At 45.1% G+C, this 144179-nt stretch overlaps 1 long non-coding RNA gene across 1 annotated transcript; it reads left to right on the top strand.

The window, feature by feature from the left end:
* The first annotated feature begins 44000 nt into the window (after nt 1-44000).
* LOC120792212 lies at nt 44001-139355 on the top strand. The gene is made up of 3 exons (XR_005707784.1): nt 44001-44043; nt 99601-99728; nt 139181-139355. It is a non-coding gene; the product is annotated as an uncharacterized LOC120792212 (long non-coding RNA).
* The last annotated feature ends 4824 nt before the right edge of the window (nt 139356-144179 follow it).

The raw sequence follows: 144179 nt of genomic DNA, 5'->3' as shown, positions 1-144179 counted from the left end.
CATGTTTGGTTTCAGGTGTTGAAACACTGAATCTTTATACCATCATCGAGAAAGAGACGGTATGTGATGTGGACGATTCATGTCATGACCCATACCCAATTCACGGTCTGTATCAGCACTGATACTGATCCTGTGTATCGGATCGGTGCAACCATATTGTCTAGCAAAGATCGCTAGTTAAAACACGGTATGCTCAAACTCAAATAAAGATGTGACCTCTGACACCTGTAGGGCTTCATACTTCAGTCTTACTAATATCAGCTAAGTATTAACTTTGCTTTTAGCTGTCAAAATAATATTTGTGATTCTTATTCATGATGTGTATCTTGTACAAAATAATGTTCTAAGAAGTGGTAACATCAAAGATGGAGTGGTCTCGGTGCTACACTTCTTTAGCTGGTGTTGAAACACTCTCTAGCCTCCTCGCAGCCTCAGAAAGGGACGTTTGAGCCCTAGTGGGACACAAATAATAGTTCCTGTCAAAATATTACCAGAAGTACTTTTCTATTCACTGACTTCAACTTGGAGCCTGTCCTCATTAAGAAAACTTCCAGAGGCTGTGGTTTGTATCTGGTCCATTGGCTCTTTGAAACCAGAAGAGGGAAGTCTCCGGAGACCTAAACAAGGAGTTTAAGTTTCCTAAACTTAACCAGACTTTAACCGTAGCGTTTGCAGATGAGAAAATACCCATATGAGTTGTTCCGGAAGGCACTGACATAACTGCCCCTTTTGTTTTCAGCTATGAAATTTTTTGGTTACTTGCCAAGTGGTCGGTAGAATGGACTAATGGGATTTGGTCAAAACAAGAATTTACCCACATCGAGGGCATAGCTGGTCTTAATTTCACATCCTCTTTACAACTCATCTGGGACCTGTAGCTGCTCAACCGCTCACCTCTAACTAATGACTCCCTGAGCAGGGCAGACATCAACAGCAGCTTAATCAAGAGAGGAAACGTCTAATTAGACAATTCAGGAAAACTGCAACGAGACAAAACTGATTCTATTTTTTGTATTTGAAGTTAAGTTGTGTTTCTGAATAAAGGGACACTATCAAGTAATGTTAGAAAGTCTTGTCTTGAAAGGGAGACTTTGTTGTAAACTGAAAGTAATGGATCTGTCAGAATGTTATAGATTTAACAACGGATTAAGCCACAAAACAACCTGTATTGAGAAGACAAATCCATCCGTCTTACCGAGCACTAAACATGTGTCTAAACACTTCAGTGAATAATAAGTCTGACTTTCCGGGAAACTGCTTGCCACGGAGGTTTCACCTTTTACGAATACATCAACGTACCCTACGCTCAAGTCATTCGGCTAAATAACATCACAACATCGAAATGCGGACTGGAGGATGTTTAAGCCGGAGCTTGATTGAGCATAAGTGGCCTTCTGGTGTAGTGGCTTGCTTTATATTCATACAGATCCAAGCATTAACACCACGGAAGTGCATAAAGACACGGCTCTTTGCAGTGAGCACACGCTCGCGCTCGAAAGGTTGGCTTTTAGCTGTAGTTCGACAAAAGCTTGACAAAGGCAGGCTGTAGTTCCGTTAAGGTTCAGGTACCTGCATTTCGCAGCAACTACTTAATGGGTTTTGGAAAACACTACGGGACAATGATTTTTTCTAAGCCTTTATTTTGATGTGCAAGTCCATTAAAAACCCCAAAGGATTCTGCATCTAAGGCGTTCCCTCTTCAGAGAGCCTTTCTTATTGTTGGCATTTCATTTTCAACATTACGTGCAGTGTTTAGGCCTCTGCATTGTTGTCTTGTGATTTGTTCTGCTATTTCATGCTTTTGTTATCCATGTTGCTATTACAGCAGTTCTGTCTCTGTTATGTGCACACGTGCATCCTTTAAGCCCCGCTTCTGCCTCCATACTGTAATCCATACGTTTCACTGAGTATTTCCTACTGATGATCACTCGGGGGCCTGGAGCCGGTCCCAGTAGGGTAAACGTCCTAGGCTGGAAGCCAGGCGGCAGCTAGACAGGTCTCTAATCTGTAGCAGCTCCAATCAGTTTGAGGTTAAGGGTCAACTCAGCAGTATCGGGGGGGGGGGGGCGTAAACGAGAGTTTTCTGGCCAAAAAAACAGTCAGGATGCAAAAGAAAAAATCTATATAGCTTCCCAGTTTTTTTTTCTTTTTTTTTCTTCATTTAGTACATTTGAGATTTTAGTTATTTCAATTTTGTAGCGTTACAGTTACAGCAATGATTAGTCTCTTCCCAGATTTTTTTTTTTTTTCCCAAAGTAATATCTAAAACACTTTTTGGACAGTAACAAATCTGTCCATCCAAAAAAAAAACCAAGTTTAACTCTGAACCGTCTGCCAGAAGATATCAAAGTATGGTGCAGGTCTGTGTGTTGTCAGACCTGTCCCGCAGTGGACACACACTGGATGCTCTATTAGTAATCTATTACTCTCCATCGCTTCTAATGTCTTGTTATAAAATTTAGTCAAGTTATGGTCCTGAGGTATTTTATTCTTTTCCAGATTTAGCATTACGGAAAAAACAAAAATCATCTTTATTAATGTATTATTGTTTTTAGCTGCCATAAAACATTTATAAAGCTGTGTTTCATATTTGCTGATGTAGGCTAATATTTACCATAGCGTTCGCTGTGGAGACACATTAAAAATGTATTAAATAGTACACACAGACGCCCGTCGTCCTTCGGTTTTCACTCCAATTTTCCAGCATTGGAGGGGATGTGAACCTGTGACCTTGTTTCCTGATATACAGGCATCACTGGGCTGTTTGTACTCTGCGATAGCTGCTGACTGACTCTATCAGAGCGTTACAGACGGGCGGGGGGGGGCTCCCAATTTATTTCCCCCATGTCCAACAAGGGGACATACAAAGCATACAAAGCATAAATCATTTGCTTATATTTCCATCCAGGGATAGTGGCATTGTAGCCCGATGCCTTAACGAGAGTAATATGAACTGATATCAGAAATCTTGATGGCATTTGTGTAGCGTAGCGTAGCGTAGCGCCATAAAAATGCTAATGTTGTTTCTCTTACGGTGGAGGAGGTGGCTGGAGGATTAGACAGAGTGCTGCTGATCTTATTAGATAAAACTCTGTCATTACACTCATTGCTCGGCGGCCACAGTGATATACGGACTGCTCACCGCACACGGGCCTCTGTCATAAAAAAACACCAATGGACGGGGTTTGGCTAAAGTTTATGGAGGGGGGAAAAAATAAAACCAAGAAAACATAACGTTACGTTACCATTCAGAGGCCATTTCTTAAGCAGGAGTCTTAGGTAATGTGTTTAGGTGAAGAGAAGAGGCTGCGGGGCTGAGAGAGGTTTTTACGCAGCTGAAAAGTCCTGCTTGTTTGTGGATTAGAAATGCTTTGGTTAATCTTATTAAGTTGAAGAGTCCACCAGGGTTCCATTCATTTTCTTTTCAAACCACTCAAAAAGTGGATACAGATTTCCTTCAACGTGAAACTAGGAACAGGAAAACGCTCTTTTTCCCACGTCTAGACGAGTGTGAAAGATGATGACGATAGGAATGATCAGAGCTTCTCTGAGCGTTGTGATTATTAATCAAAAGAGTTCAATCCTGAGGATGGGTTTAGGGAGCAGAACCCTTCACTGCTGTTTTGACACGTTAAACGTCATCAAAATAAAAATGTTCCATCCGTTGCCGTAAATCAATCGACCGGTCTTGATGATCCATTCATCAGACATCTGAGCATTAGCAGTTCCAGCTTCTCACTTCTGAGGATTCGCAGCTTTTCTTGTTTCGTGTCATTGTAGACTGAATATCTCGATGATCTGGGCTTTCAAGACATTTGAAGACGTCACCTCGGACTCTGGGAAACTTCGATAGACATTTTCAAGACCAGAGGACTAACCGATTAATTCAGAAAATAATCGGTGGACTAATAATGAGTTCGAATCCCGTCGTAACTCTTTTTTAAATTTAATATCCTTGGCCTTTGGACTACTGGTCACCTTAGGTTTGTGGAAATTTAGGTGGCATTTTTCACCACATTCTAATATTTTCTAGACTTTAATTATAAAGAAAATAACTAAGGAAATAACTGAAGATGAAAATAATCACTTCTCGTCCTCATACTATACTGAGTTAATAACGGCTGTGCAGTTAGTTATTGGTGTGGATTTCCACTTTGGTGTCAATTCTGCTCCGACCGGAAAGAAAAAAACGGGAGAGTCACTTGTCCATCTTGACTTGTTGGTTTTTCGGTGGTGATTAACATGATGGTTCTTCATAAATCTAAATAAAGCTCCCTGTGTCCATCAGAGCCACATAGTGACAGATGAACAGTTGAGTAACAGATGAGCCGAGGAAACCACTCAAGAGCAACACCCCCGTCACGGTCCATTTAAGGCAGAGGTCGTAGCGGAAGAGATTATCAAAGCGTTACCATGGTGAACTCCTGGGAGGTTTGACATCATCAAACTAGACGTTGTTTTGCCACAACCGCGCTTCGCAGCAATGTCAGAAACGTGGCAGTGAGAGAGACGGTAACGTGTGCAAGAAGTGGATGCACGCGCCCACATTTAGCGCTCGCTTGCAAACACTCGAGCATCACAGGAAGAACTCGAAAACCACCTACACATGATCAGACAACTTCAAGTGCAGACAGTATGTCGCACACTATAGTAAATATACGGCCCAGGAAGATGTTCACCACACACCCACGCACGCTCTCTCTCGGGATCTGCTCTTCGCCCCCTCCTCTGCCTCCGTGCCTCCCTCTCTTCGCTCGGTCCCATTCTGTCCCTCCCGTCCCTCTCTCAGCAAGAGAAAGCGGCAATAAGAGCCTCCCCTCGACCCGGCACTCTCCGAGAGGCTGAGTAGCTTTGACACACACAAACGGGAGATAAGAGGCGACGGCTGCCTCGCACGCTTCCAGACATCCATTTTTTTTCTATCCACTTCATGTGCGCGTGTGTTTGGTTACACAAGAAGTGGCAACGTGCCTGCTCCGGCGCTCCCCGACGCCATTTATGGCCTCATCTATTGTGTGTGTGTGTGTGTGTGTGTGTTTGACAGCAGCATACCAACCTTGTTATCCAGTGCAGGAGATTGATGAAGGCTTTGGGTGTTTATCTAATGGCATTTTAACCAGGTGCTCATGCCTGCTCACCTTCACCCCATTTACACACAGCAGCTCTCATCTTCCTTCATCTTATTTTTTCAGTTTTTTTTTGTTTTTTTTTAAAGGAGAGTGGTCGATCTATTTTCTCAAAAGGGATTACTTCCTTCGTGTCAGCAATAATTACAAGGAGAAAGGGAAGGAGAAAGAGAGGCGACTGCTCTTTAGCTTTACATCCTGTTTTGGAGGCGCCCTCAGTTAACAACTTTATTTGAGTCAGCACTTTTCAGACAACAACCAACCGGAAACCAAATCATGCACAAGACAAGATTTTAAAAAAACGCTGAAGTCTGACCACAGTGTTTAAGAAAACTGCGGAGAGATGCACTAAAACGGTTCATTTGAGAAGAGGCAAATCCAAGATAATGCGTTTCGGAGTGGCTCTGAAAAAGTCGGCTCTGAAGGGAAGTGCGCTAAAGTCATTAGACTACATTCGGGCGACCTGTTAGTCATGGAGGAGCGTTTTAAACACCGAGGTCCATCAGGTTGAAAATTAAAAACAGCAGTCGACTGACTTTAACCTTTGTGGAGTTTATGGTGATCTTTTTCCAAATCTAAAAATGAAATGTGTGGGATGGTTTTTATTTTTATTCCCAATAAATTATTTCATTGTATTTCAGTGGTCCCCCGTCTCTGCTCCGGGCATTTGAATTGTTTCCAGCGGAAAAGTATTTGCTTTTAAATGTTGTTTGCTCCGCAGGAGCCTTAAATCTCATAACTCCACTCCAAAATAATCCCCACCGGCGCCAGCCGCACCGACCAGACTGCACAAAATGACACGCTCACAAAATGAGTTCTATCTGCTGCTCCCTTTGTAAGAGACTTTTGATATATTATCTCACTGCAGATACAGATTTTCGCTGGCAAACACAGCAACGAGCCACACGTAGTATCTTCAGATTTCATTTTGTGTAACAGAACTGTTAATACAAGTAATTTAAATAAAACTACTTGCTCTTAAGGATTTCTTATGCATTGAAATTGCAGTTTAAATGCTATGTAAATATTGGGTTTTTTAAAATTTATATTTATTTTTATATCTCTCTATCTCTCTCTTTCTTTCTTTCTATCGGGCTGGTATTTTTATATTTTAATTTTCAAATTTTTCAGGTAAGAAAAATGATCATCAAATTAAATTTATTAACTTCTCCTGAGTCAAACTTGATTTATTAAAAAAAAAAACAAGTTTAACTCTGAACCGTCTGCCAGAAGATATCAAAGTATGGTGCAGGTCTGTGTGTTGTCAGACCTGTCCCGCAGTGGACACACACTGGATGCTCTATTAGTAATCTATTACTCTCCATCGCTTCTAATGTCTTTTTATAAAATTTAGTCAAGTTATGGTCCTGAGGTTTTTTATTCTTTTCCAGATTTAGCATTACGGAAAAAACAAAAATCATCTTTATTAATTTATTATTGTTTTTAGCTGCCATAAAACATTTATAACATTTATATTTTAATTTTCAAAATTTTCAGGTAAGAAAAATTATCATCAAATTAAATGTATTAACTTCTCCTGAGTCAAACTTGATTTATTAAAAAAAAAAGTTTCTTATTTTTTTATTTATTTATTTTTTTCCACTGTAATGGTCTCTAAGCACACAGGGACCCCCTGGGACACATTTGAAAAACCTCAAATAAATGAATAAATAAACCAGAAAACCTGGGCAGCGTGTGATTTCTCTTGTAACGCCCGGCCCCCGGCTACATGGAATAACTACAGAGCAGTTGTTCCATGTAGCCGGGGGCAGAGTGCTTCACTGATTTACTAAGAAGACGCTGAAACAGTGTTGTTTGGCTTTCATGTCATGTCATGTTTAGCAGCTCATGTCAGATCTCTGAAGATCAGTTTAGAGATTCTCACTCCGGGTGATTAAAGACGCACACCTCGTCTCAGACAAGAGCCAGTGTGATGTCTTCATCCGTCTCCGACCCTGTCTCCCGGTAATTTAAACTAATTCTAATTTATTTGACTAATTATGCTCTGATGGGAAATGTAATTGCTGCCTTGATTTTGTTCCCTAGCAACGTTTTGTTTAGTGGGGTCTATATCCTGAGTCCCGCGTGTGGTTAGCTTTAGGCAACGGGAAGGCTTTGGTTCACGTTAGGGAAAGCCTGGGATTTCAGTTAGATGTTCATGGAGGTCTTGTGCTTCGAGTCACTGTCGACATTTGCGACGTTTAACCAAGACCACGGTCTTTCCCTAAAATCAGTAATCATGCATTAGTTGCTACGAGCAGAGATTTTACTGCAAGTGATAGATATTGTCGGAAAAAAATACACCATCCGGTGTGTTTGGAGCAGGGTTGTGCAGCGTGGTTTTCTTGTAGTCAAGGCAATGTCATTCTTTGGTGTTGTTTTGTCTCAGAGTAGCAGGTCACAGCTCGTGTGATGATTGTTTGGATTTTTCAGCTACCAAATTGCTTAAAGGGCGCAGTGCAGTTAAATAGAGTGACGGTCTTCATGCTGTAAAAGCCTTTCTCAGGTTTCTGGTATCGCAACGGAAACGTGCTTTCTCCCTCTGCGCGTCAGGCGATCGACAGCAAGCAGAAAAGATGCGATTAACAGGGATATCAGCGACGCCTCTGATCATTGTACATTGTGACCCGGATCACATCCGTAGAAATGACTTTCAACGTTCTCCGTCCCACCGAGCACCCAGCTGAGACACAAGCTTCGTCACACTCAAACTAGTGTTTCACGTTTACTGTGAAATACCTGCTGAACTGATTAGTTTCAAAAGCCGGAGGCGTTTTTTATTTTTATTTTTATTTTTATTTTTTTTCAAACTGTACATGAACAAATTTTAGCACCTGACTCCTTCTGAAGACAGGAACGCTATTGTTAGGACACTACCATGATGTAATGTAAATGGAAGGGGACAATGTAATTAACTTAACGGGGGAAACATTGCCATCATTCTTAAATTTTTAATAATTCCTCCTCAGTTCAGCTCAGTTCAGCTTAGCTGGCTTTAATTCTGTTTGAGTCGATTCCTATCCATTAAAGGCATTAGACGTCTCTCCTCCCAACTCTGAAATGATGAGTAAGTGCCGAGAACATCAATACCATGCCATCAGCGAGACAAGCGCTGCGACCATTAATCAGCTCAGTCTTATCCATACATATCATTAAGCTTTACCGTGGCAAAATGATGATCTGATGAGGTTTTTAAGTGCGTGAGGCTCCAAGGGCCTGGTACCAACAGCCAGCTTCTGCTGAGCACCGGCACGATGAAATCAGATATCTTTTTCTGTCGTGAAATGTATGCTCTGAGTTACATACGGTACGTGTAGATATCTCTAACAGGGGTCAGAGGTGAGCGCATCCCACCGAGGAAGTGAGTTTAACGGCGTCGACAGTTTTGTCTCATATTGTTCATTGAATTCCTGCCCCGTTCTCTTTCAGCAGACCAGCAGATTGTCTGTCCTCTGTAATTTAACAAGCAGCAGGTGTCAAGACAGGAAACACAGCCGACTGTCAGACAAACACTGGTTTCCACTTGTAGTTGGCTGGTATAAATCCTGAAGTTGACGTGTGTATTTTTAGGGATTTCTTGGCGACTGCAGGCAATTCATTGCACAGTCAAAGGAACTAGTTTCCTGGACTATTTAAACGTTAATGTAGATTCATTTTCTGTTAAAGAGTAAGCGACCACATATTAAGTACTATAACAATTTCGTACCTCATTTAAGAGCAGATGTTTATGGTGCCGTAAAAACTTACCATACTTTTTTCTTTTTTTTTTTTAAACGGACCCAAATCCGTGGTCCTTGTCCGTACCTTTTATTGCACGGTAGGCTGATGAAATTTGTTCCCAAAATACAATTTCAAATGCGTCTTACAGTTTAGCTCTACATGTCTCGACAATATCGTCAGTGCCGAGGAGTTATGAGGGCTCATCTTTCTTGGCCGATTAATAACGTGGACTTTACTCCCTTTCTCTTTCACCCAGGAGGCAGAGTGATCAGTCGGCAGGGTAAGCAAGATCCCATCAAATACTAACTATAAGTCACAGGCCGACGTTCTCTATATAGGATGAGGTGTTTGTCAAGTTAATAGATCAATAACACACACTCCTCTCCCTTGGCTAGTGGGCATTTCATCTCTTTTTATACAACTATCAGGGTTAAACTACAACTTAATGTGTTTCCACATTAGCCTGAGTCTATACTCTGTTAATGTGGTTGAGATGGAGGCGTGGGGGCTAATAAAACCTTCTCATTTTCAATCAGTCTTTAACAGATAAGGAAAGAGCTTCTGCCCACTCATGTCTCCTGAGTCTTTAAGCGTGCAAGCAGCTGCCCGTTGTCCTGTGGTCATTCAGTACCTGTGGCTCCCAATATTCAGCTAAACATGCCCTTAAACAATAACAATAAAGCAATGCTTCTGTGCAGCCTCCAGGGAGGTATGAAGGGTGGAATGCTAAGTGTTTTTATTTGTTTTTGACCTTTAAGTGAGCAGGATGGTCTCTTGAGATCGACAACTCTTTTTGGAAAAATGGTTGCACAACCAGAATTTGATAAAGCTGGTGGGAAAAGTTAAACACGTAAAGGCAATTGGAATCACACGGATAATCGTCATTATGGATAATCGTGCAAAGCTGTAAATTAAGAATTTTACTTCAGCACCACAAAGCCAGAAGTACACCGACACTCCTGCCCCCCGTACTGTTGTGTACTTTTGTTCTTGCTGTAGACAATAATGTTCTCCCAAACATTTTGTCAACAGTTATCATTTGTCTCCTTCCCGTTAATGGAAAGAGAGAAATGACAAAGCCTCTTTGCACAAAACCAGTTCCATAAAGAAACAGTTTTCCCAGCGTGGTTTGGAAGAACTTGACTGGCCTGCACAGAGCCCTGACCTCAGCCCCATCCAACACCTTTTGGGATGACCTGGAACACAGTGACTGCAAGACCTTGTCACCCAACATCAACGTTTGACGTCACTAAGGCTTTGGCGGGCTGAATGGGAGTAAATCCCTGCCGCCAAGCTTCCAAAATCTACTGGGAAGAGTAGAGGCTGTTACAGCAGAAAATGAATGCCCATAGTTTTGGATCTTTTACTGAAACAAGATATTTGGATGACTTCTACCTCACAGTCTTTATTACTGTGTGTATTAATTTTCTCCCCGTCCTTGTCATACACCTGTGGATGTAATCAGTGCTTCAGAAGAGAGGGCTAATGGTTGTAGGGTGTGGTCTGACCATCGGTGTGTCAGCGAGATGGATGGATCAGACAGCGCTGGCTTGATAAATCAATGGACACACAAAACAATGAATAAGCTGATGGATGGATAGACGGGGCAGCAAAGATTGATAGGTGTATGTAGTAAACAGGATTCTGAGAGGAGGATGGCCACAAATATTAGTCTGGAACTGGTTGATAAGAGGAGTGATATCATTTCATTGTTTATTTGGTTGATGATGTGCTATCAACAGTAAAATGTAAATGGAGTCGTAGGACTGGCATGACTAATGAGAAGAATGACTTACGGCTTTTTTTTTTAATCACCGATTGATTTGTCAACTTCTTTTTGAATAACTGATAAGCAAATGGTGAAAAGGTTCAAGTTCAAGGTGACATCTTTAAATGTCTTGTTTTGAACAACCAGCAGTCCAGAAGCAAACGATATTCAAGTTACAATGACGTATCAGGGAGAAGGAGCAAATTCTCTACACTGTAGAACCTAAAACCAGGGAATGTTTGACAGTTCTACTCGACAGATGACTTAAACAATCAATTAACAACTGACTAATCATGTCAGCCGTCAAGGGAAGGAGCAGAGGGGCTCCAGAATAGAAAAGGACATAAAAAAAAAAAGGAAGTGGAAGTAGATAAGAGGAGTGAATGGAGGGATAGCAAGAGGAGAGTGATTATTTTCTGCTCTGTTGTCTCACTGTCATTTATCTTGATCTGTCTCTCAGCTCTCTCCCAGTGTTTTTCGTTTCATTTCTTTGTCTTTCTACTCATGTCTTTTTCACCTCTCTGCCTTTTTTTTTTTACAGTAGTCATCACACGTTATCTATAGCAGTTCGGATCAAGGTGGAAAGACTGTCAGGTTTTCAACGCCTCCACATTTATTCTCCCTGAAGCTCCTCTGTCTGTCTGCTGCAGTACTCACCAGGGATTGAAAGGTTTGAGTCAAAGGATCAATCCGTGATCCAAATGTGAAGAGAGAGGTTGTTGCTCATCGAAATTCAAAACAGAATTGATGGTCACTGCCAAATCGATGGACGAGTCGTCGACACATTGACTAACAGCAGACAGCAGGTGAAACTATGTTAGTGGCATTTTCTGATGCCATTTGTTTAAATCAGCAGTGTTTGACTTAAAACACAGGTCCAAGGTGTATTTTACATAATCTCTTGAGGAACAAACTACAAGTCAAACTGAATTCGGTTACATTAAATAAATAAGTACTGTTAAGGTTAGACGACCTTCATTGCCATGGTTACAATAATAAACACATGGTTAAGGTTATTGAATGGTTGTGGTTAAATGACACAACGCTGACGTTTCTCCTGTGTTAAAGTCCCATGTTTTGTCGACTCATCCATCCACTCCGACCTCCTCCCATCTCGGACTTTGTTGCCATTTAACACGTAGACTGATGCTGTGTCACAAGACCGCTAGAAGTTGCTTAACAAGGAAACGTAACAATAGGTCGTGATAAGCAGCTCTAGCTCTAACGAGCTAGGGGGAGTTTTGTACGGGAGGACAGTCTCGGACATAGTGCGTCCGTCGGGGTCTGTTTTCAGTGATGGATTAATACACATTTGGTTCTGTAATCAGGAATAGGAACAGTTCATTGTTGGTTTTGGTATTTTCATAGGTTTTGTTGCCAATAAGAAAATATCGACTATCACCAAGTTTTGCCTTTAAGGATAGAATTTAATAATTATTCTTACTTTACTTATTGTAATTAATGGTCACCAGCTACAAACAAGTAAATCTTGGCTATTTCTGCCAAATTGTCAATCTTTAGCATTCAGTTGGCAGATAGCCACTCATATGCGTGTATATTATACTGTATAATCATCATGGATCCCTTTTCATTGAGGTTTGACTTCAATTTGGCAGGAAAAGCAGTGAAAGAGGCTGCTGAATTTGGAATCTGAAATCCACTGTGGCTATCCGCTATGGTTCAGGTTTCGTAAAGATCAGTATCAGCATCATCACTACTATTGTCATAACCATCATTATCACCGTCATCATCAACAGACAGATGCAGCAACCTCTTGTCTGTGAATTCCCCATGTGCTTTAGTGTGGCGCTCCAGCCAGACACTGTCCCATATCATGTGATGTGACTCAGCATGAGTGTCAGGCCCCCTCAACCAGTCATCTTATTAGTCAGTGTATGCCGTGTTTTGACTTTCAAAGCCTTTACCATTAGTATACCAAAAGGGGGAGGAAGAGGAGGGATAAGGGAGAAGATGAGGAAAGGAGGATGTCAGGTGACAAATTGGATGTTGGGTTGAAGTTGGTTATTGAAGAGAGTGGAGAAGGAGAAAGAGGAGAAAAGTGGAGGGGTGGAGGGAAAGGGAGACACAGATGCATGGATGGTCAGAGGAAAAGGGAGAGACAGGAAGAAAGAGGGCAGTGGTGGAGGAAGAATGTGGATTCTGTGTTCTGTCCCCGTGTTTGCGCTGTTTTCATGTTTGCATATCAGCTCTAGTTGGTCTTTCTCCAACCTGGACAAAAGAAAAAGGATTCTGCTTTGTCCAGGGACTGGGAAGGCCCATGATCGACAACCGCCAGGGCTCAGTCACAGCAGTTTACAGTGGCAGCAGCTGGAAATGACCAGCAGCCACCAACACAATGCTGCTAAAGTCAACAGGCCATTGTCAGGTTGGTCTGATGGGTTGTCCTTTAACAACATTTTGCTGCTAATACATCTGTACTTTTACTAAAGAAGGATTTTTCATGCAGGACTTTTACTTGTAATGGAGTATATTTACATTGCTGTACTGGTACTTTTACTTGAGTAAAGGATATGGATACTTCTTGCCGTTCAGATTCATATCCTTCAATGTGTATCTGAGTCCAGCAGCTATCGCAGCATTACTCTTATTGCTACTTAGCTAACTATCTAACACAAAGGAAACATTTACACACAAAATGCCATTTTAACGTTAACATAACACGACACGCGGACCTCTGTATTGGCCTTGTCGTCCATTGTCGTCCTTGTGCACCTGAAAGCCTTGACCTTTTTCATTATGAAATCATGTGAGCTAGCAATAAATGAGGCGTCCCTGGATGATCCAATCTGGCATTTGCCATCAGTCAGTGTTACGTCCTGGTCTTGGGCTGAGTGATGCACGATCGCGGCGCATCATACGGTTCCCATCATCCCTCACCCCAGAAGTGCAGTGAAGGGCAGATGAAAAACTGCCAGGAGCAGCAGCGTTTATTCCATCATGTTGTCAACTTGTGACTGACAGTTCAGGGGGGCTCAGTATGTTTATTCTTATAATTAAAAGGCTGTTTTTGTGGATAATATTATTACTGGGTGTTGGTTTCCTCCCGGTTCTCCAGCTTCCTAGCGCGGTCCAAGGTCACGCAGGTTAACTGGCGACTCTGAATTGCCCGTAGGTGTGACTGTATTTCGGCCATGTGATAGACTGGCGACCCGTCAGTTGGGATTGGCTCCAGAGGATAAGCGGTATAGCTGATGGATGGATGGATGGATGTTACCGTCGCTATAATTAATAAAACTGCGTTAGTGCCCTTGACATTCTGCGCCCCAGGCAACAGCTTATTATGCCTATGCCAGGTTTAAATAACTTGAGCCAAAGTGAAATACTATTCAGTAAAACAAACAATACGCACCGTCCCTCCAAAAGGGAGTAAGACCAACGATTTCAGTAGACTACGGCTTGAGCTGACGGCAGCGCAAAGCCTGGGAGCCGCAGAACGGCCCACTGGCACTGGCTGCGTCTCTGCTCCCGGTCTTTATACTGGACCCTGCTGAGCAAAGCGGAAACGGCTGCGCTCAACCACCTAATACAGGAGGCTGAGACCCCGGAGGAGCCCAGGGGAGCGGAGGAAAAGCACAACAAGAAACACCCAGAACTACGGCCGTAACACAAAGCCTTACAGATCTCAGAGACTCTCAGTACATATGGAACTGACAACTTAGGAATCAATACCGCACGATATCAGAAGGACAGTGCTGCTTTATGTCCCTGATCAATCTGCCGTGTTATTCCCCGGTGTCCCCGTCCTACCGCGTCCATTAGCTTTTACACGGAAGCCACACAGTGAGGCCTTTTTATCAGCTCAGTGGATCTATGGCTCAGACCCACTCTCTCCACACACCACTAATCACATTTGGCTTTCATGTTCCTTTTCCAATTCTCCAATTACGCCACTGTAGTGGAACCAGCGCTGAGTTGGCTGGATTATTGCACACCGCGTGTGTGTGTGAAAGAGTTTGTGTATAAACTAAAAGAGCTTAATGGAAATTTTGGAGAGTACAGTGTTCCACTCTTACCTGCAGGGGAGAGAGAAATGGACGGGGAGGGAGAGACCTGACGAGGCTTTTCATTTTCATCTCCGTTGCCCTCTTCTTCAGCGGTGCATCTGGCAGCCCTTTCTCACCGCCTCAGATTTCCTGGTTTCTCTCTTCTTCATCATGTCCGTCACCTTTCATTCTTGCCTCTCTCCTCCCCCACAGTTTTTCTTTCCATCACAGTCGTTATCTGCCAGTGTTTCTCTGTCCTCTTTCCTTTCAGACTGTACAGTATGTTCACACTAAGCAGACTTAATCTCAAAAGTCGCTCTGGTTGCTTTTGCAAATATCTTTACCCACACTGAAAAACAACAGGTAAACAACAGAAAAATGATGAAATGGCTTCTTGTTCCTCTTCTTTGTCGTCAAGCAGCAAAACTTTTGCTCACAGCCAGCATCTTGTCAGCGGAGGAAGAGACACTCCGGTTCCTCTGTTCACTCTCAGCTGATAAAACCCTGGTCGAGTCCCCTCCTGGTCTCCCTGATTGCCAACACTGTGTTTTTTAAATGCCAGGGATCCACTGATGTGACATTTTCTCCACCACTAGTTCTGATACCACAACTAATTGGTAATCGGTATCTGAAGATAGAATCTGATACCAGTGCTCTCTTCCTGCCAATTTAAGTATTTGGGAACTCATTGAAATCAATTTTATAAAAGGTCACGTGAAGCCAGTAGGACATTAGGGGCCGTTGTAGGTTAAAAAAAAAATAAAAAAATACGGAGGGGGGTCATATTTTGAAAAAAAAAAAATCAGAATTTCCAAGATTAAAGTCGTACATTTACAAGAAAAAAACCTGGATATTCAATTCTAAACCGCATGGCTTCACTTGGCAGGGTTGGATCCATGTCATCACACGAGAAATGTAACCAGCGGTATCCTTGCATCCATCGGTTGTGTCGTTGTTCCTGATGAATCCGTATCTTGTTTTCTGCTGAATAGGCCCGATTCACGGCAATATCTCTTCACAGTCTGGACGCTTATGATAGTACGGTCAAGGAACCAATAGCAAACAAGCATACTGGCTCGTTGTGGCCCTGTTACGAGCAGCCAAATTCAAGATTCAGCTAATGTCATTTACATATTTATTCATTTATTTATTATTTTATTTCTGTCGTCAAACAGCTGAAGGAGCAGTTAATAATTGGATTTTTACCTGAAGCTCAGTTTTTCTCAACAAAAACTAAAGCGCGAGGCAGGTAATTCCAGATTTATCCACTCTAACCGAAATGCTCAGATTTTGGATGAGAAAACAAGGAGGGCCATAAAGGGAAAGAGAAAGATCCCAGTGTAGTGTGGAAATACTGTCCCCTCGCTCAAAGGGTACGTCCCGCTCCTCCTTCTTTGCTTGACCCGGAAATCGTTCCAGTCCTCCGTCTTGAAGGCCGCCCCAAAGCTCTTACACCTGCTCTGAGGAGCGAGTTCCGGATACGTGAGACCAGCCTTCCAGGAGGTGATTGGATGCTGCAGCTGATGGGACTGATATGATACCAAACCGAAGTAGGCAGATAAATAACAGAACCTGCCTCCAAACTTCTCGATTTTTGTTTTGTTTTCAAATTCAGCATCTTGTTAAACGAACCATAAACAACTTTCTTCTTTCATTAGAAAGATATTTTCTCTTCAAGATCTACTTTTATTACCCCAGTGCATCCAGATGTGCGGATGTTTGTCAAACATATGCAAAGCAAAAAGGAAAGAAGAAGAAAGAAAACAGGCCTTTGACGGGGCGGAAAGTGTGTGCCCTCAGCATTATTTGGACAGTGTGGGCGAAAACGAACTCCGCACCAGCAAAAGTTGCCACAGAGCTGTAGAATGTGACGGACGGCTGATCCAGCTGAGCTGAGGACGTCTAATTCGACGTTTCCTCGTTTCCTCTCACCTCACGTCTTTCCCTTCCGTCTCTCCTCCCGTCTTCAGCGGGAGGGACTGAGACGTGAGGAAAAGACGCATGTGAGATGTACCCTGAGTTTTGGGTTCAGTTCTCGCCGTCTCCCTCTCAGGTCTGAGCAGCTACTCATATTGTCCCATCTTCTCTTTCCATAGTATGAGTCAGCACAGTGATTGGGCAGACAGGCCCTCATCTAATCACTAGTGTCTGCTCTCTCTCTTTCTGTCTGTGTTTGTCTATGTGTCTCTCTCTCCATCTCTTAAATCTGATCTTCTCTCTGATTATTATCGTCACTGTTACATTACGACTGTCTTCTTGGCAGGAGGAATCCTCATCTCCATTTAAAATGTCCACGGATGGGAGCGAGGAATCACACTTAATCCTCCCACACACACACACACACACACACACGCACACACACACACGCACGCACATTAAATGACTGTAGTCTCTGTGGGCTAATTACGGCCGAGGACTTTCATAGGCCAGAGGATTCTGCAATGAAATGTGAAATGTGAAATGTGTCCAGCGTAATTAATACGCATTCCACTTTTATTCCAGAAAGGAAACATGCAGTAATCGATAAAAATGCTGAAGAAGGGACACACACACACACACACACACAAACAGAATAACGCACCGACATGCCTAGTTTTCTGTGCATACATAATCCTGCTAAGCACACATATAACATGGTTTTGTGTGATTACGATATATATTTTCAGTACAAAATACATTTCCTCAGACACAATACAGTACTTGTGTACAGCTTTACTTTACTGGTACCTACTGAAACGTGTGAATAGTTCTCTGAGGCTTCGTATTTTTACTCATCATACGATTTTCTACTTCTGCTGTTATCTGAGTTCAGTTTTGCATTCAGACTAGATTTTAAAAAAGAAGGCTTTGAATGAGCCAACAGTATCATGACTGTCTAAACCACCTGTAGCATCACAGTACTGCTGACATGTTAAAGTGTCATGTGAACCAAATCACAAGAAAACTGCTTTTCTCTCGTCTGTCCAGCAGTATCCTGCCATGCAGATAGTTTGCTTCATGTGCAGAGATTGGAGATATCGGCCTCTAAGCCTCTACGCCCGATACATTGAGTGTGTGAGCCTCAGAGCACCGGCACAGACTCCACAGGACCAGGTATTTCAAGTAACCATGTCCAGTTACTCTGGTTAAATCACTGAGCAGAGGATCAACAGCTCTTTTGCATCGTTTCCTCTGGCAGAGAATAGGTCCAGGTGCATATTGTGAGCATTTGGTCCGGATAAAAACAAGGGTTTTTCTCACCGTGCATTTTTTGTTACGATGAAATGAAATAAAAGGTATCAAGCTTGTCCTAAGGAATCGATCAGCGCTGCTGCACCATTACACGCGTCAGCACCCGGGTGGTGGTATTGTATTCTCAGACGAATTAACAAAACATGTCGGTGGTCCCCCGGTTTTGACATTTGACATCCCCGTCCCAGGAACTCCGGTTGGACTGCTGCACTTACTCACGCACAGCTGGAAGTGACCTAACAAACCACAAACACAGGCTCACGTGTGGTCGCTCGCAGTTTCCAACGCCCAACAAACGAATGCTCAAATAAATCACACGGAGAGGAATATTCTGTAGTTTTCCATGTTTAGCCTCAACAAAACAACAGCTGCCTGTGTAACTGTGTGTGTGTGTGTGTGTGTGCTACGAACACTATTTAGGCCAGTTTTTCTATTAGAGGAGCAGCTAACTAATCCCTTTCAGAGGGAGAAGAGAATAATCTGTCCGTTTTTGTCCATGTGTGCATGTCTGCGTCTTCTCCTGTGTGCATTGTTTGTCTTTGTGTATCTGTTTCTGTTTGCAGTGTGTGCGCGTGTGTGTGTGTGTGTGTGTGTGTGTGTCCGTGTGTGTGTGTAGCAGCAGCAGCACAGCTACAGAGAGGTAACAAATTAAAGGAAAAAACACAAAAACTACAAAACTAACTACAAAATTTCTCTAACTACAAAAATAACACTGATGAAGCAGAGAGGGATGATGGGAAAGGAGGGCAGTGCGGCTTGTTTCTGTTTGCGGCTCTGACACTCTCGGTCCTGGTGCTGAACGCTTGAACCTGGTCTTGGTGCAGTCCCCTTTACTGCCAGACAGGGGAGACACTATGTGGTGCACTAGGATTTTGACCAGGACACACACTTTTTATTTCCTTGACTGTGGTGAAAAGTGATGTTTTCATATCCGGTGATGGTAAAAGACACTAAAATGTGAGTCCTGCAGGTAAAACATAAAACCTGACGTGCAGGTTGTTGTAGGAGTCAGTGTGGGGTTGCTGCTCTGCAAGTGAGTTAACGTGTCTTCAGGTGGATCAAAGCAACCAAGCAGGAATGCAGGGACGCGGTGTATCCGATTGGTACTGGCTATGACCCGACTAACGGTCATGAAATATGGTTTCTTTGCCAATGTCTTACACGGAAAACAGAGTTTCACGCAGTGACGTACCGGACTGACCGATTTAAAATTTGGGAGACCGAGAACACTGGTATCGGATCAGCGTTCTGAATCTAAAGATACCCCAGGTGAGGCATGAGCTTCGGCATCTGGAGAGAAAAAGTTGGATTGGTGCATCACTACAACCTCGTCTTCAGCTGGACTTCATCAGCTGTTGGGTGCCAGGAGGTGCAGCGATGGCTTTGAGCCACCTGTTGGCTTTTTTTTTTTAAAACACCAATTTGGCAGCATTGAAAACACAGTGAGGCAGAGTGCAGAGAGAACATCACCCCGCTGAGTCTGAGCTTTGTCTCTTTGGCTTGAAGATGCTGAATCAAATAAAGAAACAGATTTTCTCTAGAGTTTTTGTTGGAAGAACTTCATGCCCGCTCCATTCGGCTTTGTGTTTTCCCTCCTGCGTCGTTGCAGGGAAGTCGTTTGAGTAGGGGGTGCAGCGCTCTCAAATGTCCTTTATGCCAAAATATACTGCGCAAAAGTTCATAGAAAAAGCATCGAGAAAGCTGTGACGCAGCTTAGATTTTTATATTCTTAATCTGCTCTTGCAGAACTCGTCAGAGTGCAAATGTATATAAATGTGTACAACCTTTTTGCACTGTAATTCATATTGTTTAGGAAAAAAATTAAACAAAAATAGAAAAAAAAACAACATGTATATTGTAGAGGAGGGGGAAAATACATGGTCAGAGCATACCAGAGTAAAAGTCTGACACCAGTGTGTCCTTCAGCTGGTATAGAGATTTTAGAGACCGTCTGGGAATGTTGAGGAGTCAAACACACGTCTGTACAGGTGATGGCCAACCTGGATAATGTTAGAGACCTGGTCATTGCTTTCGATGATATTAAACCAGGTAGAAACGGAGTGAATGAAACTGAAATATTGTCAAGGTGTTTGTCGAGATTATAGCCCTAGATACTGTTCCGCTTGATGCCGGTTTACTTGGAACACTTCAAAGGGAGGGAGACTGGTAGAGGGTAGGGTCTAATTCAACAAAAAACCTAATTGAAATGTTGTCTTCCTCGGGGGCGGGGGTGCTGCTGTACCCTCGGCTCCCCTGCTTCCTGCTGGTGTGTCTTAGATCTGTCACAGTAATGAGTCACGTGAGTGCTTTCTGATCGTTCCCCCGCTGTGGTAGAGTTTAGGTCACTTTAAACTACTCGGTTAAGGTCTGCGAAAGGAAGCCAGCGCTGACGGCTGCTACGAGAAAGGACGTGGATCCGTGATCTTGCTTTGTAGGCAGACCTTCTCCATGATCTCTCCTGTGCTGGAAGAATATTGTGCCCCTTCCTTCCATATCTGCAGGTCAATGTACACACAGTTGTCGGTGGCGATGCGCAAGCTCAGCACTGCTGACGGAGACTTCTTTATTTCCCATCAATCAGTTGGCCGGATTGAAGCCGTCGATTAGCCTCGGCAGCTGAGAGCCTCACCTGATGCTTGACAGAGAATCCAGCGTGAGGCCCAGCAGGGGCGCGGCCGGTCGGCCGGTGCCCTCCACGCGGCGACAGAGATCCACGTCAGCAGTGGCCCCCGCCTGCACAGTGAATCATAACCGCCCCTGACCTGTGCTCTCACCGCGGGGCCGAGCCCTGTGTTTTCACATATTATCACAAGTTCACAACCATCTTGATTAACTGTTCCCGCACGCCTGTTCTTTCTCCCATAAGCCACCGCTGCGGAGACTGACACACCAGAAACGAAAGCTAATGAGGAAATGTCACACGGTGATTGGCCAGCTGGGTGGCGCTGACAAAGTAAGCATGGTTTGAAAATTGTCTGTCAGGACTCTCCTCCTTCATTATTCGTGGATTTACTCTTTGTGCCTACAAACGAATGCAACCCCATGAAAGCCCTCCAGGGTAGAGGGAAGGCTGCGCCGTTATCTCCATGTTTGAACAACCCTAACTCACCCCAGCTCTCCATGAAGGCCCGGCTTTGACACAGGGAGCACGGGTCTTTTCCCGCTTCCCCGGCGACAGTCATCGTTGGCTTCTTTTGACCCTCACCACGGTTGTTCCCCCGCTTTGTACGCGCGATGATGAAGGGTCCCTTGCGTTAAACGAAGCACTTGTTTTTTAACCCCGAGCTTTCCCCCGACCGAGTCGTCCTTGTGACTGCAGCTGTGGCGGATTGCGACAGAGATTTGAAAGGCACTGACGAAGGATGTCCTCCTGGCGTCACATGAGAAGAGTAAGTAAAGGGCAGTTATAAACAGCGTCCTTCCATTTGGATGACATGTTGTAAATCTTGAGAAGAACGACGCGTATCTTGGCCTTCTTCTAGATTTATTTATTTGTGAAACCGACTCAATTTTTTATTCATCCGGCCTCTGGACAGAAAAACGTTGTCGCCATTGAACGTTATCCAGGCAGCAGTGCTGTGCCTCCAAAATGGATTTGTCAAAGCAAATGAATAGGATGTAAACGTGAGTTTGTAGGTGACAGTTTTGCTCTTAACTGCATTAGCGGAGCAGTTGTGTGAATACATACTGTGCCAAGGCGTGTATGTATTTCGTGTGGGAAGCCAAGCACGACTGAACGAGAGCATCTGTGCCCGACCCTGAGTACCTAGAGGTTATTTATATGTAGTGAAGGAACGACGCACGCATGGTTTTCTGTTTTTTTCTTCTGTTTTTTTCCAGCGTTAAGCCGCGTCGAGTGCGGTTGACCGGGTCGTGAATCACACAATTCCTTCTGTAATCATACACACGTACAGAAAAGCCCGTGTTGTTATTATTAACTGCGGGGGTTCATGATTCAGTTGATAATCCTGATCAGGGTCAGAGGAACACACTCATCCAGGCACAACAACTCACGAGTGGCCGGGCCTGGAGGACGCCGTCACATCCCAGCTTCATACACCGCACATAACGCACGGCCACACACACACACACACACACACACACACACACACACACACCCTCTGAAACGGTCTCCCACTCACATGCACGTGTGGCTCGTTGTTTGCGAAGCATCGTGTCTTTCGGAGATGGGTGGGAAGGTCTGTCGCTGCTGAGAGAGCGATGAAGCGAGAAACGCCACAGAGGAGCTTTGGCCTCACATTTCGCCATAAATTTCCGCCATCAGTCTTATTTTTGGAATAATTGCTGACACTATCATCGGTTTGGCCATGTCAGATCAAATCGGCTAAAAGGCTCAATAGAGTTGGTTGCAGGCCTGTGTGTTTGCCAGTATTTGCCCATGTGGAAAAAATTCTCTGTGTCCTGCAAAATAATCATTTTGTTTTGACCCTGGAAAACGTTTGCGGCTTGCTACCAAAGTGGTATAGTAAAGAGTCAGGCATCAATATGATTATTTACCGTATGGGCTCTTGTTCACACAGCAAAACATCTGAGGCATAACTCTGTTAGTGGCGGTTTCAGTCCCAGCAGTACACCACCGACTGTTGCCACACCACGAAGGTGGTGCCTCCCTTCCCGTCTCTCACCCACAGACGCGCGCTCAGCCAACAATTAGCCATCTCCCAGCACTTCCGCTTGCCTTCACTCCGCAAACACAGCACCAACCCACACACTCCCAAACAGAACGAGATCCTTTGATGTGAATGTGAACCAGTAAGTGAAATGAAAGAGGCCTTTACAGGGAAGCGCAGAGACGAGCGGCGTATCCTCCACCGTCGCCGTTTTGTTGATTCGCCACACTCCGCCGCTACAGCATCTCCCGCTCCCTCTCGTTTCTCTCGTGTCTTCTGTCAAAAATCGATTCTGGCTCTGCTGTGATGAGATGCGCTGGCGGTTTCAGAGGACGGCAGCGGGTTAGAAACTCCCCCTCGGCCAGTCAGAGGACGGCAGCGACCCGCGCTCGCCAAAAAGTTACTTCTGGCCTTTTTCTGGACTTTGGTCTCGTTTTTTTCCCCCTCGCATTTCATCTTTTTACAGACAGAAGCGAAGCACTCAGATGGCTGAAGCTGACTCACCGGTATACTTAGGTTTCCGCCCCCCCCCGTCAAAATGGTGCATGGCGTCTGTGAATCTGGCAGTTTAGCGGGTATTCGGGCGAGACAGCTACTCCCTGGATTTGTTTCATGCTCAGTCACAATGGGCGGGTAAAACAAGTGTAGGGAGGAAGTAGGTAGTTTCACTACGTGCCAACATAGTGTTGAAAACAGCAGGACCGTACAGTAGAAATGTACATTATGCGTAACTGGAACGCACATTACGTGACAGGCACCAGGAGTTTATCCACCCTCGTTTTTCCCCGGCCTTTATTTGTGTCGACCCCGCCCCCGGCCTCTATCCGAGACCCGGCTTTTAATCGACTGGTTTTTTATTTGTGGAATAAAACAAAACAGTATCTGATTTATCTACAGAACTAAAGAATAGCAGTTTTTCTCTGCTCCCATTATTCCTTCTTCTCTCTCTTGCCCCCTCTGACTCCTCTCCCTTGTCTTTCACTTGTCTCCCTCACCACCAGCTGACCACCCACCAGTGCCTTCTCCGTCCTCCGTCTCCCCCCCTGCTCATTTCCAGACGAGCCGCACTGATATCTGGGCAAGCAAAGGACTTAATGACATAATGGAAGCTGGCGCACAGGAAGAACGCTGTTTCGCGAGTGCGAGTCGATGCAAAGGCGCGCATTTTCAGCCCTTCAGATCAATTTGGACCGTTCAGGTGGCTGAGTCACCAATCTCATGTTTAGTGAAAACATCAGCGGATCCTGGTTGAGGGCCAATTGATTCCAGCCTCTTTGCCTGTTCTCTCTCGGTTCTCGTTTTCTCTTTTACCCTCCTCACCCTTCATTTAACTCCCTTCCACTGCTCTCCTCGCCTCTGTCATCCATCTCCAATCATCCTCCTCCTCCTCCTCTCAACTTCACGAGATGATCGCCTGAGGTTTCTATCTCCGTGTAAAGCGATATTCTGCCACCTTCCTCCTCTCATCTCTCTCCTCGCCTCTTACCCCGTCCTGTTGTGTTTCATTGTTCCTGTCATAACCGTCATCCCTCCCTTCCTCCCTCCCTCTGCTTCTAGCCTTGAACTTTCTTTCCCTCTTTCCGCTCGCTGTCACCTCCGGTCGGCCGGGGGAAGGAATGCCGCGAGGTGCCGGCAGAGCTGAGGCCCAGGCAAGCCAAAGACACTGAGATAAGGTCTGAGATGGAGGAAGGAGGACAAAGGATGCAGAGCGGAAAGGATGTTGAGGGAGCTCAGCAGGGAAGGAGAGAAAGTTGGATCGGAGGAAGGCAGAGAAGGGGTGAATCAAATGGGGAAAGAGCAAGGGATAGGAGGGGAGACACACCAAAAGGGGCAGAGAATGTAAGCAGGTAGTTTTGCGAATGGTAAGTGGATTACACAATATGCTGAGGGCTACGGGGCTGAATGGGGCTGGACTCTTCTGTTCTCTTCCAGGACTAAGCCCGCTCTTCATCCATCCCCACTTCGCGCTGTGGTCTGGAAAGGCACAAAGTGGCGATTTCCAGGTTTGGAGACTGAATCCCAGCCTCGGCCTCTCGCTGATTTAATCTGCTAGTTGGTCCGTGTGCATTGTGTGGAGTAAAATCACAGTGAACAGTCAAAACTGTCCAAACGGTTGTCAATCTGTCCTCTCCTGGTCTCGGGTCATTCAGTATTCAGGCTCTCCAGATGCTGGATACATCCTCCTTTCTTCCATCCTTTCTTGTGCTCTCCTCTCTTCTTTCTCCCTCGGTCTTCTCTCCTGTCTCATGTGTCATGTGCTGCAGACCAGACGGGGTCAGGACACGAGCTCTGAGGTCCCTCTCTTTGGTCTTCACGTCTAACCTCGTCCCCTGCCCTTCTACCATCTCTCCTCTCCTGTATCGTACCTGATCCACCTCTCCTCATTTCATCTCCTTTTCTGGGTCCTCCTCTCCTTGTCCTGTCTCCTCTGCCCATCTCCCCCTGTCTCCTTTCCTCTTCTCTTGCCTCGTCTGTTCTCTTTCCTCGGGTCCTTGTCTTCTCCATGCTTCTCTCCTCCTCTTTTTTTCCTCCCTCCTCTTCTCCCTGTCTTCTGTCAACAGTCCTTCGTCTCCTCTCCTCCGTCCTCTTCCCTCCATCTCTCCTACCTCTCCACCCCCCTCTCATCACTCAGCGTTCCTCTCCTTTCTTCAGCCTCTGAACAGAGTATAGATTCCAGCAGCCGACACAAAAGACTACTTTGGTGTCGTGTTTTTTTCCTTTCTTTTTTCTTTGCTGTCATCCAAACAAGCTCTGCACCACATCAAAGTGCACATTTGGCACCAGTTACAAAACACACATTTGATATCATCTGTTTGTATTACCACGTAGTTTGATCTCATATAATATCACAAAGTGCCGTGACGTAACTGTCAGAGCAGAGCAGTGAATATGGTAATCCTGTTAGCGCTCTGTGGATGATTGTAATGTTGTCAAACTGTGACCGGGTTTGATAAAAGCAACGTATGCAAACCAGGGTTAGGAATTTCACACCGGCCGTCGGCCAAATGCCGCCGCTGTGACGTCTTTTCCACTCTCGATTCTCCTGTTTTTGTTTCTGAGACCGACTTAAATTGTACGGTTTTAAAGGAGTCAGTGAACTTTGGAATCCGCCATAGTAGCGAAAACGTATGTGGGTAGATTTTACATTCAAATCTCTCTCTTTTCAGTATCAGCGTCAGCTTCTGAGATGTAAAAAAAATTGATCCTTTTCTCGAGGTTGTACCATTGTAAAGCGAATATCGGATGAAGGTAATTTGAAGCTCAGCCTGGGCTTTGGGAAATGTACTGGGCATTTTTTCCCCCCCTTTTTTTGTAGACATTTCGTAGAAAAAATGGTTATTGGTTAATCGCAAAACATTCATTAGTCCAAACACTCGAGCGCCAGTGTCGGTAAACTCCCGCCCTGCCAAAGTGTTCCTGAGCAAAGCACTGAATTGCAGCTGCAGCGGTGCTGCTCTGCAGTTGACCCTACCACATGACATCCCACTCCACATATAGAGAGAAAACAACTGCTTGTGCGCAGAAGTTGGGTGCAGATCCTTGTGAGGGTGGATGGGCGGTGGAATAGGGGGGGGAAGATGTGTTCGAGAGAGCAAAGGATCCTCCAATAAGTGGAAGGATTTAGCGGGTTGAGGCTTTGGTCCTGATGAGATGCCCGCAGGAATGGATTTCCTCTACGTATCCGACTTGGGACACAAATAGAATGAACTCGCTGTCACACTGGGCCTCGGGCTCCTTAAATCATCCTATCCTGTCAGGTTGAAAGCCCACAAGAAAAGGCCGCTGTCCTTTCCATGTTTTTATCTTTATATTATCCTCTTTTTTTTTTTATTTACAGTATCCAAGAGAGTTTGTTTTGCATTGTTTTGTAGTGAGCTATTAAATGTTGTTCTGTGTGTTCCTACCAAAGAGTTGCCCAGTTCAACTCCAGTGCTCATCTGCTCTTCACTGGGCTGCTCCAGTGGAGCAACTGGGTTGGGAAAGTTACCACACAGGTCACATCACAGTAATATGACTCCATTCGGCAGGTTGAGCTCTTTACCACCACCTCCGCTTTTGTCCTTCTAATCTTGACCAGGCGTCCACCGATCTGCCACCAACATTCCTGCCAACGAGCTCAAACCTTGGCCCAGTTCCATACGCCATACCGGTTATGAGCAGGTTCTGAGTATGTAAGTGCGTTTGCATTGTACAGATGAAAAAGTCAAGTTTAAACGGCTGACGTATGGTGGCCAGACAGCCGGAAAACGAAGGAAACCAACAACCACAAAAAGCATCAAATCCTCAGTAGGCCGCTGTAAATCACACAAAGAGAAAGAAGAGCGTTGACGCTGCCACTGTCCTGATGTTGCCCTTCTACTCGCATTTTCTCTGAGTGTAAAATATATGTTGAAGTTCTGTATGTACTATACTTCCTTTGTAAAAAATGGCACACACGTGATACCGGTAGTGTGTAGCACGGGACTGTTTTCTCATCGCTCGCGCTGGAAGCCACAGTTCGTGCGTTGCCGATGCAAACACAACGCCTCCTACCGCCGCTCCAACGTTGCAGCCCGCTCCGGTCAGCTATCCTGAGACTTTTACGATGAAGCAGCCACAGCGCCGTGCAGTCTTAGTCAATAGTCGTTGTGAAGGGTCTCTCTGTGGTGCACAAGAAAAGGTCTGTGTTGAAGATATGGCAAGGCTCAGAGTCTGGCAAGGCTCAGAGTCTGGCAAGGCTCAGAGTCTGGCAAGGCTCAGAGTCTGGCAAGGCTCAGAGTCTGGCAAGGCTCAGAGTCTGGCAAGGCTCAGAGTCTGGCAAGGCTCAGAGTCTGGCAAGGCTCAGAGTCTGGCAAGGCTCAGAGTCTGGCAAGGCTCAGAGTCTGGCAAGGCTCAGAGTCTGGCAAGGCTCAGAGTCTGGCAAGGCTCAGAGTCTGGCAAGGCTCAGAGTCTGGCAAGGCTCAGAGTCTGGCAAGGCTCAGAGTCTGGCAAGGCTCAGAGTCTGGCAAGGCTCAGAGTCTGGCAAGGCTCAGAGTCTGGCAAGGCTCAGAGTCTGGCAAGGCTCAGAGTCTGGCAAGGCTCAGAGTCTGGCAAGGCTCAGAGTCTGGCAAGGCTCAGAGTCTGGCAAGGCTCAGAGTCTGGCAAGGCTCAGAGTCTGGCAAGGCTCAGAGTCTGGCAAGGCTCAGAGTCTGGCAAGGCTCAGAGTCTGGCAAGGCTCAGAGTCTGGCAAGGCTCAGAGTCTGGCAAGGCTCAGAGTCTGGCAAGGCTCAGAGTCTGGCAAGGCTCAGAGTCTGGCAAGGCTCAGAGTCTGGCAAGGCTCAGAGTCTGGCAAGGCTCAGAGTCTGGCAAGGCTCAGAGTCTGGCAAGGCTCAGAGTCTGGCAAGGCTCAGAGTCTGGCAAGGCTCAGAGTCTGGCAAGGCTCAGAGTCTGGCAAGGCTCAGAGTCTGGCAAGGCTCAGAGTCTGGCAAGGCTCAGAGTCTGGCAAGGCTCAGAGTCTGGCAAGGCTCAGAGTCTGGCAAGGCTCAGAGTCTGGCAAGGCTCAGAGTCTGGCAAGGCTCAGAGTCTGGCAAGGCTCAGAGTCTGGCAAGGCTCAGAGTCTGGCAAGGCTCAGAGTCTGGCAAGGCTCAGAGTCTGGCAAGGCTCAGAGTCTGGCAAGGCTCAGAGTCTGGCAAGGCTCAGAGTCTGGCAAGGCTCAGAGTCTGGCAAGGCTCAGAGTCTGGCAAGGCTCAGAGTCTGGCAAGGCTCAGAGTCTGGCAAGGCTCAGAGTCTGGCAAGGCTCAGAGTCTGGCAAGGCTCAGAGTCTGGCAAGGCTCAGAGTCTGGCAAGGCTCAGAGTCTGGCAAGGCTCAGAGTCTGGCAAGGCTCAGAGTCTGGCAAGGCTCAGAGTCTGGCAAGGCTCAGAGTCTGGCAAGGCTCAGAGTCTGGCAAGGCTCAGAGTCTGGCAAGGCTCAGAGTCTGGCAAGGCTCAGAGTCTGGCAAGGCTCAGAGTCTGGCAAGGCTCAGAGTCTGGCAAGGCTCAGAGTCTGGCAAGGCTCAGAGTCTGGCAAGGCTCAGAGTCTGGCAAGGCTCAGAGTCTGGCAAGGCTCAGAGTCTGGCAAGGCTCAGAGTCTGGCAAGGCTCAGAGTCTGGCAAGGCTCAGAGTCTGGCAAGGCTCAGAGTCTGGCAAGGCTCAGAGTCTGGCAAGGCTCAGAGTCTGGCAAGGCTCAGAGTCTGGCAAGGCTCAGAGTCTGGCAAGGCTCAGAGTCTGGCAAGGCTCAGAGTCTGGCAAGGCTCAGAGTCTGGCAAGGCTCAGAGTCTGGCAAGGCTCAGAGTCTGGCAAGGCTCAGAGTCTGGCAAGGCTCAGAGTCTGGCAAGGCTCAGAGTCTGGCAAGGCTCAGAGTCTGGCAAGGCTCAGAGTCTGGCAAGGCTCAGAGTCTGGCAAGGCTCAGAGTCTGGCAAGGCTCAGAGTCTGGCAAGGCTCAGAGTCTGGCAAGGCTCAGAGTCTGGCAAGGCTCAGAGTCTGGCAAGGCTCAGAGTCTGGCAAGGCTCAGAGTCTGGCAAGGCTCAGAGTCTGGCAAGGCTCAGAGTCTGGCAAGGCTCAGAGTCTGGCAAGGCTCAGAGTCTGGCAAGGCTCAGAGTCTGGCAAGGCTCAGAGTCTGGCAAGGCTCAGAGTCTGGCAAGGCTCAGAGTCTGGCAAGGCTCAGAGTCTGGCAAGGCTCAGAGTCTGGCAAGGCTCAGAGTCTGGCAAGGCTCAGAGTCTGGCAAGGCTCAGAGTCTGGCAAGGCTCAGAGTCTGGCAAGGCTCAGAGTCTGGCAAGGCTCAGAGTCTGGCAAGGCTCAGAGTCTGGCAAGGCTCAGAGTCTGGCAAGGCTCAGAGTCTGGCAAGGCTCAGAGTCTGGCAAGGCTCAGAGTCTGGCAAGGCTCAGAGTCTGGCAAGGCTCAGAGTCTGGCAAGGCTCAGAGTCTGGCAAGGCTCAGAGTCTGGCAAGGCTCAGAGTCTGGCAAGGCTCAGAGTCTGGCAAGGCTCAGAGTCTGGCAAGGCTCAGAGTCTGGCAAGGCTCAGAGTCTGGCAAGGCTCAGAGTCTGGCAAGGCTCAGAGTCTGGCAAGGCTCAGAGTCTGGCAAGGCTCAGAGTCTGGCAAGGCTCAGAGTCTGGCAAGGCTCAGAGTCTGGCAAGGCTCAGAGTCTGGCAAGGCTCAGAGTCTGGCAAGGCTCAGAGTCTGGCAAGGCTCAGAGTCTGGCAAGGCTCAGAGTCTGGCAAGGCTCAGAGTCTGGCAAGGCTCAGAGTCTGGCAAGGCTCAGAGTCTGGCAAGGCTCAGAGTCTGGCAAGGCTCAGAGTCTGGCAAGGCTCAGAGTCTGGCAAGGCTCAGAGTCTGGCAAGGCTCAGAGTCTGGCAAGGCTCAGAGTCTGGCAAGGCTCAGAGTCTGGCAAGGCTCAGAGTCTGGCAAGGCTCAGAGTCTGGCAAGGCTCAGAGTCTGGCAAGGCTCAGAGTCTGGCAAGGCTCAGAGTCTGGCAAGGCTCAGAGTCTGGCAAGGCTCAGAGTCTGGCAAGGCTCAGAGTCTGGCAAGGCTCAGAGTCTGGCAAGGCTCAGAGTCTGGCAAGGCTCAGAGTCTGGCAAGGCTCAGAGTCTGGCAAGGCTCAGAGTCTGGCAAGGCTCAGAGTCTGGCAAGGCTCAGAGTCTGGCAAGGCTCAGAGTCTGGCAAGGCTCAGAGTCTGGCAAGGCTCAGAGTCTGGCAAGGCTGTACGGCGTGCGGCTGCTCCGAGGAATGAAAGACGACAATAAATGATAATGATTCATTAAAAAGCTATATTTTAAAGTTAAATAAAGGCCAAAGAAAAATTCAACAACATAGTAAAAGTGATGTATTTTAGCAATCACAGTTTTCATCAGGGTCTAATGGAGAAGGAAAAACAGCCCACCATATGGTTGAAGTAAAATATGAGCAGCAAAGCGCTCCTAATGTTTCTGCTCCCTCCCTGGGGCTTTCATTAGTGTGTCACTGTTTTGATAACATGTTTTAAATTTAAAATGACACACACCATTAGTTATCAAGAAGAACTCCCTGCTTTTGCCTTTTGAATCTCTCTCACCTCCCCGTCCGACCTAAGCTGACTTCGCTCCTCTCCCGGTAAAATGAAACTGTTCTTCATTTCAGTCCCTGTGGATGCTCAGACTCCCTCCCCGCCTGGACCTCGCGATTCTCCGGTGAGCAGCGGCGGCCGATTTTGGCCTGGCAGCTGTATTCGGGCTGCCTCCCTGACCCCGTGACCTCCTACGGGGGTTTCAAGCTCACCAGGACCTCCTGTACTAGACACAGATAGAAACCTGCTTCTGCAGGAGGCCTGGCTTTAGTCTAAGTCGGAGCTGTTGAGATAATTACTGATCTTTCTTGCACGTCCTCTTTTACCTTGTATACATGTAGTGTGTACACACATAATCAGTAAAAGCATGTCGATAACTGCTGCTTAAACACCATTATAAGCCTGAGGAGGTCAGAGGGGAGCCTCAGGGTACTTTCCTGCAAACCAAAAACACTCCAGGTATTTCCCTTTTTCCCATTTTATTCATGATTTAGTTGTGATCTCCATTACCTACGGCTACTAAACTCATATGGCGTCACCATCATTTAGTGTGGCTTGAAACGAGCGTTGAGGCACACTGTTGGCTTACGCCTTATGGTTCTGGATGGCCACCGGAAGAAGCTCCAATCCTCTAGTTGCTCAGGCTTTTGTGAAATACGTGACGGGAAGAATGTTGGAAGAATCATGTCGACACAGAGAGGGAAATCTTTTTAGGGACTACCGACACCCTGCTGGCTGGTCGGTCCAAGCAACATTAGGTCAGTGCTGATGCAGGACCAGACTGCTCTGACCGACTGCAGCTGCAGTTGGTTGACGGGAAACTAATCCTGCGTCGCCTTTGATTTTACAAGGCTTGTACTGGTTCAGAAATCCCCCCGTTGCATCAGTCTATGTTCTGATTTTTGTTACCTTGCACCTGTACAGAATGTTGTTTTTGGTTTTTTTTTCCCCCGTCGCTAAGAAAATTGCCTTCCTCCGGCGAATTCGTATTTTCAACATTATTTCCATAACAAAGTTTCTGAAGGCCTGGGCCATCCAAGGTCGAGGACCCGGGCTAATGACCAGACATGTTTAATTGCTGTGTTGCCAAGTTGTGAGTTACTTGACTGTCCAGTAAAGGCAGTGTGAGTTCCAGTCTCCGCAGTAACTTCAGTACTGGAGAGGTTGATATTTGTTACTGGGGGAGACCTAAATGGAAAGGTCAGACGTGTTTAGCTTTGTTGTTTTAATGTACACATTAAATTTTGTACGAACTGCAGCCTGTTGGGGGCTGATGGGTTTGGGCTGTCTGGACATGCGGAGCTTTTCTTTTCCCCCCTCTCATTCATGTATCGTTGCATTTTCAGCTAAGAGTTTGCAGAGGATGACTTTCAACAAAACAGATGAAAACCGTGTTTGGAAATCACAGGCATCATCCATTTCTCTTAGCGGTGCAGACGGTACACGTGATTTTTTTATTCTAGGGGACTCGCTGGTCTCATTACAACAGAAAATATATTCCTTGGTTTGATTTGACCTTTGTTTCTAGTATCACACACTCCGTGGTTTCCCACATGGAATGACGACAGTGTTTCATGTATATCTTGTGCACCTCTTCTCTAAACCATTTGTTTTGTCGTTACAAAGATTGAGGGTGTGCAAACCAAAAGTCGTTTTTATCACATAAATAAACCATAAATCTGATTCAGTTCTCGTTTTCTCCATAAGTGCAAAACAATTTCTGTGCTCTTCTAACGATGCAGTATTGCAGTACGTATTGTCTCCATGGATATTAATCAAGATAGTTCAGGGATTTATAATAAATGGGATTTATTCTGATAGCACAGCAACAGGCTTCTCAAAGACTCAGCTTTACAAGGTGGAGGTGGGATTCACCAACCGACATGTGGGAAGGCTGCTCTCCCACCTGACTTAGTGTCACCCAGATCCTCCTGGAGCTCTTATTAACAGGACATTAACATATATTAGTCAGTTAATCCACTGACAATTAATTGTTTAGATATTTTATTATTAAAAAGAAAAAATCCTTCTCAGCCTCTCAAGGGTTTGCTGATATCTTTGTGTTTTGGACTGTTGGTTACTAACTCAGCATCAGGGATAGTGTCAGTCCCATGCAGTGTTTTGGTAAACATCCCTTTTATTTGGATTTTTTTAGGTGTTTGACCTCGGCGTCCGTGTGTGTGTGTGTGTGTGTGTGTGTGTGTGTGTGTGTGTGTGTGTGTGTGTGTCTGCGGTCCCGGACTTCTCCCCAGCGGTTCTCGGGCAGAGTTTGGAGCCGCAATCAGATTGAGGCTGAGCATCTCCTTCTGATCACTGCTCTCTGCTCTGCACCGCCAACTCAATCTGATCTGGCCACAGCCACGGGCTGCCTCTCTGATCAGCCTCACTCACACACACGCACACACACACACACACACACACACACACACCAGCGAGGAATCCACACACGCAAAAGTGTACACTCACATGTGCACTCCACAAATGCTGGGCTGGTGAGGGAGACAATTTCCTATTTGGAGTCCTTTGAATCATTCATGAAGAAGAGATGGCAGAAATCAACACAGAATCAATCTGACACACACACACACACACACACACACACAGACTCGTGCATGCATGAGTGGGTCTCAGAACACACCTAAGGCATGCACCACTTAGTCTGATTCACACATACACATGAGCACATAGACAGATACACAAGCGTGGACACAGAGGGCACTCGGACCGACCGACAAAGACACACCCCATTTACCCCGTCTCTCACACACACACACACACACTATACCACTCAGTTACACCGGGCTGTACCTCTGGTGTGGGGGATGCTGCGGCTGACGCCGGGTGTCAGCTGACAGAGAGAGACACGGGAATGGTCTGCTCATGTCACAGAGAGAGAGCGAGAAGATGAGGGGAAGGAAGACGCTGTGAGAGATGAAACGAAAGGGGAGGAGGGATCGAGAGAGCTGCGTGAAGTTTGTGAAGGTGGGATGAATGTACCTTCCTGAGTTTCAGGAGACTGAGCACTGTTCGTTATATTTGAAAGAACACAGTTTGCATTTCTGTAGTTTTGCCCATCGTCCCTATCGGGGATAATGAAGCTGTGGTCAGCATGTTAATCGCTGCAGACCGACTTCCTACTTTTGAGCTACTGCCCTAGTTGTGTACACGCGGTTTTCCTGTGCAACGAGGGTTTACTACCAACACGCTCACCTTCAGTTTTACCTCCAACTAAAGTGGTTTGGATTTATCTGGATAAGCCGTTGCTTTGTCAGATCGAATCGCTGACACTGTGCTCCCAGATCTCAGCTATGGTGGAAAATGTCTTCTGATCCTGAACTTAAGTGAAAGAATGTCAAAACGCCCCAGAAGTAAAATTGGAGTGGAGTATTTTCTTTTCCTCCAAAAGACCGTCGCTTTCACCCCTTTACTCTTACTTGAATAAAGTGCATTCAAAACGTCACTTTAATAGAAGTAGGGAAGACAGCAAACTGTGGCAAACTTGTATTGATGTGGCTGATGTGATGGTAATACCAGGCCTCCATGTTATTGTAACGGTATCATTCCGCCACTGGATCGTAGCAATTAGCTCGTTCATTACAGCGTTGTCAGTAACTGAGAGATGTGGTGGTCAAAGCTGCACAAAACAAGTCTCAAGCAATAACAAGCTGGAAGTGTCATTTAAAAGCTGAGGCAGCCGGGTTTAGATTTGTCCATCGACTTTGTGGTAGCGAGTGAAAGTCGGAGGATTCACTGCGGAAATTGCTTTGGTAGCTCACAGTATAGTTTATGTTTGGTGTTACTGAAGAGGAGGTTACTGATCCTGTTTTTCAGCTTGCATAAAGTTTTCCCCGCTCTCTCCAACGTCCATCAGCGAGTGAAAGCCCGAAAGGGTCGGGGTTAGAGTGGGGGGTCGGGGCAGCGAGCCGTTGAAGCTAAAAATAGACACTGTGGAAGGTGTGCCACGAAATGAGCGTGTAGAAGGGAAAAGAAAGGGAGAATGACAGGAGAGGGCAGCTGGGGTGGAGAGAGAGAGGGAGGCTAGAGAGGTGTGTACGGAGAAGGAGGCTGTGACATCCATTCTACACAGGTGACAGTCAGGTCATGAAAACAGGCAGCTGAATGAACACTGCCCAGCCGGTGACATTTTGCGGATGCATTCATAATCGTCTGGATTCTGAGCTGTAGCTCTTGCAGTTTGTTCTCAACCTCATAAACCTGACCGGGCCTCATGGTCACTGGCTGCAGGCGTATTATTCAGAACCAGTTTTAAAGCCAAAATCCGTCAGGGTTTTAATGGATGTGTTTCTTTATTCATCTGTGAGGCGACACACTAAGAGCCGGGCTTTTATTGTGGCCTCAGACCCTCTGCACCTGTTCAGGTGCCAGCGCCAGTGCAGACTTCATTACTGTAGCGATTGTGCATGTTCCCTTTGTCGCGCTGAGCGCTACTGGCAATTGGAGTCCATTTTTTTTGCATGTGTCACAGCTAGGACAACAAAGCTTGCTGAGATTTTTCAGCTGACATAAAAGTAAAGAATTACCTTTAAAAATGGACTAGTTCTTCAAGCTATTTATCAAGCAAAAATGCCAACCCATTGCAATTGTAAAACATTGTGAATTATTTATACATTTGGGTTTTTCTACTGTCGGTTGGACAAAACAAGCAATTTGAAGACATCACCTTGGGCTCTGGGAAATTATGATGTGCACTTTAGCATTTTGCAGGATTTTATTGACCGAATGACTGGTCAAAAAAAAAAAGAAAAAGAAAATAGACTTGAAAGTAAAACAAAACTACTGTTACTTCATCAACCAGCTACGTTTTTAGAACAGAGTGAGAAATCAAAATGTTGACTGATTTCTCTCAGTGCAGACGAGCCTAAAAGGGGGTTTGTAAACAAAACCATTACAAATTTGACCACTGTCGATGTACCGCTGTGTGTAGCGAGGCCTATTTTATGCACCTCAGCTTGAAGCGGCAGTCTGTGTGTTTCTGCTGCCTCAACCGGAGCCAGATCAGCCGGGGAGGCGCGGTGAAGATGTGAGGGGGGTTAATGAGCTGCGCTTGTGCAGCGAAGCAGGCCACTGTGACAGGATGGTAGTTCTAATGAGTCACAGTTGTGGCCCTCTGTCATATTATGCAGGTCTTTAAAAGGATTTATTTACCCTTCATTTATTGAGGAAAGGTTTTTGCGACTCTTATTTTTGCCACAGTTCCCTGCTATTACACATGGAACCTGAAGAACCTGAAGAACCCCGCATGTTGCAAGTACTTTGATCAGTACCACGGCAATGAGTAGGAGTTTCCCTTCCATTAATCAATATTTTGGATATTAACAATACAACCGGCTGGAAAGCTTCGGCACTTCAGCACGAAGAAGAAGAAACAAAAAGCAATCTCATATCATGACCCCTCAACCAACGGAGAAAAGCAGCCTGAACACACCTCGTCAATCCTCTGTCCACGGGTTGTTCGTTTTTCCCTCTAGCCCTCCCATTTGACTATCATACATGAGCTTTATTTGACTGAAGTAAGTCCACTGTCATGTACTGTCAGCCCTGTGACATTTCATCCTTGAACTCCTTAGTAACAGTTTCTCCAGGCGACTAATTTTGTACCTCCCTCCCATACTGCTGTATCACTCTGACAATCGTTTGTACGTTAGATCCGAAAATGTTTCCAATAGGAAACCCTGGGACACGTTTTGCACCTGAAGCTCTTTTGTGGCTCGGTGACGTACATTAGGCAGATCTGAATTCTTCCCGTATGGCTTTCTCACAAGGCCTTTGCTATCGAGCAACAGTCAGTTCAGTGCCGCTGAACAACCTTCAGCGGCACTGAACTGACTGTCCTTAACTCCTTTATGTCTCTCGCCAAAACTACATGTCTGAACAAAGTTTTATTCTCCTAACAATTGCATCGCTTCCACAAAAAATTGAGAAAATAAATCAATACAATCCTACCTTGATTTATCTCGAGAAAAATAAAGACTTACCCAACTAAAGAGAGGCAGAAGAAACATAGCAAATTATCCGAATTAAGAAAAAGAAACTTAACACAGCAAACAGGACCCAGTGACCCACAGGGAGTTTTTATATACACATAGTTAACTACACACATACACTTTAGGGGTAGGGGAGTATTAATTCTACAAAACAATTCAAACGTATACAACCAAAGATTTAAGTAACGTGTGCATATACATATTTTTTATTTACTACCAAAAAACAAAACATTAAACCCTAATGAATTTGCCCCAGTTTGTTTACTCCCCCTCTGGCAGCACTGGCAGTTGGCGTCTTCCACTTCCTGTTTGAAGGGTATAGGAGGCTATCTTGACGTGCAGAGAATCTGTTTGTCAGAGGTGGACCCAGCTCATGGAAACAAAACAGGTAAAATGTCAGTTTTTAATGAAATGCGACTCTGACTACAGATTGTTAAAACGTGTGAACAATATTAGCAGTCATACTAGATACTCAATTACAAAAAGGATGTGCAGTTTGAAAACATCACGAGGTAGCACATGTTTGACCCGCAACTAAGCTAGCGAGCTCACCAATTAAAAACTAAGCACAGTCAGAATAATGATGTATCACGACTGACTGGTTTTATTTTAAATGCAAAGTAAAACTGAAGTGAAATGCATGAAACCGCATTAGCTATGATGCTAGCGTTCGCCATTTTGGACTTCATATCCACACCCAGAAAGACACAGCTCTTAACATGGTTTGCAGTTGGTTGTTGGCAAGAATCTGCATGTCTTAAGTTCACCTTAGAGTGGATTCACCAACAAGGATGAATTAAAAGCATTTTGATACTGACTTCTAGTTAATATAGCCTTGGATGAAAATGATGAAACCAGATATAAATTCAGTCCCAGTCATGTTTATATGAAGCACAGATCCGGTGTTTTGCAGGACAAAGACGAGTGATATCTAAAACATACTTTTAACTGATGACTTGTTGAGTCTAACCAAGGTGTCTGAATGTCTTTTGGCCTGCAAATGGTCACCAAATCAGTCCTTACTGGGCCTGGGTTAGTAAAACCCAGTTTACTTACTTATACCAAAATTGAATATTAGAATATTATAACCAGTTTGGCTGTTGTATGTCGAACCAGGACGCTGTGCTACAATGCCTTATGCAGATTTATCCCACCGACTGCAAAAGTATCTTTTCCTGTTTTATTTTGCCCCCCGCCAACAGAACTAGTCCATAACTTCCATAACTGAGATTAAATTTTAATGTCAAAGGTCAAGAAAACCAGGTGGAAATATTAAAGTTACGTGTTGTCAAATCAGTTACTCTCAAAATTTGTTTTTTCTCCTCTAACTAATCTTTTCTTAGTTTCGCTTCTGGCGTCAGTGTAGTTCTTTTCTGTCGTAGGCGTCATCGGCTGTAAATACAGTGACTGTTAATATGGATGCATTGTTTTGTGCGGCTGGCAGACACGTTAAAGTTGCGCTTATATAAGCTGACAAGACCTGCATCATTTAAACTGTATTCAACTTATGGTTGATATTATGGTTGATATTATGCTCGTTAGAGCTGGATTATTCCCTTGTATGTGTGGTGGCTGTGTGGATGTAGGTATGGCTATGTGTTTGAATATATATATTGTGTGTATGTGTGTGTACTTGGTCTAGACTGCCTGACTGCTGGTCCAAATGCTAATACATTCTTGCCTCAGCACTTCTCCTGTTTACTTCTTTACTTGAAACTATACACCATCATCAGCATAAAAACTTTCCCTGATGCATGTCATTAGCCCACATACCAACCTTTGAAAGGAAAACCACCACGCAATAATAGAGTATTAGCCTTCCCTTGAAGGCACGCCTTCACTCCCGCTTTACTTAACATCAAAGTCTGTTTGCACTTTTTGGAGCCTTTTTTTTCTGCCATCATCTTTAAAAGGGCCTCAGCATTAATGACGGCACACAGAGGAGGGAATCATAACAGTGCAATATCAGTGAATGCTTGTTTGAATGGACTAAGGTCTACAGATGATGAGATCAGACAGCCATGACCACTGCTCCCCCTACAATGACGCACAGGCGTGGCTGTGATCAGCTGTGGCGTCTAATGGGGAGGCCCCGATCTGACGGCGGCTGCTGCATCTCAGATAGTGAGTGTGTTGTGTGTGTGTCCTGGTTATGATACGGGTTTTAGGACACCAGGTATGCTAGGTGGAGGACATGGATCGAATCTCTGATGCTGTGGCATGGGAACACCTAATCCAGGTTTCTGATTAGTGTCTGCCATGGGTGCACAGCTGCGTCGTCAATTCGAGTTACCTAGTACTTAGTCAGTTAAACAAAACTATAGTGAACAACGTAATTATGATTTTAGACTCACATCAAGGTTTAAGTCTGACAGTGAAAATGCAAAAGAAAAATATATCCTTTTGTTGTTTTTGTCTTTCATTACTGATGATAAGATGGAGAGGCCGAATCCAGCAGACAGCAGCACATACAGTAGAGTCCAGGCAGCCATAAAACAAAAAGTGTTCATCTCCATCTGCGGAGGTAACTCAGAGCTGACAGAATGTGAAGGATCCAGAGACCGGGATGCTGGTGTATACGTGAGCAAGTGTTCAATGTTTCGGGTTTTTAGCTTCAGCTTGTGGTAAAAGTATCACTTAGGTGAATGTCAAGTGGGAGCTTTGATGAATCTTGTGACTTTTCAATAACAAAACTTAGTAATTCATTGTCTAAATTCAAATTTATGTCCATCTTTCCTGTCAACCTTCACTATTTTGGCTGCCAGTAAGATCGGAGCAAAATTGACTGTTCCAGTACAAGGGGTTCTAGTTTACTTGATTATGTGCCACTGTTCAAGAGAGGTAATAAAACATCTTGGCATTTTTGAACATTCACTGGTATTTACACACTGTTTGGTAGTCTTTTCTGAAACTCTGGGCAGGCAATATCGAAAAAAAATTATTCTACTTGCACCCTATAATTCAGATACAGACAACTTTTTATGCCTGTGCTGGCGCCAGTGACAGCTGTGGCCTGAGGCTTTGTTTTTGGTTTGTCCGTCCGTTCCTTTATCGCGAATACGATATCTCAGGAACGCCTTGAGGGAAATGTCTTCAAATTTCAAAATCTTATTTAAAAAAAAAAAAAAACCTAATGAGCCCCGCAGGGAAACTGTTTTGTTACAATTGCTCAGACTAAGTTTGGAAGTTTAAAAAAAAAAAAAAAAAAGTAAATACTACTATAAAACTACTAGGATATTGTGATGATACTAATATATAAACAGTAAGTGAGTAGAAAAATATGCATAGTAAAAAGTGATGTGCGAGGTTGAATCACAATATGGACGTAAGTGCAAATGGAAACGTGCCAAGTAGATTAGTAGTAATTTCACAGTAAATTAACCATAATGTGCAAAGGTAAACTGAATGAAAAGTGAAATGTGGGTTAACAGTAAATTAACAGTCGTTTAACAGCCGGGGTACTGAAGGAGATGTGCAGAAAGGGGAGGAATTGTATAACTGAGTGTCCACAGGAGGGAGGGACCTCGTGTGAGGTTCAGTGGACCATCTAGTCCCGCTGAGTCTCTGGCTCAACGGTCTCCCCTTGCTAACGAGAACACCGTGTAGAGGGTGGGAGATGTTCTCCATGACGGAGACGAGTTCTGACAACATCCTCCTCTTCGCGACTACATGCTGAGGGTCCAGCTCCACCCCCAGAACTGACTCAGCCTTCTGAATCAGTTAGAGTCTGTTGGCGTCGGCCACCTTTAGGCTACGGCCCCAGCAGACCACAGCTGTGGCCACCGCAGACTCATAAAACATTGGTAGAAGGTTGCCACAGACGTTGAAGGACCAGAGCCTCCTCCGGTACAAACCTTGACTTGGACTCAAGGATGAACTCATTCGAAATTGGTGGTCAAAGGTCACTGTGACCTCACAAAATACCTTTTTGGCCATAACCCATGAATTCATACGCTAATTACGACAAAATGTCAAAGAAAGGCCTAATAGGATGAAATGAAAGGACAATTTATATCCAAAAGGGCAAAGGTCAGCTTCACTGTGACATCCGATGTTCTGTAGAAACACTTGTGGCCATTATTCAACGCCATAGCTCAGGAACAGAGGTAGATTGTGACCACATTTCCTGCAACTGGACTGGTTGGTGGAGGCGTACAACCGCTGATTTTGGAAACCTGTTATTGCTATTTTGTTCCTGTGCACATATCGTGCTATCTTGAAGATCTATTTTTGTTTTTATGTAATTTCCAACAGAACGCTTGGAAATTACATGAATCATATGCTGGCATCTAGCACTGCTGAGAGCAAGAAAATGAGCTCTCTTTAAAGCAAATATACTACTTTGCCTACTTTCTCACAGTGGTGGAATGAGGTCACAAACCGTTTTCTGTTTTTATATATGTTGAAGGGAAACCCTTTCTATGGGAATTTCATCTAAAAATATTTGACAAACAGTCTGAATGTTGACATAGATAGATGGATAGATATAGAGGGGGAGCTGGAGAGGGAGATAGATATAAATATATGTATCTATATATATATCTGAGAGAGAGAGAGGGATCTTTTTGTGTTTGTATCTGTAAATAGTGTAGCGCTGTCAAAATTAGCCAGAAATGACGTTCGATTACTCCTTCTAAAAAAACACATAGACTGTTTTTTTGCTCATTATTTCCATAAGAACCAGTGCAGTGAGCGTCAAGACCACTTGGGTGCATGTTTTCGAGACGTGCATGTTCTCGGGTCGCTGGTGCCCGAACGGTCGACTCACTGTACCTTGCAGAGTGTTTCCAAACGGGGATTTTTTCGATTCCTCAGAGCGCAGACCCGTCTCTCTGCGGCCGGGCCGGGTTGTGAACTCTCTGCTGCCATTACCGCTCGGCTGTTGTTTTATTATTCACTGGTTTCCGTTGCCCGACTTCTCATTTTTCAATCAGGTATTTCCACCTTGTGTGACTCCCGTCTGTCATGCGGTGCGTTCAGTGCAGCGACGCAGGCCCACGCCAGAACACGCTAGGCAGACCGCCTTAGTGCTGGGTTTCTTTCTTTTTCTTTTAATTTTTTAAACCGTTCGATTACATAATCAAATTTTGAATATTCTGTGACAGCCCTAAAACAGTGGTCATTTTTGTGTGCGCTATGGGTTTCTTTTGTCGGACCTTTTCTATTTCAGTTCATGTTGTTTAGATGGCTCAGTGTACAGAGGAGCTAACCCCAGCCGGTTTAATGCTAGGTGGACACTTGGTATGTACTTTTGGTACGAATCTATGTAACCTTTACTGGCGAAGGGTTATATTTGAACTAAACTGAATCCCAAATCTTGTATCTTGGTTTCTGTGCTGCTGTAACTGTAGCTCTGCCTTTTGTCTACCGTATTATTTCTCGCTTATAAGATTAGAAAAACCCACTGAGGATGATCATTAGCAAATTAATTGAGGCTTGTGTTTGCCTTCATAATTGATTGAGCTCAAAGCGAAACATGGGACCCTCCTATCACGGGTCACCGGGAAGCGCCGAAGGCGCCGCTCCGAATAAGGTCAACTTCCCGCAGCGAGCAGAGGCAGCTGGAGCGTCAGACACTGAAACACGATGCTGTGACGAAAACGCATGCATGACCTTCCTTCGCTCTCTACCTGAAAGCGTTTCTTCCAAGCTCCATCCGCAACGCACCCGACCGCTAAATGCTTAACCTAAGATCAACCCAACAATTCTTAAATCCAAATCCCTAAATTGCGCCTTCTCAAAATGAGAACCAGTGTGTCTTCACTCTGGAGGATTTTCTCTTTGTGAAACCATCTCTCACTCACACACACACACACACACGTTGAGTGCCCTATGTGGTGTTAGCGATTCTGTCCTGAGATCAAAGTAGCTGCTCTGGCTTTTACAACTCGAGCAGTTCACTCTCATTCAGAGGCGGACAGCCCGAGAAGGGTTTTGATGACAGACTTCCACCCCGACAAGGAAAGGAAAGGGAACAAGAGGGAAGGGAGAGAGAGGTTGAGAGAGGAGGAGGAGCAAACGAGGAAAGAAGAAAGGGGTGGGCAAGAGACGAGGGGAAAGTTGAAGACAGCACAAGAGAGGACAAATGGGGAAAGAGGAGCCCTGTAATCAAGGCTGATCAATCTATTTTTTTCGAATCGCTCTCTCTCAGCATCTTTGCTCTCCATCTCCTGGAATCACACTCATCTCTCCCCCCATCCCTCTGCCACTGTTTAAGTCATCTATCAGACACAGAGACATGTAGATGGACCAAAACTCGTCTCGGTAATTTATTCTGCTGTTTCTACCTCCGTTCATTCCTTCTCCTCTGTGATGACATCCATTTGTCAGCTGCATCTGCATCTTTAAAATGAATCCATTTGCCTCCGAGTCGCTCCATTTCAGCATTTCTTCATCTTGAAGAGATGCAGTTTGGCAACAAATGCTAAGAGATGAAATGGGAATTGGTGTCGTGATGACTCACTGGGTTCAACTATTTTCTCACAACATCAAATTTGACTCATGGCTTCATCTGCGTGTAATCTCCCCCTTCCTCTAACTGCTGTAATAAAAACGATTGAGAGATGGTGTAGAGACAGGGTCTAATTTGTTAGAATACTGTTTATATCCTGCAGTTTGGGATTTATGTTAGTCCAACCTGTGGTTGTGCAGCAGCATGAAAATCCACCTCTGTATTATCTGCATTGCAAATAATAGCTATTTTCACAACTGGAAGATCTGGTCAACATTTTCTTCGATCAATTGATAATTTAGTCGTTACAACCTGACAAATCCGAATTGCAAATTAACATACAAGTCTGTTTTTGTGTATTTTTCTTGTCAACAACTCCAACAATGAATGTATCCTACTAAAAAAGTATAGTGTGTGCATCCGGAGCCTGATGCATCTCATTCCTCTGAACCATAGAGCTCCGTTGTTGTCCAAGTGACTTGTTCCTTCATCACCACGAACACACACTGTAGTTTAATTAGACTCAATCCAACACACACACACACACACACACACACACACACACACACACACATACACACCGTCCTGCCGCCTCAAATACTCAATAGAGCACCAAATGTGGATTAATATTAATCTGCCACTGAAAATAGTCCTGCAAAAACGTACTATTTCCTCCTGCCTGAGTAATGTTTGTTGAAAACTAGTGACGAGCTGTTTTTAGGAAAACTACTGAGCCTTAAAAAAAAGTAGAGTTATTGAGGTGTTTTGGATCCTACTGAAGATTTATGTCTTCAGTAGGATCCAGGAGGCTCCGGGCTGAATGTCATGGATAGGGGAGGGAAGTCAAAGCCTTCAGAGACTTGCACTGTTGGGTTTGGTCTTTCTATGGGATTCGTTGACATTCATTCATTCGTACATTTAATAATGTGTGAAATGTACCCGAAAGTCAACTAATGCACCGCTGCAGTGATATTGTACAACAAAAGTTACGAAAACAAATTCACAAATCTTCAATTCTGTTCTTGTTTCAGGTGTCAGGAAGGGTTGACCTGGCGACCAGATGACAGAAAGGTAAGCGAATTAACTTTAACACCTTTTCGAAATTTACTTGAAACACAAAACCAAAACCCACAGATTAGTTTAGAGTGGAAATTTCTTCACCAACGCAGACACGGTATGTGGAATCTGTACTTTGTTGTTCCCGGCTCTGCATCAGAGACAGATACAGAGAAACTCCGTTTGAACGGTGAGGACTGAGGATGGGGAAAAAAAACGAAACTGAGTTGACTAAAACCCTGAAAGGCAGATGGCTGGCGCATCCTCTAGTGGAGCTACCACTTATCCACCTGGCCGACCACTGACAGTTCAATATCTGTCTGTTTGGTGGACATCTGTACGCTACCAGATTAAAGTGGACATTATCTGGAAGTGGAACTGCAGTCATTCATCCGCACCTTTCCGCTGTGGGATTAAAACAGAGCCAGTCAGGACTTCCTCTATGAACAACCGATGCGCCTGAAATGTTTGTGACATAATCATTCGCAGTAGCTTTGACCGTTTGCCTTTCGATCCAGTCACTGCCCACTGTTTTTATTAAGATTATTTTCTTAAATGTTTGACTTTTTCCACTGGATTTGGCACCGCCAACATCACAACCAGAGAGTTCGTTTTTTTAAAAACTGTTTAAAAAACAGACGGTTAAAAAAAAAAAAAAAAAAAAGCACTATGTGCTGTCAGTCTTGGTTTATAGTTCATCACTGTTCACCCATAACTACGGTGGCCGGGAGAGCTCAAGGCACTGCAACTTAAGAAAACGCTTGGAAATAGACAAAACGCTAGCAAATCAAGAGAACGTCCTCGTCAATTTGACAACACATGCGCTGCAAACGCACGCAGCACAACCAGACGGACAAACGCGCCGCAAGTAGCACCGGCGACAAAGTGATTCCAGGGGACGAATAAAAATGGGGTGACCCCCGGCTGGGAGGCGCACGTTAAACGAGGGACTTCTGAAGTTATTTAAGTTGACTACGTGCAATCACAATGTATTAAAAAAAGAAAAGAAAAACTTTAAGGAACTGGAAAGGATTCAGTTTAAGACTTGATGCTGGGTTCAGATTTGATAATATGTTGTCAAACACTCTCGACTGTATATGCTGCCCACATCCCTTCATTCATGACTTCATCCCTATTTAACCTTTTCTCCTCAGTTTCTTTTTCTTTTTTTACTCACTCATGCTCATGGCAGCATATCGTAGCCAGGCTAATAGTTGTGTGTGTGTGTGTGTGTGTCTTGGTTCAGGAAAGGTTTGGAGCGTTGGTTAGCGATGTGGCTCTAGTCTTGCCTACATATTATCCAGTGTGGTGTCTCTGTATTCACTGAGTTGTGCAGTATGTGATGCTTTTTTGACTGTGAGGACTCAAAAGAAAACCAGCATTTTGATGAAAATAGTTGTTCTTTGTTCGATGTCTAATCTTTGTAGGTTTCGGTAATATTGAGGACTTTTGAGATCTAGACACAATCCAGAGGAAGTCAATTTGTTATCTACAAGTACCGGCCTTAAAATTCTTTATCTACACGCAGCCCAGTGCCACCAGTCCTGCGCTGGTGGTTCAGAGGGACTCTCAGGTCAGGATTCTGCTGGTTCTGTAGGCTGCCGGGATTTAAAACATCTGTCAGAAGAGTGAAGGTAGGAGCCCATCAGTCTGCGATCACAGTGCGATGCTGCCATGATGGGAAAATGTTCTCGTGTGGTCGCATCGACGCTGTAACTCCGCCATGTCAGAAACGTGTGTGTGTGTGTACCGCTGTTATGACCACGATTTAACGTGATCATCATTTATGAGCCGACCGTCCCTGCTGTTTTTAGAAGGACAGGAAGGACTTCGTTCTGCAAGTACATCTCACACACACCTGAGCTCAACACGTAAGCTGTTTAGACTGATAGAGGCGGCGGCCAGACAGGCAGCGACAACAGAGGACCAGCTCCCGTTTCACTTGACTTCATCTTCGTCATCTTCACATCAGAAAAATGGCCACTGAAGAAAATTCTCATTTACAACAGCGTTAAGTTACAAAAGTAACGACCCATTTTTAATTATGGCTCAAAGATAAAAAATAAAGCTTAATTGATCGCCGTGAGGAAAGTTAATCAGTTGAATGAGCAGTGAATTGAAAGCTCCGACATGTCTGTCTAATGGAAGTCTGCTTTTTTTTTTTTTTAGGAGTTTGGTTGATATATTTTTAGTACTAATTGATACCCATAACTAATGCAGGCACGTAGATTACTGCGGTAAAATGATTTCAGATTTCGTCCTTCTCTAGACTGTAGCATTACAAATTGTGCTCCCTGAAAATATCTCCCCGTGGTTCACGCGCCGAAATGTTGCCAAATGACTTAAAATGTGTTATTTTGGCATGTTTTTGCTGCACTGATGCAGAGGGACTTGCATTAAAGCTTTTTAAAAGTTTTCTTTTTTTCTTTCGGCACCGAGTTTCAGCTGTTCTCATTGGTCAGAGCCGCTAAATGCTTGCGGCAGGGTCGTTGGCCAGGCAGGTATTAACCATTAGTTGCCTGATTTACCAGCCAGCGAGTCACACAAACTTCCCGGTGTGTGTGTGTGTGTGTGTGTGTGTGTGATGGCTGGGGATTTACCACCTTGTCCAAAACGTCCCCTTGTGTTCATGGACAACCCTAACGGTGTACTTACCATAAACGGCCCCAAATAAAAGACAACTACTCTCGGCTGAAGGAAGCGATAGATCATCTCTTCATTGCCCCACCTTCAGTTCTTGAGCTCCCCTTCTCCCCCGCTGTCTTCCGCTCTAGTAAAATCTCTAACACTCTGGTTGTTTACATGAGCAACAGCAGTAGTGTCTTCCACACACTGCGCCTGTGGCTCTTGGCAAACCTCCGCCTGACTCTGTGCAGTTTGTGTCACGTGTGCTTACGCGTGCGGAGTCCGCTTACAGTTTGTGGGGTGTACGCGTGACGCGTGAGCTCGTGTATATTTGTGCTCTTAACATTGAGAATATGTTCTGTCTGTGGTGACGCATCCATGGGCCAAACACAAGTGTGGACCTGCTTAATGTCTGTGTTTTGCCGCCTTCCGCTCCTGGAATGAGCGGAGTGGCCTACGTACTGTCCGTGGAGGTGCAGGTGTCGTCGTGGAGACGTAGCGGCGCGAAAATAGGGAACGGCTCTGCAAGAACATTACACAACACTCTGAAGTGAGTCCTGGGAGTTGACTACAGAGTGGCAGCTTTTACCAGATGGACGGCACAGCACCAAATTAGCACATAGCAGTGTTTTTAAACGTGACCCATGGGAGACACGTAGGAGAAAAACCGGTGGAGGAAGGTGATGGTGTTTTGTTTCTGTAGCGGCTTCGGAAATGGGCCTGAACCAGCCAAAGGCACAGTCCCACTTGAACCAGTCCACATCTCACCCACCTCGGTTCAAACCAATGCAACGGACGACGTCAAGAATGCATTTCCTCGTCTTTCCGTGAGCTCTTGGAGGATGAAGGCCAAATTTCAACTTCGTTCAAGCTGCTAATTTGCGGGACTGGCCGATAGAAACAAGCCTTGCTTTTTGTTCTTTTCGTTCTTTTTGCCGTAAACTCTGTTTTGAAAATTGAGTCGTCGCACAGACGCTGCGCCATCAACCTGTTTTGTGCAATATCATGCTACCAGACTGGAAACTGCAGCGTCACTGTTACACAAAGGTCAGTTAACGATAACAAGCCCCGATACGTGAGCAAAAACATTCAGAAAGAGCAGTTTAGTACGTGGACATCTTTAATAAAGATGCAGCAGCGAAGAGAGAAACAATTCATTCACTGTAAGGTTGCTCCGTGGGACCAGTGGGAGCCACTTGAACAGAAAACAGATGGATTATATGATGCTTCACGGCAACAATATGGAAACACCACATTTGTCTCTGGTGTCTCAGAGAAGTTTATTTATTCGTACAGCCCCTTTCTGACAGTAAGGTTACCAAGGGCTGTGGAGAGCAGGAAAAACAAAAAAGAGAACCAAACTAAATCGACTAGATCAAAACTAAACCGATCTGATGAAATTAGCAAAACAAAACCCCCTAATATTCTTACTATATTTTACTATTGTTACTCTTTCTAACAAAGTGGGAGATTCCTGCAAGTGTAAACACAGGTGGCATCAGACAGCAGACCGGTCATATGAGGGAAATCTTACACCAGCAGACAGTTGTTGATGTGCCTCTGTGCTGCATGTCCAGCATCCCGAGAATAACAGAATAATAGCAAATGGGCTACGTTTAAGGTGATTATGAAGCAATTCTCTGCGTTTTGGAATTATGCGTTTCTGGACTCGGCAGCCGGATGCAGCCGGATGCAGCCGGATGCAGCCGGATGCAGCCGGATGCAGCCTGATGCACGAGCTGTGTGGACGTTCAAACGCAGCTTATGTTGAACGCGGTGAGGGAGTTCCTTTCTAGAAAGTGGTGGCACCGTGCTAGTTAGTTACAGCGTAGATTTAAGGTGTGACTTAACGTGTGCACCTACCTGAAGCAGGTGTGAGTCTTTCCTCGTGACCTGTGACTAGGGCAGGACAGATTAGAATAATGGGAGGGACCGATAGTGAGAGACGGGGGGGGAACGTCTGCAGCACGGTATCCCCAGACATTTATGGTTAAACGGAAATGAACTCTCAGTATTGTGCATTATGGTTTACATGTCAAACCAGTATGGCCAGTGGACTGGTGCATTTGAATACTGTGTTCATCTAATATAAAGTAGCGTTTCTGTATTGTGTTTTTTTTCTTCCCTGTGTTCCAAATAACTAAATTATATCTAAAACAAATGTTTGCTCGTCTTATTTTTCAGACCGTGCAGAAAAAATTCCCCTGAGACATTTTCTTTGAACTTGTAGCACAACAGCAGAGTAACTTTTTTTCTTTTTTTTTCCCCTCACAGCTTGAAAGAAAACTTCAAACCTCTAATAGTCTCCCTTCATACAATATTTGATTGAGTTCCAGTAAGACAGTCCCAGTACTGTTCTCTTGAATCGAATCCAGTGGATTTATTTTAAGTCCTAAAAGTTTGTTGTGTTCTTTGAAGTTTATTCAAACTAAACCGATCCCTGTGTGCAGCCTGTCTTCAGCCACACGTACTCGTGGCAGATGGTATTTGTTCATCCCTGGGGGGGTGGGGGGTTTCTTAAGCTATGTTTTATGTTTAGGGTTTGACGGTAACGCACGGCGTCCGATGCTGAAACTGCTGCGGACCAACGACTTGGACTGGAGTGTCGTAAGACTGTAAGAAAACGAAACCGACTAGTTGTAGCATGAGCAAAAAGAAAAGAGCAAGCAGTGAACAGAGGCTTTATCGGAGCTTGCGTTCTTCTTTTGCTGGAAATAGAGAGACTGAACCAGCCAGTAAAGGTGCTGTAAAACCAGACCATGAGCTCAAAGGGGCCAAAAATCTCCCTAAGGTTCAGGGGTTGGCGACAATCCTCTGTGGATCTGTCACTGCGAGCGTGTCCTTTCACAACCGCTGTCTAACTGCTATTGGCGAAACCTCTGCTGCTTTCATCCCGTCACCTTCCCTCCGTGGTGGAGGAGACAGAACAGTTTGACCAAACCTCTCTTTTTGTGGCCTAAAAATAGAAACGGACTCGCCGCTGAAAAGATTAGTCCATGATCTGACCGTGTCATTACTCAAGTCCGTCTCGAGGTCTTTATCGTTGTCCCGGTCCACCTTTTGTTCTCTGAGACGGTCTCCCAGCCTGCGCTACCGAGTGATGACAGGCTCTTCAACTGGACCCTGACACCGATTATCCTGTGGAGCTTTCCAAACTGGCAACACAACATCCATCCGCCGATCCGTTACAGCACCTGCGTGACCCCTCTCACTGTCCGTCCCCCTTCGTATGTCTCTTTCTCTCTCCCTGTCTCTCTCTCTTCATCTGTGCAACTGTCGCTCTGTCTTTCCCTCTGCATGTGTATCAACGTTGCCCACCCGAGAGAATCAAGGCACTTTTTCTAGTGCCGTCGTCTCAGTGTTGGCGAGGAGGTGATGTCGACGTCATAAATACGCATGTCCACGTCCATGTTCAGACCCGCCGCCAGCACCGTGTCAAAAAACCCCGAGGTCCTTGCGTTGGTGGGGGCGTGCTGCTGCGGGTACGGGTGAGAGGCGTTCACTCGCCATTTCTAGTCTGAACCAATGTGACTGCGTTCCCCGACATATTCGTATCAGCAATAAACCTGAGTGTAAGCGAGCAGTGTCGTGTCTACTGTTTTTACAAGGGGGACCGCTGATGTGCTCGTCATGACTCGGGGAGGGATTTTCTTTATGTATTTAATTTATTCATTTTTTTAATCTCTTTGGTTGTCAATCCTGTTCGTGGTGGCACCTTGACATACATTACGTGTGTGTCTGTGAGCGTGTGCTCTGCTGCACATGCCTTTTAATTGCCCCGGCGGGAACAAAGAAACTTCTTCGAATTAGAACTTGTACTGAACTTAAATGCGTAAAACGCAATTATGAAATGTTTTTGAAACTCAAAGACACAAGTCAGTCAACTAGCAGTGTGTCCATGAACTAAACCACCTCAGCGCCACACACATTATGAACTTGACTTCCCATGTTGGGAACAGGACCTCATGAGCTCCATCTGAAGGCAGCAGTACATAATTTGACTCGGGTGTGTGTGTGTGTGTGTGTGTGTGTGTTTGACATGGTGCGAGCTTTGCGTTTCACACAGTATGAAGAAAAAATTACAGCATGAGTTAAGTGATTCCCGCTCGCTAATTAAACCTCACTTGAGCCTTTTCTTTAATTCCATTAAGTTGATGGCAACATGACATTTAGTCTTTTAATGTCTCTCCAGTGGTCCCGATCTTCCTGATTACCCTCTTGTAGACATGAAACCACACCGTTATCAGCTCATTGAACACTGAGACGATAAGTCATCTGTCTCGGCGTCCCAGTGGGATTAGCTGGTTTTGTTCTTTTTCTGCTTTCTGACACTGCTTAATGTTGGTGTAGCCGGGAGAGGGCTGCGGTTCAGCAGGCAGAGCCGCTGGACCGGGCGATCATTGACCCGGGGGACGGTGTGTGTGTGGGTGGATGAGGGGCAAAATGGTGACGCGCCCTGGATAAAAGTGCCACCTAAATGCTTTCCGTTTACCGTAGATCAGCGCGACGCGCTTGTCAGATTGTGAATTTAAGACGATCCTGATATCAGGTGGCTCCCAGAAACCCCGACCAGAGACAATAGCTGCAAGGATTTGTCACTTGTCATTGATCGGCAACGATTTCTGATAATCAATTATTCGAATTGACAAAAATGAATGGATTTCAGCTTTTGAAAGGTACATATTTTCTGTTGTCTACTCTTTTACGACAGGAAACTGAATATCTTGGAGCTTTAGACCGTTGATCGGTTGAAACAAGACATTCGACGATGTAAATCTGGACTCTGGGGACTAGTGACAGGGATTTATCCAATGTGCCGACGTTTCATAGTCCAAGCAGTCCAATAAGAGACCATCAGTAGATTCATTGATAGTGAAAATAATCGTTATTTTGGGCTTTCGTGGAAATTTTTCGTCAAACATTAAAAAGGAGCAATATCATGTGTATTTCCTGCAATCAGTGAGAAGCAAAGGTAGAATTAGTGTGACATCGTATGCCCGACAAATAATGGTGTTGAAATGACACGGGTGGTTTTGGAAGACACAGACAAATAATCTGCTTTGTTTAGGTAGGTTGTCGAATAAGAAACGCCTCTGCCGACTGAAGGTTTCACGTAAACGGAACCCAACACGCAGGTTTTAAATGAGGTAGGCGAGTGACGCCAATCGCAAAGTGTGGCGAGAAAAAACAGGAGGAAGCCGCGGGGTTGGTGGAGAGAACCCGTCAACACGAGCAGTAGCAGCTGTTTACCACAGGTCCGGTTAGACAGGAAGCGGCGGCGGCAGTGTGATGATCAGTGAAACAACAGGAGAGAATGGCATTATAGTGACTAAACAACGTGTTGATTAAAGATCAGCACTGACATGATTCATCTGATGTGTCTGTGTGACTTCGCTGCTCTGTCTATAACTACAACCATCCCTCGTTGATCAGGTCGATGAGGAACCTTTCTCTCTTTCTTAGCTCTGCATTCGGGCCTCACTTGGCAAAGAATGGACTTTATTTATTTATCCTCAAAGTAACGTTGCAGGGCTGTTTTTAATAAATCCCTGCTTTGTTTTTTTTGTTTTTTGGTTGAAGTAAAGGGCACTCAGGGGCAACCGATGAAGAACTTTGTCCCGCGGCTCAGAGTCGAACGACTCTTGACTAAGTTTTAAATAGGAACCATTATAAAAGGTCACGGATCGCAGGGTTGTGTCCTCTACCGAGTTTGGAGAGGGAGGTTTCCTTGATGTTTCGTTTCACTCGAGGGATTTCCACAGACACGGACAGGTGAAAAGTATCCAGTATTTCACAAGAGAAAAAGCAAAAATCAAAGTCATTTTGCCAACGTCGAGATTTACCACATTTACATGGTGTTTAATATTTCAACACCATGTAACACGCTTTGTAACTTTGTTTTGAAAAGTGCTAGAAGTTAGAATTTACTACAACTGTATCGATAACTGCCCCCATTATTTTTACAAAGACCAGAAGACGCAGGACTCAGAGCAGCAGAAACCCTGTTTAGCAAACACGTCTCCTAATGGACGTCCCCGCTGCCTCCGAGAAACCGCACACAAAGCCAATAACTGAACTCTGTATGTAATTAAATTAAATGTGCTCTGTTTCAAAGTTATTTCTGCAATTCATAAAAAAATAACATTAAAATGGCAGTTACACTAAATCTGTTAGTGATTATAGTAATTGTAACCATCAGTCTGTGTTATTAGAGGTGAGCTTTTTGCCTTCAGAGAGCACCTATTATCCATTTCGTCTCCCTCTGTGCCCACTCGTTGCTTTCAATTTACACGGGCAGAGATAAAATGGGGACACGGACACACACACACACACACACACACACACACACACACACACACACACACCTGCTGTAGGTCTGCCTGCACGTGTTGGGGCTTATTTCGCAGATACACGCACGACATGCTCTGTGCTACATTAGGACACCGCCTGTTTAATTCTCCCTCTCCCTCTCTGAAACACACACACACACACACACACACGTGCAGGCGTTCCTGCACGGAGATAGTGATCGGGCCTCCTGAAGCTGCTGTGCGTCCTGTAGCCGCATCCACACTCGTTAGCGTAACATCAGGTATGCGGAGGATCCCTGCCTCATCCTTAATTGCGTTCCTCCGGGCTCCGCTCGCCTCCCCTGGAGAGTCAACAGTCTTCTTTGCGCCTTTGATCGTAACGAGCCTCATTAACCACCATGGCAACCGTGGGGGCTTCCGGGACGGCAGTGCTGTTGGGCCATTTTATTGGGCAGAAATAAAGGGGCCGGCCTGGCGCGCGCCGCCGCCGCCGTAGGGAGGGTTCGGATTAGGAGGGATTGGGAATCACAATGGGTGCCGTGCTGTTTCAAAATATTATCTCTGAGCTAATTGTGACGAATCCGGTCGTTGTAGCTTTGTCGGTTTTGGCTTTTGTGAAAACGATTTGGCAGCAGCTCGTTGAATATGGACGCGTGTTTATCGACCCGTGGGAGTTTTAAGAACTGGAAGCTGTCCGACTGGACGCTGTGATCCACGGTGAAGTTGTTGGCGTTATATTTTGCACGTCAGTACAGAAAGGGAGGCACGTAGTACTCTGTACGTTGAATTAACAACAGATTTGCTGTTATTTTTGAGGCCGGGGGTCGCGCCGCATTTTGTTGCCTAGTATCAAACAGGTAATCTGGTTAAATTTGGGCTTAATCCAGGCTTTCACGTCCGGCTGTCGGCTGCCTGACAAATCATTTCTCTGGACAAATAGAGCAGCGCTGTTCAATTAACTGACAAATATTCAATTCAACGGAGCCAGAGACAATTCAAAAGGTCCTTCACCGACTGTACAGTGAAGTTCACAGACTCTCACGATTATTTCTTATCAGATACGCTGGTTGTCCACTCTTCAGAACGGGTTTCTCACACATGCTCTGGCAGGAGGCTGGAAGCGGGAGGCTGCACTTCCAGTCGTCGGTAATTGGATGAAATTTGCGGCTGTATATCGGTGGAATTCCTGACAGAATTCCCGACGAGTGTTGTGCAAATTGCATTTATGTCATCGGTGGAAAACGCTGGAAAGAACACGCTAACGAACACCACAAAATACAGGAATATGATAACTAATATGAAACCAATACAAAACCATTAAAAACGTTCTAAGATCATAATAGAAAAACCATCACATTCCTACATATCTCATAATTACATAACGTTACATAGCACACCTATATCCTACTGCTGTCTCCTCTCCTCCCACCACTGCAGCTTGGGGGGGGGGCGACTTTAAAACAGAAGCTGGGCCACTAATGTGCCACTGTGGCCTGATGAGGGGCAGTGCTGAGCTCTCCTAAAATATCTGCACATCAGCTCTTCATACAAGCACTGACGCGGCCTCTTAGTCTTTTTTTTTTTAATTCATGCAATGTCTGCTTTTATTTATCCATCACAAGAGTTAGTCCATCTTTCGACATAAGAAGCATTAATGTCAGCAATCCACTTTCGTACATCCGCTCTACCACTTAACATTTTTAAATGTCGGATTTAATTACATTATTAAGTCTGCTGCTTTTATTGTTTGATAGTTTATCACTTTTTGAGCTGCCTCTTTCTAGTTGTCTGCTTCTGTTCTGTAGCTTTTATCCTGCTGAAACATTACATACATTTTCCCCTGCACTGAATGAATTTCATTAAATTTCATCTCCTTAAGATTATGATTGGCAGTCTCTGGTTTCCGTCACCGACATGTTTGTCTCATTTTCCCATTTTTACTCGTTATGTCTTCACTGCATTTCGAGGCGACAGCTGTCGGCATCTTTGTGTACAGTTACTGTGGCTACAGGCGTCTCTGTCGCGAGGCGTCCGCGTCAGTCTGCTCTGCGGTAGTACAAACCGGTTCACCTCAGTAAATCCACTTAGCACTTCCGGTCTCTGATCTAATCCAGTACAGTCCTTCCCGCTGACCCGCCATCGCCGCCGCTACCTGTGCTGGTCCCGGCAGAGGAGCGAGTCATTCGGAGGCTGGATTCACTCAACGGTCACTAAAACACCGCTCTTTTATTTTTGGATTTTTGTGTAGCCAACATCTAGAGGAAGGTTTTCGATGGACCGCCCGCATGAATCCTGGAAATTCCTCCCGATTAAAAACACTGACGACAGCCGACTTAATGTGACCTCCACACCCACAGCACCTGATAGTTCCACCAGCTCGTCTCTCTCTGAACGTCGGCGTGCTGCCTGCGTGTCGGCGTAGTTTTGCCTCGGCTGTTTCCTTCTCACTGATTCGTGGATGAATTTAGTCCCCGAATCTGTTTCTGCCTAGAACAGCTAACGTCAGAAAACAAATACTGACACACGTGTGACTTCTGAAGGTGTTTCTTATCCATAGAAGTGCAACAGGTCGAGCGGCTAAATCATCTTGTGAGCAGCAGAGGAAACTGTTTTACTAATCAGGAGCTACAGTGTTTGGTTCCGCGGATTCAGGTTGTTGAACAAGATGTTGCACTAAAACATGTCCGTTTGTCCGTCTTTCACGTTATTGTTTAGTTTTTATTCCTAGACGAACAACTTAATACATTCCGTCACCGTTCTCATTTTCAGAGGTTACTTTTTATTCAGCTGTCGTCTTGTTTTTGTCATGAAAAAACAGGTTGATTGTGACTGATTGTTTTTCGCCATAGGTTTCATCAACAAAATTAACACTGCTTATCCAGGAGCTCATGGCGGCATGGGAACATCTGGGGATACCCATCTTTTGATAACTAGCTTTGCGAGAGCAGTTATTAAGGCTCAGCTGGTAACTCAAAGATTACCTGATGGCCCCGCTCATATCCTGCGATACCTTATGTTCATAGTACATTGGCTCCATCGTCCCGGATTAGTACATTGATTTTGCTTCCTCTGTCTCTGTCAGTTTGTTTCCCTGACGCCCTCGAGATAAGTAAATGTTTTGCCCAGACAACATAATAGAGTGGTGGTAATAGCATTTGCGTGCTTCGGGGAGGTTTAAGTGGTCATCAGCATGTTTGCAGCCATATTCTCTTTGCCTTGGAATCATCTGGGGGCACCACGTGATTTAGGAATTACCCCCAACTCCGGTATTTTACGCGGCAGTTTCACAACGGATAAACCGACTGCGTTTTACTCAAACTTGGAGACTTGGCCCTGAATTATTTATCACACATATGAGCCTCCTGAATCTGCTCTCAAAGTGCTCTCAGCGCTTTCAGTGGTGCCTTTTCAGAGTCTTTACCGCAGCCTCTGTAAGGCTCACTGCAGGAGAGGAAGGTAAATGGTGTGCAACCCCAAGGAACTCAACTGCGAGTTAATTATCTATTAGCCACTGATAGATTCTAAAACAGGACTACAGTTGTCACATCGACTCTGATTGGCGTGACATGGTGGGTAATTTACTGTGGAATTTTTTACATTATTTGTACAGAATGTATGTGAAAGAAATCTGTGTGTCGTTTGCACTTGACGTGTAGAGACTGGGGTGAAATCTGTGGTGCACATTCAGCCAGTGACGCAGTCATTCCAGGGAGAGTGAGACTGGAACTGGGTGGTAATTGTTGTCTCTCTGCCTGCTGATGGCTGCTCTCATCATTTCTGTCTCTCAGCCCATTTGCACTGCCATGTTTCACATTTAGCTCTGATAGGCTGCAATACTCTGACACCGCTGTGGCGCACACGCGCACACACACACACTTTATACGGGACCAAGGCAGTAAGCTCCTCCGAAACAGAAACAGAAAAATCAACAATTCTGATAATCAGTTAATTGTTGCAGTTGTTCAATCAAGAAAAAATAAAAAATAAAAGTCAGTCGTTTCAGCTCCTCAGATGTGAAGATTCGCTGCCTGTTGTTTCTCGTTTCTCAAGTACTTTTGACATTTTCACAGGAGAGAGGACGGAGAATAAGAGGAGAGTGTAATGTGCAACGAATGTACCTGACCAAACTCAAAACCAGGTATTTTGCAGTTCCAGGTTTGATTCCTCAAACCGCCAGACCATCAGGGCTGACGCTTTAGGACATCACCTCGGGCTCTCAGAACTTGTGATGGGCGTTTTTTTTTTTTTTTTCTTTGCCGCATCAGACTAATCGATTAATCAAAAACAAAACAGGTAAATTGATAATGAAAATATCCACAAGTCTCAGGCCTACACGTTACACACAGCTCTGTGTACCAATTGTAATTCAAGGGAAAGTCCGGCTTTTCTACAGGATAGGTCTGGTTTTTGTTTTTCTATTGTGTTGATAGCAACTCACCCATCAACTAGAGCCGGTCGCGTGGCTGGATCAATGTCTGTTATAGCAGCAAGAAAACGTATGATCGACAGATGCCCCGCTTCAGTTTCTGGTTTTACTTCCGTGTCATAACTGGTTCAGCTTATGTGGTAAAACAGCGAAATGCGTAAAGTCTCATGATCTGGCCACTCCTGCTGCTCGTCCCGCTGGACACTCATGACGCCAACGCGTGAGTGAATCCCTCAACCAGGGGGCGTGTGTAGGTATTTCCGGGTCCCACGTTTCTCTGATACAAACTTTGGTCTAGTCTGGTGCCATCACACACACACACACACACACACAGAAGCAAAAATCCGTCTCTCGCAGCTCGTTTTCCCTGTGTGTGACAAATCAGAAGCGAGCGCACATCATCATCTCTCATTTCACTGCAGGTTACAGTGGGTAGGAATTAGCAGTCGTTAAGCACAGGCTCAGATGTTTAGGGATTAATAGCTGTGGGGCAGAGGAGCAGCAAATTGTTGTCATTACGGGGAAGGGAGCAGGGGGTAGAGCAGGAGGCGGGGTCATGAAGATCCGGGCTGTGCAGTGCCAGGATTTCCTCTGTGGTGAGACAAAATCAACCGAGCCTGACCGCAAATTAATTTCTCAGACACTTTGTGTTTGCACGGACTGAGCTAATGGTGAGGGGAAAACGGGTGATTGAACGGTGGAGCCAAAGTGTTTCCAAGCAGTCAAAACGAGCACAGCCTTACACTGCTGTCGCAGAAAACACAGATTCGGTAGGTTGCAAGTCATAAGATGGGTAGTTGTCGAGGTTACAGAAGAAACGGGGAATGAACAGAGGAACACGTGACTCGGTTACTCCGGACCAGCTGCAGTCTGTGACAAATTAAGCTGTGCAGGTCTATTGATTGTTTCAACAAGCCCAATGTAGGCTTTGCTCTGGCTGCAAAAGAAATGTGGGGATGTCCGTCGTATTTTGCACAGTATGAGTGACGAGGTTGAGGAGGAAAGAAGCGGAGGAGAAGGGGGGAAAGAATTATAAGAGTTTGGAGAGAAACGGCGAGTGATCAGGAGAGTGCCAGAGCCTCGACTGCGTCCCGGCCTGGAAAAAGAGGGGAGCAAATGCAGTCTTTGAATAGCAGTAATGGGAGCACGCAGCCTCTGGACAGCCGACCGAGAAACACAGCCAAGTATTGACCCAACTGACAGCTACCTGCCAAGCGATGCTAGCTAGCTAGCTGCACTGGGTCAAATTCCTGCTGGAACTCCCTCCACTCGAATCGACCGGGAAAGATTTCTGTTCCTTCTGGCTTCCTCGCAGTCAGCGGGGTCGGTCACTTGCAGCAATTTAATTAGCAGTCGAGTTCACGCACACTAGTATTCTCTTCTAATGGAAGTGTGTGTGTTTGCATAACAAGTGTGAATGTTCATTGTTTTGCTCCTTGACTCGTTCCCTTTTGTCACTCTCCCACTAAGGAGTTATCCAGCCGTGGAATTTTACAACGCTGCGTTTTTAGCTTTGGCTTGTTTTTCTTTGTCGGAGCCCTCACCTCACAGCCTCAGTACAACCTCCCTTATTGCAGGACTCTGTCAGGTCTTTTCAAAATACAGTCCCGTATTACCTGTTTCAATTGTTATTTTTTACAGTGCAGGGAGACGAGGCTGCCGTGAACAGACGTGGGGTAAATAGGGGCCGTAGGAAAGCTACACCCAATCAGTTTCGATCTCACCACAAATTCGAGGCATATACATGTTTTCTTTAACTAAAGCAGGCAAAAAAAAATGCTGAAAGCGTTGGACTGAAACAGCGTGTTTCCTTTGCGTATGTGGACGCGGGTCGCATAACCGGAGGCCAACACCGATGGAGATGGAGCACCTGACCTGTTTTGAAGTAAACATGCATAGCTATTTTGGATTTCAAACTAATGCTTCTAATAAAGTTTCATGAAAAAGTCAGTTACCACCGTAACACAACCACCATGGGGGGGCCAACCTGGCTCGACGCCACCCGGAGGTAAAGTGACCGCAGACGAAAATTAACAGAGAGAGAGAACCTGTTGCTTCACCTGCCGACGGACCCTGGAAACCTGCCTGTAAAATCTGCTGTGATTTATTCTGAAATTCAACTCATAAACCAAAGTGACAGTTAAAGCTGTGAAAACACACACCTGCTCTTATTAAACATGTACTTCTGATAGCGTATTAATCCCAAACAGCCGAGTCACATCAAATAAGTCAGACACAAACAATACAGACACTCGAGCTGTTAAAGAAACACAACCTGGTTTCTAGAAGCTGGAGGAGAAAAGAAGAGAAAATAAAAATTTAAAAAAAGCGATTAAAACTACAGCTAGGCCCGAACGAGAATAAATATATCTATGTAAAGAAATCACAATGACGCTGTGTAGGGATAGTTCTGGTAATATGCCGTGCATTTGACGCACAAGTGTAAATTCTGTACCTTAATCGGCGACTCCTGCCGTCCACCAGACCACCGCACTCACCAGCGGTGTCGTGGCACTGACATCGGCAGCCAGTCGCCGCTCCAAAAGCACAGTACTGCCCCGACAGTCGCGCCATGGACCGTCGCGTCTGTAGCTCGCCCGGGCGCACGATGCACGTATCAGACGGTTCGACGGGACGCGTCGCTACGGTGAGGTGCTCCACTGCTACTGTGTAGAGGGCCGACAATAGTGACAATCACGACGTGCATCCGTTGAGGTGATTACAATAACACGTTGAGGTTAGGGAATCCTCGTGGTCATGCCTCAGGGGAAACAAACTAACTGCCAGTAAATCTGTCCGTTAGATTGTAGTTTCTAAAAGTCAAATAGTATATCAAGGAAGTGTGTGTGTGTGTCTGTGTGTGTGTGAAAAGCCCAGGGTGATGTCTTTTGTCCAACAAACACAAAACGTAGAGTTGTCCAGTTTACAGAGTTACAAAACAGAATAAAACCAGACGTCGAATCCACTCATTAGCTCAGTGTGGCTGACATTTTACTTTGATTGATTCAGCACAGCTGTTCCAATCAGAGCCTTCTGTCAATCGGCCAATCGGTTAATAGACGGATTGTTTCAGCAGCACAATACACACAAAACTGGCACCTTCATTACTGCTATATCTTACTGATAGACGGATGCCTTCAGACGACCGAGTAGATCCCCCGGGGTGTTTTTTTCCTCTCTGTAGCTGACATTGACCTCTGACCCTCCTCTGCGGGGGCAGGCAGAGGGCAAAAAAAAAAAAAAAAAGACCTCACATGGATCGATAGAGGAGGAATTGCCGAGCTAACAGCTTCACGTGAAGATTTGTGTCTCTGGCTGAAGGCAACATACTGTCAGCGTCGCTGTTTGTCCAGCTGCCGCTGATCACATCTGACGCTGTTAATAGGCTTCAAACACTAACTGACACATCTGGCATCGGCACACTGACGTGTGACAACAGCAGCGACGGAGAAGTACCACAAGCTAACAGACACGCACCTCGGCGCAGTGCAGCTTGCACACACAACACAGCTGCATTAGTCCAATTAATTAGCCGGTTGAGCTTCTGTATGTTTTGAATACGATCTCTGGAAGCATTGACTCGTCGCCGCACTCTCAGCCTTGAAATGTAAAATGAAAATTGAATCATTTTTGGATCCTACATGGCAACATGCACTTTCGGTTCAGTGGCTTTGCAGGGCAGACGCGCGTCCGACTCGAGGAGTCGTCTCCAAACGACACAGCCACATCTGAACAAATCCCATTTGTGTCACTTTAATTTGAATTGAACGTTTTGGTAACCGAGCTGCTGCCATTCAGAAAAACCCTGCGATGAGAGCAGTGTGAAGTCCCAGATCACCACCAACACAATCAAAATAAGAGAGTCAGCACCCTGAGCATGAAGAAAATATTCCCGTGGCCTTAAAGCGACTGAAAACTTAAATCCACTAATCAACCCTTAGCGCTCAGTTGGAGAAAAACATCATACCCCTGCTTTTCACTCCCGTCAAACTGCAGCTCACAGATCACGGTCTGTTGATCGATGCAAGAAATAAAAAGCTCTGCTGATGGTCATTACCGTGGTGGGAGGGTTCGTCCAAATGTGGAGGTTATTCACTGTCAAAGCAGCAGCGTCAGACTGGCTCTGACACGATACGTGAAAGTCTTGTCTAGTAATTATCACAACACAGGCATTAGGAGTGTGTGATTTATAAATGAACAAACTTGCAACCCATCGTTTCTTGCATTGTAGTATGATGAAATGCATCATTTGACATAAATCTGAAGGATGGATGTGTAAATGTGGAATGTCGGCCAGGAGACGCATGGAGGGTCCATAGCTCAGCTAGCAGGAGATCTGCAAGCTAGTCGGAGCAGCTGAAAGCAGCGTAGCCCTGTAAGTGTGATTATGGTGAATGATCTAAATGCCCGGTAAAACTGAACAAAATGTCAGCGAAAACTTCTATTTAGATTTTAACCTTTACTTAAATGCCAGTTCACTGATTATATTTTCAATATGTTACAGGTCTGACAGGATTTCCTGGTCTAAAGCTGTTCTAAAATCTAAAATTCTTTGTACGTCAGTGTGTTTGTGCCGCCTCTTCACAAGTCAGATACCACCGCAGCGACGGCGGCCCGTTGACGCCCGCCCGACAGCCCGGGCTCCCCCGCGCTGTGCCCTAGAACCCGCTGAGCGCAACTGGCACGCCGGATTAGGGCATCGCTGAGAGGCCTAACTTATCCTGAGGGGAACAATGTGTAAGGCCTGCCAAGGCATGTTGGGACCTGAAGGGGCCGTCGCATGAGCCTGTGAAATAAAGGAAGACAAAACCAAGAGAAACCAGCCTGGTTCACAAGGGTAAACAGTAAATCATCGTTGATAAAGACAATTAAAACGTGCAAACCGAAAGATCAAGTTTATCTCATGTTATTAGCAGCTGTTCTCAGTAGTGTTAATACGTTTAATTTTCTTATCGGCTTAGACTCTGTCCGTTACATGCAATCAGTTACAGGCCGGCCCACACTGTGATTTAAAAAGATGATGATGTTTCACGAACGCGTCACTGATGAATTGGACCTGGCTGTGCTGATAAGCAGGGCAGGGCCCGGTTGATGAGCCGCTCGTTTCATGTAATGAGTTTTATTGACATGGATGTCCCAGTGTGATTAGCGGCGCTAATAGACAAACAACTGTCTGGTCTCATATTCGACAACAACAGCTTCAGCCGAAGGGAGACGGTCCGCATTTGATGACGCTTGCGTGTCCTCTGGCAACTTCTCCACGCAGTTTTCTCCCTCTGCTGACATTAGCAGTACGTGTCAGTCGGTTGCACGGTTCAGACGGAGGCGGAACCCCTCAAAAAAGCAGCAAAGAGAATTTTTGTTTTAAATAAGCGCCTTTTAATAGCCACTTATCAACAGTCAGAGACATTCGACAATTTTCAGTTCAACACAGTTCGTACCTGTGAGAGGTTGTGATTTCAGTGATAGAGAACACAGACACCAAAACATAGAGGTTATATTATGATATCGTGTATGGATGAAGTTCCATTCCCATGTATTATAATCACAGAGAAGAAAAAGAGAATCACATTTTATCGAGATAATAAAGTAGCTATTAGTACCTTATTTGGAGAAATATATTATCGTGGTTTTCTATAAAACCTGTTTTTAACATTTTACCCCAAAAAAAAAAAGCCAAAGTTCTCAAATGTTCAATGTTTTCAAAACACATGCAGACGTACCAGAGTCTAGAAAAGGCCAAATTCCCATTGAAATCAGGACCTGCCTAATGAAAGCACAAGTAAACTAGATCACAGATCTGGACGTGTTTTCAGTGCCAGCTTTCGGTGTTTGGTATTTTGACAAACTTTACAGAATCTGTCTAATATGAAGCATAACAACAGGTGCAGATGGTCGAGAGCCAACGCGTGGTGGTCAAAGTTTAGACTTGTTAAGACTTGATTAGGGTCTAAAGTGTTTGTCGGTACAGTGCGTTCCGGTCCATTTAGCCTACTCGCCCTGACTCTTGTATTTACTGTGGTGTTGTAATTTTTTTTTTTTTTTTTCCGCTGTGTTCTCCGTGAAGCACTTAACGGTCCCAGACTCAATAATTGAACTCGGCGTGACTCTCCATTTGGCAGCTGTGTCACCGCAGTGTCCAAACAGCTCAACTGCAGAGATTTCAGTCAACGATACGATGACATATTACAGTGCGGTGACATGTGATCTGTTTCCTGACTTTCCTCCCGATGCATCGCAGCCATTGATCGTGGCCGCTGACATTTCGAAACACGCCAGCAGCTTACACAGCAGGTCCCCTCACTACTGTCTCGCTCTGAGCTAACTGGCTGAATAAGTCCTGGTCTCACGGCGACAGCCAATGACGTGTGAAGGGGAGACTGCTGCTGACTGGGGCAATGCGTCACACTGACAGATGGATGCCGCGCACACAAACACGCACCTAGCATCCAGTGTGTACTGTATATGAAAGTATCCTACGACCTATTATCCGTACGCACACGAGCAGAAATAGGTAGACTTGACACACACACACACACACACGTGAGTGAATGTGAAGTGCAGAGCAGTGACCTGCTGCAGCCGGTGAGTCATGTAACAGAGACGATAAGAAGCAGATGTTGTGTTTCTGAGGCTGATGAAAGAAACCTGGAGCCATTTATCTGCCAGAGGCCTGACTCCGAAAGACATCAACGCCTCATCCCCTTCCCTTCAATTGGTGTCACAACCTCCATCTGGGGCCAGTTTGCTCTGGTCATCTCTGAACCCCTCTTCATTTAGAGCTCCAGGCCGAGATTTATTTTTTTATTTATTTATTTTTTCTCACACACATCACACATGACAGGCTGTGTTTGCTATACGTACGTTTTCTGATAGTAAGTAGGGTTGGCTAGTGTTGCTTAGGGATGCACCAGTCAACTTCTAAGTCCAAATTCCAGGGTACTGGCTGACACCAAATCCTAATCTGGCACCCGTGGTCTTTTTTTTCCCCAGATTCATTATCGGTAAACTTCACTGCACCCTAGTGTGCGGGGGTTTCCCCGGGTTTACCGTACGGCCGATACGTGGTCGCCGTCGGCACCGATACTTATCCAGAGGATTGGATCAGGGTGCATCTCTAGATGCTTCGCAGGGAATTTAAACGCCGGCATTAAAAGCCCCTGAAGCCACTGAGCTTTTTGTCGGTTCCATTATTGAGCTGAGGCAGTGGAGACTTTTCAGCTCCGGTCTGCACCTAAAATGCATTACCAAGCATCACAATCACGCATCCAGGAAGCACTTTGTCACCATTCCAGGGCTACAGCAGACATACGGGGAACTAAACCAACATCCCTCCTGATGAGGGTCCACGCCAGACTCGTGCAAGGTTCACAAGGTTCGGGAACTGAGAGGGTGCCGAGTTGGTGTGGTCAGAAGGTGAGGTGGGGACGGCCAGTTGTTGACATCCAGCGTCCCCCCTTGTCATCAACCTCCGGCGGGTTTTTCCCCTGCACTTGTGCATCAAAGACAAGCGAACAATCCAAATCCTTCGCGAGCGCCATAAGCGAATATATGGTTCTCCACGGAGTGAAGGACCAGCTGTAAGACCCAGGACAGCTCAAAGGCACCGCCGCACTGCAACAACTACAATGACGAAGCAGATTCCTCGGATACATGTTTATTTTTTACTTTACAATAACACCCTTTTGTGAAGAAAACAAGTTCAGACAGTACATCCACCGGTGTTAGCGGTAATAGCTGTTATAGCTGTTTGACAATGTTCTTTACCTGCAGGGCTGAGTTTCACCTGAGAGGACGTTCGGTACTGTGATCAGAGGTTGATGGTACTCAACTCTGCCTCATACCTTTCTTCCTCACTTTGGTGCCCATGATCACGGCACTGAATGTCCTTTAGGTATCACTGCTATATTGAAACTATATGCAGACACTTCACATACATAAATCTAGTATTTTCTGGCCACAATCTAATGATATTCAACTTCTCAAAGTTTTCATATGTATTATTCATATTTGATCTTGATTTGATGGCAGTTAAGGGCCGGATAGTTTTTCCCTGGGGCAATAAAATGTCAAATCAATTATACGTATGACTAAAACAATATGGATCAATTACAAGACGAACTGGAAGAGATAAGTAGAGGCTCGGCTGGATTAGCGCTGAGTTTGAAGTAGATAGGAAGCGAGGCGGGTAAAAACAGAAGTGAGGTAGTGGATGGCGAGGGTAGAGGATTTGATACGGAAGACCGGTCGCAGCGGAGTCAAAAGTTGCTGCTGGGAAAGATGGAAGAAGTCAGAAAGTGAGACATGAAGAGAGAAAGTGAAAAAGGCTGCTATTAGGAAAAGTTAGTAGAACATCAGGATATAATGTCACATGGGCGTCTTCGGCATTTTGGTTCAGACTGACGAAGTGAGGCTAGCTCACTGTCGGCAGTGTTACAGTGGACAAATGTCACTTGGACTAAATGTTTCCTCTGACATTTTAAGATCGACACAGCAGTGCTCAAACTATATTAGCCCTGTGATGTATGGCGGGGAAATGATCATCATCGCCTCATCCTTCTCCGCCGCGCGGTGATGGATTCATCGCGCGATTCTAATCCGCCGTCCCCTGGTCGAACGTTTGTCGACTGCCACCCAGAACACCAGTGTGGTGTTAGACTGAAGGTGCAGATGTAACGGAGATTAATAGCAATGAAACCGATTTCACGGAGCGGAGGCAGATCTTGTGGATTTTACGGTCTCTTGGAAGTTCCTCGGTCACTTTCGCGTTTGTCTATATGTTGCATTAAGTAGGACCAGATGGATAAAGGCCTGATTAGAGTCTACAGGTTTTATGGTTGTATCCTTTTATCAATGCATTTTGATTAGTGCTACAGCCCAGTTAAACTACCGAGATGCCACCAAGCCCCATTTCCAGCTGATATTCAACATGTGAGATGCCGTATTTTATGTAGAGCCGGCTCACCAGCAAAATGTAAATGACGTCTGTACAGATTGGCCAAAATTTGAAGGAAAAAAAAAAAAGTCGGCGGAGAACCAGTGCTTTGCGGGAACCACACAACCTAGAAGCAATGCAGCGATGTCCCAGTGGGTCTTCGCTGTGACAAGGTGATGCGTCATCTCACATAGGTTCCTGGTATGTTTTCCTAATATATAAACGTATTTTTATCAACATCTGCCCGTACTGTATCTGTCCAACGCCCATGTACCGCCCCTCCCTCCGCTGTCTGTACTGTTAGAATGAGCCCTCCCTCCCTTTTTCTTGGACAGCACGTGGAAAAAGTGTCCCAGTCGTTACCTATCATATAAACACAGAGCCCATCTTAGTGACGGGGTTCATGTTGTATAGAGTCCAAAAACATAATTTCCCAACTTGTTTCCTCCTCTGAAGCGTGTCCCTACCTACAGGTCTCCTAATTAGGCCCCTAATTAAGGTGAATGTTGAAATTTTGCGGCAGAATTCCAGCCTTTTTAATTTTTTTTTTTTTCTTCTTCTTCTTGATGCCTGCGTTCCTGTTTCTCCTGTAAAGGTCAGAAATGAGACCGAAGGAAAGGAAAGACTCAGCACACATCACCGTGTCTCTTCAGTGATTCTGAGGCCATGTGCGGCCTAATGTGAGACATGTGCATAAGTGTGGATGAGTGCACCAACGTTTTTGTGTGCGAAACATTTTTTCCTCACGCACAAAACGACATCTTTGAGCACGTTTGGCTCTCTGCTGTCTGCGTTGCTGCGTGAAAGAGCCTGTGCTCATGTCCTCTGCGTGTAGGCTGAGTGTGTGTGTGTGTGTATCGCCCAGCTAAAAATAAGCCCTTTGTCTCTGGGAAGAGCAGGGGGGAGGTAGAGCAAGAGGACAACCTTAATCAGCGTGATCCAACTTTAATAACGTTACAGGAGGTTCGCTGACAACAGACACAGGGGAAGCTTTCTTACATGCTTCAGAGCTCAGGTTCGGGTTGGGGGGGGGGCAAGTGATTTTTAGAAGGACCCCCACTGAGACCTGAGCAACAGCCACAGAAATTTCAAACAGGTAGGCTATTACAGAGAAATGAGGCCATTTTATTCCAAACTGAACTGGAAACTAAAAAAAAAAAAAAAAAAAAAAGTCCCGGCGGAGAACCAGTGCTTTGCCGGGAACCACACAACCTAGAAGCAATGCAGCGGTGACCCGGTAAGTCGAGTGTTTACCTGCTGTGGATTCATGTCGGTGGAGAAGATCTGTGTTGTACTTTCTTTGGGTCCCTCTTTTCTCGGTCCCCGGCCTTCAGAATCACACAGCGAATTACAGAATCACACAGTGTTTGCTAATGAGCGAGCTACCTGCTAGCTTGCTAGCACCAACATGCCCGCGGAGAGGTTGCGGAAGCGATGTCCCAGTGGGTCTTCGCTGTGACAAGGTGATGCGTCATCTCACATAGGTTCCTGGTATGTTTTCCTAATATATAAACGTATTTTTATCAACATCTGCCCGTACTGTATCTGTCCAACGCCCATGTACCGCCCCTCCCTCCGCTGTCTGTACTGTTAGAATGAGCCCTCCCTCCCTTTTTCTTGGACAGCACGTGGAAAAAGTGTCCCGGTCGTAACCTATCATATAAACACAGAGCCCATCTTAGTGACGGGGTTCATGTTGTATAGAGTCCAAAAACATAATTTCCCAACTTGTTTCCTCCTCTGAAGCGTGTCCCTACCTACAGGTCTCCTAATTAGGCCCCTAATTAAGGTGAATGTTGAAATTTTGCTGCAGAATTCCAGCCTTTTTTAATTTTTTTTTTTTACTTCTTCTTCTTGATGCCTGCGTTCCTGTTTCTCCTGTAAAGGTCAGAAATGAGACCGAAGGAAAGGAAAGACTCAGCACACATCACCGTGTCTCTTCAGTGATTCTGAGGCCATGTGCGGCCTAATGTGAGACATGTGCATAAGTGTGGATGTGTGCACCAACGTTTTTGTGTGCGAAACATTTTTTCCTCACGCACAAAACGACATCTTTGAGCACGTTTGGCTCTCTGCTGTCTGCGTTGCTGCGTGAAAGAGCCTGTGCTCATGTCCTCTGCGTGTAGGCTGAGTGTGTGTGTGTGTGTGTGTGTGTGTGTGTGTGTGTGTGTGTGTGTGTGTGTATCGCCCAGCTAAAAATAAGCCCTTTGTCTCTGGGAAGAGCAGGGGGGAGGTAGAGCAAGAGGACAACCTTAATCAGCGTGATCCAACTTTAATAACGTTACAGGAGGTTCGCTGACAACAGACACAGGGGAAGCTTTCTTACATGCTTCAGAGCTCAGGTTCGGGTTGGGGGGGGGGCAAGTGATTTTTAGAAGGACCCCCACTGAGACCTGAGCAACAGCCACAGAAATTTCAAACAGGTAGGCTATTACAGAGAAATGAGGCCATTTTATTCCAAACTGAACTGGAAAAAAAAAAAGTAGTAGTATTTACCAGCAGATGACGAAAGACATGACTGACAGAACAAAAGCACATCAGACAGTGGTATCTGCTAAAGGGTCTAAAGTCACTGATTCACGGTTACATTTTCCCTAATTTTTCCCCTCGTTGCATCTACTATTTTTCTCTCTCTCGGGAAATTCAGCGTTTGTTCTCTTATAACTTGTTCACTCAGCTCTAATACTACCAGGGGACGTCCAGTGATTTGTAATAATTGCGGAAACTGCCAGTGATTTCAACAAATCTGCAGCGTCTGTAATTGTAAATTAAGTACAAATTGCCTTCCGCATTCTGCTGAAGATAGAGCCCTCTGATAATAGTAATCCTATATGAATCAAACTCCGCAATTTCAGTCTTAATGTGTTGTTTTCCACTTCTTTTTGTTGTGTTCCGCCTATCATTCAAAGAAGTGGAGAGAGAAAAGTCTTAAATCAATTTTCGGCTCAAACTTCAGACACAATTTAACTTTGTTGTGAACATGTTTGATGAAACCCTGATTTTCCAGACAAATTCATGATTTGCGCAAGTTCCCCGCATAAAATTGCTTCTATTCTGTTTTTAATCGTTGGATTTCATACCTCCGGCTTGATGCTGTTTGTGTCAGACACGACGCCCTTTCTTCTCAATGTCACAGTTTGGTCCAACCAGAACACACAGACACCAAACATGGAATCAAAGGCGATGCCTCTCTGATGCCTCCTGGAGAGAAATGTCCTTAACCACGTTAGAAATCGTAGAAAAAATCTTACCAGAAGGTCCACTTGCTTAGTTTTTCTGATACTTTCAACGAGCTTTTTATGGCCTCTCCCAGGACTCCAGTCCACGTGATGGCAACGAGAGCATCTCCGCGGCAACTTAGCAAACTCCATTCACCGCGGAAGGCCACAGGATGAGCCTGAAAGCTTCTTGAAAGCAAAGCAAATGGACTTTGTGGTGCAATTCTGTCTTCTTCGCCCCACATGTGTTGGGAACTGTCCTACAGAAGATGTTCATATTCATTTACACCCTGCTGAGGGACACTTAAAGCAGGTGATGCCCCCGGGGAACAGTTCAGGTCTTGCTGCGTTTTGAACCTGTGGCCTTGTGTTGACATGTTTGTTAAACGCGTTTTCGATATATGCACCTCATGTATTGAGTGTGTGTGTGTGTCATCATCCTGATGTTCAGGGACGTTTTGAAGAGCCCCCCGTCTGCTTCCATGTTCCGTCTCCCACCTTCGTCTCTTCGGGGGGGGGCGCGTTGTTGAGGCAAGACTGATGGCTCTATACAACAGGGCAGAGATGAGTGGAAAATATTCACAGCCTCTATCGATCAGCTGCGCTCAGCGCAGAAGCAACGGCAGCACTGACCAATGGCCTGCCGGGGCTATTTCATAATTCTGCCCGAGACAAGACAGACAGACAGGGAGGGGGGAGAGAGGGGGAGAGAGGGCTAATGTGGCACGGAAAATAGTCTGTTCTGAAGCAGTATTAGCCCTTGAGCCTTGAGCTGCACATATACAGTACAGTCATACCTCTATACACACACACACGCACAGAAACACTCTATTTGTCTCTCACACGCACACACTCCAAGACACAGCATGGAAGCACAGGCCCAGCATGCAGAATGTGGCAAGCGTGAAGCATCAATAGTGTGATGAATTACCTTAATATCAGGATTGACTTGCATTCAGGCTCTGCCTATTCATCCTAATAATCCCCTGAAATTGTCCACCCTAAATATACACTGCACAGGCTGGAGAGATGGAGAACTCATGGGACTGAAGGACTGATGAAATACCATTTATCTTATTGTCTCTGACAGAAAGTTACAAAATAGTTTTGGTTTTTATTGTCATTATAACGGCAACCGACGATGAAGAGTGAAGCCCCACTCACGTCTGGACTGAACTCAATTTGCTGAGGTTGGTTTTTTTTTTCTCGTATTTCAGGGCAAAAGCAACAGTTTCACTGCAGAAAGAAAAACAGACGACAGGTTTGTTTTTCCCCGTGAAAAAGAATTTTGTCCAAAATCTAAATGTTTTGGTTACAGGTCCACAGGCTAAATGTCCCAAATCCAGCTTGACTTTGCAGGTGTTGAGTCAGTCATTAGCCACAGTGGCTGCTGAGATTTTCAGCTTTCCAAGCAGGCAAACCGGGGCCCGGCCCTGTGTATTTGCTGGGAATGACCCGAAGGGGCCTCTGAACCAATCCCCGTGTGCTCGTCGGTGTCACATCTGGAAGGTGGGAGGGGTACTGATTCAGAACGATCATGTGTGGAAAGGACGGGCAAACGAGTGAAGGTGTTGCTAAACTTAAAATGAAAACTAAAATTAAACTTAAAATATGTCACTTAATTAGAGTCTGGGGCTGCTGGAAAAATATGAACAATAACTAGTGGAATGATAAACGGATAAGTACAAATACTGATACAGGAGCAAGCTCAGCTCAGCAGTCCAACCCATGAACCTGTTGCTCTCGGGACCAGTCTGTTTGGCCCGGCTCTTCTGGCGACCCGGGCGTGTCACGCTGACCAGGACCGGCAGCCCTTTTTAGTGAGCGGCTCATTTCAGAAATTAAAAAAAAAACAACAAAAAAAAGGCCGATGAAACTCAGAATGAAGCTTGTCATTGACAGGGAAAGTTGGCAGCTTCAGTTTCCAACCCCCCCAACGCTCGTCCAGTGGCTGTAAAATACAAAAATAAATACGAGACCACTCTGTTGACACTGCAGGGTCGTCCAGCGACGCCATGCAACATCGTGCGCGTTGTTACCTACGCACGTATTTGATTGTTGTCCAATCAAATTCATATAAACGCACGTACTTTGTAGATAACTCTGTAATGTGAACTCTGCATTTCAGGAAGTATAACATTAATCATCGACGTGATAACTTCCCGGAGCTGTAAAATCTACTCTCATAGATTATGAACTGCTGTAGGTTATAAAACAATAATCAAGAGTTTTCATATTTATATAATAATCACATACATGGCAGGTCCTACCTCGGAAGTACTGTCAGTTAATTGGCCGAAAGCCTAAACTGTGTAAGTTGAACTCCAGCATGGGTCTGGTTAAAAAGAAAAAAAGAAAACAGAAGGGTAAAATAACGAACAAACTAGAAAACGTTGTCCATTTCTGTCACTGGATATTTTGATAAAGCAGAGATTCACTTCTCTTAAAATGGACACATGGACAAATGGAAAGGGAGGGGTGGTAGGTAGAAGAAAGCCCCGGACATGGAAAGCGAGATAGATGGAAATAAAAGAAGCAATGAACAATGAACACGGAGGCTGAGACGAATGACGGAGGAACCCTGATGGAAACAGACAGCAGTGTGGTGAGAGAGAGATATTTGGTGTTAGAGAGAGGACGAGGGGACGGGAGGGAAAAAAAAAAGGCAAAGGCCGATGAAATCGGAGAGCCGATAGAGGCCGGCTCACTGTAAACACTCCATCCTGTCTGTGTCTGTCTCTTAATGGCTCAGAAGGGTGTTCTTCTTCATGCCACGCTCGGCTGTGTGGGTCTTGCCATTATGGTGAAATGGAAAACGCTGGTGCGGAGGAGCGAGGAGGAGGAAACGGTGCACTCCCGATGCAGTGTCGGGTTTTTCTCTGCCGCGCGTTTCGTAAACGAGGTGGGGGCGTTGTGGATGCTCGGAGGCGTCTTGAGCAGCCTGGCGGGGAATCAGAGGCACGGCCTCAGTAAACAGTGAAGAGTACTCGCCTAACGCTGCAGCACATTCTGGCTCAGGGCTCCCTTTATGAACTCTGAGCAGACATTTGGTCAATGCATGTGTGTAGTGTGAGCTGATGATGAAGATACATATAGTGTGATGATAGATGTGGATTGTTGCGGACGGTGAACTGGATTAAAAGAACTCCCATCAGGTCATTTCACACGCGATTTCTCGAGCGAAAACGCGGAAAAATGACTATATCGCAATATCTGTCACGATGTAAAGCCTCATAAAGATTTGATTTTATTTCTCTTTTTATTTCTCTTCACATCTCAATTCCTAATCTGACCCTGAAACGGAGCTTCCAGTGCTCTGACCTCTGCTCAGAAGACCAAGGAGCGATGATGGATAACGCCCGCCCTCGTGAAAACCCTCGACCAGACACCTTTTTATTGGGAAATGTGTTAGTGACTGGATCCCGCTGCTGATTGGACGGCGTTGAAACCAGATGACCGCGACAGAATGTCTTTATAACAGAACCAACGTAGGTGAAAGATCGGGGTTACTTCCAAGATTCAGATTTTTTTATTCTCACTCACCATCTAGTTAAAAATAGTGGATCTGTGTTACCTGTCGTTTCAACTTTCCTAATTTATCAGAAAGAGGACCTGTTGATTTTTTTTTCATGGATTTAAAAAAAAGAGTAGCTTCAGATGACTCTTGAGACTCTTGAGTCTTTAGTGGGATACATTCGAACCCATCTCTTTATCCGCCCACCCTCCCATTCTCCTCTCATCTTATTGGCACACATTGGTTTTATCAAGATATTATTCTTCATAGTTCTGACAAAAGTTTTTTTTCCAAAAAATTGCATCAGAAACTCCCGAATTTTCCAAAACACACGAAGCCTACGGAGATAATCTGTCGTTATCGTTAGCCCCATCTTCCAGGAGTTCAGGGGCCCTGTGAAAAAAAACAAAAAAAATACATTTCGGCACGTGATCTTCACGAAACTGATCTTTTTGATTTCAAAATGATACAATTATATTTTGTTAAACACTTAAAAAAAACATTTTAACCAGCGATGCAACAGACATTTTTGGTTATTAAGGAAATTGGTGACCAGGTCGAAGTACAAAAGACATTTAGAGAGAATTCTGAACAGCAACAACCTAATTCCCGCCACTCATTACTAATTTATGGATTGCAGTGAAGATCACAGGCGGATGTTAACACTGCAAGGAGGGGGTTTTGCTTCCTTCAAGGAGGGCAGCAGACTTCTGATCCACTTAATGCGTGTGGTTCAGGATTTGAACATCTAACGGGCTCACGCCTCTTCCCTCCAGGTTAGTGCTGCCATAAGAAGTAAATTTATGAATTAAGCCTGAGCCGAGGTGACTTGTGGGCCAGCCGCTTATCTCTTGTTTGTGTGGCTTGACGCAGCTTAGGTGTACCTGCACAGCCCCTGGACATGACACCTATTCATCACCGGAGCTCAGCCTCAATTTATCTCTTTATTCCTCGAGGCAGAGCAGAGAAGAATCAGGTCCCGCTCTCTGAACCATTTACATCTGATGCTTTAATCCAAAGGTCCCGAAACTGGTGGGGGAAAGGAAAGTACAAATTCTAGTTCAACGGGAAGCCAGCGCTTTCACAGTGAGTATGCATGAGTATGCTCGCACAGCGGCATTCCAGTTTCCTCTCGTCTTTCTTATCATATTTGAAATGAAGCTCTCATCTGGAACAGAGAGAAGCACGGGTATTCATATTGCAAAGGGTTATTATCCAGGAATCGCTGAATTTAGCTCTTCCGTCAGACCAGAAGAATTGGGTCGCGGGAACGTCAGTGCCGTATTAAACCTGGTGTCACTTTCAATTCAGCGTCTAGCTCATTATCGTGTTATTTATCAACATATTTCTACATGTGCACACGAGGCAGGCAGCCTTAGACCCGGATGAGATGTTCATATGCCCAAGTATCCCGTTTGATACCGGGGTACAACAGCTGGCATGTTTTGGTTTCCCATAAACAAGATGCAGGTTTCTAAGACCGGCATTTGATGTTCACGTGTGCACAAGTATAGCCAGGATTTCCTCACCAAATGATACATGCCAATGTACAGATGCTCCTTTGACATTTGTTTGTAGACGGGCATTAGGACTAAAATTACACTGTATCAGGTGTAATGTTGCTGATAACGTGTAACATGTAACACGGCTCAGACCCTCGTTTTAAACGAACCTGAAAGGTCTTAGGGAGGAGGTTGGGTGTGGATGGTTGCTCCCGCTATAGTAACATTTTGGTCAAATTTGGGCACGAAACTACCTGGTCAATGTTAGGGAAAGACTGCCTTCACGGTTTAAATGAAACCAATGATGATTTTTGGTCGCTGGGAAGTGAAGGGAGTCTCAGCAGCAGGTTTTGTGGCGCTATGGCAACAACACACTTCTTCTGTCTTCGCTACGGAGAGACAGATATTCATGATGGACACAAGCGTTTACTCTGCAAAAAGTAAAGTCATAGGCTTAGCATTCGAACAACCAATGAATCCTTTCATTTGTCTGATTAAGTAACCGTCTGTTGGATGTCCAAAGCGTAAGATTTGGACACTGGATATCATGTTTTTATAATTGTCTCCTACCAACAGCCAACGGTGGTTTCTTTTAACTATCAAGGCAATCTTTCCCAAACCTTGTCCAAGTACTTTCAGTTTACACAAGTTGGAAAAACTCCTGCTGGGAACTCTTGAGGACTAGATCAGCAAAAATTTCAGCAGGATTCCCCATTGGTACAAGCAGCATTCTGCCTTTTCCATTTCTAAAACTCTATTAAAAGGGCTAGAAACACTCCCAGATTAGTCATCCGACATGTTGGCATTAGTAAATGCTGGAGCGCTTCAGCCTTTGTCGCCGAATTCAGTCTCAGCACGGAGTGCTCGCCCCAGCGTTTGCTGTTGTTGAGCTGGACATGTGACTTCCTATGAAACTGGCAGGGTGAAATGTCAGGACGTCAGTGGAAGAAGCTGATAAAGGGTGTCGCAGTCCCTCCTCTCTGATCAGGGACGGTTGTTCCAGTTTGACATCACTGGCCCTCTCCTCCTTCAGTTGCCTCTGTCTTCCGTCCAGAACGTGAACTTTGCTGGACACGAAATGTCCCGTTGTCTCTGAGTTGTAGTGTGACCATGCGCTGAGCCCGTCACGAGGTGTAGGGGTGTTGTACAGAGCAGATGTGGGAGCTTCCAGAGGGAGTGACCAGTCTAAGACTTGTGAAGACGTCCTTTCATGTTATCGAGCCATTCCTCTGTCTTTCTTGTCCTCTTTTTTTGAGGCTGTCTCGTCCTCCCTGCCTGTTTAACATGACTCCGGTTAGCGCCCTGCCTTTGACTCTGATCCTTCACCAAATCCTCTTTAAATGCTCCACAGCAAACCAGAACCTTTTCATGTTGAGAGAAAAAAAGGCGTGCTTCAAAGTTGACATAGCCAATAAGCCTTCTCTACATTTCGTTATAAACAAGGTGTGCATTACAAAAACATTGATACGAACAAGGAAATAACGAGGACGAAAACAAACATAAGTCTTAGACTCTAGACCAGAGGCCAGTTTCGAAAATACAGACTTTGTCTGCTGCATAGATCAAACTAATAGACTTCAGATAGACGTCTAAATTCATCCGTTGCACAAACCGGTCTAGTTCTTGACAATCTTAAGTAGGACAAACTTGCTATGAATTACTCCTGCACCTCCATGCTCTTGTTTGTTGTCCTATCGCTTCGGTATCCTGTTCATCCCGTCTCCCGTCTGGTCTTACAGTGCTCTGTGACTACAGAGGGTGAGGTTAGTCTACACTAACTGTCACGGGCTTAGAAAGGTCATTTTAAGTTTCTCTCTGGATGGGATTTCATTCTTGTCCAGTAAAAGGGTTTTCTTTCAAGAGTAAACAAAAAAGACATCAACACAATTTTCAAACAGTGAAACTCACTAAATTATTCACAGCACTTTCAGGTAAGATCAAAAAGTAGACGCAAAAAATACAAATAAGCAAAGTAACTAGTGCAATCGCTCAGACAATTACAACCATGAATAAAACTAACGCACACACAAATAGATGGGTGTAATATTCTATTTAAAAACTTTCATGAAAACATGGCCCTGGTTTCTTGAAGTAGTTTATTCTAATCTGCAGTCCTGATAGATGAACACAATTTCACCCAGCTCCACCCTTGTTGCAGAAATCACACAACTATATTTATACTTTGCTTGAGATACTGAGGTTTTCCCTCCAGAGAGCAGACACGTCCCGCACACAGAGCCCGGCTCCTATCACGAGATGCGTACGTTTGGCTGTAACGAAGAGTCGTGAAGACGGGGAACATTTTGACTGTTGCTGCGTGAAGCCAACAGCCAGGCCGCCCTCCTGACCAAAGTCTCCAGCAGAGTTTACGAATACGGCAGCACTACACGGCCCTGGGATCAGCAGATGCTCGCATGAACCCTCTACACGTGTCGATCGCGTTTGGATTGAATTAACTGGTTTGTCGTCCGGAGACGCCGTTATCCCTGTCGCGGCGCGGCCATGCAGCTAACGGCCGCACAGCTGAACATGTTTAACATCCCCAGCAGACAACATGACGCTACAATGTCACGTGATATGTTGAGACTTAATAATGGGGTTAATTAACAGGTTGGTTGGATAGAACAGTGGGAGAAGTGAGAATTCTGGCAGTCTATAGATGGAAACTGAACTTTTAAATTACTTTGAATTATTGACTCAATTTTCAAATGTTAATATGAAGTGTAACTACAGCTTTATACTGTGAAAATAGCAGCAGACATTTTTCTTCGGTGTCTAGGGTGAAAAATGAATTTCCCAGCGACTGTCAGAGTGCCGTGTAATATCACTTTCAATCTTAAAGAACAGCTAAAAAGCTACACTGGAATGTAAATGATTGCACTGTTAATTTTCTAACCTGGCATCCTCTGGTATTTTACTCAAGTACGTGTAGGAGCGGAGCGTAGAGTTACATAACTCAGGCGATTCAGCGAGACCTGAAATCAACTTTTCCACCATTCGGCTCTACAGTCTGCTCTAACCTCTGCATCGTTGGTACCAGAATCCCACTGAACGCTTCTTTGGGGTTCAGGTTCAATCTAGTTGAACTCCTTCATAACACATAGCGCACACAGCTCCTCTCTCCTTAAGGAACAGTGGTCTCGTTATTCACTCTCAAACTTTGGTTGTAAATTTTTGGGGCTTTGGTGTGAAAGCCCTGTTACTTCTTCCTAATAATTTATTTGTGTGTGTGTGTGTGTGTGTGTGTGTGTGTGTGTGTGTGTGTGTGTGTGTGTGTGTGTGTGTGTGTGTGTGTGTGTGTGTGTGTGTGTGTGTGTGTGTGTGTGTGTGTGTGTGTGTGTGAACTATAGCTATTTCACGATATTTGGCATAATTTCCGCTCTTTTGAATTTCGAGCGATGGCAAAGATTGAGGAAGAGATGGGAGCGATCGGACGTGACACAGCTCTCGAGCCGATCTCTCGGGTGATATGTGACTTTGACTTTTAATCCACCATGATACCTCAACTTAGAAGTTGTAGATCACTGCAGCGCAGTTAATCTCTCCGAAGGCTGGAGGCTTCGCTGCCCTCATGAGGACCAGCACTTCACTTTGACACCTCGGGACCGACCGGCTAAAAAATAAGTTGTGTAGTTTTGACATTTTTATGAAGCGGGTGAGTGTCTTTGCAGGCTGATTTATAAAATAGTAAGGAGAGATCTTGAAGAAGAAAGATGTATTCTCTCCCGCTGAGCACCGGGGATGCTTTAATCCTGCTCTGTCACACACACAAACACACAGTCAGATCTGATTTAGCCGCTGTTCCGGTGACTGCTGACAGAGTTTGGGGACATTTAATCAATCTAAGAGTTGGACCGAACTCGTGACCGCAAATGAAACATTATCGAATGCAACCCGACAGCAGGGTGGCGCAGCCGGCTCAGAGGACATCCTTCAGCCGGAGGTCCAGTCTCCCCCCCCTGCTGAGGAGTCCCTGAGCAGGACACTGACCTTTGACCTCCCCGAGGAGAGGAAAAGAAAAACCCCGTCGTGGATCAGCAGCGTCTCAATAAATCCGCCTGCACCTGCTCGTCCACCTGCCCCCAAAGGATGAGGCACTTGAGCTGAGAATGGCTCTGCTTTAACGGTAGTCTCTCAGTGAGAAAACCTGTGACAGTTTGATTAAATGGGCTGTTAAACATTGTTGAATACTACTCACACAAAATGTGCAGAAAGAGTTTTTTTTTTTTTTCCTTTGACACCAGAAGAATCCTGAAATCTTTGGTTTATTGAGATGTTAAATGGAGGGGTTTATAGTGATGAGACAGTTGCTCTCCTATGGGATTAATGCAGACTGATGGGGGTAATTTTTGTTTCCACGTGTGATTGTGTTTGATTCCCCTTTTTGACCCAAAGCAGGATTCGGTGTTAAATTGTTTTGTTGAATGCTTCATCGAAATACACCGGACATTAGAGCAGCCATAGATTGTCATACTGCCCTACAACGGTGCACAGCAGTAGGTTTCCCTCTGCGCTCCATAAAGGTAGTGTTGTCAACGTAGAGCCTTTGTTGTGAGACTTACCGACTTTTAAGGGACCTAGAGCACCTGGCAACAAATCTAGTGACCTTTTTGGACAAGCCTTAGCTACTTTAGAAGAGATTCACCGGTACTGCCCTGCGAGCATGAGGTTGGGTTTCCCCGTAAGCAGGCTCCCCTCTCTACGCGTCTCACATGCAGCTGACACAGACGTCAATGGGCCTCTAACTTTCTCTCTGACCGACCATTTCACAGGTAAATACAGCTGAAATCTCAGCTCAGCCGTCGTCTCTCACTTATGTGTCTGGTGATTCTGTCGGACGACGTCGTGGTTGTAAAATCAGGATTTCAGCCAGTCACTACTTCATACTTGTGAAACAAAAAAAAACCATGTAAATGAAATCAGCTTTTTTGGGGATTCGGCTGCACTGAATGACTGTATATGTGAGCACAGAGAGCAGGAGAGAAGCGAACAGGTGAAGGGCTGAAACTGTCTGACGCCAGGCAGAATGCAGCAGCGGTTCCACAACAGTTTCCTACTACATCCTCTACTGACCATACGCGGTCCAGCCATGTACTAGGTTTTGACCTATCCTTGTCCCCAGAGGCAGTTTTACCAGTCGAAGTCGAAAAACACAGGTGTAAATATTAAAAGGAACGATGGCTGAATTCCATTTAGCTGCTTCAGTGTCACGGCTCTGGTGTTGTTCATGCTAGTTCACTGTCACACTGCCATGGCTTAGTGGGCTATTGTTAGGCACCCATCTAAACTCCTAGGCCACCAGGATGCCCCACGGGTTCTTTTCACTTTGCTTGTGTGGCGGTTGGGACTCACGCAGCTGAGGAATGTGACGATGCCATGTTAAGTGTATCCAGATGTTCATAGCCTCCCCCTGGACTGCCGGTACACGCGTCTTGCCAACGGGTCGTACGGGTGTTGAGATGTGATCGTTGCCGGGCAGACTGCCGATCACATTTTGCTTCTTTGTCCTTGGAAACGCTATAAAAGTATACTTTTATGTTTCCTCCGAGGACACTGCCTTCTCGCTTTCCGTGATGAGGTTTGTCTCCTACGTTGTATACAATATAGTCTAATCTCCAACCCGTCAGTGTTTTGTGTCTTTATTTTATGTATGCAGAGTGTTTTACAGGCAATTTCCACCACAAACAACACGCCTGTGGTTTCCTATCCTGACTCTGCCCATGTTTTCCTCGCACTAGCACTCGCCCATCCCAACTCCTGTCCCCCGACTTCTCCTAATGTCTGTAGAGAATGTCCAGTGTGTGCTCTGCGAAGCAATTAATGCGTATTAAATGACAATACAACCAGTCCAGTCAGAGGCCCATCCCTCTGAAGGGGCTCTGAAGTTTAACTTTCTAAAGATTTGTGAATGTTTTTAATTAGTGTGTCTGTGCAATGATTTTGTGTCACCGCCTCATCCTGCTGTGATCTGCGCGTCTGTGATTTCTTCTCAAGCCCCTAACCGCAAAGTAGATCTTGATCTCAACGAGACTCCCTCAACAAATAAACCTTAATGAACTTCATCAAGAGTAAAAGATGATTAGGATAAAAATGCAACTGTTTCTTCCACATTAACGCATCCGACTGTATCCCTGTTAAAGAGAAACTGTTGTGACCCTTGGTATAGAGCTGTGTCATAATTTTCCATATTCCTCTCAGTGGTGTAATTGCTGCTGCTGCTGCTGCTGCTGCTGCTGCTGCTGCTGCATCTGCTCTTCGAAAACAGAGGAAACAGCTAAATATAAACCGGTGTCCAACGCGGAAAGAGCCTCATTATTCCTCTGCCTCAAAACCACCAAGACTGCAGCTCACTGTATCCAGCAAGTCATTATACAGGGGTACAACGCACACACACACACACTCTCACACACACACACACAGCGAGGAGAGTCATTTGAGGAACTACCATAGAGGTCCTGCAGTGGCTGTTCTTTTCATAGAAGTTTGAAGAGTGTGTGTGTGTGTGTGTGTGTGTGTGTGTGTGTGTGTGTGTGTGTGTGTGTGTGTGTGTGTGTGTGTGTGTGTGTGTGTGTACAAGACTGTCTGGAAAGCTGCCAGTCGATTCCAGTGCTGCGTCGGCTAACAATTGTCGAGCTAATTACCTTCTTGAACACGAAGCACGATAAGAGAGACATGCTGACGACAGGATAGCAAGCTTGGAGAGAGAGCGAGCGAGAGACAGCACGGAAGAATGACAGTGTAACAGAAACAAAGACGATCAAAGTAGAGAAAAAGAGGGAGAGACAAGAAGAGAGAGGGCATACAGAGAAAAGGAGCTCGCGACTTTTAGGATTTCACAATGCACATTTTTAATTGGAACAAAGGAAATATCAGAACCTAATCCAAACATTTTCCGGCTTGGCTGAGGTGGACACAGTGTGGTACTGTCACTGGACAGATGTAGTAATTGTCGGGGACAGCGTCCGGCGGCCTGTGGCTGCAACCCACTGTCGCTCAGCCACGAAACCCAAAAACCAGGATGTAACAATTGCAGCAGCATGTGTTTGACTCACGGACGTAACCCAAATGCCAAATTAAAGGCCGCTATTGACCGGAGTAAAGCGAGACGTCCGCGGGTCGTCTTGGTGCGCGTTGACTCCTCATTACACACTGTCACATTTCCAACCCTGAACCCTGGTCTATCACATTCGCTGCCTGGACGGGCAGATGCCAGCTGCAGCACTTTGACGACTTCTTCTGTCTCTATGACACATCCAGTGTGCGCAAGGGTCAAATGACGCAGCGCTGGCGTCGCCCTTCACCCAACGGTCACTGGAAGCAGCACTGCTCAGAATATAATTACGGGTTATAATAAAAAGCAAATATATCTTTCCGTGTTGATCACTGAAAATAGTAGAGAATTGGCTGAAATAATCAATTTTACAAAAATCTGGATGGAAGTATGAGCGTATGGTTTGCCGCAGGATTTTTATGCCTAAGCAGCAGCTCATTTGTTTCCTTTTTGTCCACCCATTTTTCTACTGTTCTGAGCTGTCAACATCACAACGGGACTTCACCACGCGAGTAGGTGTGTTCGGTTCAAAATTTATGATAAAAACGAAAAGTGACCAGTGCGGTGCTTCACATTTCCTTCTGTTTTCACAGAAAACAGAAACTGGAATGGTGCTTCACATTTCCTTTCCAGTTAAAGTTTGTGCTAAGGTCGGATTTGTCGCTGGTGGGAGAGAGGGAGAGAATTCTGTATTGGATCTTCTTAAATGAAACCACAGCACAACAAGGTGGAAGATAAAATAATCCCAAACACACACACAACCACACGTAGAGCACCTCTACACACACCGCTAATAATAGGAGCATACGGGTGTGTTTCATGAAGAAAAGCCCACAGCAGCACAACTGGCATCTGAGCTTTTCAGAAAAACGGGGCAGATTAGATGGCAGGTTAAACGACGAGGGGGAGCAGGAAAGAGAGGGGGAGGCAGAGGCAAGAAAATATGGAGGCTCATGGTGGTTCTGTGGTTCCTCGCGTCATTTAGACGAGATGGAGGGAGCACACACAGGCAGGACGGAGAGGCAGGGGAGGGTGGTGGCGTTCTGATTGGAGCGATTTGAATGGCGGAGTGGTGGAGTGACTTCAAAGCACAGCAGACAACAGAACAACACAGAGGAGACTGGATGCGTTTTCATCCCCCCTCTCTGTGGATGAATCCAGGCTACATGTGGAGTCTGTCACGCTCGTGCTGCTCGTCCTCATCTAAGTTTCTCCTGACTGCAGCGGCTGGCAGCAGGTTTGGTCTCTGCAGCAGATAAACGGATAGAAAAAGCCGATATTTGGCTTTTTTGTGGAACACGAGTGGTAATCCTGTTGTTCCACTGTAGTTTAGCACACATTTGAATGCCTCGTCAAATTCGAGGCTGTTCTACACCATTTCTTTACTTACGTGTGTCTTGTCAGGTTGTTCGGTCTTTTTCGTTTGTTTATTTGTTTCCTTTTTGTAATAACAATATTAATAATAAAGATGCACTTATCAAAACAAGAGTTGAACCGAGTTGAATGGAGAAGTTGCTGGGTGTGAACGTCTTGTTACAGATAAAATGTTTATGTGGTGAAACATCCATTTCGTAGAAGTTGACGGGTTCGAAGGTAAAGTCTCGTCCTCCTCAGAGCTGATTTTAGTAAGTCATGTAAGAGATGCATGACAAGCTGTAGTTTTTAATGTTTCATTTAATTTTAGTGCTCCTTCCCCGCAGTTTCACGGTCAAGCTACTCTCGGCATCCTGACATGTTTCTTCTAGCTTTTTTTGTCCAGTTTTTTTGTCTTACTTTTCCATAAAAGAGGGGCTCTTCGGTCGTATAAATGCTTTAAATTCAATGCTTTGACTACACTTGGACTTCACGTCTTCATTTAGTACCTCGTATTTGTATCTGAATGTATTCGTTACGGGGCCCGAGTGATAAACAAATGCTAAGGATACCTGAAAATGAAATTTAACTGAATGAATAATTAGCTGCTCCCTCCAGTTTGGACATTCATGGAAAAACTGCGTAAAGTGTTGGGACTCAACTCCAACCACCCCTTATTGTCTGTTGGGCCAAAGCAAAAGCTGGAGCATCCATTTCGCAAAGGTTTGCGGAAATGCTTATGTAAAATCTGTAAAATGTGGATATATGTTCCAATCTGGGCAGAGTGCAGATGCAATACTGTTACAAAGCGTTTTATGAGACCGATATGACGCAAAGGGTTTTATCTCCATAAGCCGTTCTTTTAGGATTAGCAGAAACATTATATTCTGAATCTAGGGACCTTAAGGGGTTTTTAACTGTGGACTTGAGGACACGGGGACTGATGCACCCAAATACAGAAGCTCTATCAGGCAAAGTTTAGGTCCAAAAAAAATCACGAGAAGTTTTTTTTTTTTCTTCTGTTTTCATCTGAAAACAGGAACTAAAGTTTAAGCTATCCAGGCAAATTGACTTAAGAATACATACTTTCATTTCAACAGCCTGGGGAGTGGAATCAAGGCGGCATTAATTCATAACTAAGGGCTATTTTACTCTTCTAATACACAGGCTAATCATTCTGTGTTTGGAAATAGGACAGAATGGTATAAAATTAGAGGAAGACTAAAGACATCAACCTCCAGTGTTGGGAACGGAGCAGATGCAGTGTTCATTATGTTCATGGACCGAACGCCGCATGTTGACAGTTCTCTAACTTCAGAGCTTTAATTAACAGACCTTACAGTTAGTCGTGTGACCATTTCCTTTGTATGGGATTTCCACTTTGCCCGGAAACGCTGTGAGACGCCAGTGTGTTGCTGTAGAAAAATACATCTATTGTTTATTTTTTTTGCGGTAGTTTGGAGTTTTTTGGAAGTCAAAGGTTTGGAGAGACAGTAAAACAGAGAGTGTGATAATATGTGACATATATATACCAGTTGGATTTAACTGGGAGCATCATAGCCACAGGACAGCTCCGAATGAATCTTCTCTCCCACTTCCTTTACAGGTCAGAGGTCAACCATGGCACAGATCCTGGTAGATATTCAGTCTTTCGCTCGGACTTTTCAACGTCCAGGTTACTCCGGGTTAATTCACAGACTGAACCCGGATTTTGTGGTTCAAAGTCTTTGCGCACTGTGTCTGCGCTGATCCTGTCTGGTAAAATGCTGCGTTACCGGTTGAACTGGGGAGTAAAAAAAGCTCGTCTCCCGGTCCTGTCCTGCCCGTGTCAGGTGGGATAGAGTTAACCGACGTCTGCTGAGCCGGTTTTCGGAGTTTGCCTGTGGTAGAACAGCGTGGTGAAAAGCTCTGGCCAGGCGAGGATCATCCTGAAAATGGCCGATGTAATGAGATGTGTGGTTGGCGGCGGGGTGTCGTAGCAGCTGTTGTGTTTGCCCTTTTACTAGACTAATAGACACAGTGTGCAGGGGGCTTCCAAGAGACTCCAGCAACAACCTCAATGCAAAATAGTCCATTTCAGTGGACCTCCCTTCATCTATACCTGCACTTCCATCTGTCTTTCACCCGTTTCCCATCTTTTATTGTTTTTTCCTCCTCACCCTCGTCATTTTGTCTGTTTCTGTCTCTGTCTACATCTTCTCTTATTCGGTCTCTTTACCCCTCTTATTTTCTCCTCATTTCTTCTTTCCCAGCTGTGTTTTTTATGCCTGAGCCCTCAGCTCGCTGTGCCAACATTATTTGCAGTACAGCCGGAAACTACACACACACACACACACGTGTGATTATATGAACACACACACTGAATAGGAATTCATAGGGCATGTTCATGCTAATACATAAAACCGATATAGACGTAGACACACATTCCCACACACACATAAACACACACACACACACAAACACACACACACAAATGCCATGTCACAATCATATTACTAGTGTGGTGGTTTAGTAGCTGTCTGCCTCTGTCTGTCTGGACTGATAAGAGGATAGAGAGAGAAATCATTGCGCGCGTGTGTGTGTGTGTGTGTGTGTGTGTGTGTGTGTGTGTGTGTGTGTGTGTGTGCGCGTGAGATTGGGGCTTTGATCGTGATGATTGTGTGTCTGTGTCTTTGAATGGAGCTTTGAGTTGAGAAAACATCTGTAGGTTTCCCTGTTTATTTAAACCTGCTCATTACGTTTCATTCTGTTTTGTTGCCACTGTGTGTTTATGGTGCCTTCAGAAAGTATTCAGACCCCTTTACTATGTCCACATGTTGTTATGTTTCACCCTTATGCCAAAATCGTTTATCAATCTGCACTCAATGCCCCATGATGACAAAGCAACAGCAGAATTTGGGAAATCTTTGCAAATTTATTAAAAAGGACAAACTGAAATATCACATTGACATAAGACCCTTTGCTATGACACTTGAAATTTAGCTCAGGTTGCCTCCTTTTTACCTTGATCCTCTTTGAGATGTTTCTGCACCTTGACTTGAGTCCACCTGTGGTAAATTCAACTGATTGGACCTGATTTGGAAAGGCACACACCTGGCTACATAAGGTCCCGCGGTCGACAATGCATATCAGGGCAAAAACCAGGCCATGAGGTTGAAGGAACTGCCTGCAGAGCTCAGAGGCAGGATTGTGTCGAGGCACGGGTCTGGGGAAGGCTGCAGAAAACATTTCTGCTGCATTGAAGGTTCCCAGGAGAACGGCGGCCTCCGTAATTCTTCAATGGAAGAAGTTTGGAACAACCAGGACTCTTCCTAGAGCCGCCACCCGGCCAGACTGAGCAATTGGGGCATAGAGGCCTTGGTAAAAGAGGTGACCAAGAACCTGATGGTCACTTAGGCTGAGCTCCAGAGATCCTGTGAAGAGATGGGAGAAACTTCCAGAAGGACAACCATCACTGCAGCACTCCACCGATCTGGACTTGAAAGCAGAGTGGCCAGACGGACGCCTCTCTTCAGTGAAACACACATGAAAGCCGTTTGGAGTTTGCAAAAAGTACCTGAAGGACTCTCAGACTGTGAGGAAAAAACATTCTCTGGTCTGATGAAACAAAGACCGAACTGTTTGGAAGAAACCAGGCACCGCTCACGACATGCCCGATATAATCCCAATGGGGAAGCATGATGGTGGCAGCATCCCACTGCGGCAGTGTTTTTTCAGCAGAAGGGACAGGGAGACTGGTCACTGTTAAGGGACAGCTGAACGGAGCAAAGTTTAGAATATATCCTTGATGAAAGTAGGGTCCAGAGCGCTCAGGACCTCAGACTGGGTTGAAGGTTCACCTTCCAGCAGGACAATGACCCTGATCACAGAGCCTAGACAATGCAGAAGTGGTTTAGGGACAACTGTGTGAAGTGGCCCAGCCACAACCCCATCAGACATCTCTGGAGAGACCTGAAAATGGCTGTCCACCAATGGTCTCCATCCAACCTGAGACAGCTTGAGAGGATCTGCAGACAAGAACGGCTGAAAAACCCCAGATCCATGTGTGCAAAGCTTGTTGCGTCAAACCCAAGAAGACTCGAGGATGTAATCGTTGCCAAAGGTGCTGAGTAAAGGGTCTGAATATACTTATGTCAATGTGATATTTCAGTTTTTCCTTTTTTTAAAAATTTGCAAAGATTTCTAAAATTCAGTTTTCACTTTGTCATTATGGGGCATTGAGTGTAGATTGATGAGGAAAAAATGAATTTAACGATTTTAGCATCAGGCTGCAACATGACAAAACATGAAAAAAATGAAGGGGTGTGAATACTTTCTGAACGCACCGTATTTTTGTACATGTTCCTTTTTAGATTCCAAATGTGTGTTTCTGCTAGGTGTGTACCTAGTTTTTGTTACCTCCTTGGGACCTTTTCCAGTATAAAACACTGACCTTGTTGGGACCAGTAGTCCTCATGAGGAACAAAGCCCGGTCCTAATGAGGCAAAACATCATTTCTGAGGTCCTGGTTAAGGTTAGTGGTAAAGTGTGCATTCAGGTTAGGTTAGGGTTAATGTTGAGCACGAATTGGTTAGGGGTTTTGGTCAGGCTGGCCACAATGAATGGAAGTCAACACAATGTCCTAATAAGGATAGCTGCGCAAACTGGTGTGTTCATCTGGCCGTGTGTGTTTGTGTGTGTCGGGCAGCAGAGGGATTTAGCCTGGAGTAGGAGATAGATTGCCGCCCGGTGAATGAGGCGGTTGCCGGGTGACAGTCGGGGGTGACTTAGCCACCAGCAGACGAATTACTTTCTAGGAAGAGGGAGCAAAGAAGAGCTTAAGATAGCGCCACGCTTATCTGTTTATAACTCATGGGGGAGAAGGAAGGAAGGAGGGAGGGAGAGGAGAGGAAAGGAAAGAAGTAAGTAGAAGAAGAAATACTAAAAGTTGGAGAGGAGATGAGGGATGGAGGGAAGAGAGGAGCAAGGAAGGGAGGAAGAGAATGGGGAGGAAAGTGGGACAGGTAGGGAGATGGGTAAAAAAAGACAAGAGGAGGGGAATGAGATGAGGGGAGAAGGAGGAAGTAGAAAGGAGCGGTGGAAGAGAAGTAGCTAAGAAAGGAAATAAGGGCAGCGAGGGGAGGAGAAAGGGGAAGTAGAGGACATAGGAGAGAGAATGAAGGAGGGAAGGATGTAGGAAAAGTAGAAATGTTGGAAAAAATACAGTCAGTGAGGAAATCAGTAGATGAGTGGTGAAGGAAGGAGAGGAAGAGCAGGAGGAAGAAACATGTAGATTAAGTTATTAGTTACACTCAGAAAACATCATGATCCTACTGAGGACAGATGTCTCCTAATTCACACTGGAACGCAGCCTGAAGCCTTCTCAGTCTCCAGGTACAACTGAAGTATATTTGTAATTCAGAGGAGCCGGGAAAATGGAGGCTTGCTCAGGCAGGTTTTTCTGAAGCTGCCACAGTAACGTAATAAGTAATCTAGTCTGCACCACCAGACCCCTGCAGCGGGGTCCAGGCTACAGTTTGTGGGGTCTGTTGCTCATCAAACATCTGTCATCATCTATCAATCATCAACTTACTATCAGTTCTGGCCCAGTATATGAATAGACTTAGCATTTCTTCCCGTCCGCATCCTGCTGTAGGCCAATACATAGATATATGCAACTTTTGAATTCGCCTCACATGACACAACTTTGAAGACCGAAGAATGTCGACACGGGAAGATTCTGCAAAAAACATGGATTATGTTTCATGAAACCGTTTATAGCGTTCAGTACCAACATTTGAACTTTTTTTTTTCCTACACTATCTGCGGTGATTATGGTGAAATTAAGGTCGAGGCAAGGTTGCGGTAACGGCAAAATAAACTACGGTTAAGGTTAGGCAACTAATATATTAATTAATTTAAATTAGTTAATTTAGGGAAAAATTGTGGTTATGGTTATCAAAAATATGTCCCCAGCCTGGTCTCACAAAATGACATACGAATACCATGCCAATTTCCTCAGGTCATATTTTGTGGTGTCACTACACAGTTTTAGCTTTTTTTGCGCATCTTTTCACTACTTACCAACCCCCGACCTCCCAAACCCCTAACCCCAACCAAAACGGCACTTAATTACACGCCAAAGGCTCAAAACACGAAATGTCATGAAAGAGCCGCGCTGTTTGTACACAATCCCACGAGATCACGTCGAAACCCCCTTGAAAATCACCAACCTGACCTCCACAACCTTACTTTCCGACTCTTTACACAAAGGACATAATACTGACACTCGACGCTGGCACTAGATGTAACCTCCACACCCTACATCTAGGCACTAGATGTAAATCGTGAAAGTTTGTTGGACCTGTAACTACACCAGTGATCTTACAGTGAACTGACACACTTTACATCACTGCACAATGGAGAGAACTTTAACCACTGGAGGTCAGCAAAGACTTTCAGTTTAAAAGTAACTTAGCACTGGTTAAAAATCTTGTTTGTGGCGACCCCCTAGACGTTGAGGTTGTCACCCTCCGTTCTAATGCAGCATGGCAAGAAGAACATCAACCACTGGATGTCGAGAAAAACACAGTGGCCATCATTTATGCAGTATGTTACTCACCAACTTCACTGCTGAGATCTAGGTATGGGGCAATGCAGCAACATCTGTAACCCTGGCCAACAGTGCATGAACAAGAGTCGCCAGATGAATTAAAAACATAATCTCTCAGTCTCCCCTATGATTTTGAGATATCTGTCTGTTACATTTCTGCCACCATCCCCAATACAGTACAGGTGCTACTGGAGAATGCATCACGGTCCAGTACCAGTTACTGACGCGTGTTAGCATGAAGTCGTTTGAGTCAATTAGCTTTGTAGTTTCCAACCTACTTTGGCCTGTGACCCCTGAAAACGATACAAAGTCAGCTCTGGTCTCCTCAGCAGCGGTTACGTACCTCTGTGGACTGTGAGCACTTCAAGCAAAGAACGACCTCTACCCTCTAATTTTAATTTGATATTTTCTAAAGGCCTACAAAAGGAAAACCATCCAGCGGTTTATAAAAAATAAGAAAAGATAAATCTCCCAAATAATAAACAGAATTTTACGGTGCAGAAACATGTTTTTTTGTATTTTTGTCCTGACTCGATGATCATCTTGTGACCCCTGAGAATCATCTGCTGGACCCCTATGTGCTCCCCCGATCCCCCGGGTTGGGAACCAGTGACTTACGTGATAGAATAGTTTAATGAGATAAGAGTGGTCAGGCTCAACACACACAGACACACACCTCTGAACATTAACAGATGACAAGCAGGCACACATCCTCACATGCAAAACCCTCCATGCACATACAATCTCATTGTACACACACGTTCAATATCTCTTCTACACACACACAAACACATATGTGCATTCAACCAAGTAAACACACCTTGACATTGACACTGATAAATGACATTAGCAAGCACACACTCACTATTTCTTCCACACACCCAAACGCTCTTCTATGTAGGCAGTTTGTTGCTCACTGTAACACACACACACTGGAACGTTGTTGGATTGAATGCGGCGACAGCGGCGCCACTTTACGTGTTGTTTCCATGGTGAGGGGTGTTGCCCAGGAAAAACCATTTCACAGCCGAAACTGAGATTGAGTTTCCCCTTCGCTGGGGTGACAGATAACAAGACCCTGGCAATCAGACCCCGACAGTATGAAACGCTCGACCATCGGTCAGAGCTGACAGAGGATCCCTGCTAGGAGACAAGGACACAGGAGATATCAGAGGAGACAGGACACAAGGAGGCCAAAGTGCTGTAGGTGCTGCTTTATCTGTAAGAGAAAAACAACCTCAAGATATGTGACTGAAATTGTCTCGGTTGTGTTGGAGGAGAATGTTGATAACTTACTTCACATTCTCAAATGGTGGGCAGTGTAGGTCGTTTACCCGGAAAGATTTAGAAAGAGGGATTTGGATGCTTAAAGTAGACACTTTAGCACAAGCCCAGGAGGATTCAAAGAGGAACTAGCCTTAAAGTCATTTTTGTGAAGTTCAGTAGATTACTTTTGTTCACAAAAATGGAAATCTTTAAACAACACAAATAGTCGTTAATGGAGGGATGTGGTAAGGTCAATTGCTAGCTTGTTTAGTTTGAAGTGCTGTCATATACCTCAGCTGAAGAGCGGGCTGTTATTAAAGTCCAATGATAATTCTCCAAGTGTATTTTGTCTTGTTCTAGTGAAAGGTCCTGCCTGTTTTCTGTTCTGCTTCCATTTTGTTGAGTTAATGTTCTGTAGGTGTTTTGGTTAATGCCCACTCAACACTTTGACACTTTTTCTTTGCAGTTACTCATCGCTCCGTTGCGTCTTGCATTGGGAATCTTATTTATTTTGCTTAAATATTCTTATTTCTACTGTTTTATTACTGTCCTGTCTTGTTTTATTCCTCACATTTTACATTTGTTGTTCTTCTAAGCTGCAAAACCTATTTGTAGCTTTTGTCTAAAAACATTTACTATTATATTGTTGTTACAATGACACAGATCGGAACATGGCGGGGCCGATTTGACTATTCTCATCCCCCTGTCATGAGGTCAGCCGACCCACAATGCCCTGAGAGCGAACCCTGAGCCTGCGTATTAAATGTTCAGTACACCGCACGATCAGTGAACAGATTCAATCTGCAGGACGCATGTCATATCCATGATGGATCCATGTAAACTTGTCTCCGTGTAAAGGGAAGATACGAAGATGTCGCCTGCTCAGTAACTTTAAGAGTGAAAGTTTGTCCGATATGGTTAAAACTGCACGATGCTGATGCTGATGCTAGTGGAGCAGCCTACGACGGAGCGATGGGTGGCTTCTAAGAGACTGTAATGAGCACTTCTCCATAGTGTGATTGTGGGCAGGTAACTAAACTGGCATGTTACAGGGGACAGCAACAATATTGGGTCTGCACTGAAACAGTGTCTGCTGATAGGATATAACGGATGTCCTTTTTTGACAAGCCAGTTTCGCGACTATTGAGATTCAAGGTCAATTTATGGTCATTTCAATGCACAGATTCACCAGTTTCATATTTAGTAATGCTGTGTATACGTCGATGTGTTCTCTCGAGCTCTCGTATGTGCACATGGTGTCATGTCCATTGATTGCACCTGAATGTGCTTGAGTGTGTGTGTAAATCAGGCCGTTATGAGCAGATCATGTTACCCAGCGAGGCTTGTTGATCAACGCTGCTGACTAAAAAAATATGCCTATTGGCATCCAGTCAATAAAGCTTCCTGGAAACCCGATCTGATCAGGAAGGAGCCTGCTGTGGGTTTAAAGGCCTCAGAGCCCCATCAGATGTCTGACAGCAAACATCCCTCGGATAGAAAAGCAAACCTCTGCTGTTGCTTCACGTTTTAAAATCCGAAAATGGATCTGATGTCTGCGTAACAGATCAGAACTTGATTATAATTCTCCTCAGAGCTGTCCAGCCTCCTTCGTTCGATTTTGCTTTTTTCCTAATGTGGTCCATGGCTCAACAAGAGAAGCCGGAGAGGAACTTTAGAAAAGAAACTTTTCTGCTCAGAGCGTCGTCGTCACCCTATGAAGACATAGACTTACACAGGAGAGTCAACGGAGTCATATGTCGGAGGCTGCTGATAGGTGTTGTTTTGCTATAACATATTTTCTGTCTGCTCAAGATTTGTTCAACACTGTAGGCATTGTGGTTTTGGTTCTATATTAGATGTACACATCAAATGCTTCACCTGGTTTACCAACAAAAAAAGTCAAACATTCTCGTATTTAACCAATTGCGTTCGTTTAACACTAACAGACACTTTACCCTTACGTAGCTTTGAACATATATAACATGTATTTATTTATTTATTTTAATTGTGCTGCATTGACAGAAACAACCTGTTGCAGACATGATCCCACCTGCATTACCACTGGAATGGTGAGATAGAGTCTCGGTCTGTTTCTCTGTCCCCTGAATCAAGTAACCATTAACTTGCAACAGTGAGTGATGAGACAATATTGTCGGAGTAAAAAAATTGGCCAGTGTGCAATCCCTTGTACCTTGTTAGTAAGTCTATTGGCTGCGGGCTACATGATTGCTGATATTAAAAATATAAAATGCTAAACATGAAATTTATAAAATTAAGCAAGGAACTAATGGAAGACTTTGTATAAATGAATGGAGGGAAATTCAATGTAATTCAATTGTGTATTGTAGCTCGTGGATTTAAAGTGTGGATTGCAACCCAACGCGCCCAACCAATAAACAGCTCTGCACATAGCCCACAGGCACAGCCTGGCTCAAGGCTGGACAAAAGCCAGGAGACCACACACACACACGAGTTGTAGCTGAAAACCGAGTTCATTTCACATAACTCAAAGGGAAATTCACAAAGACGAACCGAATCAGCCAAAACCAAACAGGGTGGAAGCCGGAGGAGAAAGAGAGCGTGGCTGCCTGTCACCAGGTTACACTGCAGCCAGACCAGGTGAGACGACCCCACTCCGCCCGCCAGGCTCCTGCAGGGAGAGAACTTCCCAAGGAGAGTGGTCATACCCTCGTAACACCACATTTTGTCGTTTTTATACTTTGTGTGGGGTTTTTTTTGTGTGTTTTTTTTTAATTTACTTAAGCTAAGCTAACTCGTCACTGGCTGTAGCTTCACATTTACCGTCCAGACGTGGGAATGTCATCGATCTACCAATCAAACTGTCGGCAAGAAAGAGGAATAAGTATATTTCCCGAAACGTCGACCTACTTCTTCACATTTCAGTGATGAAACAGCAGTGCAGACATAAAGTCACTTGAGAAACCATTTGTGTGGATGAAATACGCAGACGAGAATCTCTGATCTATTGCTGAGTCAAAATGTTTCTTGCGTGTAAACCTCTCGATCGTTTATCCGTAGCCGTTTTATGACTCTTCGACAGCTTTATGATCCTAATTACGTTTTCATTGTTTTTCTCTTGACGTCTCAAAACACAACAAACCTCATAGGTCTCGTTAGCATTTTGAGACTCCCCCCAATAACATTTTAATGACCGTGCTGTTGATCATACAGAGACGAAAACAGTTGGAATGTGTGCTCACACGTGCTGCTGCATTTTGGATGATGAGCAGTGTAGGAAAGGCTGTTTTTGTGTAAATGAGAGAATGGGGAAGAGGGAATGAAAGGACCAATGACTGAGCGACACACACAAGAAGTTTTCATTCATGGAGCGCAGCAAAGCGCCGCATGTGCTGAGGGGAGGATGCTGAGCTAGAAGGCAAAGAGGAGCAAGAGCGCAGTAAGGGAAACTAGTTTCCTCGAAGTACGTTTGAATCTCTGCCTTGCTGAGTTTCTTTCTTCTGTAGCCTCGTGCTTTTTTTAAGGTAAAACGCTCATGAAACTCGGCACAGAGTAAATTACACTATGCTGTGATTTCCAGTAAGATTACGACACAAAACTGCAGCTTTTTTCTTTGTGCCACAGCAGCCGAACCTTCCCCCAGAGGTCTTGATTTTCCTTGAAATGTAGCACGCAGAAAGGAAGAATGAAAGAACTTCCACTGCACGGCAATAATTTCCCTTCTCTCCCTCCCTGATGTAAAACTCGAACCCAGCAGCACCAGTTTGATTTCCTTTGTTCTCGCCCCTCCATGCTAGCGGTGTCACAGCACGACACACTGTATCTGTTCATTTCTCAAACCGAGTCTATTGCAGGAGTGGCAGCTCCTCTGTAATTACAACTGGCACTTGACAGCTGCTTGTGTAACGTAGTCGGAAAGGATTTTGCTGATCTCACTCCTGAGATTGAAACGGCAACTTTTTCTTCCTTTTTTTTCCCGAACAGAACAGTAGCCATGACAGTTATGTTGGCAGATATGATTCTTTTATACCTTTTACAAGTTTCTAGTCATAGTGTTAAAATGTTTCTCTGTACAGACTCAGCATAGCAAGAGAAAAAAAACAGGCTGAGTTTATTTTAGTTTTCCAAACATTCCCATGAACTGCAAAAGCCTACGGTGGTTTAGAGGGAGAGCTGTCTGCTTCAGCCAAAATGCTTTTTGGACGGCAAGAGTGTCTGAAACATACCAACCGTCTTAAGTTTATTGCCATAACTACCATTAATAAAAATAAAAAAAATTGCAGTTACTGCTCGTATAACAATCGCACGTCGTCATTGTTTGAATGCTCTGTCACATCTAAGCCAGTTTATTTATAGAGCATAGTCCAAAGCAAGAGACGCCGACCAAAGGGCTTCTTCGGAGAAGTAACGGCTACAGTGACGGTGATGGAAGTAGATGGAGTCATAGTCGTAGATGGTTATGGATGGAAATACAGAGATACAATACTGCACAGAGAGTGACCGAAAAATAAAAACACAATAGTCACAAAAGTCATAACATTCAAAACGTGTAAGAGATGTAACAGATTTTCAGCCTTTAGCGCTAATGCTATTTGGGTTAGTGTTTGCATTTCATGCATTTCCGATCATCATCATCAGAATCTTTATTATTTATTGATAACGCTGGTGGCACTTGGTTGTTTGAATGTTCGCCAGCTGACTGTCAATCTTTGCCATCACCACTTGCCGTTGGCTCCTATAGCCTCCGATCGGGTCTCCAGCGCACTTGATCGGTATGGAGTCAGACTAGCTAATCTTTCCGCATGTGGCTCAGAGCCATGCTATAGCTAGTGCTAATCTCTTAGCCGGCAGCTTTAGCCCATGCCAAGGCTAATCCTTTTTTGTGTAGTGACAGGCCATGCTAACGCTAATCTGCCCTTGTGTAGTCGTGCTAATGCTAATCCAGCTGTCAGTCATTGAAGTGCTTACCGGCGGGAAGACGAGAAGCGTCCCTGTGAGACACCCGTCTGCTGCTCTGTGGTCCAACGCTCTTCTCCTCGCTCTTATCTCCTTTGAGTCTGGCTCTACCTCCTGAATCGCACTCTTTGACATTTCTGATCATACCTTTTTACATCTGGCATCTCTGGCTTCTCTCTCTCACTTCATCCCTCTGTTTCTCTCATTTCCATTTCACTCTTTCCGTCTGACTAAATTCCCTCTAATCTCTTCCCTAATCCATCTCTTTCTTAAGAACGTAGCTCATAAAGGTAGATGCTTGACCTCGCATAAAAATGAGCTTTTTCACCTATTCTAAATCTTCGTACAATGATCATACAAATACAGGGTTTGCAAATGCTGTCAATTTATGCTTTTTTGACCATGATTTCGTACGTGTTGCTCCTTGACTATGGATCAGCCTCCCACACTAATTTCTTCTTTTTTTTTTAATCCTACAATTCACTTTTTTTGTTTGGATATTGCATTTATTTCATTAAAATTCAATTACTTTAGTATTTGTATGTATTGTCTTCTGGGTATCTTTCAATCCCCAATTTTTCCTCCTTCTGTAGGTGATTTTCTACGGTTTAGAAAAGTGCTATATAAGTAAGTTTTAGTCACATGTGTTTCCTTAAGGATTATACTGGGATTATTCTGTATTTTTCTTATTGTCAACAAATCCCATGAAAATGGGTGAGTCTTTCTCTCGATTTCTTGCCTCCCTCCTCTGTCTGCGGCTCTCAGCTCCAAGCCCACTGGTTCCTATTGAAGATGTAAATCTTTGAAAATGGCTCAAAACTCAAGTTTTATTCTCAAAAATTGTAGGAAACTTTACCCAAACAAGAGGAGGAGGGCTCATTTGTTGGACTACTTTCGGTGGCGGATTAATCCACATTTGGTTCTCTATTGAGTATTTGGGGCGGCAGAATGGTGTGGGACTGAGTAAATTTGTGTGTTTGTGTCTGTGTGTTCACGGTAACGAAAGAACATGTCGCTCAGTGCAACAGCGAGGCTCGCTGATGTGTTTAATAGTTTTTGGACAACAGTGGAGCTCTATGGCTCAGAGGAATCAGATTCATCGGGCTTTGGATTCACACACAGCGCTTTGAGATTTGTTAACAATAAGGCAAAGAATATAGAATATCTCTGGTCACCTCTAAAGAAGCAAAAATAATGTTCACATGTGATGGGTCTTTGACATTCGATGTCTTGCTCTTCTTTTGTTGACGCAAAGCGATGTTACCACTCGGAGTTACTTCGGTTCAGTTTTTCCTGAATTAGATCTGCTGGAAGTTTCCTGGTCTCCTCTTCTCCCCAGTTATCTGCTGTTTATTTGATTCTCTGGCTAGACAGCTTCCTGTCACTGCTACAATTCCCTCCTTTGTAGTGTCTGAAGATAACAGCTTGAAGTCTTCCTCCTTCCTCCTCCCATTCCCTTCCATTAATTCTCTCTCTACAGGCAGATTTTTCACATTTTTTTTCTGCTTATTTTTCAAGAACTCTGTGGATTTCCTGCCGTTGTCCATCATGTTGTGTTTTTTCAAGTCATTTAGATTTTGATCTAATTCAGTCACACCTTATCATCAGGAAGTTCTTGTACTTTTCTTTCTTGTTTTGGAGGCAGCTATTGCAGCTCTCCTTTTCTGTCATTAATCTCCGCTGCACAAATTGTGTTTCTGCTGTGTTATGCTGTTGTGGCTGCACCTTTTTGTTTAATTACCTTACTTCTATCTTTCAGGACTGCGCAAACTAAATTAACTAAAGTAAACAGAAGTACATCCCTGCAGGCCTGGAGCCAATTCAAGTTAATACATTTAGAATTTCAAAAAAAAAAATTATATATATATATATATATATATTTGAGAATCGCACACACACACAACCACATATATAAATATACATATGTTTGTATATATTTGCCAATGCATTGCATATGATGTAACCATTCCTCTGTAAGGTGAACAGTCACCTACACTACACCTACACCACCCTGACATCAAACTCAGAGATCCTGTGTCTGTGATGTTCACTGTGTTCCAGGAGTTATTCTGTGAAAACACGTTCTAATTTATTTATTTCATGGCGTACCCGCTTTCCCTTAACCTTCCTCGTCAACTTCACTTTGCAGTTTCACGCATTTCCCAGCATGCCCTAGGAGAAACCCAAGAGAGCAAACATGAACAGTCAGCTGCAGGTTTCTGTGTGTAGGTGGAAAGAATGATGTGCAAAGAAAGAGGAGTTTTTCTAGCTGAGAAAAATGAGTCGTGCCACTTACTCAAAACACATCTTTTTCCTCTGTTGAGGCTACACAAAACTGCAAATCTCGTCTTCTTCTCTGACGGATTTATTTTCCAGTGTGATTGTTGAATGTTGGAGTGAAGGTCAGCCGCTCCAGACAAAACTCTCACTCATTAATTCTGGAGGACAGATGCCACCACATTTACCATGAAAAACACAATGAAATTCAAAGGGGAAAAAACCCATAAACTTTGTATCATATTTCTGAGCAATCATGCTTCTCTCTCTTGGCATATGTCAAATCCACAAAAGCCTTTTTTAAGTATATATCATTCCTCTCTTTCCTTTTATGATGTTTCAACATTTTCCTGAGCCACCCCGTATGTATACATCTATCCAGGTGACTACGAGTTTGCGTGACAGGCTAAAGAAACAAAAAAACCAAGCTGACCTTGTTCGCTTGTGGGTCATTGAATCTAGCGGGTAGGACGTGTGTTTGAATGTCATTCGACAGAAAAACTTTCCATTTCTGAAAGGTCCCAGCTTTGCTCTACATAAGTGGCAGGAATCAGTTCGTTTCAACCTTTTCCTCCATTCCAGCCACTTGTGGTCAGGTCAGATCCATCCAGCATATACACCACAACGCTGTGCCTTTCATTCTTGACAACGCTGACGTTTTTCTGTTCTGCAATGGTTCGTTCACTGCCATTTTCATTAGCAAAGTAATCGGATATTTATCTTCTGTATCAACCTTCTGGCCAATGATGTGTCAGAAAATAGTGAAAAAGTGCCGACGCGACGCCGTCAAACGGTTTGTTTTTCGTCAGCGTATCAGTCCAAGACCCAAATGATTTCAGTTCAGGATCAAGCTTGGTGAAGCAGCACAACCTTACAATTCAGATCTGGAAAATGACCTCACCACCTAAACAGTGAATCAGTCATCAAAGCAGTTGCCACAAAAACTATCAGGCTTTTGAGGTGGACTCGTACTTACCCTGTACTTTACAACAGCTGAGTTAAAATTCTCAGTAATCTAGCAGGCACTGGTTTGGTGATTTGCTGTTGAGTCGTCACGTGTGAAACAGGTCTCGACTGCACCTTGAGATATGGAACAGAAATTATGTTGGAATGATGATAATATAAAGTATGTGACTGAAAAGACTAAAAAAAAGAAAAAAAAAAAAGAAACTGGCCAAAAAAGTATAGTGAGACATCCAGACATCTCTTGACATTGAAGTTGCCAAAATACTGGAAAATTAATGGTTCAGTGTCTGCAACTTCACACCTTGGATCCGTCAATATTTTTCTTCTTCCTGCCGAAATGTGCTTCTCGGTAGAACGACCAAAACCGGCACTGGGCTCCGGATTTTCCCCTTCGCTCTCGCTGCATATGCGCGGAGCCTCGAAGGGAGGGCCAGCACGAGGAGGGGGGGGGGGACTGAAGCTTTGGGAATACCAATGAATTAATGATGCAACATATTGACATTTCTCTCCTTCTCCTCTCCATCTCTGCACTCCTTCCTTGTTCTACTTCCACCTCCCTCCTTCCCTCTCCTCCTCCTCCTCTGTCTCTGCTCTTCTGCAGGTAGGAGGGTGTCCTTGTTAGCTTGTCGTCCCGTTGTAACCCTGAGGCCAGTGATGTGACTGGAGTGTGAATTCGCCATTAAAGGACCGACTCCACCGGAGGACTTCCTGCTTCCCCGAGAAATTCAGGTAGGGTCACCTTTAATGGAATTTTTAATGTGCTAATTTGATTATTTGTGCTTACATGGTTGCAAATGGTGACAAGCAGAGCGGGAAACAACCGGGCAAATATTAAATGTCCGATTGAGGCCCAGTCTCCCTTACCTGGCAGTCAGCTGGGTAACTATTCCACTTATAAATTATGACAGGAATATAATGGAAATGACTGTGACCGGTCAATTGCTAAATAGTTCCTGGTTGTTAATAATTCTTGGTGCGATAGTTGAAATATTTAGCCAAAGTTTGGACAGAGGTTGCTGGAGTACTAGGTCATAAATTTGTTATGGGCAGCAAACTCTTGTCATGACTATGGACTTGACTGACATTTACAATACGGCTATTTTGATTTCTCCCCGATACACATGGGGAGCGACTTGGAGCTCGGCGTTCACTTCGGCGTGTGGTATGCTTGACCACCAACCGTATGATCAATGGCCGTATCTATTACCTGACTCTCAGCGTTCTGCAAGCTCTGGTAACTCTGTTCGCGCCGAGAACCTCACACCTTTTGTCGAACAGCTCATATCCGTACGCTGGTCTCGTAAAAAATCCCAAGATGCGTGGCCCCACCCAGCTTCAACCTGAGCTACAGACACCCGAGTTTACGGTTCAGGAAAGGAAATTGAGGCCTGTTCCCACCCCGGTCACCTCGTTAAGAAAACACCTGCTTCGGTTTTGCTGTGTTCAGACACAGGTAGATATGATCAGCGATCAATTGCCACAGTGACCCTCTGCTTTTTCAGTGTCTTGCTCAAGGGTCCTCGTAAACTAGCTAAGGAGGCAGGTGAGATCCTGATCTGGCAAGTTGAAAGTATTGTTGTGTTGATGAGAGTCAGTTTTCGGACCCATGATGCTTTGTGTGTACTGTCTCGTTCAGTCGTGAGAGCCTCTTTCCCCGGTGTCTATCTCTGTGTAGGTGGTTGCCGTTCTGAACGCGTTGGAGGTGTGTGTCAGTGTGAGACTGCGCACTTTGGGGTTTTTTCTCTCAAGTAAGCCTGGCAGAGGTGGCCAAATGGCACGTGCATACTGTGCCTAAAAGTGCTGCCCTTTCAACATTACCCCACAGCATCTTTATAATCCTAAAACCGGTTATGTGACATCTCAGATGGAGGATTTCATACAAACCGATTCGTAAAGATCAGTCCAGGTTCTTTCTTGTCGTTTGCCAAATGATGAGAAGTTGTTATATGTCGCATTCTGGCATCTTAAGTTCATGTCCTAAACTTGACTATCCTACCCTCCTTCTTGTCTGCAGACAAGAACCTTGTTCCAAAACTCCGTGTAGCTATGTTACAAACTAAAGCGTCCCGGTAAAGCTTTACACTTGAGTCGCTCAGCCAACTTATCCGGAGTGACACACAATGGCTGCGACAGCGTAAGCTGCAGTAAGCTGCAATTCCTGCATCAAACACAGCACAAGTGTCCAAGAAAAAGAACTGTAAGGGGATTGCAAGGGGCAGAGCTTCAGTGCACAGACAAAAGATGGAATAAATAGCCCCGAGTCCATTAAAAAAAAAAAAAAAAAAAAAAAGATCTTGTGCTGTATTACCACAGCGAGCTGGGGCAGGAAATGAGGGGGGAAAGAAGAGATTTGGGGGGAAAACTGAAAAAATGTCCCCCATGTTCGTTTTTCTTTTTAAAAGGGGCTCAGGTGGTAAAATCAGCAGTGAGAGAGCTACTATTCTATTCTACCAGAACAGAAGCTACCGGGAAGTCGTTCTAAACTTGTATTTAGAACTGAAATCCAGGACTTAAGGAACCTAGCTGGTTAGGCTTCATTCTGACATGACACAGTTCGTATGTAACGAGATGTTCGCAGCTCAATTGCAGTTATCACCCGTGGTGCAAGAGCAACTGCCGCAAGGGGACCAGACAATACAGCGTTCAGTGCACAAACCCACCAATAACGACTTCCATGCTACTTTTACCAAACTGTACAGCACAGATAAAAGAAATGCAATCAAACAATAACCTGACGCCAGTAAAAGGAAGCAGCGAGGAACACAACTAAGATGCGACTGAAGTGTGGACTTTCAGATTTAATTCAAGGGGTTTGACAAGAGATATCCCATTGACCGTGGAGCTCTGAGTTTGAATGGCGTGGGAAAAGGACGGTGTAACGATCCAGATGTGTCGGAGCCTGAAATTCCGAATCGCTCGGCCTCTGCTGTTTCTTTCTCTCTCTCTTTCTCTCTTTCTTTTTTTTTTCTCTCTTGCATCTAACAACTTTATGTAAGGATGACACATAAGCAGACTGTCCTTCCACATGGGGATATGCAGACATCCACAACCGCACACACACACACACACACACACACACACGCGCGCACCAGCCATGAAAGTCTAATGTGTGCCATTTTCTCCTGAGAATAGACATGGGGGAGAGCAGAACTCACGGGGAACTGGATAACTGTGTGTGGGTGTGTAATCTCCATCTTCTTGTAATCTCCATCTGATTAGCACAGAATGGGGAAGATGAGGAGAAGGGGTCCACTTTCAGCCAATCAGTGCGCGTGTGTGTGTGTGTGTGTGTGTGTGCGAGTGAGGAAAGGCGATACCATCCTCTCAGAGAATGAGCCATTGGATATTTCAGATCCTTTTCAATTTGGGCGCATCCACTTATCCAGAGCACCGAGCGCACATGGACTTTTAGTGAGATTCAAACTCTGCTCAGGTTTCACACTAAACACGACCTGACATCAACAGTAAAACTGAGAAAGTTTGACGGCGGCCGGTAACGCGATCGTCTACCTGCCATCGCGCCAGCTAACCAGAAGTGGCGGGACACAGTACCCCGCCGTAAAAGTTCAAATTCAACTTAAAACGGCTGAAGCGAAGGCCGGTGCTCTCAGCGGGGAAAACTCCCCGGCAAACGAAACAGACAAAACCTTTCACTCCGCTTGAGCTCACTTCCACCTCACCACATTTCTACATTTCAGGGGGACGGGTACTTTCTGCTGCACCGCACGTTGTCATCTATACTTAATCGTCTAATAAATACAAAGTGTCGTCGGGACGAGTCTACAGTGTTAAAATTAGCAGCGCTGCCTTGCTAATGCACCTTGCATGCTAATGCTTTGGTAATCCTAATCTACAGATGAATGTACATGTAATTATACAAGACTCTGAACACTCCTATTCTTCATAAATACTTTCATATTTGATCCTTTAAGTACGTTTTACTTCCAGCGTATTTGTACACTTACTGTACGTTCAAAGGAAAAAAGGAGGAAAACAGAGCTTTTACGGGAGAGAATTGAAGTTGTCTGTTGGTAAATGATCAGAATTCCTTACAGCTGTTGCGGTGTCTTTTTATATGAAACCTGAAGTGGTGTTTTGATAACAGCTGGCGATTAAATCAATCTTCCATGTTTTATCTCCAGTCACTTTTTCTTTTTTTTTAACATATCGAGCTTTATATGGATACGTGAGTTGAAACGCCTTATTTCTCTCATCCACACATCTAGGTTTCTTGTTACTTTATCTCCCCTTCCTACATGGCCTTGCTGTCTTTGGACCTGGGAGTTCCTCTCCCCACCACCTTCCTCCCTTCACACCAGTTGAGCAGAAAACTACTCAGTCTTTAAGTCTTAAACATGATGCAGACATCCTGGAGAGTTTCCATTATAATAGAGTCAGAAGAGAGCTCACCTTCCAGCTGCTTCCTGTCTCTTGTTATTTATGCTTAGACTTACATTTTTAGACATTATTCTTTTTCGATGTACTCGCGGCATGAGTTCTCGTCTCCATTAAGAAAACAGCCTTGGTCAAAACTAATAAGCAGTAGAGTCGTCTCTGTGTTCGATTTCAGCAGGTTTTTTTTGTTTTGTTGTTGTGGTTTTTTTAGATTACTACCGGTTATTGGCAAAGTCGAAATTTTCCAGCTTCCTCACGTGGTGGTGGTGTACGAGCTGGAATTGTAGTTGCAAAATGTTCACGCGGTTTAACCGATTACGGCAAAATTGCGCACACGATTCAGTCCGTTGCAAATATAATGATGACATGACAACATTTCTTCTTCGGAAACTTGAACCCGCTCGCTGATTCCCTGCGGATGGCTAGAGAATTCCTGAGGGAGCCTTGAATTTTCAGAGCACAGAAATAGTTTTCCTGCGGGAGGAAACGGTCCGACACTGCCCCTTCCCTCAGATTTCAGGCAAAGCTCTTGACATAAAAGCCCCTGGAGGGGGCCGTAAGTGCAGCGACGACGCTGATATATCGTTGCCACGCCGGGAGACATGCCGGTTTTCCTCACTCTCCAAGGAGCAAACCATTTCCACAAAACTCTAAGAACGGCTCTTTACTGCGATTCAGACCTCTGCACTGGCCGCGATCACATTCATTTATCATGTGGGCGATGGATCTCTAATCTTTCTCTTCGGCACCTGTGTTTTCTAATAGAGCGAGAAACGAGCGACCTTTGACCTCCTCTCCGTATCCGATTCTCTGGCGCTATTTTACTCTGTGCGTAGCCCATCACGGCAGAGTTTGTCTCTGGGGGAGTCACCCTCCACGCATGCTGGGAGCCTTTGTGGAATGATGACATTTAAATGCCGTACGTCGGCTCTGTGTTGCTCTTGCGTTTTTGTCTGTTCCAAAAACTTGAATTAATATTCTGTTCCACCATTTCCTATCACAACTGGCAAGTCGTAAACAGCAAAATATGGCGACCCTGCTCCTCCCGGTGCCTTAAAAAATCAGAAAATATTGCAAAAACATGATATATACAAAGAAAATATACATTTCCGGATGACGATTTAACATCCAGATGAACAATGTATGAGGAAAAAAGACAAACAAGTTTTTCTATGACAGGTTCTTAAGCAGGTGAGCCAGAGGTTTTTTATCAGAAACACTGGTGCATTTTGCTTAACAACAAAAGACGACAGTGGCAACAATGATAGATTTTGATAAATTCTTTAAACTCTATTTTTTCTTTTATTCTGAAATGCAAAGGCAGGTCTAGGTGTAAAAGTGCATTGTTGCACATTTCATATTTACGCAGAGGTTTGTCTTTGTTGCGGATGGTGAAGTTTTGTGAACTATTCTCTGCAGGTTTTATTATTTATGATAAAACCTTCTGTCCTCTCTGCTGCTCTTTCTTCCTCACTTCCCTTTCTTTTCCCCCTTCCTGTCTTCCTTCGGATCACCTGCTCACCGTCTTTCTCTGTCAGCTTCCTTTTCTTTCTCATCCTGTCTTTCATCTCGCTCTGAGTTGTGGTATTGCTTTCTCTCTCTTCGTGATCTTCGTTCCCACTTCAGCATCCCCACTCTCTCTCTCTCTGTCACACTTTCTATATTTCATCTTGCTTCTCTTTCTCGTCTCCCTTTTTCTAAATATCTTTTTTTAACTTCATGTGGGCTTCTGTCTTTCAAGTTATTCTTTGATTCTTTCCCTCTTTCTTTGCCTATTTCCCATCTCTCTTTCCAGTAGACGATAATATTAATATCAGTAGAGAGTTCCACGATCAAAGAGTCTATGATGAATAATAATTATGAGACAATTACTGCGTGGAGAGATAGGAGGGCTTTGCACCACACACACACACACACACACACACACACACACACACACACACACACACACACACAGCCAGCTTCCTATGCTTTTCAGTGTTGTTTAGCTTTAGCTTAGTGGGCTCGAGTGCTAAAACACGACATACACCCTTTAGTGTGCATATGACCCACACATTATACATGCACGCATACTCTGATACACAGACTGGAAGGTAAACACAGATTGTGCAGAGACAGACAGACGACAGAAGCAAAAACCTCTCGGCAGGTTTGTCTCGCTCTCTTTCTCTGCTCCACGGATCCGTCCCGCTTCTGCTTCTGATTCATGTAGCGTTCGACAACACGTTCGTGTATTGATCGTGCAGAAGTGGGACAGAGTGGCTAGATGACTCTCAAGCCCTGACTGTGAGGCCCTGGTAAAAGAAAAGCAAGTCCCAAGTTGAGTCCAAGGTCAAGACCAACACGTCCCGACTCAGAGCCTCGTCCTGCACCCTATTTAAAGTCACTGGAAGTTTTCGGAGCGTAACTGTGTATCCGTTGTCCGGTAAAGGAAGAGTGATTTCTCTGCACGCTGCTTTGTAAGTATGTTTGGAGGGTGTTAAATCACCCCCATTCGAAAGTCTAAAGTCCAAGCAAGTCCAGCACCAGTGGTGGTCAAAGTCAAGCTGCGGGACTCCAGTCCGGCTCTGTTAGGGTTAGGGTCTGTGGTTACACCAGGCACCTCCTAAAAACAATCACGTTTGGTGGAGTTAATAGGTGAAATGGGTCTTTGCACTTGGATGGATGGACGTTTGTTTTCTATACAAAAACCAGCAAAAGTGGACCATGGGATGCCGTGTGTGTGTGTGTGTGTGTGTGTGTGTGTGTGTGTGTGTGTGTGTGTGTGCGTGTGTGTCAGTCAGCTGGTGAGTCAGTGTGTTCCCCTTGCTGGAGGATCAACCAGGAATAAACAAACACAGGAGCCTCTCAGGTCTTTCCATGATATTTTCTCTCACCGGCGATCAAGGCTCCCCCCCACACACACACACACACACACACACACGGTGAATCACAAGGCAAATTCAGTGCGAGGAAACAAACCTGACTCCCTGTAAGCTGAGCTCGATGGGCCCGAAGAAAGAGCTGAATATGCATCAACCTAGGGCTTTTCTTTTTTCATGCCATGATATTCACCTACTACCATACTCAGTGGTGAATATTTGAAATGTTTTAATTCTTGATTTTTCCATCCTGTTTTTTTCCGGATCCAGGGAATGTTCACTTGAAGATTTCTCTTCTTACCGTTGTGATATTTTCAGCATTTTCTCAAAGGAGAAATTGAGAATTTGCCACATGTAACACACCGCGTGGTCTTGTGGTTCACTGCTGATGAGCTGGAAGAGGACCCGCCCCTCGTGCAGACATTTGCAGATCTGGAGTCAGTGTTTTTTTTTTCCTCAGTTCTCTGTTGCCCCAGAGATACTTGACCAATGACGTCTGATCACACGCCTTTTCATTTACACCTGGTATTAATGCAAAGTTTTATCTGGGATCTGCCCACACCTTGATCTCAGGGCGCCGATCAGGTTCGGCGGGAGCCGACGGACGATAACAGAAACGGGGCGTCTCGGGTCAGGGAAAGCGGTGCGGATGCTCTCGAGGGGCTGCTACGATGCGCGGCGACCCCCGTCAGTCACACAAACCTCATTGGGCATTTCGTACTGGTCCTGCGAGAGCCACCTGCAGTGATGCTGCTTCACGGGCTCTACTTTTCCTGATCCAGATAGGGTTTTTGTCTATGCTGAATATTAATATCATGGGAAAACGGGGTCTCGGCCTTTAACTGAGACGATACAGGAAACTAAAGGGGGAAGCGATGCAGTGAGGCTCTGACTGTCCTAGCAGCTCCTATGGCTGAACGATGGGAAGCGTACGATTATTAAGCAGGAGAGAGGCCTCTTGCCTCCTGAGCCGTGCTCTCAGATGTTCAGATAAAACTCAGCCGTACTATATGTGAGTCAACAGTGTAAAAGTGCAGAGGTCAGAGTCGTGGCTCCTGCAGATGATTCACTCTTCTCTTTCTGTCATGCAAGTGATTCACCATTCGGACCACAAAAGGTCAGATTTAATCTTTGTTGCTTTTGTAGTTCTGTTGCCCTGAAGACGGACAGACAAAATAAAAACGACTCCGGTCGCTGATCTCTGTCCGATGTGTTTAGATTAGAGAATATCTTTTATCCCTTCGCTCCGTGTTTTCTCTTCCCCTCTTGCCCTTTTATCTCTTGCCTTTCGCCCCTTCCAGCTTGTTCTCCTCCCATTATAGAACCAAGTGCCTCCGTTGCTATTCGGAAATCATCATACCAGATTAGACGCTCGGCTCTCACGCTCTTTCACACACAGACACGCCGAGTTTTCTGCTTCGCTTACTTGCTCCTTATGTGCGTAAATGGATTTGCTCGATTCCGAAGAAATCGGGAAACTAGGTGGGGAGAGACAAACAGCCGGCGAGTTCAGGGAGGAAGGAGAGAAGCTGTTAAACACACACGTACACACACGATGTGCGGTAAAGTGATATTCGCGTTAGTAATTTTAGACGCCGGCGATAGTTCGTAACACTGAAAAAAACCACTCGGTATCCATGGTTTTTGCCCAGTGAAGTTGAACAGTAACTGAAGTGTTGCTCGGAACGGGTCATAAAGCGGAGATTTTAAACATCGCACCCTGTTTCCCAAGCGTCTGTGTTTACTTTAGCTCAGGAGCACAAACCACTGCGAGTCAAATGTAGAAACGGTTCATTTTCTTTTTGCTGTCGCATTGTTTTGTTTCGTCGGATCGGCGCTGGAAGATGTGACGAGAAGACCTCAGGAGAAAACACGTCTCTGCAAATGTCAAAATCTGCTTTTTTTTTTCCATTTAAAATGAAACCATTCTCATGTTAAAATGGGGAACAGTCTGATGAGGCCAGTGATGGTGGGCGTAGAGTAGAGACCAGGGTTTGTGTCCTGCTCGTCATTAGTTCCGGGCTACAACGAGACTCGGCTAACGTTTCCTGCTGTTCAGCGCCGGGCAGGCGGCGGGCAGTGGATGTTTGGAGCTTTTTGCTGAAAACATCTGCCTGCATCTGGAATATGACCCTGATGAGGGCGATTAAGACGGAACCAAAAGCACTAGCATAAACCAAAACGGTGAGCTAAAAGGTGCTAAAACGCTCCGTCGAGGTCAGCGGAGCTGCGGAGTCCGGGGATGGTTCTGAGGATTTGTGGCTGCGAGCAACGCCCCCTGGCATGTTACAGTCATTCCATCTGTCGCTGACCGACCTTGGAGGAAATCTTACTTTCTGTTGAGAGTGAAAATAAACAGCTCAGAATAACCCTGTTACCGTGCGGTAGTCACAGAGTAGGATATTATAACGAGCTTACGCGCAGCGGTTGTGTGTGTGAGTGGTACAGACAACATACAGAAGTGTACAGTTTAGGAGTGTTTTGTGTGTGTGTGTGTGTGTGTGTTTGTGTGTAATTTGATCTCATCAGCAGCTAATTTGCAGTTTGTTTGTTTGTAGTTCCTCTGTGTGTGTGTGTGTGTGTGTGTGTGTGTGTGTGTGTTTGATTACATTCCTATCCTATATACGCACGTGACTCCGTCTCCTGCTGTGTTTGTATACGTGATTGTGTACGATCTGTGTGATCTGTGTGTATAATTATAGTGGATGTAAATAGGTCGCACTGCATGTAGCGTTTTCTGCTAACATGGACGTCTCTGCCGGGAAGAGAAATCAATAGCAGCTCCGCTGGGGGAACAGTCAGTTCTATCTGAATCCCTCCATCTCTTCATCTCTTCACGTCTCGCTCCCTTCCTCCGTCTATCGCGCCGTCTTTCATCGTCGTATCTTTCTATCCCTTCCTCCCTCTTCCTCTCTCTCGAGGCCCAGATCCGAAACTTTCAATCAAAAATTTCGACCACTCAAAAACCAGTCCCGGTGCCTTCCTGTCACTCCGTCCATGTTGACATGAAAAGAGCAGGTCTGCAGGGATTGGCCTTGTTCGTAATGAGGGAAAAGGTGATTATAACAATAGTTTGCAAGAATGGCTTTGCTTCAGCATCGGTCCCCTGCACTGGCTCGGTACGGCACCGGTGCTGTAACTACGCAAATACATTGGCAGTTATGTGAGCTGCTGCAATAATGGTCAGAGAGATTTTTTTTTTTTATATCCAATTATGATTTTTAAATGAAGATAGATAATAGGAGGTACAAACAGTATTTAAAACACAAAGTTTAGTCGCTAAAAACAGTACAGTTCCAGGTGGTGATTATTTTTCTTATTAATTAATATGTTGATCGCAGAGAGTTTCCAGAGGTCAAGGTCTTCAACTGTCCTCTTCTGTCCAGCCAAAAATCAAAAAAGCAAAAAACAAAACAAAGGTAAACACTTTACAATAATATGAATCACAACGATATCAAATCCTCACCCTGCACGAGCTGGAACCGAATAAAGTTTTGTTTTTTCGCTCGACACATGACTTAAACGATTCATTGATTACCGGAATTGCTATCTGATCTTCTGTTGATTGACTAATTCAGAAAGTGTTTGAGCCCTAGAGAGGGACCTTCATGTGCTCTTCCCAGCCGATTCGTACTCTCTCTTTGGCTCTTCTCACTCTGTGTATGTGTGCCACTCGGTTAATATGTTCATATTTTATGCATCAACTGAATTTCTGATATTTGTTTTTCTTGGAGAGTAAATCAGCGATCTGTGCCGAGCGGCCTCAGGCTCGCTGAAAGTCAAAGCTGTCTGGATGAGTTATCTGCAGCGTGGGAGAGGCCTGCTACGTATTAAACACCAAAGAGGCCACGGACGAACGTCTCCTCGCTGGATGCAGATGTGAACGCGCTGGCCGGGTCTCGACCTCTGACTCGGGCAGAGTCTGAATGTCCGTGCTTCATTACGTCCTCGTCCTGGTTTTGTTCACGTTGTTTTACAGCTGCTTTTGTCTGTTTTATGAGACATTACTTGGTTTTTTTTTTGCTTTGTTTGTGCGGATTAGATGAATTCCATGATTTGGTCTGAGTGAGGAACATAATTAAAGGTCAAACGTTCAAACTGACACCAGAGTTGGTGACAAATTCCCTCGAGTCAGGGGGAGACGCTTTATTCCATTATACTTGTATACAATTATGCAGCTCTTAGCTTTCCATGAATCATCTCTCCTCTTTTAAAAATAGTCGGGCAGCATCTGCCTGATAAACAGCGTGGAAGAGCTTCGATTATGAAACCATATGTTTAAGTAGAAATCATCCCCAAAAACTCGTTCCGTCCTCGTCCTGCTGATGAAATTAGCTTCACACGTGAGCTCATACTTCCGGGTCCTCTCTCAAGTGCTTTTGCATGGGCGACCGCAGCATAGCGATGGTAGGGGTGATGAATAAAGCTGTTATCTGACGCTGTTAAATAAGTCGACAACGCAAGTGCATTATGGGACAGTGTACAATCTGCATCTTCTCATCCCCTCCCCTGTTTTTCCTCCTATCTCCGCTCGGCAGCGTGTCGGCGTTGAGGACGTTTACTGATGGCAGAGAGACGAGGGTTTGTGCCCGCGTCGCCTCCGGACAGCGTGATATAATCTAACCCACCAAACGCCTTTAATGAAGCTGTCAAACGGACCGTGCGCTGTTTAATTATTCACAACCTTGACGCGGACCGCGTGTATATGAACCTCTGCACAGGCAGTGCATCAGCAACAAGAGCCACGAGCCCTAAAGTATTAATGGAGCTGCGATGCAATTAAAGGTGGAAATTCAGCACAATCTAGCGCCTGGATCCCGCTCAAGTCCGGCTTGGGTAAATGTATCCCGTCTCCCACGGGAAGACTTTGGCTGGTACCCAACCGCGGTGGAGAGGAACCCAATCCAGAGATTCTCAGTGGCCTCAGGACCCCTAAACAGGTCACAGGAGACAACCCAGTCTTTTTTGTTCCGCCTTATTCATTTTGAGGGAATTGTTTTTTATTTTTATTTACTTATTTTGAATGAAGGGGGTGCTAGATTCTGTAAGGCGTAGGCAGGTCATTGCGGTGGACGGAGGGAGTTTAAAGTGCAGAACTTTGACACTGGAGGTTTAGTAAACAAAAGCCGCTACTGAAATAGTCAAAAATACTGGAAAAAAGTCAAAAGTGGCTTGAAACATGAGGCGGGATCGTGTTTCTGCTATTAAAATCCAAGCAAAGCCATGACCTTGCCCTAACCTCAACCAAGTAGTATGCCCGTCTAAACATAATCATAGAAAACATTAATATAGTATGTGTATTGAAAATGCTTCTTACTTATGTTGAAACAAAAAACGAAATAATGATGTGTCTCTCTATTGTATCTTCTGTTGCCAAACAGTTTCACATTGGTTTCTGGGAGACAGGACTGCAGGGGAGCAGAGGGCTGACACAAGCTGGGGATGTCCTGAGACGATTGGCAGGATCAGGATTGGCCCCTTTGTTGGCAAGGGGTCATGCGTTAGTGACATCACCCTGTTAGGTTGTGAGAAGCGACGCTATCTAGTGACTGGTTATATTTTTCATCACCTACAGACATGTTCCAGGACATATACCCTAAGAATTTGTCTTCCAACAAAAAAGTTAAATTATTTTGTTTAAAATTCTTAAAATTGCACCTGTTTCTCCCGCAATGATAAATCCAGGATCTATGAATAGGCTAAAATATATTAAAAAATATATAGTTTGCTCAAAAGTTTAACAGCCGGAGACAAGATGTCTCCTACTTCAGCGTTAAGTCCATCCTCAGTGACCTGGAGGACTCAGGTTTCGACATGACGCTGGACTACGACTGGCTTACAAACTACGACTATTGCTGAACGTTTGGCCTTTGAGGTCAGAAAAGGGGACTGTATTGCACATGTTGTCATCTGACTTATTTTAACCCGCGTGTCCCAGTACACGTCCGGGGTTTTTTTTTTCCTTGATGCAGAAACAAACTGAACACACGTCATCGGAGCCGAAATGTGGGCGAGGTCCTCTGAGACTGCGTGACGGGTGATTAAAGGTTATACGAACGCACTTGACTTGACTTCACAACACGTCGCGCCTTCACAGTAGACACTGACACTCGCACGATGTTACCGCCCACATGCTGCAACGCGGCATTGTGGGGGATGTGTGGGACTTGTGTGTGTGTGTGTGTGTGTATATGAGCAGCCGTCAAAAGAACCATCTCCACCTTTCTTGGCAACGCTTTAGTCATTAGAGAATCTCTCAGATACAGTCTCACTCCTTCCTTCCATGTTCTACTCAATTAATCAGCAGCGTCACTAAACAGACTCTCTAACATCGGTGTCCCTAAATTGCTTCCAAGATGAACAACTAAAAACAACACTTTGAAATTACTTTTTAAAATTAACTACCAAAGTCAGTGGCTCCAAATTGGCTGCAGAATGATCAATTGAAAGCAACGGACCTAAATAGCTCTGGAAATGAACAGCACACAACAACGGCTGTAAGTTATAATGAACAAATGAAAGTTTATTTCCAATGTGCTATAATGTATATTGACTGCGGTGGGAAAAGAAATCTCATTAAATGGGAAATCATTAACCGCGGAGCGTCGCTAGCATTTAGTCCGCTCCGTGAAAGCGGCCACGCTTTTGTCTGGGAGGGATGGAAGTTCTCGTCTCTCTCCATGAGTCGTTCACAAGTTGCAGGTGTCACTCAAGTCCGTCAGGGCCTTTATTTTAAAGCAGCGATCCGGCCTCAGCTCGGCCCGCGTTGTTTCCGGAGGGATGCTTGACTCCGACAAAGCGGAGAAATTCTACGACTCATCCCTCAGACAACGGATGTTTAGCCTCACGCGAGAGTCTCGGCAGATCAGAGGGCACGAGTTCGTTCGTACACAGTTGGTCAAGTGTCGGTTGGTAGGCTCGTGGTGGAGGATCCTAAACAATGACAAGCGAAACTAAAGGCAGAATAATACGAAAAGATGGATGCCCAGCTTTCTGCGACGGTTTCAACACTGGTGTTTCATAAAGTACGTTCCGGGACCCTAAATTAGTCACAGCCTTGATTCCAGATTCTGTGCACAAATAATCAGTGGCTGCTAATACAGACATTGGATGAAGCTGATGATCTTTACTTTGTTCACCTCACTGCAGTGACGCGTCGCTGACCCACCTGATCTCCGCCCTTAGACCCTTCAGTTCGTACTGCAATTAAATGACTGAATGCATCTCGCTGAAATGTTAATCAGGTAGTTTTGGTAAAAAAACAGACCGGGGGGGGAATAGAGGGAGAAAGAGAAATGGGAGGACAACATTGGTCATTCCTCTGCGTACGGTGAATTTGATGAGCCTGCATAATTCCCAGCACCCACCTTCAACCTGAGGAGATGTGTGATCACCCAGAACGACCGGAAACACCTGAGTGGGTGTGCAAATCCTTTGAGCTGCTGTTAACGTAACTCCGAACTTCCCGCAGTTGTTTCACAATAAAATCCTTCTGTAGAAGAGTTTCTGCTCCCTGAACTGCTGGAAGGCTTTTAATGTGAAAGGGTTTGATGAAAAAATATCAAGTATCAAATATCAACAATATATTGATATTAGCATTTTTTAAATTATTATTATTATTATCTTTTATTATGTAACGGTGACGTTGTTTCGAAATGACCTCAAACCTAGTTTGGTATTTGAGTGCTACAGTTTTCTTTTTTACTTAACGTGTACGTTGACAATAACGCAGCTGCGATATCAGCCCGTGGATTATCTGATTATCAGTTCTAGCTGATAACTCTCTCGTAGAACGGCCCCTAGTCATTTTTATTTTTAACCAATTCTCTTTTTAAGACTGTGAATTAAGGTATTTGGGGGGGAAAAAAAAGGTTTTCATATGATCAAACAGACTTATGAAACAGGGAAAATCAGAAATGAAGGCCTGTGAAGTCCCACCCTCTCCCCACTTTGATCACCTCAATACAAAACCTTCTAGAGGAGTCTGACCAGAGACGCCGAGAAGCAAAGCGTCTGCTGTGTGATCTCCCCCTCCTGTCATCCCGGTTCAGTCGTCCGTCTGCCAGCACGGCCACGCCGCTGCCCTGTCCGCTGGCAACCGTCTCTTTGCTGACAGATCTCCGTTCAAATTCAAAAGGCTGCACTTTGGCTTGCTCCTCCGGCTGGGAGAGGAAAGGCAGGTAGATTATTTCATCCACTGGTCCACGTCACTGGTACATCAGTTAATTCTGGACGAACACACACGCGCGCGCTCACACACACACCTGGCTGTCGTGTTGAAGCCTGCAGCTGTGCCTAGTCCCCGTGATGCTAACCAAGCACTCTTAATTAGGCAGCGAGCAGACAACTGGAATTTTCTATCCGTGTGTGTGCACATTCATGTCCATGTGTATGTGTATGAGATCTGATCTGGCATCTCATCATTAGCTGAGTTATTATCATGAACGTGTTTAATGACTTTGTTTACAAACGGAAGTAGCGATAGCATGCTAAGTATCCAGGAGAGTAATCGTCCGCTCTAACTGTGCGTTTGTGTGTGTGTGTGTGTGTGTGTCTGTGTTTTTGTAATTACTCTTTGGATGAGCCAAATGAGCAGTGTCAAATGAATATTCCCAAAGAAAAATATGTGTGTTTTCTTATGCCGCAAAGCAGAAACGATCATTGAAAAGCAAACACAGATGAATAATCGAGGTTGTGATCGACAGCTGAGGACGAGACAGGAGTCTCAGAAGGCCGCAGAGAAAAGTAAGAGCTGACGGGGTTGAGGCATTTTACCAAAATGTTCACCCAAGCAGCTCTGTAATCCCTACAGCCACGTTGCTTACATATATCTGGCTGTAAATGCTGTCTCACCTTTCGTTGCTTTACATAGGTGAGGAAATGTAATTCCATCCTCATCCGGCCTCAGTCTCTGGAGCAGCTGAGGTGGTTGTGCCCTCCGGCACCTTTCCCATCACAAACAAGGGTCCCTGCTTCCGGAGCGCTGATTTGAGAGGAGTGCGATCGGGCCCTTTTGCTCGGCGTTGCTTCCCTCTTCCGAGCGCAGTCAAGGATACTGGCAGTTCTCAACACAAGTTAGTATGAAGATTTTGATTGTAAAAATGAGAGATTCGCCATTTGATAAGGGACAGCGCTACACAAATGGCCCCAAGAACACAGTTAAATTAAATTATGTTATTTCTTAAATGATTTGAGTGAATCTCAGTCCCTGGTTGATAAAACTGTCAGACTTCCGACTAGATCTTCTGAATTCTGGAGCTTTAGAATAAGTTGTAATATTTTGCAAGCTGCCTGCCATTTCTGAGAAAAGTTCGGCATCCAATTCTAACCGACTGCTGGGAATTGATCCTCTCATTTTGTTGTTTTGGAATAAAAAAAACAAACACACACACACACACAGTCAGGAAACCAACAAGATCATCTGCATTCTCGTGGCTGATGCAGTGTTTTCTACAAGTGACGACAGCTGAAGGGACAATAAGTGTGCTTCCAGCTGCGTGTGACAAGTGTCTCCAGATTGCTGCGTGAGTGTACTGAGATGATACACGTCTAAGAGCAGTCAGAGCATCACGGCACAGGGAATATGGCACTGTCAGGATCCATTCAGTCGCCCCGGTGCGACAGAAAACAGATGCCCCGCGGTGGGAGCAGCGGGCCTCCCCAGCTAGAAGAGAGGTCACAGAAACGTAACTTCTGCCGGAGGATGGCTCCAGCACTCCAACAGCGAGAAGAGACCTGGTGAGAGCAGGAAAAGCCTTCAGGACAAAATCTGAGCCCTCTTACTTTATGCTGCCTCACCCACGTGTTGGCATTCATAATGATGTCGATGGAAGCTCAGTAGGTCCAAATTTCACTTGCAGGGAAAGAGGAGTGAAACAGATTGTGTGTGTGTGTGTGTGTGTGTCCAACTTCTGAACGGTTCCAGTAAAGCATACTGTGCTCTTAATGAGCTGAAAGGGTGAGCCCAGCGCTGGACTGGCGACCTGTCCAGCCCGTACCCCGCCTCTCGCCCAATGTCATCTGGGACTGGCTCCGGCCCCTCCCGCGACCCTCAAAGGATTAGTGGTGTGGCTGATGGATGGATGGATGGATGGATGGGCAAAGAGCCTTTGTATCAGGCCTGAGGGCAGGGCTGAGAGTTGGTTTTTAGTGGACATCATTTCCGTGTGGTGGACTGCTGAGCGAGTGATCACTTGGCGTCTATGTCTTCGAGGTCCGTTTCGAGTGGGCGGCGGCAGAGAACAAATCCTACCGACGACCTACAGGTTGCTGCTGTCCACCTGTAGCTTAAAGTAGAGTTAACGGTTGGCAGCATGTCGCAATTAATACGGCAAATTTCTAGGGTCATTAACATTGTTTATTGGCTCGGACGGATGATGAACTCACATTTTTATTAATTCTTTTTTTAATTGATATGTTTGTTCACTGCAGGTGAAGAGGTGTGTGACTCAGTGAACTGGTTCCAGGGAAAATTTACTCATAGATAAAATACACAAATACTCACAGCTCGCATAATGCACACACACAATCAGAATATTAACATGCAGGCGGTGACTGTAATCTACCGAGCTCTACGCTGTCCTGCTTCATATAAAGACGCACAGACACACTGAAATTCAGTTCCCATTCACGCGTATGGACGCAAACAGTGTGAAATGAATACGTGCACGCGGTCACAGACGGGCAGCGGCGACATGTTGCTAATTTGAAGGTTCCCAGTCAGTCGGAGGCCAAACCTGAGTCGGACTCGACTGCTGGTTTGAGTTAAAGCAGCCGATGAGGAGGGTTTTTCTCGACCGCAGTCTGCTTTCGCTCATTCTGTGTCAGTGCAGCTGAAATGCCCCTAGTTGCGGCTGGGGACGTGGCTCTATGCACAGCCGTGTCTGTAACGCCCCGATTTAGGGTGTTAGCATGCTAGCAGGTGTTGAGCATGGTAAACATTACACCTGTTTTGCATCGGCACGTTAGCAGTCCTGCACTAACTCAGCTCTAAGCTCCCCTGCGCCTGAGCACAGCTTCACGGTGTCACTATAGACTCCCCTTTGACTCTTGTTCTGGTCAGGACAGCGCTAGGACGCGCTAATGTACACAAACGCAATCAGTACGTAGAGATTCCATTTCTGTCCCTCCGGCATCACGCTCCTCTTGATTTTTCCTAGAAATGAGTTCACAAACGACGGTGAACTGGAGCCTGCGGTTATGAGTTATTGTTCCTCTACAACCAACCGCACTGACAACAGCAACAAGTGGTGGGACGTGACCAAACAAAAGAAGGAATGATGAGAAACAGCAGCTTGTCTTTCATTTCACTGCTGAGTGATGGGTTGACAGACGTGAATATGTTTCTTTTTGTGATTTCATACAGAGGTCTGTAAGACAATTAAATGAACAAGCAGTTGTAATATAGGTGCGGTTCAAACTGTATCTCCGAGATCCGGGTCAATGAATATTAATCTAGTCTACATGTTCTTTATACTCTCCAGAACAGAATGAATATAAGGAGACGGCGGCTGCATGAGTCATGTAGCAGACCTGTTGTACAGCATAAGACACAGGCGTAACTAATGACATTAATAGTGGATACATGTTATTTAGGTGTGCCAGAGCCTTAATGTCACGTATAACAGTGCAAGGACAGATTTCTGGCAAAGCTCAATGGAACAAGGCCATCGGCGATGTTTTTTGTTCATCATTAGCTGTTATAGTGAATAATTATCAGGAATGAATATGAAGAAAAGGCATGTAACAAAATAAAAACCAAAATGAAAAAAAAAAGCAAAAAATGGCAAGAAAGTGGAAAGTAGGGTAGGCAAGCAGCAGTACCTAGCAGCGTAGCAGGCCGCCCAGTCGCGCCCAAGCAGTCACCAGTCACCCACGCATTAATAAAATAAAAAAACTATAAAAAACATAACGCAAAACGCGCTGTGTTTTTTGTTTATGTCCATTAAACGAGAGTTTTAAACATTTTACAGCAGGGAAATCAAAACGAGATTTGGAAATGGACAGACAATAAAACTGGATAGCAAATAGCAAATAGTGTGTGGGTGGTGACATACAGGCCCAGGCAGTCACAGGCAGTCGGGCAGTGTCGCAGCTGTGGTGGTGTGGTGATGATGCTGGCATCATCCGTTTTAGTCGAGTCAGGGCTCAGTTCAGGTCAGTCTGGTTGGATTAGGCTGGTTTATTCAGTCTGTGGAGCTCAGGTTCGTCCAGTCTGGTTGGATTAGGCTGATTCATTCGGTCTGCGGAGCTCAGGTTCGTCCAGTCTGGTGGGGTGGCTGGTTCATTCAGTCTGCTGAGCTCAGGTTCGTCCAGTCTGGTGGGGTGGCCGACAAGGCAGCTTCAACTACTACAGTTCACCTGCCAGGGACGAGACTGAGTTGTAGCTCTAACAGTGTTAATGGATGAATTGATTCATCGACAGATCATTGCTAAACTGGATATCTTTGGGTTTTTTGACTGTCCATCAGGAAAAGGAAAAAAAAAAGAGAGAGAGGCTCACAATTAGCCACTAGGGAGTTCCGATTGGCAGTTTTAACATTTTTATAAACCAAACGCTTAATTGGAAAAAAATTAAACTTAATTGACGATGGAAATAATGACTAGGAGCAGCCGTGCTGAATTCTAATACATTATCCTGTTGTTCAGAGATAATCAACTATTGCATTCTAAATAAATGTGACTGCTGCTCAGAATTGGAAGATCCGTATTTTGTTCTGGCTGTTATTTTACCGTATGGGCCTGTCAGGAAGGTGTCAGATAATCTGAAACAGAAAACCCTCCGTGTCAAAGTGACCTAAACGCCCGCCTGACGGGATCCAAATAAGCAGCTCTGAGTACGAGTGGGACGCACGCCCGTCTTTCCCTCCTGTCACTCAGCTCCTCGCGGCGGCGAACGGCGGCCTAAACAAATGCCGGAGATGTGAGAAACAGGTAATTTCCTGCCTTATCACTGCTCCGCAAGCAAAACATTACCTGATTAATGTCCACCAGAGTCAGACTTAATTTAGTTCTGTGTGAACCGAGCTGTGGAACCCACAGTCTGCAGCCTGAAAAGTATTGTTTAATTAATGTTATTTGTTGTGTTGGCTACTATTTAATGCCCAAACACTAAACTTATTTTATTTATTTTGTTTTGCTTAATTTCTTACTTGCAGTCCAGTGTCCTCAATTTGCCTTTGGTCAGCAATGGCCAACCCAATTGAAATTCAGGGAAATTCTTCCTCCACTTCTCCTTCGCATCTGAGCGCCAACGAAGTTTTAAGCTCGACAGACAGAGAAGGCTTTTCCCTTCTTGGTGAAAAATGTAACGTATCAGATTTTCAGGCTTCCCGGTTTCTTTGGCGCCAAACACGTCAATGTCACGCGCATGAAAAATAAATTTTATCACGTGCCACCAAAAAAAGCATGTTCAGTATTCTGTAAAAGGATCAGACACACACATGTATAGGTGCCTCTGGAGTCCCTGGGATAATCTCCAGGAAGCGTCTGTTCCGGGGGGGTTGGGGTTTGAACAGCGGGAAATGTATCTTTGTTCCTCTGCCTTGTGTCTAATCGTGGCACATTTACATCTGCGTTCAGATGTCTCTACGTGGATCAAAGCTCCGGACCCTGGGTGTGGAGCAGAGCTTCAGCCGGACCACGCTGTTGTTTCAGGTAGTCTGACCGCGGTCCCATCGATCGCTGCGGGTCCTCCAGAGTGGAGCTGTTTAATTAAAATGCAGATTAGTTTTCTTTTTGAAACAAATGATGAGATTTCCTCTGGGCTCTCGGTCTGCTGGAAGGTTACGTTCTCAGGTGGCAACAAAGCTCCCATTTCTGATTGTCTTCCCGTGGTCATATTGTGTCAGACGTCGTACCGATATAACCCTACACTCTCAAATGTCTCATTTTTTATTTTGTTTTTTTTACATTTTTTTTCCCAGTTTACTTCCTTGAGATTTGAGTTCTGCGAGTTGAATTCTGGGTGTGAATAATTTGGCACTTTTCAGAAAACCTCTCTGTTAGCTGACACCACTGAAATGATTGTTTTATTCTCGTCAACTCACGCTCCGAGTTTAAACCTGCTCGCCGCATTCGGCCCGCGTCGCGCTTCACACAACAACCCTCTAGTACACAGAGGTTAAATTAAGATGATTTGTAGAGCTATAGATGACATTGGTTTTGCAACGTTGAAGTCTGATTGTAATTTACACAATTCAAATACAGAAACTGTGATGATTTCATGAGCCTACCATAGTTTGTGAAAAAAACTTTATCATATTACAGTCCACAACTACAACAACAGAGTAGCTATCAACGAAAAACTGAAGAAGTAAGCTAACAGATTTTAGTGGCTTTTCCTCCTTCACTGGATCTTTCTGTATTGAATTTCTGTGGGTTTGAGCTGATCACAGAGACTTTAAGTAATTTCTGATGAAACCAGAGCAGAAAACGAAGCTATAAGGCACTATCCTGCTAAATAAACCTCAGACTAGATCCATCGGCCGTCTGCCTTCAGTCTGCCTACCGCTCGCTCTGTAAACTTGACTGGAGTTTGGACTGGACTCACTGGGAGCCGTGGCCCTGCGCCCACTCTGCTGCTCCCTGTTGTCTGCAGAGTTCCCGCTGCTCGATGCACAACTATGTGAAGCATTAGGATTTTTTTCATGGAAAGTGAGTCAGCACCAGTCCGCTGGTGGCCGCCTCAGTGTGTAAACAATGAACAAGGTACCGACGCATAAATGGTGGGCGGGTGCGGTTAGCTGGGGAGATGTGAGGGACGTGACGTCCACAGAGAACCGCGGTGGACCACGGAGCCTGCTCGACTTGGGCCGATCACCACGACACGCCGCCTTCTATCTCTCTCCCTCACTCTCTGTCTATTTCTCCGTCGCTCTCTTGTCTCTTTCACATTGAACCCCCGTCCATCGGGAAGACCGGGGCGTTTTCCAGTCCTTTTTTTTCTCTTCGTGGAGCAGAAATACTCGTTGCCAGCCACGATGGGTCCGTCTGTGGTCACGCTAATAGCAGCCAGATGTGAGTGCTCCAGGTATTATACCGCACTGAAGCGCCGAGCATTCATAAGAGTCCACGGGGATCCAACATTTAGACCGGACCAGGATGGAGTTCCTGCTTCAGACCTCATTGAAGCGGGAGCTTGTTTATGTGATATGATCTGGTTACCTAACACACACGTTCATGCATATGTAAAGAGCTAAGTGTAATCCAGCAGCAGCACTCCAGCCGTGTCTTCAGTCCCAAGTGACTTCTGCAATATTGATACACGTTAAATTCCTGTTGGCCGTTAGAAAAACATGAGAGAGGGGTGTTAAAAAACAAAGTAGCATCTACACACGGATCCATCGGTTAAGGTTTCAGTTGGATTGGAGCTGAGCATTGCCTCAATTCTGCTTTTTTGAGGATCAGTGAGGACCAGCATTTGTTTGAGCACGTTCTAAGCTGTTGCTACTGCGGTTGCACTTAGAGAAAAGGTCGCGGAGAATTATCCCTTTTGGTGGACAAATTCTTTAAGCCTTTAAACGTCAAAGTCCGGTTATGCCCTCCATGTGACCAAAAAGTAGCTTTGAAAATTAAACAGTATCGATAAAATCCGTCTGCTCACGTTTTTATTTTTCCTTTTTGACATTTGCATTTCCTCTCTGATTTGAAATAGCAGGTTTCCTCTGTCCTTGTCACTGAAGCAGAGAGACCAACTAGTTGGAATTATTAGTGCTGCGTCAGAGACCTGATCCTTCGCCAGTCTTTGTCTTCTCCGACATTGTTTGCCGGTGCCTTTCAAAGCTGCCGAGGTTGAGGTGTCGTTGGGGTTATAAACAGAAAAACTACTGGGTTGAGGTTTGGGAAAGAAAAGAAAACGTCACTGACAGTCAGTGGGACACGGGAACCGCGAATCCGTCCATCCAACCTACTCGTTGAGAGGCTTTGCGACGCTTTGACAGTGTCGATCTACATTTACCTTTGCAGGCCAGAGGTCACTAGTCAGAAAAAAACACAGGTTGTTTTTATGCTTTTTAACAAATGACCAAATACCTGTGATCGTCTCTCACCTGCATTTTTCAGAGGGGCTGATTCAACTACTTGGACATCATCTACGTGATGGTTGGAAGACACCAGACTGATGGCAGCAGGTGCGACATGGACGTGGTGTCTGTTGATGTCAGTTGTTAGAAGCGCTGTGGCGGTTGTCCTGTAGAGGGCAGCCTCCCTTCTCTTTCCGTTTGCCTAATACTTTGTGCGTCAGTTGCTCACGTACTTTTCTGCAGCCTATCGAGCTTCTTACTCACGTTTTTGCCTCCACTCATAAAAACTGTCAACCTCGTTTTCTTTCCCCAAAAACATTAGAGCAGCTACTCTTCTCTCTGTTACTGTCTTTGTCTTTCGTCACTTTGTTTTCTACTTCTGGGCTCATTCTGCCCGACGGAAAGCTCTCTGTGTCGCTGTGTCATGAACTGAACAGTGAAGTAGTGAGGATTTGCCAAACATCACGATGGAGAAGCAACCCCGAGTCTTTCTGTTCCACTGATGTACACCTTATCTGCTGGTGCTCTATTAGACTGAAACTCTCAAACTAATTAAGGTTTAAATTAAAGACTTAAATGATGAAATGACTCATTTAAAGGCCTGTTAATGTGAAACTTCATGTAATGACAGATTCCTTTGTGCTGGTTGTTCTCTCTGGGATTATGACATAACACAGTTATCAGTATAAAATTGGTGTGATGTACTTTATTGACAAAATTGGACGGTGAATAGTGAAATTCTTACCTCAGCTCAGTTTGGATCCGTAGCAACTGAATTCAAGGAGCTGTAGGGACACCCCACATTGCACTTTTTCAGCGATGGCAGATTTTGTCCTAGTGAAAATGTTGAAAAATGTCAAATGTAGGCTGAAGAAGGGACATGAAGGGAGTAGAGAGAGATAGAAACGGCAGGGAGACAAAGATACACAGCGAGAGGAACGGCGGATGAGCTAGAGGAAACTCAATGAGCCCCTGTGGAAGCTAAAGAAACAACAAGAAGCAGCACTAGTGATAAAATGATGAATAAAAGACTGAACCACTTAGAGTTTCATCTCTCAGGTAGACAGAAAATATGCAGAAATATGTATAGCTATGTGCAGAAAACGTCTTTTAGATTTCGGCAGCAAATACTGTATGAACAGATTAAAATACGATAAGAAGATAAGATGCACCTGACGTTCCCGAAAAAGCGATATAGATCATAGTACATGGCCATAAATATGTGGATGTCCTGAACTGGGGCTGTGTTTTCCAGGTTTAGGCCCCTTAGTTCCAGTTAAGGGAAACCGTAACGCTGCAGCATTGAATGAAATTGAGGCAACAGTGTGCTTCCAATTTTGTTTGCAACGCTTTGTGCTGGTCCCTTTCCCGTTGCATAAGGAAACGGTTCTCCTAGTTCGGTGTGGAGAACCTTGACAGACCAGCGCCGAGCCCTGACCTTGACCCCGTCCAGGGCCTCTGTCGAAAGCCTTCTAAGAGAAGTGGAGGCCGTGTGGAATTCTTTTGAATGACACGCCTAATAACCAAAGAAATGCCTCCAGCGTCCACATACTTTCAGCCAAGTAGTGTACAGAGTCCCCTCCGCAGTGCTGTATAATGGGGGCGTCCCACCACATTTAAAATAATGGAGACGCATTAAAGATAAATTTAAATAGCGGAGACGCATCAGCGCTTTTTAACGACAAAGGAAGTTATCACATTTTCATGACATGCAATATAGTCCTGTTAAGCTTCAGGGAACGCAAGCAGTAGCCCTGCCGTCATCTCCCTACTACACAGAGAGGCACGTTTCCCATCTCAGGGAGGTGGTGGAAGTGTAAAGATGTGTCAAGAAAACAGATCCAAGAATCGGATACTGGGCTACATCGACAACCCACCAAAGATCTGCCCCTAATTCTGCATTAAACAAAGCCAAAATTCATTCAGTGACCTCTGGTGTGCGCACGGAGCACACATTTCATGTGTTTATAGTACAAACTGAGAATTTCCACCAAATGGTGCTTGTTACGTAAACGACGTTGTTCTATGCACTGATTTACAGTTTCACTGGCCGTTAGAGAGGAAGGAGGTAGGGGAGAGAGAGGGAGAGGGAGAGAGGTCTACTCGACTATAAATGGGAGTCCTTCACAGTTATAAGCAGAAGTGTTTCCACCCCGACCAACTGGCTCTCAACCGCCAGTGAAGGACACTACAAGGAGCACTTGTCATGTCATTATCCAACCAGCAGCCGCTTTCACTCCATCACATAAACCACCACTCTGCTTGTTTTCTCCTCTTCTTTCTTTCTTTTTTCCCCCCATCGTTCTTTTCTTTCATCTCCCCATCCCTCAGTCCGTTTCTCCCTCCTCGCGTGCGACATCCTCTCTTGTTCTGCCTCCGTAATCTCCAGCTGATTAGCGCAGAGCAGAGACAGTGAAGGCGAAGAGGTCCACTCCAGGTCAATCAGCGGGGTGTGTGTGTGTGTGTGTGTGTGTGTGTGTGTGTGTGTGTGTGTGTGTGTGTGTGTGTGTGTGTGTGTGTTTTGCGTGTATTTGATAAAGCACTGTTGCCAGACTTAATTAGTTTGTGTTTGTGTGAACTGACAGGTCACTGAAAATGTCCTCACCTGGTTGACTTTTGGCTTCTCAAAACCTGTCAGCCTGTTTCTCTCTGACCAAATGAAATATTGACCTACCGACTGGATGCCTAACTGAGTGACTTCTATTGACTTAGATCATTGACCGATCACTTGCGCGGAGCCTTTGCGACTGACAGCAAGCGGATCACTTTGTAACTGACTGACTTGCTAGCACACTGAGTCATTTTCCGGCCTTCTGACTGATAACCCGCTAACTCGCTGACTGGTGACCGGCCTATTTTACCAGCCCAGTTTTAACTCGGAGATCTACGGCAGGAGAACAGCCGAGGAGCAACCGATTCAGCCCGTCAAGATGGCGCCGGTCTGGCCAATCGGTACCGCGACATGACTCTCCAAATGCCCAGGCCTCGTGGGCGACGTAAGAGACGGTGTTGTGGACATTTCCAGTGTATCCAGAAATTGAAACATCAGCGCCAGCTCTCCTTTGTAATCACAGCTCTGTTACCTTATTGCAGCAGTTTGTTGGGTTTTTATCACGTGGCTACAACTTGTTACACCTACCGTTAATTGTAAACTCTACTCTGCAGCCGTTAGATGTATTTCTCACCTTAAATCAGTCCGAGACCTGATTTTGGTGGATGTCTTTGTGCACGATTTGTACAGTTTTCCTATGTTTTCCGGTTGGAGAATCATGCGTGATGACCGATGGCAGCCCAGGAGAGAGATGAATTCATCCAGTCACGTAGCGGAAGGGCACAGCTGGATCTGTGACTGGCTGCTGGTTGGTTGCTGACTGATGTGATTTCTAATGAATAATATAATTTACTGATCTTCTTAAAACCCGCTGCACTCAAATTGTACATTGTGAAGTGAGTGTGTGTGTGTGTGTGTGTGTGTGTGGGGTCAATTAGTCGCAGCAAATGTTATCTCTTCCTCATTACCATTTTTAGTTGGCACTTTCTTTCACTCTAAATCTGGTAATGAGGTTGCTGTTGGCTGCCAACATTGATTATGTTTGATTTCGTATATCGACCAGAGGAAGAGTTTTTTATTGTTATTATAATTATTATTATTATTATTTGTACGTTTCCTTCCGCCTTTTTGTTCATTCTGTCAGTCAGGAGAGAAAATCATAAGCCGGAGCATCGCTGACCAGCAGCCAGACAGTCTGGTGACAGTAAAATTAGCGGTATTGTCTCTCCCTCCCTCTCCGGCTACGGTTACGCTGTTAGGTAAAATCACAGGCTGCAATTTCAGTAAGCGGCAGACAGACAGACTTGTGGGACTTTAAATTACTGTTTTTCTGAAGTCACACAAGGTAAGTGTTTTTGAGAAGTGGGCTGAGAGATTTGCATTTTTATTAAAATGGGGCTCCAACAAAGAAGGTTGCGTCTCCCGTCTCCCTCTGCAGATTTGGCATATTGGCCATGTTTGTAATTTAAATTGAGATGTCAAGTGTAATTGCTGGTCAGAAATCCTCTTCTACACTGGAGCTGATCAAATCATAGGAGAAAAATACAAAATTGCCCCTTAAACCAGAGGGAGAAAAAGCGCTCGGGACCTGAAGAATCACTCAGCGCTCGTCACGCGGTCCCCGGTCTGGATTCAAACCTGGGGCTTTGGAGAGGAGGAGTGTGTCAGTGAGTGTCAACAGGAGGTTTTTGTCCACAGGTACAACAAGTGGACGGCATGTGTTTTGGATAAATCTGCTTCCGTCAGCGTTTATCACACGGTCCCTTTTACATTTTCCACCTCAGCAAAGTGTAAAAAAAAATCGATTCAACAGGTGGATTGAAACATTCGGCCTGCTGAGACAACGTTGATGTGAATCCAGCAATGCTTAGCGCAAACGTAAGAAGCCACAGAAGCTTCCGGTCTCTCTGGGGGTCTGGCAGCAGTCTAATGCAGACTGATCACACGGACAGTAAGAACCTGAAATGTCCCGGTAACTCAGTTAAGGGAAGGATTATGGCTGTGTTTGGCTTTCCGGACTTACCTGCACTCTAACTACAGGACCCTGTCTGTGTGTGTGTGTGTGTGTGTGTGTGTGTGTGTGTGTGTGTGTGTGAGATGTTTGGAACAATCGTGCACTAAAACTTGGATAAAATGGAAGTGGAACAGATAAGGAACAGAGAAAAAATAGAGTAGAACAGTGAGAAAAGAAGGGTCACACCAACAGGATTCTATTCATTCGAGCAAAAATGGACTTTTAAAGTTGCTATATTCATGTTAAAACATTCTGTCATACTAAGGATAGCTCTGCATGTTTTAAACAGCTGGGAAAGTTGGAGAGACTTAGTAAGCAAAAAAAAAAAAAGAGAGGATGAGAGATAAAAGAGTTAGAGAGGAGTGAAAGGACTGTCCTGCGTGATGAAAGAGAGGGAAGATGGTGAAAGGAGTTTTCCCTCTGATGAAAGAAATGGAGAGTGAGAGGAGGAGGAGGAGGACATGAGAAGCCACGGAGACTTTGAGGCGCCACGGTCTGATCATTATGCTCCGTCGTCGTTATCTTCTTCTTCACTGAATCAAACGGTTGGTCCGCTCATTAATTATGTTTAAATGAAGAGTCCTTCAGATGCTGCTCGCTGCGCTCGGCTCCTTCCACATGAAAACTCTTTCTCTCTGTCCTTGTTTTACCTTACAACCCTTTTTTTGTTTCTTTCATTCAGCAATTCGCCCCCATTTCCATTCACTCCCTTTCCATTTTCAGTGTCCTCCTCTCTCCTCTCTATCCTCTTCGTTCAGGGGATGGATGAGTAGGGAGATTCGAGTTAACATCCACTCAGGAGTTTTCAGTGAAATCTCCACGGTCAAACAGACGCTCCAATGGCCTTAGTATGCTAAAAATAATCCAGAGTAGGTCTTATAACAAGTCATCCGACCATGTCTACAGGCAAAGGCGCCCCTACCTGTTCCGAGTGCCGCACTCGAAGCTGGGTAAAAGCCTGCCATCATGGCCTGCTCATCCGCTGCATCCCCCTGCCTCCTGAAATCAAATGGGGATAACGGCACACTTGTGGGCATTGGTGGTTCCGCACTCGCACACCAAAAGCAAAACGGTCTCCTAACTTTATCAGAGGGTTTGTGGCTGTAATCTGACTGCGGTATTTTCACTGACACGTGCTTGTGCAACCATCAGGTGTGTTCTGATTCGGGCCTGATATAAAACGAAATCAATTGAGTTTTAGCCCAACTGCTTCGTTGATATGATGGGCAGCACTCACTGGAAGCAGAGTGAAATTAAACTCAATCCGAACTTAATTACGGCCTTAGTCAGTACTTGAGACGGACAGTGGTGACACACTCACTGTCTCGGAGTCAGTGTGGACTGATAAATGTTTTTAAATGGAAGCGCGTCTGTCCCGTGACACAGGCTGTTGACAGACGCCTTAAGATCCATATCATGTTACCGCAAGATCTTTGTAGCGTTCTTCCTCACTCTGCGTCCTCCCTCCCTACAGTTCCTGTTACTGTATACAATAACTCTAAGGAAGAAAACAATGTAAAAAGGTAGAAATAAATATGAGTAATTGCTTGAACCTATCAGAGGAGAGTCTCAGATGTGATCCCAAGAACACGCATGTCCACCGTGTCAGTGTCCTTCAGCAGGATACAGTCACATCTTACCTGCACCGTGAGTCTCTTTGTGTGAGAGCAGCAGGTAAATGTGGATTGCGTCGCCGTTCTGTGTAAAATCAATGCACAGGCGGAGGAAGCTGATGTGTTGAGAGTGAGAGTCTGCCTGGCTTCTCCTCTGGACTGTCGTCCTCATCAGGCTGATGGGGAGCAGAGAGACTGGAGAGCTCAGACGGGAGAAGGATTTTGTTATTTTTCTCCCCTTCTCTTTGATAATGGGATTTTTAGCTCTGTGACAAAGTTGACTCGGACTTCAAAAGGGGGCTGCCACAGCTTAGTGGCTGTGTGTGTGACTGGGTGGGCGGGGTGTAAGAGTGTGTGAAGGTAAGTTAAGCCCGCACGTGTGTTTGTGGGTTCAGGATTCAGTTCATGTTCAAATGCTTATTCTGCATTAACAGGTTATAGCTATTGTTGCAAAAGAAAATTTGTGACACAAGAAAGAAAAAGATGGCGTTATCGTCGGCAAACAGCAGCAGCCACGGTGTCCCGCGCAGCGTCCCGGTGGGAGCTGCTCCTGCCCGACCCCGCTGGATTTCTTGAAACCAGACCATTACCGCCCCCTCCTCCGAACCTTCTGACCATTCACCATTCACAATACGTTTGCATTGATTTTGTGCCTCCTCCCATCCGGCAGGGAAAGCACGTAATTTTTTCAGCGTAGTAGTAATAAAGAGAGTCATACCTGTCGGTAACAAGGAAGGATGGTGCAGGAAGAAGCGCTACGTTGACGGGGGATAGTGGAGCAGGTATGTGACTTCAACCCAGAGGTTCCAGATTTGTGCCCGTTTTAGATCAATACTTTTGCACATTTGTCACAACTAACAGAGTTGTATTCTCTTCCATCTTCGTCAGTGACGACTGAGAAAACTGTCCAAATGTCCGACCTCCCCTGCTCTGCTTTTGTAAAAATCCATTTTTAATCTTCTTTCCAACTTCATTTGTTGACTCCATCCTTCTGGTTAGAGCGGGCTAAATCCCGGGACCTGCTGTTTATTCTCTGACCGCCCGTTTCCCGCCTGCAGCAAAGTTAAAACCGCCCGCTCTCACGAGATTTGCGTGGGGTCCCGCGGGACCTGTGGGATCCCAATCCCGACGCAGTCCTGCCCTCTGAGCATCTTGTTGAGGTTGCCAGTTTTGGCGTGATCTGAAGCGAAGAGCGAAATCCCGTACTCACTGACTGCATGTGGAAACCTGCGCCACAGGCAGACACACTGCGCAGAAGTGCCAGGTTAATGGACCAACTGTTAATTGCCAAGAAATACTTCCTCCCTCTAAAACCACAAATTCATATTCAACTCCATGTAGACTGCTGGTGATTATCAAACTAACTTCAGCCTCCTGTCTGAGCTTCAGCGTAGTGGTGAGTTTGTCTCGTCTTTTTCCAACTTGTAAAACGTAAAGGTTTTGTTTTTGTTTTTTCCTGCTGATCCTACTAATTACTGCTAATTACTGTGAGTGAGTGAACATACCGAGCTGGGTCGGACAGATCCTGGCGCATTTCGTCCCACGAGCCACGTAGTTACTATGATGGTCTAAACACCTGGTCACATCACTCGTTACAATAGTGGCCTTTAGTTTAGATTTAGTGGCACAGCTCCTTTTTTTTCTAAAGCTTAACAAAACCTAAAATATGTTACATAAAGATGTAAAAATGTTCTCCTGGCGTTGGCAGGGCGGCCCTTTACTTCAGGCCAGGCAGGGTGCCTCCGCCATGAAACGCAGTCTGAGACCCTGTTGTTGTAGACAGATCAAACAAACGAGACATAAGACGTTGATTAATGAGCTTTTGAGGTGCTGGTAGGTGCCTTCCTTCACTTTGGACAGAACCCAGCCAGCGGCTAGGGTCGACCTAAAGACATTAAGTTGATGTCAGTCTGCTCATCTCACTCTGAGGAGGGAAGTAACTGTCCCTTTATTGCTCCATCCTACTCCCTCTGCCCTCCCACTTTACCTCTCTTCGGTTCATTCTTTCACTCTGTGAAGCAGCAGCAGTGTCTCTAAATGTTAAGGTTTTGCTTCCTATCACATTTTCAAGGTCACCGTAAAAGCTTGGACACACAAGAACACACAAACACACACACTCTCACTCTCACACACACAAACACACACACACACACACACACACACACTCTCACACAGAGGTGTACACGCACATGTGGCGCCTTTGTGATGAGGCGGCCCTAATTGGATTCCATGGTTGCCACAACGATGAGAATTGATTGCCCACAGAGTGAAAACGCCAGAGAGAGGCTGAGGGATTGAGGTGTCACTGTGCAACGATGGGGTCAGAAACCACCCACACACACACACACACACACAGACACACACACACGTACCGATGCACACAGGCATCGACAAACCTCACACACACACACACAGATACTTGCAGGTTATCGGCCCCAGTAATGTTATTCCATTACCACAAACCACGGCCATATGATTATTATTGGTTGTATTCATTGGAGGTTTCCATGATGAAGAGTGCTTGAGGTCAACTATGTGCGAGGATATTAAAACACACACACACACACAGAGAAATTATGGAGCCAAAATGAGCAAAGGGACGATGCCTCCAGTCATCTGCTCTTCTGGCATGACAGCAGAGAAACGTGTGATGTCAAAGCGGCACAGCTCGTCACTTGTGTGTAATCTCACATTCATTTCCTCATTAGAAGCTTCAGGTTTGTAGTTACTGTAATAATTTCAACACATTAACATTTGTGTATTGTTTTATCGCGTATTTGTGGACGCAGGTGACTTAACTCAGATACAAGATTTAAAAAAAACTGCAAGAGGTGTGAAGGACTTTAAACCCTCACAAAGACATCAATCAGGGCCGAAGGCTCTTACTGTTAAACACACGCACACCCAGGCGCACACACGCGCGCACACACACACACACACACAGACACACACACAGACACACACACACACACACACAGAGCCACACACACACACACACACACACACACACACAGTCTGCGGCGTTCTACGTTTCACCCCTGTAAAACTGCAGTACTTTTTCATGGCCTGAAGCAGTTTATTACCTCTTTACCAGCACAAGTCTCCCTCTCTCATTTTCTCTTCCTTCTGTGTGAGTCTTTTTCACACACAGACACACACACACACACACACACACACACACACACACACACACACACACACACACACACACAGTTTAATATGAAATACCACATGGTTTTTTACTGTCACTTGGCCTGTAAAAGGGAAAAAAAAACAGAACAAACCCTCTTTGTCGAAAAGATTAAATTATTTGAGCCTGTGGCCAAGGTTTGCCACTGTGTACCTGTTAGGACGCACTCTCGTAAACCCTCTTTCGGGGACCTTTTGGGGACATTTTAGACCGACATCGTGCGGGAAATATTTAGCGGCAGCTGGCTACTCGTACTCCGTAGCTGGCGCTGGTCAAAATGAAGATTGCGCAGAAAAAAGAAGCCCCCCTCTAGAACCACAAGCGGGCTGAAGCAACTGAGCGGTGACGCCTCTACGGAGGAGTGATCCGGCTGATCACCAGGTCGGTATCAGGAGAATCTCCCCTTTCGTTCAATAGAATAATCTTATGTCACAATTCTGAATCTTTTCAACGTGTTAGATTATATATTTAATCCTCATCTCATATCTCCTGCCGTTCCTCTCACTTTTCACTTTAACGTTGTATCTACAGGTTGTGACCAGTAACGAGGCCGACATTAGAAACCGTTTCTGCATTCCCAGCCTAAAAAAAAAAGGCAACGGTAGATCTTTGGGTTTTGGTTTTTCATGACTGAAACGTTGAGTGGAATTGTTAAAATACTGAACGGGAAACATAATTAATTACAAGGAGGGATTTACTTGATGCTGACTCTTGGTGGATTTGATAACGAGTTCAGTATCATTTGCCGGCGCCCTCAAAAACGGTTAAAAATCTCTGGTGCATTTTCGGATCCAACACTGCTGTGGTTAAAGCTCGGCTGGATTTAAGTGCTTAGCATAGGTGGAGGAAAGATCGCGGCCATGGTAAAAAAAAAAAGAAGCCACTATTGACTGTCAGTGGGGAAGTGGAGGGAAGCAGCCATCTCCCATAAAGTCTGACATTTTGATGTCCCATCCATCCACCCCGACCTCCCCCCTCTGTGGACTTTGTGGCTTTACAACAATGCTCCATTGTTCGCCCCTGTCCTCCTTACAGATGAGTCATAATTACGGTTACCAGAGGTCTTTTGAGCGTAAACATGCAGTATGTAATTTCGGGGCATTTGCTGCAATGACTCATGCTGCTGTTCTTCTTGGAAGGACGGTCCCATCACATTAATCAGTACCATATCATTGACTTACTGGTTCAGATGAGGAATTTGGTTGGAGCAGACACACACGAACACGCACACCCACGCACACGTGCGCGCACTGTAAAAGACATACACCTTCTTGTACGAGTTTGTAAGATTACCTGCATACATACGTCGGTTTGGGTGTGTGTGTGTGTGTGTGTGTGTGTGTGTGTTTGTGCAAAGGTAAAGAGGGTGAGATGCAGGCTCAACAAAGCCGCCGTGATACAGAGAGGAGGTGAGGGGTGTAGGGTGGGGGAGGATGGGGAGAGTTTGTCCTTCTTAGCTTATCTCACCACAAAGCACTGCACCTGCTGTGGTTGCCAGGTTGCAGGGAGGTTTACAAGCAGAGCAGAGTTGCTATGTTGCAGTGATTTTAAGCAGAGGAGGTGAGTGGATTTGGAGGGAGCACAGTGGAAATAATCCCGTTGCCATGTCAGGTTCTTCAGATGTGAAGTGGTGCAGTTTCATGTAGGGCATAAATTGGCACGTTAGAGTGAGTTTTAAGCTGGTGGAGGGGAGGCATGTGGAGGCAGATACTGCCAGGATGTTTAATAGGTACAAAGGTTAATGGAGAACAGGGATGGCTGCCACGTTGGTCTCGTTTTTTTAAGGGAGTGGAGTGGACAGGGTCGTTTTGGAGACACGGAGGCTCGGTAGCTTTGTAGCTTGCTTGAAGCGCGCTGAGCTCTGACGAGGTTGACAGATTGGAATGATGCTAATCCGGTGAAAAGGTTCTGGTTAGAAGACGGCGTTCTGCAGAGGTAGATATCAGTTTCCAGGTTGGCGTCATTTTAAACCGCTGGTGCCGGTGCTTGGAGCCCGTGGCAGCGTGGTTGCCAGCTTCTAATGTGGTCAGACTTTTCTGGGCTGAGCACTTTTGGGAGAAGTTTTGTGACAGGGGATGGACAGTCTTGGCGAGTTGGAAGCTCAGTTGTGCCTTGAGAGCGGGATGGAAAAGGCCGATGTTTGGACGGATTTTCAGTATTTTAATTATTCATCTTATTTTATAACAGCATAAGAGGAGTCAAAGAAGTTTGGAGAGGTGATGGGAGTTGGAGCAGGATGAAGGGAGGAGACGGTTGACATTAGAAGACAAGCTGGAGCAGAACAGTCAAACAGGACCTTCTGGACATGGAGTTAGTCGGCAGGGGGAGGCTGTGTTGCCAGATGTCCGGGTCTGGTTTTGAAGTCTGACAGACTTACAGTTAGTGCTGGTTTCCAGGTCAGGGTTAGTTTTATGAACTCTTATTTTTAGCCAGGGCAAAAGACGCAATGTACCCAATTTTACTTTTTTTAAAACCTAAAATGGTAGAAACATTATTTGTTATTTGTTTGTTTGGTCACTCTCCATTCGGTTCTAGTCGTATGGCTTTATTCATCCTCCAGAGACTTATTATAATAAGCTCCTCTTCCTCATGTCTTGTGGAAATATGAGAAGCTGAGATGTGCCTGCGGTGTGTTTTTGAAAAATAGGTTCTTCCAGTCTTCGCTCCTCCAGCGCCTCAGACACACACAGCCAAAACCAGGTCACCTCTGTCTTGCATTTGTGACTTTATAGATGGTTTCTTTACCATGGATGGGAGAAAAAAAAGAATTAGCACGGAGGAATGAAGATGAAGAGAGGAGGGAGGTGTGTTGTCTTGCCAACATATTAGAAACTGACGTGTTTGTGACAGGGTTACCAGCGTGATTTCTGAATTGTTTATGAATTGAGGGCACCTGTGGTGTCAACGTTTAAACGTACTTGATGTCGGTTGCCAGGTCAGAGGGGTTAATAAATTCATGGAAATTGTTAGAGACTGTGTTGCCAGTTCTGTTAATGTTTTTTATAGCCTGCGTTGGCAGCCACGACCTGGACATGAAGCGAGGAAACACCGACAAAGCACAGAGAGACACAAACATTTACCGTCTTGTTACCATTAATGTTATAATCCAGTCATCAGTCTCTCTGTCGTTTAGACAGAGTTTAGTTTAGACGATCATGTTAACCATTTATCCACATGTCATCTCATTCTTCGGTGTCTCAATCTCTGTCATTTATCAGCTCGTTGGGTGTTTCAGGCTTTGACGATTCAGCGACGGACAGTTCAGAATCGGGACATGTTTTGTCGCCTCGATATAGAGCAGGTCATCAGAGTGTCAGTGCAGCGGCATCGGACAGGCGGACAGGACTTGTTCCCACTGCACGCTGCCACCGTGGATTGGTTTAAGGTTTAGCAAAAGGCTTTGGGTAGACTGTCTTTTGCTCCAGTGAGGTCTTTCTTGTTTTGTGAAAATCCCAGCTGATGGAACCATTGGGTAGAGTGAGGGGAAAACAAACCAGGTTTTTTCATTTTGAAGGAAGCAGAGAGGGTTACAGCTGCCAGGCTGAAGCAAGGTTTGCAAGTTAAAATAAAAACTGATTTCTGTGTTGCCACTTCAAATACTTTCAGCTGCAGAAGGAGGTTATTTTCTTCTGGAGTCTGATGACAGGAGTTATTCACACCGTGTGGAGTTGCCAGGTTAGATCGTTGTAAGTTTGACCTCAGAGATATTTGGAGACATCTTAGAAAATAGGGGTAATAGGGCACAGAAAAAAAAGGGATGTTTGGAGCGGGAGAAGTTATGTTTTCTAGGGTAGAGCAGGGTTGCCAAGTTAGATTCATGCGAGTCTTTTACTGAAAGGCGAGAGAGAAAGAAACTAACAAACAGGTAGAGTGATGTCAGTGTTGCCACTTCAGGTCCTGTTAAATTCAGCGGAGGTTTTTTTGGTGTGGAATAAAGGTATGGACACTACGTAAAGTTGCCAGGTTGGATCAGAGCTGTGAGAGGCTTAGAAATGGCATAGATGTGAAATGACCACATCGTCTACCATTTGTGGAAGATGTTGCCAGGTCGGACTGAAGATTTCTTTACTTTACTTCCATTACATAGTCATGTTTTACTCTGCTCATTGCAAATTGTATCTAAAACCATAAATAAAAACACAAGACATTTTAAATTCAATATGAAATCGGTACTCGATGTCAATCCATTGCTTTCCATCTTGCCTTAGTCCAGAGTCGTACCTAAGCCTCGACTGAGAGACGAGACAATCGTTGCCTTGTTTTAAAGTGATGTGGACTATGAGTGGTGCCTTCACGCCCATGTGTGGCCACAGATGAACCAACGTATGGGGAACCCAGTAACGGCGAGACAAAGAGGGCAACTTTTTGTCTGGTCGTCTGGTTGTTTTCTGTTGTAGTATCTGGTTTCTTACTGTTCTGTCTGAGGTACTGAAGCTCAGCCAACCAAAACCTGACGCCTCCGGCTGCAGTTTTAGATGACTAGATGCAGTTTTGGTTTTTTTTGCTTTCAAATTCATTTGTAGCTGCGAGAAATACCTGGATGTGACAACGTGTTTCCTACTTCTGGCAGGTACCCACAGGAAATAAAACTATTCCTGAAATGAACTCCTTTAACTGCGATACATCTTTGTTTTGCATTTCTTCTAATCTTTCTTTTTTGTAAACACGCAAATTCCTAAGTGCATACTGACTCACTCTAATTTGAAACAACATCTGGAGACAGTCTGGAAACATCTTATTTTATTTCATTTTTTTTTTACTTTATACATTCATTTTGCAGTTATAAGGTCCAGCAAATCTCTAAATTTGAGAGCATGTGAGATTAAAATAAGATATTGGTTGGTTGATGATAATCAACTATGTTTATAGTTCTTATTGATCTTTTCTGCAGTATAGAAATTGCATTCGTGATTGTTTTGTCTCTGTTTACCCAAACTTCCACACAGTAGGTAATGCATGGGACTATTAAAGAACGGTGCCATAAATGTAATGAGTTTGCACGAGAATGTCTTTTTATTTTGTGCAATATCGCAATGGACTTAGATATTTTTGTCATGATTTATATGTGGTTTCCAGCATAGTTTTTGGTCTATAACAACTCCCAAAAATTCATTTTTATAAACTCTTTGAATTTCAATATTAATTATCCTGATTTATACTTGAATATTGTTTTTTTTTCGATATCCAAATATTAAACTTTTTGATTTGTTTAAAGAAAATGACAACTTATTAATATCTAACCATCATTTTAAAGTTCTCAATTTTGTTTCCATTGTATCCAAAACCTACACAAGTTAATTTAGCAATGTGGAAGAATTGCAAATATCATTAATGTACAACATAAATAACTTTGTACCCAGCGCTGAGCATTGTGGAACCCCACAGTTCACCTGATACTCCACTCCCATTTTCATTGGTAAAAACGTGACGTGTTAATGTGGCTCTGTCACTTGTTATTGTGGTGGGTTTTAGGACAGTAGGTAATAGATCTTAAATATTCTTTCTACGGTCATTTGAGTTTAACACATCTACGTTAAAATGTGCAAAGACCATCTTTTTGTCATTCATCTTATCGTACGACCATCTCATCATAGAACGTGTCAGTGGCACAGGACCCTGGGGTTCTATGTACACAGGTTATTATTACATTCTTGGATTTCTCTACAGTGACAAGTTCCACGATATGCTCTGTTGTTTTGGACATTCTTTCACTATTTGCAGTTGAAGACATTATTCAAGAACAAGGCAACTTTCATACATTTTAAGCTCTGTAAAGTCACAGGTTTTCAAGTTCAGCTTTTTGTAGTTCCCATGTCCTGGTGAACTGTTACCCACACAGCCTGATGACCCCATTTCTCCAAACTGACCATCATCTGTGGTGAAGGAGGACTCATCTGACCCTATCACCTTTTTCCACCTCTCTGTAGACCAGTACCTGCGGCTCTTGCACCACTGAACTCTCAGATGTGCTTTCACCTTCGTAATGAGGGGTCTATACGCTGCAACCCTGCTATTAAATCCCTCTCTGTGTAATTGCTGACTGTCACAGTCTGATCACGTCCTGCGTTGACACTTCTTCGGTCACCTGAGGAGGATTTGCTCATCTAACGTGCACTGTCGTCCGCAGTTTCTGACCCCGTTTGCCGACGTCTTTCCCACTGATCTAAATGCAGATGCCACATTAGTCACCGTTCCTGTAGACACACAGGCCGGTTGAGCACACTTTGCGGCTGAAGCTCCTGCCCTGAGAAAAATCAGAATCTGGGCCTGCTCAGCGTTTTCACACCTGCCACGGAGCATCGTTGGAACTTATTTGCTTAATTGTACCGTGCATCTGTATTCGTTACGTTTCTCCGCTCCTTTGTTCAGGTTTTTCCGACTCAGAAATGTAAGTTCCAAGACGGGTCGCTTTTTTTATGGGAATTTGAGAGTGGATTATTCCCCTAATGATCACAGAGTCCCTAGGGACGGGTAGAAAGGAGGACAGTGGACCAAGCATAGTATCCAGACCAGTGTAGAGTTGCCAAGCTTGGCTGATTTGAGTCAGGACAGCAGGGTGAGGACTGCCAGCATTATTTTACAGAGGTGCTGACAGTTCCCAACCCAGACATTTTCCTGCAGTCACCTATTTAGACTTTTCCACTCCACTCCCTTTTTATAACTATGGCAACGCACTTTGAGAAGTGGGCCAGACTCATCTCTCGTATGTCTCTGTGGGAGACTGTTGCGTTTCTCCGTGGGGGATGTGGCAAGACTGCAAACCTTACTGACCGACAGAGAACGAGAGCGGTATTTATCGAAGGGGCGAAAGACGGCAGCCATGTAGTTAAGACAGAGAGTCTAGGCCGAAGTGAAGCAGAAACAGTCACGGCGTGCGAGAGGAACCTCACACCGTCTGTGCGTGACGTCGCTACTCCCAGAGGTCTCCGGCTCGGCTCGTGTTTGTTCCTCGGCGTTTTACTATCGCAAGTAACCGTCACGTAGAGCTTCGTACAGCCGTCAGACAAGGTCAACTATTCACCTGCAAACTGTGTGCGACCAGCGGAGGATTACCGCAGGCTCCAGTTTATCAATCCAGGATGGCCACTCATTGAAACATATTTGGAGAGTTTCCCAGTTTTATGTTTTTACGAAGATCAATCATTTAAGACGATCAGCTTATGTCATTTTGTAATCTGTAGTCGTATCTGAAGCAGTTTTTGTGTTTGTTTGTTAGAGAAGATGGACGATATGGCGGTGCCCTTGTCCAGTCTCAGCGCCGTGTTCAGACATTTTCGCTGAGGGTTTTGTTTTTCAGAGCGACATCAGTTGTCTGAAGCTGAAGTGTGATGGCGGCGGCCTGACACTGACTCTGTCTTTCCTTCGTCTCACTCTCTCCCTGTTCTGTCTCTCTCCTCAGTGATGGACGGCGTCCCTGCCGTCTTCTCGCTGCACCTCTCCACCCGCCCTCCTCCGTCGCCTCTTCCCCTCTCTCCTCTCAACTTCTACCCTCTTCTAAACGCTCATCCTCCTCCTCTCTTTGTCTCTCTGCGCAGGCGATCTCGGCCGACTTTGACAGACAGCTGGCCGAGCCAATGACGGACTTCGAGGACTTTTAACGCGCGTCTGCAGGGCCCGCCGGACAGACGTACGTGGGCGTGCGCACCGCAAGGATCTGCATGTGAACCCGGATGAGTGCCAGCACCTCTTTGTTCCCTGTGAGAAGAGGACGCCCCCCCTCCCTATTAAAGAGGTGGGCTGCTGTTCAGTAAGTCATCTAATGCAATTTTGATGCTGCCGATGACGGTGGTAGTAAAATTTGCCTTTAATTTGGTTTGTTAATCATATTTGAATCGATTGTGTCAGCAGTATAATCTAGTCATTTAAATCTTTCGACTCTTGATTGGCTGAGTGCCTCGCTGACAAATTAGACTCATTTCTGATAAGTGCAGATTGAAATGAACGCGGGGCTGTTGGCGTGGTTCCAGACAGTACGCCCGGGCCTGTGTCAGCGAACACAATCCACATATAGCGTGGTGGCTTTAACGTCCACGCACGACCCGGATGCCTGCCCTGCCACATTTGGTCCATTGGCGTTGTAGCGGCATGTGTGCTCGGAGCGTGGGAAACACTTTTCTGTGTGGAAAATGTCACCGATGCAAAACTTATCACACAGTGGAACCAGAGTTCACATCACAGGTTTTATCCAAATTTGACTCTTTCCCCCCACTTTTTTTTTCTTTCCTGTCCCACGGAAACTGCGTCATAGATGAGCAAGGCAAACGATTTTATGACCTTTATCTGCATCTGCAAAAAGCAATGAACCCGTAGCGTTTCTACCTGCCCTTCGGTGCGTTGTCCTCAGTATTTACTTAATTGTTCAGTGGCGGCTTCTGGGGATTAACAAGGACTGACTCCACTTGTGTGTTGTTGTCTGACCTGACATCGAGCCGCTGCTGTTATAAAATGTCCTCTCCCCACTTGGCTGGAACAGGTTTCACTGATTACTCTACATAGTTTTTTTATTTCAATAATAATAATAATAATAATTACCAGGAGTTTTGTGTTTGCAGTCTGTTTTAATCGACTCCTCCGTGCCTGCAGTACTTTGGTCATTTATTGTGTACAACCTTTTTTTTCCTTCTATTTCCCTCCAGTAGAGATTAATTAAAGCTATGAAATGAACAGACTTAACCATACGGCAGATATGAAGTTGTAAAGTCATGTAGTATTAACGGTATCAATTACTAGGCTCAGTTTGTTAACATAAAGGGACGTTGAGTCAAAATTGCCTCTCTCGCTGTTTCATTTTCACTCGACAGATCTTTGAGTTACTGGTGAATTGTGGAACATTTTACCCACAAGATAAAATGAAAATCAATAAAACACTGGGTGTCGTACCTCGACGTCAGACATGATCAACTCCGGTCGGCCTTGGCTGCTGGGGGGGGGGAAGCCCCCAAAACGAGCATTATTCCCGGTTCCTGCTTTCTTGCGAGATAAGTCGCACTGTTTGAATGGGCTTCAAAAAACTGCGCCCTTGGTTTATTCTGTCCTTACATCAGATGCAGAAAATGAGATTTAAAAGCCATATTTATATGTTCACACCCATAAATCTGCATCAGGTTTTAAAAGGATTCAGTGGCCCCGGGGTGCCCTCACTGACAGCCTGTACACAAACTCATAATGGAAGAAGAAAGTATTTGAAACCACTCACAATTAGTGTGCGTGTGTGTGTGCGTGTGTGCGTCTGTACGTGAGTGCGTATATGCGTATGAGAGACAGCGACTTAAGCTAATGCAGCCTTAATAGCCACATTAGTTCCTTACTCCGACTGAGTCATTTGAAGCAAATCCGACGAGCAAATAGGCCATTAAGTAGCCATAGATCTAAAACACACACCCTGAAATGAGCCCCCGAGTACGCAGCAAAACCTGCACGTGTCTACGCACTTCCATTTCCTCCTCCTTCCCCCCACAAAACACACCCCACGCTCAAATGTTGATTTGTAATTCGTCTTTCTCTGTTCATTTACACACACTCTTTTCACACACACACACACATCTCTTCCCGCTGACACTCTGTGTCTCATCGAAGACTTTTTCCATCAGAACTAATTTGCTGCCGCGTTCACTGTGGTGGTGACAGGGGTTTCCTAACGAGATGGATGGCTCACAGTTACGGTAGGTGTGGGCCTTGGATCAGAATTACAGTAATGAGATGAACATGCCTAATGGTCACAAGCAGAATAATAAGGAGAATAATGCGGGGCCTTGGCGAGGACGAGCAATAATGAGGTGAGAGGCGGAGGCTGGGACACAAGTCAGACGAACAACGCAGCTACGACAGGAAGAGGCGGCTGCTGCTGCCGTGTCGGGTTTCCTCTAATGAACGAACAGAGGAGCCAAGGTTTTACACAACCACTGGTTCGCTTCCATGAATATTCAATTCTGTCCGGTTGCTCGGATCAAATCTAAAGTTTCTGAAATTAAAGTTTCGGAGCACAGCAGAGAAAAAAACAAACAAAAAAACCCCGCAGTCTGAATACTGAGAAGGATTCCTTCACCACCTCCCCGTGGATTTTGTTGTTGAGTTATGCCGTTCGACTAGAAAGCGGCCTCATAAATAGTCATCATTAGCAGTCGGGCTTTCACGTTTAAGCGCATTCCTGCGGAGCTGTTTGGCAGAGAGTTCGCCCTAAGTTATCGTGTGCGTGTGATGCTCCGGTATAACTGTTGCAGTAAACGTTGTAAAGACAACCTTCTTTTTATTATTACCATGCAGCCATTATCCACCTGTATGCGAGCCGCCTCAGTGGTGGAATGAGCTGCAGAATCCCTTGTTATCTTCAAACAGGAGCTAAAGTCTCACCTCATCGAAACGTGTATGGGCGTGTGTGTGTGTGTGTGTGTGTGTGTGTGTGTGTGTGTGTGTGTGTGTGTGTGTGTGTGTGTGTGTGTGAGTGTGTCTATATATGTGTATATGTGTCTATATATGTGTATGTATATATGAATGTGTGTGTGTGTGTGTGTGTGTGTGTGTGTGTGTGTATATGTGTGTGTGTGTGTGTATACGTGTATTTCCAAAGAAATGACAAAGATGGCGCCTTAAACTAGAATGTTGCCTCTTAATTCATGGTCAGTCTGCTCCAGCTAAAGCTCAGTTATTCAGATACGGGACTGTTTGCTCAAAAATTCATCCCGAGCCTCGCTGTGAGTTTCTCTGACCGGGACTCAGCCAAGCGACCGAGGACACGGCCGGCTGCTGGCAGGCCGCGCGGCCTCACCGGCCCCCCCTTGTCTGTGTGGCTTTATAACTTTATCGATGTGGACAGAGAAGCGGAGCAGGCGTGCCCATTACAGCACGCCGCGTTGGTCACCGTGCTCCCCCCTTCGGTCGTTCGGTGGCGGAGGTGCAGGGCAGCAGATCCACAGATGTGAAGCACAATGTGAGACGGAGGGGAGCGAGAGGAGCTTTCATCCTCCTGCCAAATGTTTCTATTTGGTTTTAAAGCTGCACTGCACAAACTGGTGAATCAATATTTACCGGACTGAGCTGAACTCACAAAGATGAGAAGAGCATCCTCTCCTTACTAAATGCAATCTGATACATTTGCCATTTTTCTACAAAGTAGCCACAGGAGGGATTGCTAGCGGATCACAACTCACCTTTCCAGGTGGCCCAAAAGCTCCAGAAGTTGCTCTTTACTTCCTCCGCTCTATCATCCGAGGATTTTATTCTGACCACTTCCAAAATGGATCGTCGTCGTTTCTGGAGGAGCAAGTGTTTGATTCCTTACATAAAAATAAGTAAAACACTGCAAGCAAAAGTCCTGCATTCATGTGTTCGAGTGTGTAAATAAAGGTGCATGAGTTTTATCTTCAAAGGGACTGGGAAAATACTCACGATGCAGAATGGTCCCTTCTGAGGTGACATACTAGCATATATATGATAATACGGGAAGATGTTCTGTTATCAGCGTTTTATCGTTGCAGCTGGTTTAACTGGAGGCACTTTAAATAACGTGGGTATCGTAATCCGACAAAACATCTCGATCTGAACTGTCACATAAATGTAGTAGAGTAAAAAGTGCAGTGAATAATTAGAGTAAAGCAGCTTTTAATTTTACAGATACCGGAGAACTGCCCTGTGCTCAGAAGTACAATCATTTAGTACTTTCAACTTCCAAATCCTTCACCTATAAGCTGATAAATGTGAGCGCGGTTGACATTGCACTTCCCGCTCTTTTCAAACTTGACGTGCTGTTATTTAAGGGCGGCGACTCCGGTGTACTTGCTCTACATTTTCTGCTGGCTGTGCGCAAAACTTAGACTACGAGCTGTACTGCAGAATAAGGCCACAGTATGTCAATTATATGAGTGCTTCTTCAGCAATAACACACTTCCCGTTTTGATGATGGAGAGGCAAATAAAGTGTCTCAAATGGGCCCCGGCTCCCCTTGCGCTCCCTCTCTTCTCCACTCCCCATTTTATCTGCTCTCCTGAGGTGATTTGCTGTAAGCAGAGGAGCATCGGGGGGGGGCGGGGGTTGTTTCAGTCCTGACCTCGCTGACGATCAGCAGCCAGTGTACTGTAGTCAGATTTTTGCAGTTTAAACACTTTCAGCTGATGATGAGTTTGGCACTATGTGTGGGTCTTGGGTAGGATGTTCCAACGCCGCGGGCATTAATCACTGCGTTCGGCCGCAACAGCATTAGCGAGCTCAGCCACGTGTGACGACCCTCCGCCCCTGTCTGGTCTCACAACCCCGTCTCCTAAAAATGACGTTTCTGTGCAGCTGAACTGCAACAGCAAACAGGTTTTGTGCGAAACGTAATTGCCGCTGGATTCATTTTTCTATTAGGAAAGACATTTTTCTATTAGCAAGTTGCACATATGTTGATACTGAACATATAAACCTAAAAGACACAGACAGCGGGTTTGCTTTCCACCAAAACATCCGATCTTACAGCACAACATCCACTTGTAGTGACTCCAGCATTATTAAACTGGTTTACTGTCATGTTTAGACTCTCACAGATCTTGGTTCAGGTTT

Source organism: Xiphias gladius, chromosome 7 (genome assembly GCF_016859285.1).
Source record: "Xiphias gladius isolate SHS-SW01 ecotype Sanya breed wild chromosome 7, ASM1685928v1, whole genome shotgun sequence".
Lineage (NCBI taxonomy): Eukaryota > Metazoa > Chordata > Actinopteri > Istiophoriformes > Xiphiidae > Xiphias > Xiphias gladius.
Note: the sequence above shows the minus strand (reverse complement) of the source record. Positions and strands in the feature narration are given on the sequence as shown.